The following is a 136992-nucleotide window of genomic DNA, read 5'->3' on the forward strand; positions in this document are numbered from 1 at the left end:
CCTTGAGATGTGCAGTGTATTTGCAGCTCGAACAGTGGGTGGGGTGAAGTCGAAGCTCAGTTACAAGGCAGACTCGACCGAGTTCACCTCGTGTGGTAAATTGCATTTCAATAACATTGACCCATTTATAATAGGCCTGTCATATTCATCGCTGTTGTTTCTACTCAGCACGAACAGAACGCAAAGCGTGGGCAGAGGTGTAAAGAATATAAGGGGACATAAAGTAATACACAGCCAAAGTAGAGAAATGGTGATAAGTGTTTACAGTTTTATGAAGAAAGAAGCTGACAGCGGCAATGTGATTAACGTTAATCAAATACAAAATCGTGTTTCTGAAGCTACTGGTGTGTCCATAAGTACTCTGAAACGCATTCTAAAAGAGTACGAACATAATAAACGAGTGGGAAAAGAATTCAGCACACCTCACAAAAAACGACCAAGAAGGAAAATTAAAACTGATGTAGATAATTTTGACAAGTGTGTAATTCGAAGAACGATTAACGAATTCCACACTACACAAGGCGAGCGTCGTACTTTAAAATCGTTGTTGGCAGTAATTAAGAAAAAGATTAATTTCAGTGGCGGGAAGTGGGCTCTTTGGAAAATAATTAGAGATTCAGGCTTCAGGTGGAGGAAATCGGGAAGTAAGGAAAAGTTCTCATCGAAAAGGGTGATATTCGTGCAGCAAGACTGTCTTATTTGAAAAATATAAGTCGTTACAGAAATGAGGGGCGACGTATCATCTACACGGACGAAACGTACATTCACTCCTCACACACAAAAAATGTAAAATGTTCATCAGCACCTGTAAGTAATTCAATCTGCACTGATGTTTTTGTGTTTAGTAGTACAGAGAAAGCTGTTCTCCTCCGTGCCCTACTACCGCTAGCAGACAGCGTCAGTACCCTCCCTCACGCGCATTTCACAGCTCATCTCTGAGCGAACGACTAATAAATGTAAATTTTATTTAATGTAATTTATACAAATTGCGAATTAAGTTACTTTTAATTTAAGAAGGGCTCATGCAGAATGGTTAAAATTGTGCTCACAAATTTTTAAATTAATTATCCCGACAACGACTGATTATAATTCTAAGAAACTTTCTTCCCACACTGTAGAGCTCATGCAATTTATTTATCATTTGTTGTTGTTTGAATTTAGACATCAAAAAATGGCGATGTACGGTACCGAGTAGCGGATACGCGTCATCGAATTTTATGTTCTACCATCTGAAAGCCGATGAAAGTTCAGGAAATATTTCCATGTAAAGTTTAGCTTCTAAGTTGGACAGCACAGGTACAAACTTTCAAACCTTGCCGAGAAATTTCGCAGGACAAGATCGAAGTTGCGGTGTCAAAGTTTGCGACGAGATTGCGAAAGATTTTCAAAGTTGCTGGCAAAAACATTGAATGCATGAGATTCTGATTTTAACGGTACCTGAATGCTTCATCTTTGAGATGAAATAAGACATTAAATTTTACATCTACAATTTGGATCATGTTTGAAAAATTGGTACTGGGGAGAATATTTGTAATTAACATTTTCGAAATAACAGGAGGCTGGAGACAATTTCATTATGAGGAACTTATCGATTTTTACTTTTTATGAATTATTAATGGAGAGACATGACATTGATGTCGAATCCTGTAGATAAGAGACCAGTTGGGATTCCGATGTGAACAATAACGACTAGAAAGTGACGTGTTTACTGCGTTCATCTGAGACAGAGCAGGGACATTGTAGCAGGTTCTTGCAAACACGGGAACGGGTTTAGTTTATCAACTTCTCATTAATTACTACGTTATATTAAGATAATTATAATCATTCTTGACTCTCATTACGCTAATTATCACTGAACAACAGACAGAGATCAAAATACAATCGTTTATTGCTACGTATACAACTTGGATCTGTAATTATTATTAAACTACTTTCGAATTATTTCACTTAGATTCATTGATCCTTTTGGTGTGGATGTGTTTGGTGTCTGGTCGCTCCCATAACCACCCGCAGTTAAATGTGTGTCTGTGGTTCTTTAACTGGATAAATTTGTGATCCTATTTAAATAAAATTAAAGGGGAAGGATGTTTGGAAACCAATATGAGAAGTAATCGATTACAATCTTGCAACAGGAATAGCTATTCAATCAATTTACGATTATGATTGCTGGTTTATGATTGCCTGAGGAGTATTACTAAAGCTATTCTATCAGAATCATAAGTTTTAAATAACAAAGTCCATAATTACACTCTGATATGCCGTTTTAATCCAGTTTAAAAACCCATACTCTATTTCCGTAATATCTGTTTTAAAATTACTGTCAAGTGACATCTCTTCCAAAAGCTTTGCATTTCAGAGTTGTGCAAATTTTATATTTGTTTTTGATAATTTTATAAGACTTTTCTCAGCTGTCTGTGTTCTTCGTGCATAATAAGACAAAATATTGAAGATGACTGTCTTCTGGGTTGCTACGCCGTGTAGTTTGGTAGAAGTTCACCGACGTATCAGATGTCCTTGCTGCTTATAACCAGGGCGATAATACCGATCACAGCAAGGACCTCCGAAACGTTGGTAAGTTTTTACCAGACTGCACACGGCGCAACAACCCAGAAGACAGCCATCTTCAAACTCACCGCCGTGAAAACCTCAAATCCTACAAGAAACCACAATATCGTTCCATGCAAACCAGCAGTCAGATGTAATTAAATTTATTGGTTTATAACCTAATTTCGAACATTAATTCTGTTTGAGAGATAAAGTAATTTTGTCCATATTTATATGAATAATAACATATATTAGCCCACATATTTACACTAATTTCATTATGGGCCACATTGCGTGTTAAGCTACTTAAATTATTCAGTAATACCAAAATCATTATATTTTATTTATATTATGCAAAATGTGTATAAAATAAACATGTTACATGTGTATCTGTGGATACACATGTATATCGTCCAGACAAATAAATTAATTATATTTAATGTTTGTGTTAGTGGTCTACACTGAACGTTCTGGACCGAGTTTAATTTTGATAATTAACAGTCTCCAGTATAACCACTACATTACATGAACCTCAAATAAAATTTCGTACTTTACATTCATTAAAATGGCTCTCATACAATGAATCTGTACATAAAACTAAAGAGGAATGTAAAAATGTAGAAATAAAGGCAGAGTGCTCTGTTACTATGCAGTCAAGACTAGTGGACAGTGTTAGAAATAACATATTTCGTGTGCAATCAATGAGACCATAGTGGACGATGAATGTGGTTGATCAGATCTTTTCCGTTCGACAATTTTAATGGGGCAGTTCAGAAAGTATTTGTGGACTTTAAGAAGACATGTGACTCAGTTAGAAGACGTACTCCATGGTATTTTGAATGCATTTGGAATACCAAAGAAACTTGTTAGGTTAAATAACATGTGCATGGATGGGATATCTACTAGAGTTCGTATAGGTAACCTTCTGGCGGAGTGCACATTGGGTTAAAACAGAGGGATGCTTTGTCTCCAATAAGTTTTAATTTTGCTCTAGAACATGTCATCTTGTAGGTCGGAGGGAGTCAGGAAGGGCTCGAATTGAATGTTCTAAACCAGGTTGATGACGTCAATCTGCTGTGGTATGGGCTAGATATCATAACCAAGAATGCAGAAACTCTCCTGCAGGCTAGAAAGGAAAAAGACTTAGAATTGAATGTAAGCAAAACTGAATACATTCAACATCAGCAACAACGGCAGAACATAATTACTCTCGTCATTAACACATCGTTTGAAAATGTTTCAAAATTTAAGTATCTGCGAACAACAAAAACACATACAAATGAGGTCAATCATGAAATTAAGAGTAGAATACACTCGGGAAACGCTTTTATTAATTCAATTCTGAAACTCCTATCATCTCGTTTACTATCCAATGCAGTGAAGATCAGGATATATAAAAAAATAACTTTGCCTGTTTTGTGGTATGGCTGTGAAACATGGTCTCTTACCTTGAAGGAAGAACTTAAGTAGATTACAAGTGTTTGAAAATAAGATACTCAGGAAAATATTTTGACCTAGGAGGGATGAAATAATTTTGGTGGAGGATCGTTGTTGAAAACAACCACTGCGCATACCAATAAGGAGATGGGAAGATGACATCAAGATGAATCATAGGGAGGTGGGCTGTGAGGATGGCAAATCTGTTGGGCGATAATATAAATACTATACAATCGAACACAGAAACACTCTTAATATCTAGTAGGGATGTTGGTCTGGAAATAAATTCAGGAAAGACAAAGTATACGATGATGTTTCGTCGTCAAAATTCAGGACAAAACCACAAAATAAGGATAGCTAATGAATCGTTCGAAAATATGAAAAAATTCAAGTACTATGGCAACAGCGTAGGGAATTTTGGGACATTCACTGCAGCTTACGTTGTGTAAAATCGTGTATTACGTTCCTGATTTCAGCCCTCCCCCAAGGTAAGAATCTCATTTCCTCAGCTATTGGGAATGAAGAGGTCATTGTCCCCGAGTAATTCTCTTTCATCAAAAACAATTTTGGAGAGACTTCAGTGGAAAGTTTTAATATGTGAGCTGTTTGCGCTTTCCTCCTTGAAATACGCATGTCTCTTCTTCAGTGACAATTTAAAAGACAGGATCCCAAAGTATTATTCACATAACGCTCCGATTTCACCGTGTCTCAAGAAAATACAGGCTTTGTTGTTCTCCGACAAGTAACAGCACACCACATATGTGGTTTTTGGTTACGAGTGGGTCTTCATGTACCACATTCGGATTTTTGGTGTCCCAGTGACGGGTATTCTAGCGTTCAGAAAACCACTAACTCCTTACTAATGAAATAAGGCGTTGGAAGGGACAGATTGTTTCATACGACAGAAGTTTATCCGCGTAACTAAATCTGCAAGATTCAACTTCTGCGCCCAGTCAGTGCCTTGAGACCCACTGGAGCTGAACATTTAGATGTGTTACATTCAAGTGATATTCGACGTGATGATTTTCTTTGATCAACTGCCATCCTCCCTCGAACGTCATCGAGTCTGTGAGAACACGAATTGGGCACAGCTTCTTCTTACCAAGAATGGAAACTGTTTGTGGACACTTGTTAAATAATTCCAGAAAGCAACATTTGTGGCCACATAGCCTCTGCATAACGCGGTCGAAATTTACGTACACGTATCTCGTAGGACGTCTTCTTTACATGATGTCTCGACGAGAAATATGAGTGCCTTTTCAGCATGTTGCCAACCGTCCTGAATTCACGGCATTATATGACAAGTTTTCAGTCTATCCTACTGAGTCACGTAATAACTTGGACGCAAAACAAACTTTATTATACTCATAGTCAAGAGACGTGTAACGAGAAAGTTGTGAAAAGATTCATCGAAATAAAATAGACTCACAGAAAAGTTAATTTGGCTCGCGAGCTGAACGTCTGTCAGTGGCGTATCATCCACAGAAGCAAGTTTTGTTAATCTTCGAAAGATTTCGTCCCAACCGAAGTATATGTCTATAGAAAGCAATTCTGACTGCGATTTCAGGGCGGAAAAAGATGTTATTGCAATGATGATATAAAAATTAACTGCTTATGTTTGATTTCAGATTATGTTGGGTGTTGTAAGTAACATTAAGTTTCATTAAAACATTTTAGGTGCATATTTAAATGGTGCAAGATGTTATTTGTGATCGAATTTCGAAGCATGTTAAACTCCAGATCAGCTTGAAGGGAAGCATTTCCAATCTCGTGGTACTATTGGCAGGGGAGTGATTAGACTCAGCGCGAAAGCTTCATTTATTATATATCCGTCATTTGTTACGCTGTTTCATCCTCACAGCGCCACAACCACATTGAATACTGAAGAATCACGTTACTAAATTAAGGTAAAGTTAGCTAGTCGAAATGCTGAGTAGCGGTACATCAGGAAAAGTTAATAATATTCGGTGACGTTTGGAAATTTAGGAGCATGTTACACTATTAAATAAATTACGTATTAAGCAACTTCATCAATAATTGAATTATTCAGAGCTCTGTTCATAGTTCAGTATTAAATTCATACTTGATTTTGTCAGATGGAAAATGTTAAAGTCCCCTGACATTCTGATTGTCGTTTCTGTGGCCCGAATTTGTTTTTAGTCCAATTTGGGTGACATTTAAGGTTCATGATACTGTAATTGGGTTAAAAAAAGTAATATACCAGACGCAGTAGCAATATTCCGTTAGTGTAAAAGAGGCCTACAGGGCAACACAGCTCAGGACATTAAAATAAATTAAAAAACGCACCAATTTTAAACTCTTCTATTATGGGTAATGGTAAATATCTTTGTTTATACCTTATTTAAATGGAAATTAGCTTGTATTTTCTTGCAGTTTGAGGAAATTGGCTAAAACGTAACTGATTCAAAAGTTATTTTACTGCTGTTTTGGAACTGCATGCATTATGATACAGTAACTAACCTTTGCACCCTACAAACGATAAGGCACGTGTTGACTAATTAGCGACTGTTAATCTTCACAAGAGGGACTCAGCTTCGTGCAATTATTGAACCTGGCACCAATAGATAAGATGACTGTAAATGAAGACATTTGCGTACCCCATTCGGGATCTCGGTCTTCTCGGCGAACTCCCTAGGAAAGTTATATCAGAATCAGTTAAATTTCAGGTACGTACAGAAAGAAAGATTAGGCTACGAGGTAAGATAAGAACGCACAGAAACGTGTGAACTATATCAGTATTGAAGAATTTTTTTCAAATTTCTTTACGTTATAGTTCACTTGACAATATACGAAAACTGTGGAGAAATGTTTAGTAATTATTCTGGTGCGTACCACACTTTGGCAAACACTATCGTATGGGAACGAAAGTGTTTGTGGAGAATGTCATGTTAAGGATGTGGAATGCATAAATTTTCTGAGATTCGCTTAGGCTTGTTAAGGGAAACAAAGATAGATCAGGACACCTTGTGTCGGGGTAGCGATTTTAAAAGGAAATATCCGGTGTACAATTTACAAAAAATATAAGTTGATTTTTCTAGTTGGTAGCTACTAAGAAGTTTGTGTGAGCTGATTCGTATTATCCTCTGCGAGGAATGGAAAACCCTTAATTAGACTCGGTTCGGATCTGTCTTTCCAAGACCACGGGTAGGATCTGTTTTTCTCATCAACGTCGTAGGCCTTGATATTACATGTCAAGAAAGCCTCTACCAGAATTTGAATTTGAAAAAAGTCCAAATTCGTTGCCAGTATAATGAACAGTTAGGAATATGCGACATTCTTAATGGAGATGTGTAAGCCTTAATACAAATTATAATGTTTTTGAAATATCGTATATTGCATTATTATCTGTCAGTGCTGGAAACGTTAAACACCTTCAGATTTTGAACGTAAAATAGATTAGAGTTGTAAATTCATGATGTGATCATAATCTCTAAACCTTAATGCGGGCCAGATTAAAAGGGATGGAGCTGGCCTGGTATTTCGTGTGGCAGTCCAAGACCTTAGAATGTACTGAAATGTCTTGGCCGACAGCGAATCTCATACTGCCAAAATAAGAGACAAAACAATTCCTTCTAACGCCGTGTTTAGTGCGTGTTTATGAAACATTGTGTTAATGTAAGTTCGTGACCGGAAATTTCACAACGTGCGTTTAAGTGACTCTGCCCGGAGCTTTGGTATTATCTGTTGGCCGTCGTCTTGAAAGGTAAGGTAACTACATAAAGTTTTAGAATAAACAAACAATGGGATATGAATTAATGTTAATATTACGGTTGTGAACAACTCCCTCCACCTATAATAGTAAAATAAGTCCCTAAAAATATTTTTAATGATTCCACATATTGCTCTTTTAAAGAGTAATAAGGTCTTGTTTTCTATAGATTAAAATTTTAAAACTATTGAAAATAGAACAATTTAATGTTCTGCCCTCGGACCAGTAAAATTTCGCTGAATGTGAGTTCATGAGCACTTCGCCTATTACAGTTTGAAACTCATTGTACTCCCGCAGTCTCCAGTAGGAGTACATTGTGTTTCCAGAATGTTGCAGGGATGGATGCGTGTTTTGTGAAAGAGTTCAGGCTCACTCCACTTCTAGCGGACTTCGTTTGGGGCGCGGAATTTTGACTTACAACTCCAATATACTGCGTGTATATGCAAGTGTGGTTATGGACATGACACATAAAGTACAAAATGGAAATAAAAAGTATCATTAAATTTCTTTCTAATGTTGTATAGTTTGTACATTGATTGATTCTAATTTGAAAATTAATGCTGTTCTGTGTCTCAGAACTTTGAATTTCAATCTATAGAATCTACATAGCTTTAAGTTTTATATTAATATTCGTATTTAGAAGTTAACGTGAACAGAGATTTTCATCTGTTTGTAGGCGCCGTTGTTATATTTATTTGGCATTGTCAATAAAAGTATTTAGAAATATACGTCCATCCGGATAAGCTTACACAGAAAATTACCTTATACTGTATTTTCAGATATTTGTATTTTGGACAGCAGTGTAATTCAGATCGAGCTATATGTAAATATATTTAAGGACTTCATATGATGCGTTAAACTCCTCACCAAATTACATACTTAAAATCACAGCAAGTAGTACGACGTAGGGAAAAAACATTGTTGTAAAGCTGACTTTGAAGTTGGAATTTGTATAATTAGTTTATTCAATTGTCTATAACTGTGTGTCAAGAACGCCACATCGTACAATCTTATTTTTTATTCAAATTTACTAAAAACATTTTTTAATATAGTATACTTCGATCACAGCAGACGTTCAGAAACTTACATTAGCCAACGAAAATATAGTACGCAATATCACCATATTTACTTCTCATTCCTTCAAGGAAATCCTCGAAGAGTCTGTGGTTTGCCTACGTGACTTAGTACCGTTAAATGCCCTGAAGACGTCGTAATTTGAGTGAATCCCCAGAGATTTTTACAGTTAGGGTTTGTTGATGTGTGGTGTAATGATACTGTATTAATTTGTTCTCTGGACCTAACTACTGCATATCTTTGCAAAAAGTCACCATACAATTTTATATCCAATTATAAGAAACCCCCCCATCCGTATATGTTTCTACAAGCTTGTTTTTTTCTCTCCAAAATATGCTTCTGAAAACTACACAGTAAAGTCTGAATAAAATCCAATGACTTTGCCTGACCTTACAATAGACATATCTACAAGTTATTCAAATACGGCAAAATGATATTTTATTCCAAGAGATATTTTTCGCAGTTTAGGTGGTGTCCGTTGCCTATTCAAAAAGACAATAAATAACATTCGTATTCCATTTAATATCTTGGAAAATTTGTGTTCCAACATCGTTTGAAATTCCATGTGCACCCAATTTATGCGACTGAGTTATGGAGAATTAATAAATACTAAACAGGTTCTAATGAAAACGCCTACAATAGGTGGCCCAATGACTTAGCATTTACAAGGAATGTGGCAAAACACATGTCAACGTAATTTTACTAAGAAATGGATTTCTTAAATTTTCAGTACATGAACTAAAGAAGCTACTTATTTCTTCTGAATTTTTTTAAGAACGTTTGTGGTTTAAACTGTTTTGGAACTATTTGTTTTTACCATTTTCGACTTTGTGTGTAAAAGGCCTCACTGGGAACCGAACCATAGACAAACTCGAAACCAACTGTACTAACACGGTTAACGCAAGTCCTCTTCTCTTACGACACATAAAATAAGTGTGAATAAAGTGAAAATGAAATATTATATCACGACGAAACATTTGAGTGTCGACACCTAATACTTTGAAAAGAATGCCAGAGAAGGATTCACTGCCATTCTGCAAAATTGGAGCCGAATCGGAGGATTACATTTGACCGGTTCCTCCCGTTGGTGCGTAAATAACCAGACCAAATCTTACGCAGACAAACTGTGAATTCCTCAAACGATTCCGTCAGTTACTTTTGAACCGGTTAAATTGCATAAAGGTGCAATATATTTAAAGTGCGAAGAAAAAACCTTATTATTTATGGCTGCTTGTCTTTATGTTTGTCTGACAGTAACAGCATCCAAGCTGCAGCTAGGACCAATTTGGTTGTAATTAATTAATTCACTTCTATGCTAATGATATACTGAGCAAAGAATATCCGGCTTCAGGTCCGATATTTTCACGTTGGACCCCTAGAAATGAAAGCACGAACGACATCTATTCCGGTGCAACTTTCGGAAATTTGGTTGGGGATTTCTGTGGCAATTTTGTGGACTCTTTGTGACATTTGCATATCAATGGCCACTTTGCTTAACGACCCTAATGGATATTGAGTGCTTTAGTTGATGTATCTGAAATTTGATATACATTATTCGAATTACATGGATATTTCTACATGTGTTTTCGTACAATTTAATTCATTCTGAGGCTCACAGTACACACGGGTCGAAATAATTTTTTTTTAGGTATTTAATCTGAAAGAAAATATTACTTCTGAGGAAATTATAGATGTCTTTATACTTCCAGAAAGTAATTAATTTCTAACGAAAAATTCATTCCGATATAACTGAACTATTAACTGTGTTCTATCGTAAGTTGTATAGGATCATTTCAGTTACCATTTATACCCGAAAATGATTTTGAACGTAACGTGTAAACTGTTATGAATCCATGAAAAACTGCCAAATATGCTCAGAGATATAGTGATATAATAGAAGGGGCTGTGGTCTAATTTCCTGAACACCGAATATTAAATTCCAGTCATTGTACATACCCAGACAACAGATATACATCATGAGTGAATGTCACATTTTAAAATGCTCATATTCAATTTTCTATTTATAATTCTGTAAATAATAAGAATTTATAATAATACGTTGCTGCTGGCTATTTCTCAATTTGCTGGCAACCATCACACGGAGCTGCAGAGACAGAATGACGTCTTCTGACGGGATAATGTTGATCTCTCAATCTCTTAAGATATATGTTTCGTTTGAAATTTACCTCCATAAAATTACTACGACCCGTCTGTTTCTTATTCCCTTCTGTTTGAACATACAAGTGGAAAAGAGTGTGCAAGAGAATTAGCAAAAGGCAATATAAAAGCTGTGACAGAATTTTTATCGTATGAATTCTTAAACCCTTCAGGTCTACGTTATGACTAAAAGTTTAGTTACTTTGGAGTAATAATTTTCTGAATAATACAATTTTGCCATGGCATAGAAATTAACTTAATTTCGCTTATTATCATTATTTCTGTTTCCTTTCCTTTATTTGTCAGTTTTTCTTCATTTTCTTACTTTATTCCCCTCCATCACTTTACATTCCCTTCCTAATTGTGTATCTAGTGCCTGAGAAATTGTTATTTTTTCATATAATGGAAGCATAGCACTGTCATTAAATGTTTTACCAGCTATATATTTGAGCATGAAATTAACATGAAAAGTTTTGTGTTGTTTATGCAAACACATTAATTTAAAAATTCAGTTAATTATTAAATAAATTAACGAAAGGACCCGTTCGCCGACACATCTTGTCACATTAACTACAGAACTGGAAACAGCCACCCACTACTCTCTTACACGTCAATTTTAATTCACCGAACTCGCCATGTATTAGTAGGCCTATGTACATTAAGAATTTGATTAGTCATAAAATCCTCCGGTACCCAAAACCTTCTTTCGGCTGGTGTTATTTAATAAACTACGAATTCCGACACGTTCCTTCTTCTGTATTCTCACTCGCCAAACACTGGCCTTCCTCGGCATGAGTGGGAAAGGAACAGGTCTCTGTCCACGGCTTGTGTCCGCCTCAAAGCTCTCAAGCTTTGTTTGTGTATGCATACTAATTGCAGAGCTGCCAACCTGCACTTTTGCTTTATTCCATGCTTTACCATGTTTCCTATGGCAGGGCATCCATGTTTTTCCTTCGTCACTGTGTAAGACTGAGACACGTATTTCCCCCGAGCTGCTACGGTTGTCTCGGAACTCTATCATCGTTGTCATGTTCTTCTTATTCTTCACCCCGTGTCTCCGACTTTGCGCTGCTGTGCACATGTATAGCTCAGCGCTCTGTCTCTCTCCGTCTCACATCCACCGAAGAACGTGACAGCTGCCAAAATATAAACAAACTCTGCTAGCGAAAGTTTTAAGTGTTTCTCTCCAGAGATTTGATCAAGTATGTTTTTGAAAAGGATGGAGAAGAAACACTCATACAGCATGTCTGTCATCCTTTCCCATACTTCTTACAAACGCGAAATATACACCTCGTCTCCGACCTTTATATAACCAGTCTACAGTCTGACATCTCTTTGGATACAACTCCCATCTTTTTCACCACCTTGGAAGATAATCTTTGATGGAGAAACTTTGTTCAGTGAGAAACACGCACCCCTGCTGCCTCGTCCCATATCCATTGAGCTAGTTTGGGGTTTTACCACTTTATACAGTTACATTCTCTCTTCTTCAAACGATATTTGTCTCCTATCCCTTCCAACCCCCACGACTTCCTCTCCCAAACCATTGCAACTAACATTTGCATATTAAGCAACGAGTCTAGTGAAGCCAATTTCGGAAACTAAGCTAACACGTGCACTTCCATAGTTAGTATTTGAATAATTTAACACTCCGTATTTTGTAATAATACATAACTTGAGAAGATAAACTTGTTTTCTGCAGTGAACCCAGTTCGTAAAGTAGGTTATGACTGCCAGTTATGTAATATTTAGCTTCCGGAGTTAAGACAGATACTTGTCATTTTGTCTCAATTATTCAAGAAGAAAATTGAATCAAGTCCACAACGTAATGTGTTTTCAAGACGACAGATGGCGCTGCTACTAAATGGAAAATTAATTCTGAAATGTTACAATTACAAAAAAAAAAAAATATACGAAGTGACCACAAATTAAAATTAAATTTGAAAGGCTTCAAAAGTTTTGTTTGTGTCTTGTATTGGAAAATTCACAAACAGGAAATTAGGTCGATAACTCCCAACAGTCTTCACAGTGGAGGATAGAACTTTATATAAGCGAATGTGTGAAAGCATTACGCAGCTAGGAAAATCATTTGAAAAGGAAAAGAATATACAGCGAAGAATAATAAATGTAGTAGCTATATTCCCTTGGTCTCAGCACACAAATTTCAGAACAAAGCGAAGAAAATAGTACATAGAACAGACAATTCCCTTTGTTTGAGCTGCTCGTGCTTTGCTATTACAAAAGGCGCGCACCTCCTCGCTTTAGAGGGATTCCTTGGGCGTAAGGGGACGTCAGGCAGTTTCAGTGAACTCTACCTTTTATTTTCGTTCCATTAATATTCGCCCAAGGCCAGCATGAGTACAAGTGGTTCAATTTTTCACAGGTAGCACTGAAAGGCGAATGGATACTTACAAATAGAATGGAAATAAAGAGATATCATTCTCAGACGCGTTATCTCTAAAATGCCAGGACTTTAAGATAGTAGGGATTCTGGAGACGCCCTTTTCAGATATTGACCTAATCACCTATTATTTTTATTTAGTGTTCTGTCTGACGACAGGTCCATATGAACAGGATCCTTCCATCCTTTTCTCGGACTGGGACCTGTTCATATACGTTCTTGGCAGATGATCCACAAGTGGTTTGCCATTGCCTTCTTCTGTGTGTGAATGGAGTAATTGTTGGGATGCCACGGAGGAAAACTCCGTGTTGCCTAGACCACGGCCTTGCCCAACACAAGTTATAAATTTGGGCACCGCCGGGAATCGAACCCGAGATCCCAGGATTACAAGGCCAGCGTTCTAACCGCTAGACCACCACATCTTATTATTATTTAGTGTTGTGTCTGACGATAGGTCCATATGAACAGGATCCTTCCATCCTTTTCTCTTCTCGGACTGGGACCTGTTCATATACGTTCTTGGCAGATGATCCAGAAGTGGTTTGCCATTGCCTTCTTCTGTGTGTGAATGGAGTAATTGTTGGGATGCCACGGAGGAAAACTCCGTGTTGCCTAGACCACGGCCTTGCCCAACACAAGTCATAAATTCGAACCCGAGACCCCAGGATTACAAGGCCAGCGTTCTAACCGCTAGACCACCGTGGCAAAATTTTCCTTAGTGTCTCTATTATAAGAAGACCATCTTTAAGGTAAACCATGGGCTTCTCATTTTGAAATCTTATGTACCGTGTATGTTCGTCCCACTTACATATTTGGACTTTTAAAGTTTTAAGATGCTGATTTACGGGTTGTGCGTCACGTATTTTAAAAGACGTTTAACCGCGTTACAGATTTGCTTGCTGACCCCATCATGAGAACGATGAGTAATAATTGCCCTGATGACGGAGGAAACAACAACTTCCGAAACGTCGGTAAGTTTATACCAGAATACACGGCGTTATAACCCAGGAGACAGTTATCTTGAGACTCGTCGCCGTGAACGTTTCTTTGCATTCAGAAAATTCCTAATTAAAACCTTGTTCTGAATGTATTTATTTAAATCAAAGCTTGATGTGGTCCCGGTTAGTGTCCATGGTATTTTCTTGAATTAGGTAAAAGCGGCTTTTATTTAGATCTATCCAATTCACCAGTAATAAATCACCGAATAATTCAATAGTATATAACGGAAGTCAATGAAATATCGTCATAAACAAACAAGGTATTAATCGATCATTCATTAGTTATTAATCCTTTTGCCTTGTAGAATTGCGTTAACGGTATACGGAAGGCGCCTTTTTCAAATCTAGGACAAGATACTGTAAATTAAAATTGCCTCTCTAACATACGCCACGACTGCCTGTCCTGATCCTTTTAAACTTTACTGTGCATGTCTTGTCTGAAATATCCTTTGACAATAAACAACTTCTACAGCAGAAGAGCAGTCTACACATAACCTACGAATAGATTTACAATTCTAAATTTTTTCAACACTGTTTTAATAGTTTATTGCTAATTTAGAACGAAACTGACAGTTTTCTTCCAGTGTGTATTTGTTATCAGTACAGCGATAATCTCCTGAACAGGGCAATGAAGAAACAATGTCGCATAACGATTAAGGACCTGGCGTTGAATTATGCTCATGTATTTGGCAAGAGAGTATATAATAGCACGCGGCTGAAACAGCTTCCAAAGACTTAACCAACTTTCACGAACGTGGGACAAAGTTTATTGCATATTAGTTGGTAAAAAATTATGAAATGTTACTAGCCATCCAGGGAAGGATAAAATTTATGTAATAGATGCAAGAGATTTTATAACTTAAATAGTGATTTAAAGGATGGTGTGTTAGATCCAGATAACAGGTTCTGTTTGCGGAGATAACATTTTTATTCCATGTCGATTTGTTGGTGATTATTACTATTCAGAGGTTCGTACCCCTGCTTAGTATTCGGAATTTTCCGTGTTGGAATATCAGCTCAGAAACCTGCTACATTTGTTCAAGTGCCCCATATTACTTTAAAATCTCATAAATAAAATCTTTCATATAATTCCTAATTCATATAATATTTGCTTTTTACAAATAAGATATTATCAAGTTCTGTAAACGCCGTTCTTGAGCGGCAACTTCTTCAGCATTTCTGTTAAGCGAGTCGGTATAGCGTGTTCATTGTATGTGTCCGCGATCCGTCACCCAACAAAAAATGTACCATTACCTTCAATGAAAATTTATGTGTCGAAAAAATTGTGTACTTTCTCAACACTCCCATTATATTTGTTTCGTACTCGTATACATAGAAAAAATGGAGTACATACAAAAAAATCTTATTTGCTATATACCTTACGCTATAGACATTCATATTCATGTAAGATGTACAATAATCAGTTATACCGAAGATAATTACTTAAACTACTAATTTATGATTGCACAGATTTAGAAATCAATTTTTTTATTCTATATACCATATAGGAAACTGTTTAGAATATTAGTTATAGATACGTAATTTTAATATATTATGTGTCATATGATATATATTTTTTGGTGCATTTAAAAAAATAATTTCCTATCCGCAGTCAAGAGCTCCTAAGCTACGGGACCAATTTTTTTAAAAGTAAGTGTGATGGGCGTACATCGCATTGTGTCGTACAGTTTTGATTTTGGTTCAGTTTTGCGAGCTCTAGTGTTCTAACTTTAGTAAGTATCTGGATATATTTTTTTCAGTTTCTTAACAGATTTTGTATTAACTTGAAACATGACACATGAATTTTCCAATAGTACAGTGTAAAAGTCGTGTTATGTTTAGTCCATTATATTAAACACTTTGTTTAAAATTGGTACGTAGAAAATTTATAGTTAAACATTACCGATTTAATTTGCATCATTCAAAGAGTTATGAAGGTGACTGTCTTCTTGGATTTTGCGCCGTGTAACCTGGTAGAAATTGACCGACATTTAAGAGATTCTACAGGATGCAATATACCGGAAGACAGACATGTTTATACTTTCTTTCGTGAGAACCATATATTTTATTCAAACCGTTGTTACAGTCGTGATATGTAACTAATATCCACTCGATTTTCGACGCCTTCCTTATTCTAACACAGCAGACATCGTATTCAAATGAAACGCACCTTCGTATTGCTAATCTCATGGCATATTTCGTGTCCATATTTTAGCGTAACCTGTTTCTGAAGATAATGTTTAGTTAAATTCGAGATCCGTGTAGTTAAGAATCATGTCTTCGTTAAACAACGTAAGAATCAATTATGATGAAAATAAATATTAATTCTCTCATACTCTTTCTTCCATATACTGAGTAGAAATTCCAGTACCTAAATTCAGTTGAAACTATTGAAATAGCTTCGAATTATTAAACTAAAAATTTAAATGAATTTCACATATTTGTCCTTTAGGCAGGCTTTCGGATCGTTACAAAGATTGAAGGAGCTGAGATCAAAAATGTACAAGCGCGTTATGAAAGACAAGCATTATTTAGTAAAATAATGAGAAAAGTTTCAAGATTAGAATCTCAGTTACCGAGCCTTGTATCACTGCCTTAATACCAGACTGTGCTGTTATGTAGTAAACCCTTTGTCCGACGAATGATAGAGAGCTCTAAATTTAGTTACCAATCTGAAAGTTTTTCTTTAAAGAACAGACTTACGCGAAGTTTCCCGATAGACTTACACATGCCTATGCATGAAAATGGTACTACAAGGCAATACTTAAGTAGTTTTTCTATGTTATCTTTGTTTCTTAAAAGAAAGTTTGTGTAAAAGAATCTGCTTGTTTGTGTATTAACTTTGGTTGCCACTTGTAAGAAAGCGACTTGAAGCCTTCCCTCAGGATTTTTGTATTTTCCAACACACGCAGACCGAATCTGAAGTCCAAGGGTCCAAAACCTGTTTGAGAATGCCGTGTAATTCTTCCGGTGCATAAAACTGATCACACGACTGTAAGTGGTGTGGAGCTTAGGAAGTCCATGCATGGTATCTAATTAAAAACGCTTACCCTTTTAAATTATTATGAAATTCATATTCACATTTTCGTGACAGACTAACGGTGATCTTGCACAAGAATCCGCAGCCAAAACTATGCTGGCGTGTTTTAGCTTCAAGAGGAACAAACAGTTTTATCACATTTAAGCTTGATTCACATCAGTTTATTTAAACATTACATAAATGTAGACAGCAGACAGGCGACACGCTGAAGTGAAACAATTCTATAATGCCACCCCAAAGTCTAATTTAAATGTTTTGGTTTTTAAACCACTCTACTCGATATGTTTTCAGAACCAAGAAGTCTACATTTGATATATTCACCGTCACAACAAACTTATATTTTCTTACTTTCTTTCTTGATTCCAGATTCTGAATTTATATAGGAGATTGCTGAAGCAAAATATTTCAAAATATTTCTGATTTACCGATTTATGTGTAGTACATCGGAAAGTTATTATCTACATCAGCATAAACAAACAGTACTACAGCACACAAGAAGGTATTTTCCTCCATTTTATGAATCAGACTTCAATTCCACTTTTGAATTTTTTCTTATATTTATTTCTGTTAATTTGATTTATACAAAAGATCAACCGTTACGTATCTAATTGTTCGATCTCAACGTGAATGAATTACTTCAATTTTTTGTGATTTTCACGACGACAAGAATTCAAATTTTGTTAAGCGTGTTTGTACTTGTTTCTTGTTCCACTGTCCTAATATTTAATTAATTCCTTATAATTCTATACCCATGTTTTGTAAGCAGGTGATTCAGTTCATGAATCAATTTATCAAACCGTTCCATTCTACTGATTGGAAATTATCAATTCTCAAATATACCGCAACCCAAAATTTTCACTTGCAAACAAACTAAGAAAATTCACTATTTTACAACTTAGTTAAAATTTTGCCTTGTCCTATATAATAATGTTTGTGATCACATAAATTTATCAGTTTTTAATTTACAGTTTACACCAAAGACTTCATATTTATCGTCGAGTAAAATTATCCATTTCCCTAAAGAATATATTGTAAGTTTTTTATTATAACTAAGCAAGGCCTAATACACACAAACATTTCTATGTGCATGTACGTTTAGTAATTAGTGGATGATGTCTTAGGCTATTCTGATAATCTATTTTAAACATATTACTGCCTTACAGAATAAATCACGGATATAACTCTAGGTATATTCATGATTCATCACAAGACTACACTGCAGAGTCATTATACGTAGGTAGTTAGTTAATGCTTTGAAAATTTGGCAAATGTCAAATACTGATGAACAATGGGAACAATTTAAACTTGCATTTGCAAGTAAATTAAGGACTGGCTAAATTCGGAGAATACGTGGTGCCTTAATTTCAGAAACGTTTGCATTAACATATCCTGGCTAAAAACGTAATTATTAAAATACACAGAAAAGTAGTATTACCTTTTGTTTTGTACGGATGTGGAACTTAACAGTTGAAAAGAAAAGGGATTGAAGATGTTTGAGAACAGAATATCTAAAGGGATGAAGAACTGCATAATAAGAAGTTCTATAATTTATACCCTTTATCAAATATTATTAAGACGATGAAATCAAGAACGATGAGATGCGTGGGGATATGAGAAATTCTTACAAAATTTCGGTTGTGAAGCCTGAAGGGAAGAGACCACTCGAAAGGGCTAGGAGTAGATAGAAGGATGATATTAAAATGGAAATTAGGTATTCGTCTCAGGACAGGAATCAGAGGTTTACTATTTTACGGCAGTGAGGCAGCGGACGACAACATAAGAAGGGAATTTCATGACTAGCTGAGCCTACTATTAATCCTCAAGAAGGATTCCGTCCATGGAATTAGTTCAATTAGATAGTTAAAATGGAAACAAAACAAATTTCCTTCTATATCTGCAATTTTGTCTCTACAGCCTAAAGTTAGCGGTCGAGTGGTTTGCATTCCTGCTACGTATCCTAAAGGCCCAGGGTTTTGGTTTATTCTGTTTCTCCAAGCAAGAGACGGATACGTCTATTAGACGACTACAGCCTTCTTCCACATTCTTTCAAAATTAATATTCACTGATTCCTTAACTGTTGGTAACGAACATAAATAATTAAATAAATATCTTAACTTTCCCATCTTTATTTTATTATTTATTCTTTATTTTTCTATATCTTTCTTCATGTAGTTTCCTATTGCTCCTTTCCCTCCTTTCTATCAGATTTTATTTCTTTCATCCTCTGTTTTTGTCTCTGTTGAAATTTTTAAAAGATCGATTTCCCAGAAGTAAGAACTTTCACGTCCGGACCTGGTACGAAATATGGCATCTTACGTACATGTAACTTTTAAGTTGGTAACATCGTCTACAGCAACCGCCCCGTTGTGTAAAATACTATATATATATATATATATATATATATATATATTTACGAGGGCTACTTCAAAAGTCATGGCAACTAATTTTTTGGGTGCAAAAACGTTATATTGAAGAAGTTCAAAATATACATATGAAAGGGCACGATATACTCCTCCGATTGGCTTAGTCAGATCAGGCAGGTGTGGATGGGTGTTGGTATAGTAGGCTAGAAAATATGGACATTACGAAATGACCGTTTCAAATGACACAGTGTTAAGCAGAACTGTAAATATGTTAAATAGGGGAATGTAACTCACAGAGGAGTTGTTAAAGAATGTTACAGAACACATATGATTAATATTCTGCCTCAGAATGCGCTTAAAATCTCACTCATTAAAACTGAGTAGTAAAATAAGCCAAATTGTTGCAAATTCGAGTGAAAGTTTATTAAATTCAATCATTTAAGTAATTGAATAAAGAAATTCGTTTTTCTTATCGTGTAGACTAGAGTTGCGTCTCCGTGTGCATTGTACACTCGCTTTTCTTGTCTTAACCCTTCCAGGCGCGCTCTCTTGCGTGCTTTGTTCTCTCTCTCCTTTAGTGTTGTTCTCCTTACCTTTCATCTTGGCATTGCTTCGCGAGCGGGACCGTATCTTATGATTTATATTCAACTGGAAAATTAAATCTGTCGGATGAGACAACCTCCTAGGTTATATTCAACTCACAAGACAGCATGCTGAGTTGCGGACAGAGCGTGGGTTGAGATGCACAGACAGACAGACAAGTAGAAGGTCGCCTTTCTCATTGTCACTGAAGTGGATTTTCTTTTTATTTTCGTGGAGTTTTCAGTACGTGAACTTGTATTAGGCTTTCTTGGGGCCATGGTTATATGACGATATTTTCACAACAACTAAATGCATTGATTCGTGTCAGAATTTAGCAAATATCCAATAGGTTTGATGTTGTACCTGCCTCCGTGATCAACCCCGATGATTAAAGCAGAAGCAGCCTGCGAAACGTTGGATATTAACTCGAAATGAATGTCTTCCGAATACTGTTTAGAAGCTTTAATGTTTAAATTTGTGACTGATTTGTGTCACTCTGTCCACGCAGTCTATTGAAGTTGAGGTCAAGGTAACCTTGGAAGATTTCATCTCGTAGCGAAGAAATGTAAACAAGATAGACAATAACCTCTAAGAAATAGAATATAGTCGTGCAAATAGAAAGCTTTATCCAGCATAAGTAGGCAACGACGCATATGATGACTGCATTCTGGATTGTTTCCCCGTGTACTCTTGTAGAAGTTTTTACAGACATTTGAGAGGTCCTTGCCGCCTTTATCATCAGGGCGATGAGTAAGTGAACGTCTATCAGAAAAAGAAACATCTTCCCACTCACCGCCGAGACAAAACGTCAGATCCCATCAGACAACCCAGGGGGCAGTATGCTGGTCTTCTGCGTTATAACGCCATGTTGACCCTGAAGACGGTAGCGATATGATCCTCCGAAACGTTGACAACATACAAGGTTCCACGGCGTTACATTCCAGAAGACCATACTTTACACACGATTCTAAATAACATTGTTCGCTTCTCGTTGCCTAGAACTCTTTTCTTCGCGACATCCATCCTTTAAACGGTCAGGATTAACGAAGCGGAAAACACCACACGATCTTGAGTCACAACCATTTTCATCTTCGCAACACCTTTGTTTGAAACCCGTTTTGATGTCAACTTCCACTGTGCTTGGTTTCTTACACCCCGTGATTTACTACGGGTTCCTCCAATACTTCCCAGATATATACCATAAGTAAATATGTAGTCGCCTATAAATTTTGAATCTGTGCCTTGACAGTACCGTTGATGCTTTTAAATCATAAAACTCCTTATTATTTCTGTATGTCGTAGCCAAAAGTGTATAACCGTGTAAACCAGCACCATTTTTTAAAACTCTTCTTTAGCGTATCAGAAATTTTCAGTCACCGTTCTACCCATTAACTGACCATAAGAAGCCTAATTCCTTTCACAGGCGCAAGATGTCACAATGTACATCTGTCCCTTCTCATCACATTGAAGAATTTACATAACATTTGATATGAGAATTGTCTCCACAGACCAAATGTCTTCTGAAATCCTTCGTTCTGTGCTTTCAACTCTTCGCGTGGTCCCAGAGAAAGTGATGCCTGAAGTCATCTGCAATCTATCCAAAGATTTGGAAAATACAGGTGCAAATACTCTCTCACAAGTCGATTAAGTCACGACATGTCGCAGAGTTGTCAGATATTATTTAAACACGACAGATCAGATCAAAATTCTTTGAAATGTATTTTGTCTTCATTAATGTAACTGTTCAATTTCGGACTAGAATTATTCTTTGATTATTTTGACACAAACTTTCCCAAGGAACATTCTAGACAAGTTTGGCAGTAACTTTCAGTACAGACTACTATTCTCTAATAAACGTGTTTTAAGTTGAGAATTACAAACATGGAGAAATCACGAAATTTTAAGACATTTTCAGCAATTGTAATATGTATGGAATTTTAGAAGTGAGCATTATGCACAGACGACACCTTTATGTAATTAATAGTTAGCTCAGCATGACCACATCATAAAAATATCAGAATTTGAAGTAAAGATGCTATAAGAAAATCCCTCAACTCCTTGAATTTTCTATTATTCCTTTATTTTATTCATTTTTGCATAACTTATCGTTTCAAATGCGTTATCGAAGAGACTGGGGTCCACTGCTCTCTCTGTTCACCTTCAACAATTGTCAGTTGTTCTGTTGGCAGCTTAACAAAGCTTAGCAGCATAGTCGGCGCACAGGCACACAAACCAGCAGGTATAATCTACGAGTAGCCACCGAGGATTCGATAACCTGGGACTCAGGTATCGAGTTGGTGTAATAACCACTGTCAAATCGATAGAACTGTTATACACGCTTAACGCCATTTTGGCACGTTATGGTCTCTCCTCTCCATCGACGTAATGGATTGCTTTGCCACTCAGTAATCAGACGTATTTCAAACACATAAGTAATTGCTGTGCATGGAGTCGATTAGTCTGTTTTCAATTCAATTCAATTCTTTATTATTTGTGTGCTGTATCAACAGCCTGGTGGCCAATTACAGATACAGCACAGAGATAAACTCACAAATACAGTAAAACATAAAAGGTAAAACAAGCAATATATAAAATACATTGATACTGAAAGTACACAAAAAATTACTACTAACTACATTAGGATATTTGTAAAATAACATGCATCAATTAAGTAAATTATGCTATTATAGAATATGATTAAGTGTGACAATTTTCGTCTCGAATATGTCCAAATCCCTGCAGACGACATTAGCAGCTGATGCGCATCTAGCAGAAGGACTGTTTTTGAACAAGGGGCTAAAACTGAACATAGAAAAATCTCTCAGATTCCGAGCAGGGATGCGGAGACCGACAGCTTCCAGAAGGGAAGGACAGCATTTAAAGCCGCGGTAAACCTGCGCAAGGAACAGTGCATCACTGCAATGCCTTCTCTTACGCAGGGTCTGGAGTTTTAAATACTCTAACGCATCAGCGTAGCTGTAATGAACTTGGGGGAGGAAACGATAGTAGCAAAGGGCTGCAAACTTCTGCTGGATACGCTCCAGTTTGTTGGCATCAGTAGTCGTAATAGAATTCCAAACGACCGAGGCGTACTCAAGCTTGGATCTAACTAAGGTTACATATAACATATACAGGCAATCGAGAGAAGAGAACGAAAAGGTTAATGTGCGAACAAGACCCAGCAACTTAATACAATGTGAAAATATGTGGTCAACATGGTTGTGAAATCGGAGCTTGGAGTCGATAAATATTCCCAGGTCTTTAATGGTATCGGTACGTGTTATGGAGAAATGAAAAAGTTTGTAATCAAAGATCAAAGTAGTGGTTTTCCTGGAGAAGGAAATTACTGTAGTTTTACTAATATTGAGTTTCATGAAGTTAGCAGTGCACCAACCTTGTACCGAGTCAATGTCAGTTTGAAGTTGATTGCAGTCGTTGGGAGATTTAATGGCACGAAAAATTTTGATATCATCAGCGAAAAGAAGGCATTTAGAATGATTAATTACTTGGCATATGTCATCAATAAACAAGTTGAAAAGTAGAGGACCCAAAACAGATCCCTGTGGAACTCCAGAGAGGACTACAAAAGGAGACGAAAGAGTTCCAGAAACGCGAACCTGGGATTGTCTGTTGGTTAAGTAACTACGAAACCAGTGTACATAACCATCAGAGAGTCCAAAAGCACTGAGCTTGTTGAGTAATAGATTGTGAGGGACAAGATCAAATGCACTGCTAAGATCAAAATAAACAGCATCAGCTTGACCCTGGGAGCCAACTATTGGGTTAATAAAATCAAGATAGGTTACGAGATTAGTAACTGTAGATTTAGATTTAGTAAAAACAACAAAATAACAGTGAACAAATTACATAACGTTTCGTCATTATCCTGATCAAAATAAAAATATTGCATTATGAAAAGCTGTTTAGGCTACTGAGCATCCAGGAAAGGGACAAGGTTTGCGCAAGGAAGGTAACAGTTAAACGAGAAAGGAAGGCGTCACAAGAATTAGCAAGAAGAAGCTAGTCCTGGTGAATCAGATATCGAACTTTACGCGACTAGAAGGAAACCGGGCTAAAAACGTTGCTGTATGCGCTCAAACTTTCTGACGTCAGGTAATCCGCGCCAACGGAGGCGCATTCCAGCTCAGCTCTATCACGAGAAGATTTTCAGCAGCTCAAGAAGACCCCATAACTTCAGGTCCACGTGGTGGTGCAAATGGAGTTCGGAATCGAGAAAAGCTACCACTTAATATTTCAGCACTGGAAATAAATACATAAATTAAGCACACAAAGGGTGGGAGAGGAGAAGAGAAGGACACTTGCACTTAAAAAGGGCTGACTAATGTCAGTAAACAAAACGCAATCTTCGTAGATATCAGCGCTCACACAGACTGCGGAAGGGCCTGAAACACATCTGGCCGAGGCCCTGACCTTCAAGTTACAATGCACAGCAAGAGTGGAGTAGTCTCTGATAGACCCTGTGGTACACGCAGACGAACAGCGTCCAGAATGGATGAGCAACTAATTTTGCCTTAAAAAAACACATCAAAATGCCGCCTCCAAAATGTGAAGTGTTAATGAATTTAATTTCGTGACGCGAAATTTTGTGATGTGTTATCACGTGCCTTTGACAAAGTAGGATATTCCTCAGGGTGAAGAATCACGTCTAACACGCATACAAAACAACACATAAAATTATAGTTTCGTATATTTTAATTTAGATTTGCCGCAGGAATATAGCAGTGCGTTACCTTAATGAAATGCCTTAATACAATTGCAAACAGTGTTTTCTTTATATTTTGGACTCTGGTGCAGTGAAGAGCGGCGATTTGTGAAGAAGTTCGTTCAGTTTTGGTTGTGATGCTTCATGGTCTTGTGACTGAAGAACGTTACGAAAGTAATTGCGTAAGTAGACGTCAGTGGCAGCTTTTGCCTTAAGAACAGTCGTGCCCTAAAAGAGACCCTTTTGGAATGAGGCCAGTTTCCGCGCGTCGGCGGGCGTTTGATCATCGCGGTCCAGCGCCGTGCGCGCTCTTCGATCTGGAGTTATGTGCTTGTAACTAACTGGCTGGCCTCGCTGCGTCCGTTCAGAACTCAATAATAACTCAGACGGAGGGAAATTTATCACTTACGTGGAACTAAATGCGATAGTTCTCTCTGAAAGCAAATTTTGTACAATGGAGCTGAAACTTCATGTTGATTCAAAAGGTTTCTCCCCCCCCCCCCCCCATCTCTTCATATTTGTGGAATTGTAGTTGCGAAGAAGACGAGAACTTCTTTCCCGAAAGTGGGCCATTTTGTTTTCACAGCAGGGGAGACGGATCTCCAGACACAAATTTCTTTCCGTCTTATTTTGTGTGTGGCCATCTTTCCTGCTTGGTATGAAACTTCGTATATTTTTACTGCCGAAAGTTCCGTATAGTCTGCTATAGCCACTTAAAAGTTTTCGAAGTAGGAGAAACGCCTTCTTCACTCACATCGACCGAACATTCATTTTACTTAACTTCTTCGTATTTTTGAAATTTTTCTCGAAGCTCGTTCTGACACGCGCAGATCAATTTTACAACACACCAGCCGTCAATAATCGGTGTTCATTGTAACCTTTATTACATGTGGTTAGGTAGGAAACGAGCAGCGAGTTTCCAGTTGTGAAACAAGCTATTGATTTCGTTGACGTTCTGAAAATTACAACCACTTCTGCGAACTGAATCTTTGTTGGAATCGGTTCAGAACAAATTGAAATGTAACATGAATTTTCTCAACTGAGAATCATTATACACGATATACTTCATGATAGACATCTTGCTAGTGTGTAAATTACATTTGTTTATCTTTAGAAATTTTTATGCAGCTAAAAATTAAAATTACTCGCGAGACCAAAGCAGTGTCAGTCAGAGACCAGGCCGATGACTTGGGACCGACGTGCCGCGTGGCCAAGGCTGTCGCACACCTCGTGGGGCGGTGACAGATGAGGGGTACGGGGCGACGGTGAAATGATTAGCCGGGGGAGGACAACAAACCCCGTCTCCGCTTCGCCCGTTTTAAACCTCGGTTGAAATCACGTCGCAGCGGATTGGACGCGGGTCGACGCCAGCGTCTTGCCGCCTCAGGTGTAGCACTGCCTTAATGCAGTTAATGAATAATGAACAAATTCATCTGTTGTATGGCTACAACAAGTGAATTCCGATTCCTACAGTGAACTTGAAGTAAAATTATTTACGTCAGAAGTCCTCAAAGTAGACCCTTTAAAGGCACCACGAGCGATGAAATTACTCGAAAGAGGAGTCGCCTTGTTTCTACGCGCAGGTCTGCTCGGCAGGTACGCTGTTACGGAGAGCAAGTGTTTGTGGTTTGAGAGCGGCGTTGGTCGCCTGGGAACAATTAAAATCGCGTTTTTCACGTTGAGGGGAGACACCAGGCGGCGGAGTTAAGGCACGTGCGATCACACGTGAGCCATCGTCGGTGCACCCGGGACTTGCTAACGATATTTATATTGAGCGTCGTCGAGAACTCTTTCTTTCTGGATAAAGCCATTGTTCACAGTTCTCTTCTTCGCATAATAAAATATATTCAGACACTGTCACGTGATTGTGCAACAGCTAACATGAAGATTTTTCGACATCGATTCTTAGACGACATCAAATGTAGGACGCACACAGATTAAACAAAAAATAAATTAAATTTTGAAGGAAGGGCGTCTTAAAATCGAGCAAATACGCTACGTAACATTGTAAGTGATTGCATGGAACAGAATCATTCTTAGAAAGCTAATAATAGCCCAAATGACTAAGAATTTCTACACCTTTTATGGGACTCCGTGTCTTTTAAGTCACGTAAATGCAGTTCACATTCTTATACCATGTGAGATTAATTTTAATATTGTAGTCTCATCTGGGTGTATGTCTCACAAGTTGTTTTCAACTAAAATTGCTTACGCATTTCTGGTCTTTCGTATGCGTGCTACATGCCTGCAAGAGTGATTCTTAGAACCCAGAAATTATCTGTTTAATAAAAACAGCCACTTGTTTGAAAGAGACTGACCGAGAACTGAATTTGTAGTAAGTACAGACTTTAAGCTTTCCTGTGTGCGATGATCGGCAATTCGGAGCAGAAGTCAACGTCTGTATTCGAGGTCATGAAACACTACGCTCTGTGTCCTGGGGGAGGGGGGGTCATAGGAGTCGCTTGAACCAAGTCAGTTCTTCGAATTCGCATTGTGTTGAAATGCGGTTCAGTTATCTTCTCTACGAGGATGACAGCTAATCTCAGTTAATTTATTCTGTTGCGAGTTCTAAACGTTCAGTAGGACAGCAGAGTTCATAACAACGCTTTTCATTTCTAGATTGTCACTAAAGGGGGACAAGTCTCCCCGTTGCTGTTTGCGTTTGTCTCTCAACATCTGAGAAGGTTTAGTACATAAAGAACGGCTAATTCTGACTTTGTAATGCGCCCGATAGAGAAATACTTATAACTGATCTGCCGTTCTTTGCGACTTTGTCATGAGTGCACTGATCTATTTTAAGCGTCGGGCAGACCATAGCCCCTGTGTGAGTCAATGAATCTCCGTGCAAGAATTATTTTTGCAGATTTTGGAAATACTCGATTTTGAAATCTCAGATTAAATTTGCCTCTGTGGTGTCTCGTAATATTTTTCCAGTGCTTTGCATTAATTTGTTAGTGTTCCCACGTACCATCCGTTACCCCCAAATTTGGGGCCTGACCTCAGTTCCCGCGAGTAGTTAACAGAATTTGTTCTAGGATGCCGGCCGGCCAGGTCGATGCATTAATTAAAATCTCGAAATTAATCCCATCTTCCTTTAGCGAGTCCGCGGGCCCCGCAGCAATGAATTTCAATGCAGCAAGACGGAGTATCAATCACGCCGGCTGGCAGGCACCATCCTTGGCCTGGTATTGCCCAGATCATTCGTATCATCGGCCTGAATTCGAATCGCGTCTTCAACGGCGCACTGCCGGTCCCACTGCAAGCGACCCGGGAGTGGTAACAATTAGCCGTCCTGGTCCATCATCATTGGCACTGGTCATACTTCCGATAATTTATGATCAGCTCCGTATGCTGGTATTATACCCATAGCTGGCAGGCTTCGTGCTGCTGTAATGGCAGTGTCACCTGTAGGTCATGCCGAAGACGAGACCTACTCTTGTGTTCGAACGAGACGGCGGGCGAGAGGTTTGTCCTCCTTACAAGGAATTGCGCGAATCGACGCCTGTATTCCGTGCTATCCGCTCACACAACGTGGAGTGTTATTTCGTGTGAAAATAAGTCGACTTAGGTTTACGTTTCGTTTTATCGGGTTTTCAAAGAGGTAAAAGCGAGGAACCAAGCTTAAGTTTTTGCACAGAAAAACTAGAAAGTTAGTTCTGCTTCCAAGTCGATTGAAGCGAGAGACGAAGACGGCGTTGTCAAATCTTTATTCAGACGATGGGAAAAGTTAGAAATAAAGTCAACTCTGCCTTTCCGTCTTGGTTCTTTCAAATTTAAACTGTTGGCCCCAAATACGGACCCGAAGGGAATGAAGTCAGAAGAAGCGAAAACACTCGTTGGTTTTCCCTCTGACCTTCTTGCACGGTCATTTTAGTTCATCCCTCGAATGTGTAACGTGCGGGAGGAAAATTGTTCTGAGAATGGAAAGAAGCTGCGTTTGAGAGTCAGTACAATCAAATAATCCGAGCTGGAATCACAATATTAATGCCATCATTTGTCACAGGCATATATTTAGCATACAAAGTAAATTTACCCGCGTCACAAAAAGGAGATTGAATCTTGTCGCAGAACTTTCCAGTAGCTTCGCGGCTGAAGCCTGGTTATCAGGCATCCAGGCGAGCCACGTGCTGTGGCCTGTAGTTCACTCAGTCACTAAGAGCGATCGCGCTTGACAGTCGCCCGCGGCGTGAGACTCATCTGACAAATGATGATCCTTCCTACTTCTAATTACCGGACACGTGAGACACGTGTAATTACTGATGGTGCGTTCGATTGGCATCGCCTGCCAATTAACCTTTGTCTCTCAGGGCCTCCTCAGTTCATGAGTCCAGACTTCTGGATGTTTGCAGTTCTGGTATTCTGCATCTTGTTAGAAGAGGAAATCGCACTGGGAAAGCCTTGGACTTCCAGCTAAATAATTTAGTACCGTTTCAAGATCATTTCAGAAAACATTTCGGAATGTCTGTAATTGCAGGAGTATTTGATAAACGATTAATTTATCTGTCCTTAATGGCCGACGGAAATAAATGACATCCTGTGTGCTCGTCGAAATCTTTGTAACGTCTCGAAACGACAGAACGTGTCGCTGCATTTGGTTAGAATTGTTGCTACCTAGTAGTGCTCAGGAGTTCGAATTTGTTCTTCGCGCCACAACACGGGGGATGGCGCCACCAGGTCGCTTTGTTGCTGACCGCGAATCGACCGAACTGTGGCCGTAGATCACTCTTACTCGAAAGCAATAACAAGCTGCAGTGGATCAACGTCATTGTAGCTGTAAAATTATATCTGAGGTAACTGTTGTGAGCCGATAATGACCTCGTTTAAATTGTCGCAGTATGTGTGCAGCAACTATGGCCCCGGTGCATGCGAGTTGTCTAGTTCCAAGGTAGAACGTGATGAACACGAAGAGGTGTTCTTCGCTCTCGCTGGAGCCCTGCAGGGGAGCACACCGCCGGTTTATCCAGCCTCCTGTCCACTGAGCAGGCCCAGGGAGCTATTTCCTCCGGGGTAAAGTATCTGGGAGGTGAAGCCGAGGTTAAGAGTACGAGGAGCTATGCCTCCACTTCTTGAACATCTTCATGGTGTGGTGCTTACGCAAACGCCAGGAACTTCGCCTTCACCTTCATCAGATAGTCTGTTATGAGGCACTGATCGCTTCGAGGAGGGTGAATTGGATGGGGTACGTAGTACTCATAAAGAAAATGAAAAAGGAAAATGTACGTTTCAGTGGGGAAAACCTGAAGGGGTTTATCCCCACTGGAACTTCATGAGATTTGACAGTCACTCTCCAGTGGCGATAAGCGTAAATGCTTCCTGCCAGAGGGCGAACAGCTCCGGACCCCATTTGCATCGGCATTCGTAGAGTACTCTGATGCAAGGATAAGCGGTTGATAAGAAGTTTTCATGTTTCATGTATCACCGCGATGATAACGAGCGCTGGTGAGTTCTTGAGAGCAACGCAGGGAATAAAGTTTATTTCATCAATTAAACAACATGTTTGTGCGAATCGGCAAGCATGAAAGGAAACTTGAAGCTCGCCCGTCAGTTGTTGCTCTCGTTTTGACTTCAGTGAATTTCTCTTGTGCGCCGCACGATCCTCCGAAGAGAGGAGAGGAGAGGAGAGGAGAGAGGCCTGAGGGAGGAGCACATGTCCAGAAAGATCCACGAGTTCGTGAGAGCGGGACAGACGATGAACCTGGACATGGTAATTAATTATCGGGCTGCAAGGGGAAGGACACGGGGTCCCACAGCTGCAAGGGAGGGCGTTCACGTTGGACCAAGTGAGAGAAGTAACTTCATGGAGCAGAGTCCTCCTAGATAAACTGATGGTCGCTCAGCGGGTAAAACAATTCTCATCCTTTCTTGGGATTCAGAGGTTCCCAAGGGGCCGAAGCTGGTCCATACCCTGAGGCAATTGAACCCAAAGCTTGGAGTCCAGTTCAGACAGACAGACAGACAGACAGGCAAGGGAACTGTGGTGTAGGAGAAGAAATTTGCATGCCACTTGTTTGTTAATTACTTTTCAGCTTATTTTGCACAAGTTTATAGGAGGATGCTCTGCGGCACATAAATGTGTCTCGGAACTGCGAAATGCCAATACAATCACTCCTGAAGACAGTCGAAACAGAGAAGAAGAGGAGGTACGCACAGAACAAGAGAAAGGTGCTCTCGTCAGTAGCGAAAGTGCGAGAGAACTAGTTCGTAACAGAAAACGTTCGAACACGGGACGAGGACAAGAGGAGAAACACGACGGCTTTTCTTTGTAAGAAGCCGCCCGACCGCTTCCCCTCTTTAGTATGCAACCCACACGGCACTTCCGTGTCGGGAACTGTGATTTATCGTGACGTCATTTCCAGACCACAATTTTGTGCGTTCCTCCTGTGCTTTGTGTTGTACCAACACGCGGTTCATCTCAACCTGCTCGTTCCTGGTCGGCTCTTTCGGGAATAATAATCATAATTACTCATGAGACTTTCTTGATCCAACGAGAGGACGATCTGTGGCCTCGTAATAGGCGGAGCTGCAAAGCGGACAAGACTCTCAATGCAAGTATTTCCAGGGCTCATGACGCACTGGGCATTAGCCTAATTTATGAATAAGACAGGGAAGTACGATACATTTATATCAGTGCTTCTCTGCATGACCACATAAAACAACAAATTTTGTACTTTCTGGTTTTGTATTCTGCATCCAGTAAGAGAAATTGTTCTGACTTTAGCGGCGGCAAACATTCTCATAATTCAGTGTACACTTAATTAATTTGTGAATGTAATTCACCATGCGTTATCACCTCGCCCCTCATTTGACACTGGGTAACCTCGCAGTTGATACAGTGTGCTAAAACTGCTAATGTTGACGGACATTAGAGTTAATGTAATCCGGTGGTAACGCAATTGTATAATTTTACGAAACCTCCCTTAAAAATTCAGAATAACTGAATTCCCATTCAATACGCTTTTTATATCCAGTAAAGTAAAGCTGTCCCACTATACGCCATGTAGGCGCTTGGGGGAGAGAGGCATAGCTCCTACTAATTCTTAACCTCGGCACGAGTTGGGAGTGAGTTGCCAGCGTCACGCCCCGGCCACGCTTTACCCCCGGGAAAGGACCTCGGTACCCATTGGATCGGAGGCTGGGTGGGCCCCAAAACGGTCTGGACGCAGAGGCTAGAGGAACACCCCTCTGCTCCCGTCGGGGATCGAACTGCTGTCGTCCGGTCCGTAGCTAGATATCCCGGCTCATTTTTATATCCAGAGAAAGTTTAAATTATAAAAAGAAACAGTTGTTTTATGTGAGTTTGAAACTTGGTCGCTGAGACTCTGTGAAGAATGGAGGTTGAGGGTGTTTGAAAGAGAAAAATTGTACCTACGAGGTATGAAGTGACTGGAGAAAACTGCGTAATGAGTACTTTCACAATTTCCCCTCTTCAAACATTATTAGCATGCAGTTGTACTCGTGAGGGAGACAGACAAAATGTGAGTAGCTTTTTAGTTTGGATGGAAAGAACCTGCTTAAGAAGGTAATACAAAAAGGATCTCAGTGAATTAGAGTGTGGACTGGATTCGTGTGGATCGAAATTTGCAACGACGAATTCTTTACTGGCTGGGCGGGTCAGTCAGTGCAGGTCGCCGATTCATTACTACGGCAGGAAGCTCTCAGCCAACCGCAGTGCCGCACTGGCCCGTGGTATGTACGGAGTTAACTTCGCTACTCACAGAAAAGATTAACGCCTCTGCAATGTGTTAAACGTTGAGCGACGTTAAAATCGCACTCGATGAACAGAGCTGTGTCAAAGGATTCAGGTTGTCAGCAATTTCCATTCGTCTTCTCTATGTACGTGTAATAACGTGGCGCTACAAAACGCTAATTCCGCGTTCACAGAATTGAAACGAGAGACGGACGACGTTTCTAGTTGTGAAATAGAATGTGTTTTGCAGCAGCACAAATGCGTGAGCAGTTTGTGCTGGGTAGAAGTTACTTACCGGGAAAAAATTAAGCCATCTTACCGTCGCTGATGTATGCAGGACTTCGTGTATGATCTCTCTCTCTCTCTATCTCGCACGCGAGAGAGAGATAGACAGAAGAACGATGGAGCAGTTCCGCGTGCAGAATTCCTGGCGGTCTTGTACAACTCCCAAGCGAGTGATAACGCTTGAAGCCTTGACGAAAAGCGAAGATGAAGCTGTTTTTGAGTCGCTTGTAAGGAAATGTTTCGCACAGCGTACAACCCCCGAGACGGCTGTCAAGAACAGCAGACGTCTTCAGGTCACGCACCTCGCAAGACTGCGGTTCTCCGAGTCGAGATTTGCAGTTTGCAGGCGAAGTACGAGGCGCGTCCCAAAAGTAAGTTTCCCTGGGGCCGTTTACAGAAACAAAACACAATTTCATGGAAATATTTATTGCAACAGATACAGCAAGTGTCCAGCTATTTTTCAACATATTCGCCACCGGAATTGAGACATTGGTCATACCGTGGGACCAACTTTTGAATACCTGTGTCGTAGAAGTCTGCCGCCTGGGATTGGAACCACTGTGTGACAACCATCTCCGCCTCTCTGTCATTCTCAAAACGCTGACGCTGACCGGACAGGAATTTCTTGAGGTGTAGGAAAAGATGGAAATCACTGGGAGCGAGGTCCGGGCTGTAGGGTGAATGATTAAACACCTCCCAGCTGAACTCCTGCAGGAGACTTGCTGTCCGTCGAGCCGTGTGCGGCCTAGCGTTATCGTGCAGGAAGACAATAACGGCACTAAGCATCCCGCGCCGCTTGTTCTGAATGGCCCGTGGCTGAAAATTGTCTGCACCAGCGACGCACCATCTGCTTGCTCATGACGTTAGGCCCATAGACCCGGCACAGCTGACGATGAATTTCGATCGGCGCTATGCTCTGTGCATTCAAAAACTTTATCACTGACAGCACTTCACAGTCGGCGGGAGCTGGAATAAGAACCTCCATCTTCAACAGCTGCAACGATGCTACTGTGAGAACGCGGGAAGTACCGTTAGTGCATGCGCCATGCTACGTCATTGCTCTATCACGTACGCACAGTCGCTTCGCTCAATATAAGGTTTGCTAGCTGTGGGACGAGTGGGAAACTTACTTTTGGGACGCGCCTCGTATTAACCAAATGCTTGCTTATTGAAGGAAGAAAACCGATCGGCCGTACATCAGCGAAAACAGGAGAACACTTGTGGATACCTTTTGATCTTTACCGAATATGAGAATGATCATCGGGAACTTGCGGCTCTTAAAATTTTAGTTCGATAAACTGATGTGAGAGGCCACTTGGAAGACCTAGCATAATATTTTAAAGACGGAATTAAAACTGCATTAAGTTTACAATAGTACAAGTCAAGTTCCATTCCTTGGATGATATTGGGGGAAGATGAGAAGAAACTATCAACACAATACAAGACACGTGAAAACACACATCGTCCTAATAAATTATCGGGCTACCAGCCGTGTAAGGTGGCTCAATGAAGAAAATGCCGTTTCTAGAACCATCTTCGTCCTCGTCCTCAGTGCGCAGAGAAAACACCAACGTTTCGAGAACCACGTTCGTCCTCGTACTCAACGTTATAACCTCTACAACTGAAAGAGCACTGTTATTCACCTAAGGATCAGCCCCAAAAGGTAAATGTTTGTCAGAATCAGTTAAGGGTATAAACAATCTCCTACTGGGTAAGTGTAATCTACACATACTAATTTCGTTGTAGTAAGCCCATCTTTAATTTTTATCGGTTTCTATAAACAAAGAAGAAAAGCAGATTTATAGGCGACGAAAATACAGATTCCAATGGAAAATCCAAATTATCTTTTTCCCCGAGCATAAGAAGGACGAAGCACAAAGAAGGAAGCGAGATTAACAACGTCAAGATGTCATATTTTAAAGCGAAACAGCGTGTAGCATATCCTCTGTTACAGTGTATAATATTTGAATTTCACAATGGACACAATTTATTTGCTTTAATTTCAACATCAAGGCAAAGTAGGTGTTTCGCAGTTCTTTTATAATGCAGCTTCTGTTGTTTGAAAAACGATGAAAAGACTGGTCCGAAGTTAATGCAGACTGTACCAGTACAACTCAGAAAGCGCTATTATATTTGCTTGGCCTTTATAGAACCTCGGCTAATCACAAACGCTGTGATTAAATAATTGTACAATTGTATGTCGAAACGTATTTCTGTTTTGCGCATGGAAGGTTCCTGGAACGAAAGAATGGAGTTCTGTTCGTTATCCGAACCAGTGAGATTGAACAGGGGTCTCTAAAACGCTACATGTTGAGGAATATCGATATACGGAGTCCCCAAAATCAATATTTTAATAGCGCATTAGATACGTTTGAGTCGATAAACACAGTCCGATTCCGAAAAAGACATCGGAACTGTAGCCATTTAAAATGTTAAAACCGTGAATATAAAAGTACGCTTATTAGTTACGCAAAATAAGTGCTTAAGATAACCATCACAATTTACTTCCAGTGCTAGAAATTGCCTCCTGCAGCCATTGTGCACATCCTAACCCTTCTGGATAGAAAGCGGCATTAATCCGTGGAAAGAATCACTTGGTAGACCCAGACAATGAAAGAAGTTATAGGATTTGAGACTTTCGCGGCGAGTGCAATCAATAAAATCTTATTGGGCAATCAGCCGCGTTAACTGGTTACCGTAGTAAACCAATGTAACTGGATCCTCCAGTCACATCAGAACCCTGACGAGTTTGGTCCCGAAACGTCGGTTTACTACGGTAACCAGTTAACGCGGCTGATTGCCCGAGAAGATTTTATTGAAAGACAGGAGTATAAAAATAAAAATACATTTTAGGCGAGTGATATAATAATATGGAATTATGACATACAACAGATTTTAATTGGGTAATTTTGTATTAGTAATAAATATTCTTGTGAAGAAGACAATCACCTAGATGATTATGATATTTCCAGGCTTTGATGAAATAAGAAGGTGATTATTGTGTTCATAAGACCCTATGTTGATCCAGACACCTCATATTATTTTTATAAAATATTCTCAGCTAAAAAATCACCCGAAAATATTCAAATATTTGGGATCGACGTTAACAAATTAAAACTAAGTAAAAAAGGAAACATTTGGGGAATACTTGCTAAGAATGACTCATCGTAAAAGAAGTGATAAGTAACAAGCAACAAAATACAGATTCAGTTACAACCTTTTACCTTTCTTTTGTATGTGGTGTATGTTAAAGGAAAGGAGCAAGCATTATGTCTTAAATGTTCAAATAGTTAGCGCGATATCCTTAACTACAATAAAATTTATGCGATTTATTAACACGTTCATTCAAGTAAGCTAAAATCCATTTTTTTCTTCGCAAAGTATTTATTGAGATAACCTTAAAAAGGTATTTATTTTTTCGTTTAAAGGGGTCGTTAAAAAGTGTGCGATATAGATTAAAATTGAAATAGACAGCCTTTCGTAAAATACTTCAGTATCAAATTTAATCATAATCATATCCGTTCGAGTTTTTTTCATGCAGACAGACAGGGCGCTCTGCAGTGGCAAGAACTCCTGTAAAGTAGGTTATAATGACAACAGTTCAAGAATAAATAACATCCAGATAACAGACCATTCAATCAGAATCATCGAGGGCAATACATAGTTGACGATCGAAGGACATTCATTTTCTAAAGCTACAAAAATACAAGAAAACATTTTTTTAAAAAAAAAGATCTGTTTCAGAACCAGCAACTTTTAATAGCACAGCCATGCTACAGTCATACATACTACTCCCACGTCATATCCGCCAATGGTGAAAGTAGTCCTTTATATGGGCACGCCACTTCAAATATATCACAAAAGTTTGATAGCGCAGTCTGCATTTGTTAGCGAAATGATCCATGCGAAAGTGGGCTATTCAATATTGTCGTTGCCCTGTGTGATAAAGTTTTCTATGGCCATACAAGCTCTATATATACACTCCTGTGAATTTGTTGTCGGTTTGAATTCAGTCCAATCCACTTTCGAAAGCGAAATGAAACGAAGGGATATAGATGACATCAAAATACGATACAGCATTTCTGTTTCAATAAATGCGCACTGATTATAAATTATATGGTCTACGTATTAATATCATAGGTCTATAATGTAAAAAAACTAATATTTATAACCTCAACTGTTTAGGATTTTAATAAATACACTGTTGCCTTCATGTCGGATCCCGATTTAGCCAGTAGATGTGTATGTAATGATAAAAGTAATGCTCCAACATTACAGCCATGCCCAGCATGGGTTAGCGACCCGGAATCACATAAACAAAAGTCCTCTCTACATGCTTTATCACTCCAATTAAACTCAGCCCAAAGTCATCAACGATTAAATGTATCATAAAATTATTAGCGTGTGCGCTAATTAAAAAGCCTTTCAGCAAATAAAATTATTGTAATACTCTGAAATGTAGTAACTTTCCAATGGAACTAAAAGAATAAAGACATTTAATCGTTAGCAGAGCACACAATTAATTGCTGAATGTACAATTAACGTTTAATGTCATACAGAGAACAATAACGGGATCTGTAGTTTGAAAATTCAGATGAATGCACGGTCATGTATGTGAAACATTACTTTAAATTCTTCGGCATTGCTTCACTTTGTTGCACTGATAATCCGCTGTATATTTCTTATTTACAAAGATTCAAAAAATGAATACATATGAGTTAAAAGGAGAATGAGTCTCATAAAGCCGATTTTACCTTTATGGCTACTTAAAACTTTAGGTTGCATAAAACTCATTAAAAGAAAGATTCTCGATATAGATCTATAGCGATATATACACTGGAACGATTAAAAAAAATAGAATTTTATTTTATTTAAAAACTGCGTTTAACCAAAGCCGTCGAGTCGACCCAAATATGATGTTTCCACGACGGGGATATCGATACTGTTGTGGGTGGCAACGACGTGCAGACTTGAACACCAAAGTTTCGGAGCAACATACAGCCTCCATTTTCAGGGCTGAGAAGATGGAGGCAGTTTGGTCCTCAGCAGCGTTTTGTATCTACGTACAAGTCTATACGACGTTACTACCCGAAGACCAAAATCGAGTCGACACAAATTCATAGCAGCCGTTACTTTATATTCCTACGATCGTACAGCACGCATGCGCGAACCCAACATTCAATCCAGTGGGTACCAAGATCATGCCGGTTATAGGGGGGCAGAAATATGCTTACCACTCACAATCCTCTGCCCATTAAGAAATGTTTCAAAGTTTAAAACTGGATTGGAATCATGAGTGTCTATCCACGCTTCATTAAATCGACCTACTTACATTGCTGTTAAATCACCATTTTTATTGATGTTGCGACAGTAAACTTTTCTGTTCTGACGTGTCGAAATAAACTCAAACACGTAACACAATTTTTTTCAGAACAACATCACTTATTCTGACAGATACAGTACGATTAAAAATTGACGGTCTTCCCAAATAGTTGAGGCTTGTAACATAAATTCTATAGGGACCTCAGGAAGTACCATGTGCAATGTTTAGAATTTCATGAGCACATCTGGAGACACTAAGGCACATGGTCTCTGTCCCGAAATGTGAGGAATATATTGGTTGGTAAAAACCTATTATTAAGATCACAGGGTTGTTATTATTCCTAGTTAAAAACATGAGAGAAAGAATGTCATTCCTGACTCCGTACCCGCTCCGAACAGCACAATGCATGTCTGTAACTCGCTGTAAAGGGCGATTGTAAAGTCATGCAACCCATCCCTCACACTTGTTATATTTGTCAAAATTTTAATTACAATGAAATCTGAAAACAAAACAAAACAAGTTAAATAAGTGATGGAAATATCCACCGCGTTCAGTGATGCATACATTCACTATTTTCTTCATGGTTGATGCAACCTGGTGAAGAATTTATCTCACGGAAACTTTTCACAAACGAGATATTGTCGATTTGTTTGGCACAGAAGAATCCTGAATATGTGTCCCTAAATTCATTTTGGCAAGTTAAGTAAGAACGAGATTCCAGGCAATGTTCGACAATGAACACTGCTATTGTAAAAAAAGAGAAAAATCCTTGCACCTCGTCTAACTGAAGACAACTGACAAACGGACTGGCGCGTGCAGATTATAATATGACGTTGCCTGCGTGGGTTCTTGTGTAGTCACAGCGATATTGTGTGTAGGTAGCAGGTTCCTTGCATAAAGTCTGCAGATATGGCGCGTGTTCATTGAGTTAATCTCTACAAAAAAAAAAGTACACTTTCGAGCTATGTCGTTAATTAATTAGACGCTATGTAGATAAAAAACAAAAGGCAAATAACAGAATAAAGGGTTGTAGATGAGATTCTAAATATGCTTATGTTTCACATAATATTTAAATTTTTGATAAACTCTTCAAAATTTGTTGGCGAATTATTTCTAGGTCGGCGAAGTAATAAATCTTTGAATGAAAACTAAAACCCCTTTTCATCTTGTAGTGTAGGCATAGATCCCCAATATTAAACTTCTTAATTAAGCTCAGTAGTTCCGGGGATAAAAAATTCGTATAGGCAAACACAACATAATAAAAATTATTCGAATACTCTAATGAATTCTAACCTAGGATTTGATTATGCAAGCTGCACTATCAGCAGGCGTTTAAATAGTATTCATTTAATAGTCGTCCTTTAAGTATGAAAACGAATTTTATGAATGGTCTATATATAGATCGTCTGGCTGATGTTCAGCTGTCATAATTCGATACCAAGCATGTTGTAAGCTTTTAAAACTCGACCTCTGAACAATCTGTTGCGAGAATATCTTTATTGCATCATGGCCTAAGAATACTGTACAAGAGTTGCCTCAATGTCCTAAATAGTCAGCTTAGCTTCTTTTCTATCTCATCTCCCTGTTCATATTACTACACAAACACAAACCAACATACCTCCTGCATTACATTAGTGACGTCATACATTTGTAAGCGTGTGGCAACAGTTTGACTGAAATGCCAATTCTGATCAAGGTATAAGTTACAGTTCTCTCAGGACGCCCTACAGCAAAGATAATTGAAATATTCCTTCACCAGCCCATCTAGTTCAGAGTTCAATCACCCTTAACAACAAACGCTAGCCAACACTTATAGATGATACAGAGTCGTTTAATACCTACGCACCAACGACCACTTACATTAATGTTATAACAGCGATAGTCTTACTGTGTCCTTTAGCATATAAGGTCTTTCCTACCTCTCTGTCAGTCACCATGTTCCCTCTTTACGAGTACAGCTTATAGTTTGGTATTTGGGGTTACGAACAAGACTTTCCGGGAGAATTTAATTTTAGTCAGATAAGATCAACACACACGCCACGGTGGTCTAGCGGTTAGAACGCTAGCCTTGTAATCCTGGGGTCTCGGGTTCGATTCCCGGCGGTGCCCGAATTTATAACTTGTGTTGGGCAAGATCGTGGTCTAGGCAACACGGAGTTTTCCTCCGGGGGCTTTCCCGGTTTCTCCGTGGCATCCCAACAATTACTCCATTCACACACAGAAGAAGGCAATGGCAAACCACTTCTGGATCATCTGCCAAGAACGTATATGAACAGGTCCCAGTCCGAGAAGAGAAAAGGATGGAAGGGTCCTGTTCATATGGACCTGTCGTCAGACAGAACACTAAATAATAATAAGATGAGGTGGTCTAGCGGTTAGAACGCTGGCCTTGTAATCCTGGGATCTCGGGTTCGATTCCCGGCGGTGCCCGAATTTATAACTTGTGTTGGGCAAGGCCGTGGTCTAGGCAACACGGAGTTTTCCTCCGTGGCATCCCAACAATTACTCCATTCACACACAGAAGAAGGCAATGGCAAACCACTTCTGGATCATCTGCCAAGAACGTTTATGAACAGATCCCAGTCCGAGAAAAGGATGGAAGGGTCCTGTTCATATGGACCTGCCGTCAGACAGAACACTAAATAAAAAATATAAGATCAACACATTTCCCCACAAATTTCTACTCCAAGAGCTTATCCCCACGTGCTACTAAATATGGCCTCATTACTTCTGTCGCTTTTGTTGGAAATATTCTTGATGTAACATACATTCAATGAAGAACAAGTAAAATAATTTTTGTCTTCGCAGAATATTAGACTCTTAACAGGCTTTTTAATAGGCCCTTCTAACCTTCACCATAACACTCGAGTCAAGGACGTCCTTGCAGCTGCACTACTGCTCATTCCAGTTGTTCAAAAGCTTTGCAGGTGCGAACATTGTGTATTCACGAGCAGAACGTAGACTACATTCATTCTCGAACATTTACAAATGCCTGTCGTAAGACAGCAGCACAATGAATGGTAACAAATTTCGGGATACAGAAAGTGTTTGTGACAAAACAGCTTAAATTACGGCCGTACCGTTTTCAAGCAGTTCACCTAGAACAAAGGGAAACGACCGCGATAATTCAAATTTCCACTGGCTCCATCGTTTCCTGAGTGAAGCTGTTCACGTGTAGTAGCAAGGATTGCCGTTTTAAATCAAATATTCTGTATATGAAAGAAACAAAAATGAAGGCCATCAACGTAAGAAAATCGCAAAAAAGAGAGAATATTATGTATTTTTACGCTTTAAGAATAGAAAATATGAAAACGGAAAGATTGATCTACACGTATTTACGGGATAAAATACTACAGCTTTGGTAAACATTTGCGTTCATTCGCATCTGGCACAGCAAGTAATCTGTCAGACCCTCCATAAACGGAAGTCCCTTCTACTCGAACGTCTGTGAACGGAAAACACTGTCAGAAAAAAAAATAAAGCTAATAAAATGGCGTTAAAATCCCATCCTTCTTCTGTCTCAAGAACATTAGGTGTCACGTTTCTACAATCTGTTTCCCTGCCCAACCTGAATGCGAGGTGATCAAAGCTTCATTACAACTTGTTCCTGCCTTTATCTGAACATCGTATCTTGTGTTCTTCCTGAAGCGGTGTTGTGTGGATAATTTTAGACGACACTGTGTGCTGTGTTTCTGACAACAGCAATTAGGTACGACCCAGATAATATTCCTAGTAGACTCGTCTCTGTACATAACATTTAAGCTAATTGAAACACTTATTTTCGACGGATCAACACGTGTCTCTTCTTCATTATTATTTTAACCAGAGCAGACCCGCCTGGTTCACGAGTTAGCTAGCGAATGGTGGTTTTGTATTCTGGTAGCATTCGCGGTACAGACTGAATTCATAAATAATATTCCGACGATCTTCGGCTTCAAATGGTTAATGACGGTGGGTTTTTCCGTCTTAGGAAAATTTGTGGTCATAATTCTGAGGCTTTATTTCAACTTTTTACTTTGAAAACTTTAGAGAATTTTTAAAGGAGCGTGATGCTGTGTTTGTTCAAGATGTGTACGGAGCTGGAATGTTGAGACAAGGTCTGAAGAGGGGGACAAGAGACGAGCGTGATTTTGTAACACGACGTTGCTTATATATGAGCTCGGTGGAAGGCAAATTAGCTACTCGGTGTAAGCTTCGTTCCGAGGCTTCGTATCGCTGGCTGACCAGAATTGGCCAGACATAGCGGCACTTGTCGTCGTTTCGGAATTTTGTGCGCCCCTGGTCTGTGTCCATGAAATATCACTGACTCCTGCTGGGCAAACTTACAGTAGTAACCATTGATAATAATTTAGTACGAATATTTGGTGACTGTCCGGTTTTGTACCTACAAGTTAACCCTTCAACTGGGGAAGGAATCACGCGTACCGGAAAAGACCGTAGGGCCGGCACAGTCGCCGATTATCCTTATCGTAAGAGTAATAAGTAATTCGATGTGTCAGATTCGTAATTGAAAAACTAAAATATGCTTAATTTGTCAACAAATCCTCTTCGTTCTTGTGAACCGGAACGTTCATTACGTGTTAACAAAAGTCCGCCACCGGGCCATATCCTGAGCAAGATGAAAATACGAACTGGTACGTGGATTTGTGTTTTGCAGCGAAATTTTATAAGAACGGATCGGGAAACATGAGAATAGATTCTCCGTTGCTGACATCGGGATTAGAACCGTGAACTACAAGAATTATGGGACTTAAACTTGACATTTAACACGAACTTCGTTTCGTGTATTGGATTTCTCAAGCGAGTTATTGCGACGAAGACTTCATAAAATGCACAGCCTGTGTGAAAATCAGGAACTACGATCGGCGTCATGGGAGATGTTGGGTAATGCGACGATTTTAAAACAATATTCTTTGTTATTGAAAGTCTGATTCTTATTCGAATGTTAATTTTCACACGTGACATCTCGAACGAACTGCAAAGTAGTCGGATTTGAGATTGTCGTCCTATAGCTTTGTCCTGAGGATGCGGAGATATTTTTGCTGGCAGTCAGCATAAGATAATTTGAAGGAAAATTTCCGTTTCGGATCCATGAAACTGTTCCAGGTCCGGGGGAATACAATATCTTTTCTACGCAAGACACACTTCGTTCTGCTTTCCAAGTCCGGGTTTATTTAGTTTCGAGGGGCAGGTGAAACGGGGCTCGTGTCTTTTGTACGGCCAAGTCGCCCTCTTGATCTGGTCAAAGCCGTGGTTCTTCTAATTGTCGTTTGATCAGTTTACGCCGATTTTAGGTTTTGGTGCCACTAAGCTGTTTGCGTCATCCGAGATTCACACAGGATTTTTGGTTCAATTCTGAGAGTGGGATCATCGTACTGATACTCAGTCACTGCGTGGAGGAGGGTCTGTCTTAAGGCTTCGACCGGGATGTTCTTTTGTTAAATCTTATGTGGTACCGCCTGATTCGACTTCTAATGGTTAAGTGAAGTGTTTTCTTCGCGGTACGGACTGGATTCGTAAATAATATTCAGACGAGCTTCGGCTTCGAAGGGTTAACCAGCTGATTTTCGTAATGGTGAGGTGTAGTGTTTTCTTCGCGGTACGGACTGGATTCGTAAATAATATTCAGACGATCTTCGGCTTCGAAGGGTTAACCAGCTGATTTTCGTAATGGTGAGGTGTAGTGTTTTCTTCGCGGTACGGACTGGATTCGTAAATAATATTCAGACGAGATTCGGCTTCAAAGGGTTAACCAGCTGATTTTCGTAATGGTGAGGTGAAGTGTTTTCTTCGCGGTACGGACTGAATTCATAAATAATATTCAGACGATCTTCGGCTTCAAAGGGATAAGGAGCTAACAGCAAGATCAGGAAGTTAAGGATATCCCCCTGGACTCATTATCATGTCCTCCTGCGTATTCAGACGCCAGTTTGAAATACGTGGCAGCGGATTTGATCGAACCCGGGACTTGTTCAACGCTAACCGTAGTTGGATAAGTTTCCGGCGTGTCTCTGCCCTGGGACCGCTATAACATCGGATGGGCTGAGAGCCTTGTCCTTTGCGTAAGATCCGTCCGTCTGTGACGTCAGACCAACTACTCGATGTTCGTAATGGTGACGCCTTGTGTTTACTTTGAGGTAAGAAACGAATCATATAGTTGCCGAGACAACGCGTGTTTGCTCCATCAAATTCTATTTACATGAGATGTACTTTAATGTTATCGTCCCATGTATTCGCGTTCTCTGTTCCTTTCACATTATCCGACTACAAAAATGTAGTACGAATCGCTCAGTTTTCTCATGCGTGCTACATGTTCCTTTCAGTTCATCCTTATTCATTTGAAAACCGTAATAATTGGTTACAAAATGCAATTAAGCAACTGATATCGTAATGCTCGTACTGGAAAGCAGTTTGTGTGAATTCCATATTCCACTCCTGCGGGAGACACATATGATTATGAGTTTTAAAGCAGGTGGTATACATAGTTACCACTGGCCTGTGAAGGTTTATTCTGTTATTTAGCCAGGAAACTTTTATTGTCGCGTTGAGCGTCTGGTGAGAAAACGTTTCGTCCTCCTGACACGTAGGCTAGCCGCCAGACGGCATTTAGCAAATACAGTTGAAGCAGCGTCTTTAAATAAACCAAGAAACAAAAACATTATAACGACGATGATTGCAGTTGCATTGTATCTTATGTTTTGTCCCTTGAAGCCCGAAACCTGTTTAAATATTATTTATTATTTTGGTCCGTACCGCGAAGAAAACACGACACGCCACCATTAGAAATATTAACTGGTTAACGCTGTTTAAGGAAGTAATCGATATTTATTGTGAGAGCCATAAATAGAAATTGAAGCGTTACTGATTTTTAAATTCCGTGGTACATATGGTTACCACTGGGATTTGCAGGGTTAAAAGTATTTTTCAGTGAGAGATTAACATAACGCTGTCTCTACAAACACGGAGAGAAGAAACAATTCCTTAAACAGCGTTAACCAGTTGATCTCTGTAATGGTGAAGAGTTGTGTTTTCTTCGCGGTAAGGACTGGATTCTTAAATATCATTCAAGGATTCATTCGCTAACAGCATTCTGACATTGTTTCCACAAAGCAGCATATAAAACACCTGCGTATTATATACTTTTAACTACGCGCGAGCGAGAGAGAGAGAGAGAGAGATTTCTGGAGTATTTCCCTGCCTTCAACCTTTCTCCTCGAGCTCAGCTGCAATGTACCGGTGGATGGCGCGCCGCTGTCTCGCGCATGCGCGGCGGAGCGAATTTTAAATATACGTACCAACTTTGAGCAATTTTTTCGCATCAGCAGCTTAAATTTTATGTACAATCATTACTAGACGGTCTCTGTAGACGAGCAACTTTTCAGGTGAGGTCTCGGCATGACCGACCTAACCATTCCCTTGTGAGATGCATTAGCAAAAGGAAGTTTGGTGTTGCAGGCCTGGTTTTTGGTAATCGCCCACTGGTTGTTGGCAGAATTTCAATGGAACATACCTCCTCCATCTTTAGGGTATGAGTGTTGCTCCCAAAATCGTTTATTTTTATCTCCATCATTTTGAATATTCGTGAACGAATAAATATAATGAAACAGAAAAATTGAGGCTGATTGGATCGTACCATACCATTAGCTGAAATATAAGGTCTAATGAATTAATTCATGAAGTCGGTGTTTCCAGTCTTGTGTACTCGTGCGAAATATTGAGTCAAATTACGAGCCTTGATAGCAAGGCACGTGGATTCTGAGAATGTTTACAAGTTTCGTATGAACAACTGCGTTGAATTTTGAAAGAGCATTAGGCTATTATGAGATCGTAATGAAAATACAAACACGCGATTCGATGATGCTTACGGAATGATGACTGGAACTTGGTGATTGCAGTCGTGATACGTAGGGGCTGTGTTCGAGGTGGTGATAATATCTTATCTGCAGAATAAGATTAATTAGGCTTACGCGAGAGACCCGCCACGGTGGCCTAGCGGTTAGAACGCTGGCCTTGTAATCCTGGGGGTCTCGGGTTCGATTCCCGGCGGTGTCCGAATTTATAACTTGTGTTGGGCAAGGCCGTGGTCTAGGCAACACGGAGATTTCCTCCGTGGCATCCCAACAATTACTCCATTCACACACAGAAGAAGGCAATGCAAACCACTTCTGGATCATCTGCCAAGAACTTATATGAACACATTTAAATTTTAAATTTTAACATCCAAATATAGTTTTGTGTATTGACCTGAATTTATTATATATATTTTAGTATATGAACAGGTCCCAGTCCGAGAAAAGGATGGAAGGATCCTGTTCATATGGACCTGTCGTCAGACAGAACACTAAATAATAATAAGATAAGGTGGTCTAGCGGTTAGAACGCTGGCCTTGTAATCCTGGGATCTCGGGTTTGAATTTATAACTTGTGTCGGGCAAGGCCGTGGTCTAGGCAACACGGAGTTTTCCTCCGTGGCATCCCAACAATTACTCCATTCACACACAGAAGAAGGCAATGGCAAACCACTTCTGGATCATCTGCCAAGAACGTATATGAACAGGTCCCAGTCCGAGAAAAGGATGGAAGGATCCTGTTCATATGGACCTGTCGTCAGACAGAACACAAAATAAATAAAATACGCGAGAGAAACAGAATTCATTTAAAAGATTTTTTTTTTCAAATCGTGTCTCATGTTCGACGTACATCGTAGTTTTTGCTTGTGTAGTTGATAAAATGTTGCAGATCTTTGAACAAACGAGTTCGGCTAAACGTTCTTCGTCACGTCGTCGCTAAGAAATATCCATCGCCTGTTTTCCTTGACCCGACTGGATAAACACCCGCCTCCTGCCTGATTTATCGCCCATAATACGTTATGAAGATGGCAACTACAGTATTTGCCGAAACGCTGGAAAAGTCTCGACCGATGTCGAATTTATGCGTTGCTTTTGGCAAAAGCGCTTTTGCTGAAAAGTGCTTTCGTATTGTTAAAGATAGGACCGATCGAGCAGAATGAAGCAGAAAGCATTTTGCTCGTCTCACTTTCTCAGACCATTGCTCGCTCGTGAAGCATTTTGTTGTGCGCTTGCTCCGGCTGCTGTTCGTCATTTGTTTTCAAGTTAGATTACAGTACTGTGTTGTGATCCGTTCTCCAGCTGTAATTTGTCCGTGTCCGTGGTTCAATTGCCGAACGGGCTGAATCTTGAGATGAAGGGTAAACCAGTATTTGGCATATTAATCTGGTTTATATAAACGAAGGAGGTGTGATTAGATGATATTTTAGTGCGCCTTACTTCATCCAAATTTAAGTCATTTTATTAATTTTGGCAATTTTAAATGTAGATAGGGACAGTGGGAATCTCGTTAATCCCCCTTAAGAGAGTCGTAGTTACTGACATTCAGAGCACTGGGCAGAAATACTTTGCTTTGAGAGGAAAATATCTTCCAAACAAACCATTTGTAAGACCAAGACCGGTATATAAAATGATACAGAATATCTTTTAGAACTTCTGAATGGGTTGAACTGGTTGAGGTTCGTATCACACGCAAATTAGCAGCTAAGCGCTTTAAAGACACACTATAAAACAAACGACAGTCGTTAAAAGTATCGATGAGTCACACTGACCTTTCGACGAGCAGTCAAACAGAACGCTTCATATTACGTCCCTTTATCTGTCAACAGAGAGTGCTCGAATCGCAGTGTAAGTGGACAGGTGTAGTGGATCGGTACTTCAGCATACTGCCAACCTTGCAAGTGTTGCGACTTCATTACAATACTAGTAGTGGTAAAGGCGAAATGTAACTTTATACCAAGTGTTTAACAAAGAACCTCGACATTCAAACGAGTAGTAGCGCCAGGGCGCGGGGGGTGGGGGGTGAAAAGCAAGGTGCGCGCGCATCTCCACGCTTCTACCCGGCCGTTCCATACACCGACCAGGCCGTGCCGAGCTCAACTATCCTCAGTACTAGTAATCTGCATATAATGGAGGATTAGGTAGACGCATTCTTAGCTCAGACACTAGATCGAGGCACACTCCGGCCGCTTTAGTTCAGAGGAAATAACACCAGTAGCGACTCTGCTTCTGCGTTCGGCTGAAGTCATGATTCTCGCAGTCCGTTTTGTTCCTGTCGTAAAAAGAAAGAAAATAGAATAAGGAGCGAAGGTCAGTGCTTTGAGAAGCAACTACTGACATTTTTATGACGGCAGACAGAGCGGGCCCTAGGGACTTCGGCCGATGATCTGATTTCGCAGGCGACGGTCGGACTGTTGGCCGGATTCAATTCCCCCCACATCCGACCTCGTGAAGCAACACGATTCGACAGATTCTCTAAAGAAGCAGAGACCGGCTGCCTTACCCCTTCTTCGTCAGTGACTCCAACCAAACTCTGATCATTCATTCGAGCATACGCGTTACATTTACCCCGAGTCATCTCATTCATGCGAAGAGTTAATTCAACCGGTAATTCGTGTTTCGCTGAGTGTATTTCTGATTTTATTCAAGTCTTTCCACATGTATGACAAGACACTTTTTGTACCTACAACAGTCTCTCAAATTCCAATCCACTATTCAAAACTGAGCGGTTTCTGAGGAAACCGACATAGTAAATCCAATATTAAACTTTTTTTTTTGGAAAATCCTTAAAAACCATCCCAACATCTGAAATTAATTTTTTTTACGATTCAATTTCAAATGAATGCATTTATATGCAGTTGTGTGTGGTTACTTATACAAAATATAAGACAAAAATATATAAATGTTTTTATTTTAAAAGTACAGCAGCGTAGACAGGAAAGAAGACGAAAATTTTACCACTCATATTCCTCTAGACCAGTAGTATTCAACCTTTTTTGTTCTCGTACCCCCAGATATAATTTCTGTTCAACTTTGTACCCGCAAAGTTGTTGGTGTATAATTCAAGTTATACATAACATATAATCTACATCTAAAATAAATTAAATAAATTACATTACTGATTATTCAGTGTTTGACATAAAATAATATATATGTTTTTTTTTTAATTTCGCGTACCTCCGGGGGTACGCGTACCCCAGGTTGAATACCACTGCTCTAGACCAGCGATACATAAGCGTGATTGTTTGCAAGCGAGCATATAAAAATTATTCTGCCTGGCGACCCATAGTTTTTCAATTAGGGACAAATTAATTATATATTTTTTTGGAAATACGTCAGCGTTATATTTTATTTATTTTTGTGTGAATAAAAGTGCATTTACAAATACGGAAAAAAAATAAAATTCGTTGGTAACATTTACTTGACTAAATTATTAATAATGTAAAATAAATTATGCTTTGATACAGTCTCTGTCCACAGGAAGTGAAGCTTTGGGGGGGGGGAAGGGTGAAGGGTCCCCAATATGTACGAACCGCCACGTTTCGCGTACAAACGTATTACGGTGGAAAACACAGGGTTTCAAATTTTATCGTAATTTTACATACGTCACTGTTCTTCGTGTCAATTCTTGAATGAGATTGTTACCAGTAATTATATCAGTTTATTCCAGTGTTGTTAAGTGAATGTATGAAAGGTAAAGTTCTAATGCTGTGTGTTTGTTGACACACCAGCTGCTTGCTTGGCAACATCGATCGTCAGTGCGCAGGTCCACAGGGCCACTGAATCCAGAGTCGATCGCGTCAGTAGTGGGAGAACGCTTGTCGAGCGAGCCTCTTGGTTCCACGTGCGAGATCCGCACTTCACTTGTTCGTGTCTTGGGAGAGACCGGCAGAGTGCGTTGTCGTATGCGGCTAGCAGTGTTTTGTTCAATGTGGCGTCTGTGAATAGGCGTTGCATTATTAGTGCTAATGTGACTTTTTAATTGAGTGATTAGAAGTTAACCCGCACGCAAATTGCCTCAGTATTTCTCAACAATGTGCAGTGCAGAGCGGGATTACCTTCAGTAGCCGCCGAGATTTATGGTGAGTGAATTGATCAACAGTAATTCTTTCTCATTCTTGTTCAACCAGTCGTATTTCAGGCTTGTGAACCTTTAATTCCGGATGCTTGAAGCTTATATGTCGTCCACGCCCTTTCTGAACTATAAAATTCCCATGAATACTTGAATTCCGTTCCTTCTTCAGTCAGATTTCGACGTGTCGTTATTTTTAACCTTCTAATAGCATTGTTGTGCCTTTTTAAGTGAATACTTATAACTGAGCAAATGTTTATAGCGTACATCGGCGTTAGTAGGTTACTGATTGTAGTCTTCATGAATGCGTTAAGTTTCTTAATGTTTTAAAGTGAAGAAGAAACACCTGTTGTGGGATGTTTGGCAGTAGAGAAATGCACCACGTCAGGAGCACAAAGGGAATGGATTCTGCATAAATGCTGGAGATGAAATGTGAAGTGTGAAATTAGCCCGAAATATGAAAGTATTAATATGACGTTATCAAAGAAGACAATTATTAACAAATAAATTATAATCGGCATGGGCCAATTTGACGTAACTAATAACTTCACTGGAAACCACGACTGCAACTTGTTCTAAAAATGGTTATCACGATTTCAGTTAAGCGGGGGGGGGGGAAATGATTCCACTTTAACCACCGAGAGGGACCCGCTGCTCCCGACCGAGCTTTGCTGTTCTTTACTCATAAATCCGTGCGTAAAACTACAGCCTGTCCCCAGAATTGACCATTGTCCATGAAATCTGTCTTCTTGGTCACGTGATGCGTCTCTTTGCAGATTTAGCTTGGGGCAGTTGAACTTCCTTCTTGAACCCCTGAAAGGCGAACCGCACCCAACGGGCCCATTTAGCAGAGTGTCCGAAGCCAGTGACACCCGTAACCAAGAAATAAACCCACTTCAATCCTTCAAATGTAACTGAAAAATTCTTATTGACCGAGAAATTACTTTGCGTTGTGGTTGGTGCCTTAGCACGGGAATCAAAGTTGTGCGCCACAATCTTTAACCTTTAGCGTGCTACTTACGATATATATCGTTTAGGAACACGCGCCCCACTTGCTAAGAATTGGACACTATCGGTGGACTGAAGTCTCTGCAAAAGTTACATGATGTTCTCTCAATTGCAGTGTGGTTTAAAGGTGGAACTTTTCTCTGTTTCCATGGTAACGTAATGGCAATACTGTCCGGGGAAGTTTCTTTCGCTGTCTTGAGACTAGCTTTTGTGTGACGAGGAACTTCGTGATTTATCAGAGGCTTTCAGCCCGCGTCGTACGTTCAGGACGTGGCAGTGTTGCTAGGAACGAGGGCGCGCGGAGTGCGTGGAGCATCGGATGAAGGAGCTTCAAATTCCCGGATCCACCACAGAGAAGGACGGAGGAAAACCTCGAGATTAATATTGGTGAAGCAGGAGGTGGACGGATATGCATTGGCGGCATCTGGTATCAGCGGACGGGCTCTGCTACTGCAGCGAGTTATATCGTGAATAGCATGGAAGGCCTTAAGGCTGATCAATATACAACCAGGGGACAATGTCCTATTATTATTATTATTTAGTGTTCTGTCTGACGACAGGTCCATATGAACAGGATCCTTCCATCCTTTTCTCGGACTGGGACCTGTTCATATACGTTCTTGGCAGATGATCCAGAAGTGGTTTGCCATTGCCTTCTTCTGTGTGTGAATGGAGTAATTGTTGGGATGCCACGGAGGAAAACTCCGTGTTGCCTAGACCACGGCCTTGCCCAACACAAGTTATAAATTAGATGAATGTGTGAAGAAATCGGCTTATTTCTCAACCTTTGTCGTAGATCCTCGTCTGTTGCATGTTGGGTACTAACGAACAGAAACGCTTAACAGAAGCGTTGGACTGTTTGTGAGATGTTTAACGACGTTGCTTCGAAACCAGACGTTGTCTTGGCGTGAGATAGTAAGAGTAGATGCGGACTTGGAAGGTTACGGTCGTGTGCTATTAGTAATAACATTTATTCGATCTTCTAGACTGAGGAAAACAAAGGGGAAACTCTGTGAGGCTGTGGTAATCCGGCCAAGATTCGAACAGATTCATGAACGAAGTAGCTGTTTCTGGGATGCTTGTGGTGTTGGCTAATTGAAATAAACGTCCAGAACACCGCAGATGCTGACAGGATGGACGCGTGCGTGACCTGGACACGGGAAGTTAATGCAAACAGCTCGCTTGTTAAACGCGGACCCAGATAACTGTTTGAATGATTACATTTCAGATGTTAGGCCTTATTTTTAATGGTGTTACGTCTCTGTATAAGGGGCGGTATGATGACATTTGTGTTGTCTATTAAAGATCTTATGACCTAAAGCCGATGATTCTGCTTTATGTAGATTTTTCGCTGCGAGTTGCTCCATTGTCCATCTCCTTCGGTCTGTCTGTCTGCCTGTCTTAAGCAACGTGGGATATTCTGTGAAGCCTGCAGATTTCGCTGCCCCGTTCTGTTGCACGAAATCTTGTCCCAGGTCCCGCTTTAACCTTTCTCTTTGCGTACTAACAGCTGTCGGGTTATACGAGGGTCGCTCATTAAGTAATGCCCCACATTTTTTTCCTCAGAATATATTTATTCAAGATGGCTGAAATTTAGTGACAATATAAATCAATGTTTCCTTTACACATACTATTTTTCCACATAGTCCCCATCAACTTGTACGGTTTTACGCCAGCGTGGAACAAGTGCATGCATGCCTTGCCGGTACCAGCTCTTGTCCTGTGCACGTAGCCATGTCCTCACTGCTTGAATAACGCTCTCGTCATCTTCAAACCTTGTTCCGCGGATAGCATCTTTAAGTGGCCCAAAGAGATGGAGTCGGAGGGTGGATGGGGCAGCACCGTTCAACCAAATTTGGTGATTTCTTTCCGGGTTCTCGGACTTGTGTAAGGGCGTGCATTGTCATGCAGGAGCAAAATTTCTGCTGGATGCTTGTGAGGCCGAACTCGTCGGAAACGCTTCTTGAGGGTTTCAGGGTCCTGATGTACGCGTCTGAATTGATGGTCGCACCTCTTGGCATCACATCCACAAGAATGACCCCATCACTGTCCCAAAAGACAGTCATCATGACTTTTCCGGCGGAGGGAGTTGACTTGAATTTCTTCTTTCTCGGTGATAGAGGATGATGCCACTCCATTGACTGCCTTTTTGTCTCCGGCTCAAAGTGGTGTATCCAGGTTTCGTCACCTGTAATGATCCGGGACAGAAAGATCTCTCCCTCAGCATCAAAACGCTCCAACAATTCAGAAGAAATCATTTTCCTTTGAATCCTGTGGTCTGCTGTGAGACTTCGTGGAACCCATCTTGCGCACACCTTCGAATATGCAAGAGCCCGGATAATTGCAATTACAATTCCATTACTGACTGAAAGCTGTTGGGCCAATTGTCGAGTTGTGATGCGCCGATCCTCACGAATAATGGCATCCGCGCGGTTCAACATGTCTGGAGTGGTGGCTGTGGCAGGACGCCCAGAGCGCGGCAGATCACGGAGCTCGGTTTCTTCACTTCCTGAAGCTTTAACTCTCTTAGCCCAGCGACCAACGGTGCTCCTATCGACTGCACAGCTTCCATACACAGCACACAAACGTTTATGAATGTTCACCACCGTTTCTTTTTCAGCAACAAGGAATTCAATTACAGCTCGTTGCTTGTAACGAGAGTCGTTCACAGACGCCATTTTAACAGTTCACTACAGCTCCGCTATCGGTTGGAATCATTTGAAACTCCGTACACGAACGCGGGAAACATCAAATCTCAAGCATGTAAAAGTGCACTTTTCTATCTTCATTATTGGCTGAGAAAAAAAATGTGGGGCATTACTTAATGAGCGACCCTCGTACATTTCACAATTAATAACGCTATATGTTTTTCACAAACTTATTACTAAGTAACTCCCTTGTATCAGATCACTTTTAAGTCATTTTAAACGCTTAAAATGATATCTTATCTCCTTTGTGGATATTTCCGTTCTTGTATTTAATTCATTTGGTTCCACGCCATAAACGCTCTCTCCAATGCAGTCCTAAGCAGATTCAGACTATAATTTGTAGTAGAATTAATAAATCAATACAAGTTCTTTACTGGAGCGTTTGCCAACAGCAAAAGTGTATGACAGGCAAACATTGTTTGAGATCCACAACACTAAAGGAGATTATTCAAACGAAACAAATTAAAACAGAATTAAACTAAAATATATGGAAAATGGAAAAGATTTTTTGTTTTTAACATCGGAGGTACACGAATACTAACAACGCCCATCTCGGAATGACACTTTATTTTGCCCTTAAAGAAATAAGAAATCAAAGATCGGTGTCGGTATCAACAGCTTGAAGACAAAACGTCATTACGTGAAACATGAAATTGGCCGATAATGACACGAATTATGTAATCAACCCTGAATAATGTTATTAGACTCGGTCAGTGTAAGATTGTTCCGTACAGCCAAGGCACACTTCAGCTTTTATCTGATTAAGGCGTTGTATAACATAACAAGTCTGCAGTGAAGGTAAAAAGCTCTGATGTCCTTAGTGACTGAGAATTTGCATAATCAATAATCAATAATAAAAATAATGTAATTAAGAAGGAAGCTGAGAATATCTTGAAATACAGCGAATGTGAAAAGTGAAAGCAAAAGTGATCCCAATAATTAGAGGGTCAACTGGAACTGTCTCCAGGTCACTCAGAAAACATTTGGCCCAACATCCCGGGCGAACACGACGTCAGGGAACTGCAGAAGACCGCCATTTTAGGATCTTCATAGATCATTCGAAAGACGCTGTCGTAAAATATGTAGTCATCGCTCGCAATAAAATTATACACGTATTAAGAACAAAATGTATTTCGGAAATAGCCACTGCGCTGTGTACCTCAGGGGCAAGGTTTGTCTCGGGTACATTGAAGTAAATGCCCTGTAAAGTGGGGAATGGATGGGATAATAATAATAATAAATTGGAACGACAGTAATGAAAAAAAGAAAATTTAATTCAGTGTGTAATAAAGAACAGATTAAATTCACGGAATGATGTTGTTAGTCGCTTCCCGTCCGGTTCCTATTAAAACGTAAATATTAAAGGATGGAAATTGCAATGAAGACGCACCCAGAAATGCACTGTGTGGAACTGAACCCAGGACTTGCAGGCGGCGAAACGTCTGGTGATTTAGAGTGCGCTCATGCAAGAGAGACGGGACACTCCGAAGCCACTCATGGTCTTAGGTCGCTGCGTCGAATGCGCCATTAGCTTCGTTCGTCATCGCCTCTTACCGACTTCATCTGAGGCGTTCGGCGCTGGCGAGACCCCACGCCGGCTTAAGCCACACCCACGGGAATCACCTGCAAGACAAATGTGAAAGGAAAGGCAACACGCTTGTTCCGAGTCACATGGCATTTACTCTCAACTGCTTTGTTTAAAGCAGGTTAATGCGTTAACATCTTTTTTGCATTTCGAGTGCGCAAATGGAAAGATGTAATATTATTTTAATTTTATTATGAAATTTCATAAAAAATGTGAAGTTAACTTGAAGATTTCTGTCTTCTGGGTTGTTGCGCCGTGTAGTCTGGTCGATGTTAACCAACGTTTCAGAGGTCATACTGCCTCCATCATCAGGGCGATGAGTATGAAGATTTCTGTCTTCTGGGTTGTTGCGCCGTGTAGTCTGGTCGATGTTTACCAACGTTTCGGAGGTCATACTGCCTCCGTCATCAGGGCGATGATTCAGCGCAACATCCCACAAGACAGAAATCTTCATACTCACCGCTGTGAAAACCTAAAATCTAACATGAAGTTAACTTAATTCTCCCAGAACTACACAGTTGTCATAAATTTTACACTATTCCACTGCTATGTGTAAGCGTTTCCTCATTCCAAGACGTACGATGTTGGTGGAAGATGAAATCCTCCAGATGCTGTCCCAGATAGCAACTCAGTTCGGTCTACAGACCTGTGACTCATACAGAAGGACCCTGTACCTCTAACAGACGAGTGTTAATGCAGTTACGTCTTTCAGAGTTATAAAAATCGAATGCTGGGAATAAAAAAGAGAAAACATCACTTTTGCCTGCGTCACTAACCCTTTAAAGTCCATGTGCCGTAACACATTTTAAATTGATGGGTTTGATATGATCCTCGGTGTAAACGGGGATTATTTACTTAAATAGCGTTAACCACTTGATCATTTACGTGGACAGGCGTTGTTTTTCTATTTGTGTTTGCTGCAGGGGATTTATTATTACGTGTTAGGTGAGCAGCGACTTGAAACGGGGAAAGAAATTTTCAAATTAAACATTCTTAAATTAATTTTGGGAATGAAAGAGGAGAGACGATCGAACTGTGTATGAAACGAAACATAACTGCTTGAAAAATGGAAGAATTGAGCGTCACTGTTCTGACATTATCCTCGGAATTTCTTCAAAGTGATTCATGTCAGGACTGAGGCGCTGTTGCAGTGAGGGGGGGGGGGCACAGAACCACAAAATCATGTTTTCGTAGAACCGAGGAACGCTGAATGCATGCCTAAGACCCGGTTGGAGAATTCACGGCAATTAAGAAAATTTACGGTTTATTTAGTAAATCTGTATTCAGTTGTACGTGTTTTGTTAATTTCAAAGTAACAGATTCAAGGATAATGGGGCGGGGACCCAGTAGATGGCTTACTTTGTACGTAATTGTAATCATTTGCTGTACGGTCCTGCATTCGGACAACTAAATACTCAGCCTATTATAAATACGAAGGATTTGATATAGGCTTTGAAGGTATAAATTATTTATCAATTAAATGATTTTGTAATTATGTAATTATTAAATATGAAATGTTAATTTGTCAGGAAACTTATTGCTAGTATTTATGGACGCTTTCATTAACTCAAACTGCATTGGAAAGATTTTGTCGTGGTACTATCCCGGCATTTTCCTGAGGGAACTGAGGAAAACAACGAAAATCGTCTCTTAGGGCCGATATTTAAACCCAGGACCACCGGAATATGAAGCAGGAGTGCTAACCACTCCACAGCGACGTTCGGTGTCAAACGTTTCATTGTGGTACTAGTTCTCCGATGGGACCGCAGGAATGTGACTTAAGGCTTTGACCGGGATGTTCTTTTGTTAAATCTTATGTGGTACCGCCTGATTCGACTTCTAATGGTGAGGTGAAGTGTTTTCTTCGCGGTACGGTCTGGATTCGTAAATATTATGAAGACGATCTTCGGCTTCAAAGGGTTAAACAAGCGAAATCGTTATCGTTAAGCATTTTACTAATATAGGAAGCTGAATCAAATGAAATTGCGGAATTGCGTTTTCCCCGCAGACAAAAGTATGCCCCAAAAAGGCATAATTAAATTCCGATTTAATTTCTAGTCGTAATTATTTTTAAGGTTAGCCAAAACACTGTTGCGAATGAGAAACGTAATTGACCTAATTACGTTTCAACGGAGGCTCCGAAATGCGAGGAACGATTGAACTACTTACTAAAGCAAAATTAACTTCATTCCGACTAGTCGTACAGACCTCACAATAATTTTTGTGGCACTCCATTACGTCCGAACATTATAGAACTTACAAAAAAATATCTTGAACCGAGCTGAAATTGTAGGATCCGCCAATATTACACAAAAAAATCGCAGATTGCAAACCTTGGGTTAGCAGCAGATGTCAGCTGCGTGTGGGAACGAATTCGTTGTCGCCTGGGGCAGGTTCCGGTCCAACGACTTTAGTCTCAGCTGGCCTATACATTCAGCATCGTTCTTGCGATATATCAACTGCGTCCGTGTCTCACCGAAGCCTTTGAACCCAGATTGTAGCGACTGTTCTGTCAGGAATTCTCGACGCAGGTCGCCGTCTCCCGCGTCCGCCACTGCTCCAAAAAGGCGCGTCTCTAAGCGACGTTCAGTAAGTGTGTTTACGCTAAACTAAGTTAAGGTGAATAACAGCGGAAACTTCGTTTCGACGCCACGCGTCGTCGCACAGTCTTCTCGCATTACCCTTCAATTTTGTTCGAAGTGAGTAATGTCACCCATACCTGACCGTCACTTCTCACGTCATTAAACAATTTTTATCAGAGTGAGTCACCACGTCATTCGAAACGGTGGCCTTCAGACGCTGTTAAACAAGGAGGTTACTCTGGATTTGTATTCTGGAGGGGGCTAGTCTCCCGTTTAAGCACGCCTAAAACTGAGTTGACTGCAGATGTTCGTGATAATTATAGCTGTCTTTGAGCAAATGCTGGACCAGTAACCTGAAGTTTGTCTGGATCGATTTCTTCCAAATCATTGCCTGATTTTTGTTACGTAAATTTCTTTTCATTTTATTCGACTTTATATGGAACTAAATTTAACAGACGAAACAATTTTATTAAATATTTGGGAATCGATTACAAATCGTTCATGATAAATGTAAAGCGACTTAAGTTTTAATTTCGGATTCAGATTTATTTTCCTTCGAAATGCGTGCTTGGAGAAAATATATATTCCTTCTGTCGACAGTTTTTGGAAATGAGGTTTTTAATTTATTATTGTCTAACTTTAATGACAGTTATTGGTCGACTGAATCATCCTGTTGACACAAATTTCAATTTGTGCGTTGTTAAAACAAGTCATAAATCCGTGATATTGGGAGCGGCCAACATCAAAGCCTGTACGGGCAACATATTGAACATCTGCTGTCCCCTGTTACGCAAACAGCGCATTTCTGCGTCTGTTTTCATGGCTACTGATGATTGAACGCCAGTCGGACACACCTCACATATGTCCGGTTTATAGTTTCCAAGCATTTAAACTTACCTTTACATTCAGGTCTTATTCGTAATTCCACCAAACTTCGAAAAGTGATGTGTCGCGTCTTGCCAAATTTCCAACTAGCCAATTTCAATATTTAATCTGAAAGCAACCTCTGACCTATACCGGGCGTTGCCTTTACTCCCGAGTACACGCTATCGGCTGGTTTGATCATTAATCTCAAAAGAAATGAAAATAATTTATCAGCAGTGTTTTAGAGAAGCTGCAAGTCGATTGGATTTGCTTCAAGACTGAATTTCGAAAATAGGGGAAGGCAGCGAAGTTCAGGTGCCACCATTTCTCCTACACTGACGTCGTACGAATAAACCAAGATTTTCTTTTCTCTACCCTCGACATTTTAGGCCTTCTCGTGTTGTGAAGATTCCAGAGAAAATAATCTGCGAAACGAGTGTTTTTAAGAAACCCAGGAAAATTTGTTGTTTCTATCAGAGTAGACCCCGTTGGTGAGCCCCTAACAGTGAGGATAACCACTTTAGAGTCGCAACGTTTCGGACAAAGTTCGTGGAAATAATACTTAAAAATTCAGTTCCTACCTTAGGGTCAATACGACGTCTGTCCCATACCAAAATAAGACCTACTGGTCGATGCTATTTGGGAATATATTATGATGGTCGCACGAAACCCCGTAGATGTTGATTTAGCAAAGCAGGTGACGTACAATGGACCTGGTGTTAAACGTAGAAACTTACGATTATAGCGTAATCTTCTGAAGTGCCATAATTTGAGATGTGCTTGCAAAATTTTAAGTCGTACCGGCTGTTCTGACGCTCTGATAAGAGAAAACTTTCAAGATTTTTTACATCAGAAAGTAATACAGACAGAAAATGTTCTCTGGTGGTGCTTACGAAATCAAGCTGATTTGCATAAATGAGACGAAGGGCGAGGTGTGTGCGCCATTAGCATGTCACAGAGTTCATTTTGACATTTCCTCACAGTGCGCAGTCAATATAAATTTTCATTTGGGGCAAAGCCGTCCCTGACCTTATAATAAGCTCAGTGAGCAGTCAGCTATGCGCAAGACACTTTACTTAAGCCAGAAACTGAGATTAAGAATGCATGAAGACTTACCTCGACCAACCCTACTCATGGAGATGGCGGTGGAAGCTTATCAACGCTTCAGATCTCCCTGCTGCCTCCATCATCAGGGCGATATGAAATTTAGAGCATCTGAAACTTTGGTAAAATTCTACGAGACTACACGGCGCAACAACCCAGAAGACAGCCATCTTCAGACTCACCGCCAAGATAACCACAATTCATACAAACCCACACATCTTCTCTGACATATCCACCTCATTACTGAGGTTAAACTCTGTGTTGTGTTTAATTAAAACTGGGCATCAGCCAGTGTTATCATCACGGGAGATCTGACTGTGAAGAATGTGGCTCGCCATATCTGGCCTCTATCTCGAGCCCTCGTATGGAAAATGGTGGTCAGGAAAAAGTACTCACGGGCACGGTTAATGCAAGCGTCTTCAAGTTCGGGTAGCATCGGGCAGTCCATGTTTTTCGAAATTCAACACTGCTGTCAATTTTGTACGAGTCATTTTGATGACTTTATTTCTTTTAGCATAATTCACACAGATGGTGCGAAACCCCTTTTCCGACGTCCGTCCGTCTCTGATGAGCCAATTTCTGACAATAAATTCGATCTTCTTCGAAACTTTGTCCAATAAAACGCATGATGCTGTTTTGTTGTCGTTACAGCTGGCAAATCGTACGTTCTAAGTTGTGTCAAATGAACCTGCTTTCTACATTTTAAATTCTTCTTCGTTTCTTTCTCGATGATCCTCTTCGCCGTGAGAATCTTACTTCCTTCAGCTTTCCTTTACGACTTTGGAGCCTGGTTTATTTATTGCATCTTTTACGGGCAAAATCTTTCTGAATATCTTTCCAACATGGCCGCCACTATTTTCCACTGCCTGCGAATTGCCATGTTCGAGAATCCTGTTCCTCCTGTTGTCTCTGCTCTCCTCGCGTCATCAACGGAACCGGAATCAAGGCCACAAAAAAATAAAATCTTGGTTTATTGGAAAGATGCCAGTGCAGGAGAATTGGTGGCACCTGAATTTCGCGGCCTCTCCCTGTTTTCGAAATCCAGTCTTGAAGAAAATCCAATCGACCTGCAGTTTTAGCCGCCAGCAGAGACACCGCCAAGTTTTCGACAGTCCAGGAGCCCCTGTCGCTTTGCTTCCCCTTGAATGTCGGCATCCTGCGATAAACACGTAAAAGTTACGTAATTACCATACGCCCCGCGGAAAATGTCCGGAGCCAACTTGGTAAGAGAGCGGTCTGACAATCTGTGACTGTGATTGTATTTTAACAGCGTCTTGTTTATAAAGCGATGAAACTAGGAAACATTCGTGGAGCCAATGAAATTAGCGGGTGCTGTGCTCTGAGGAAGCAACTATTGGATAGGAATGACTGAGGACAAGGACGAATGTAGCATCTAGGCTCAGGGCGGTATCGACCTACGCTGCCTGTGATCTGACAAGGAGAACAGTGGTCCTAAATGCCACGACGTACCTGCTACCTTTATAAATAAAATACGATTGTCCGATATTCAACTTAGTGGCGAACATTCTACTCATTTATATCGCACAAATGTGTAGGTAGAGGGAAAGCTACGTAGTTGGGGCAGACGTGCATGGAGGTTTTGCTGAACAAGTGGCTATTTTTTTTAAAAAAATTCTACGTTTTCTGTCAATATTTGTTTTTAAAAAGTGCTCCACGTCACCGAAGCTGCCAGTGTTGTACCTGAGCAAACAGACCGCTAATGAATGAGACGAACGTGGAGCGGCGTAAGACGGCTCAGCGTTGCTTATTCGACGACATTTAGAATAGAACGTGGCTGTTACGTGCTGTCGCGAGAACCTGTCATTCATTTGGACTTAAATTTATTTAAAAATGATGTACCAGGATTTTTCTGCCTGTTTTGGATCACAACTTGTCTACATGTTGATCGGAACTTGGTGTCCTTTTGATGTATTGTTTTTTAATACAATCAGCGTAGAATTTTCCAAAGAATTTGAAAATTGCACTGTAAAATGCCAAGTATAATATAATCAGCATACGAAATCTGATCTTGTTCCTTTAAAGCGTTATAAAATGTATGCATCTCGTCTAAAATTCTAATTATGGAGATAGGGTTGAAGGCGATACCGAGATTTTGTGACTACGGTAATGAACATTCTGTTCTCATATAATAGGTGAGTTGTTGGTCAGCATTTTAGGCGTGAGTCTTTCCTTTTGAGGCATTATTCAGTACTCGGAAACGGTTATTACTTGCTTTTAGTCGTAGTGCGCTTTGTCGTTATGCGAAGATTTTCTTTTGGCACTACCTGAATTAAGTCCGTTGCATACAGCTGTTAATTCAAAACTAAGCCCTTAAGGTAGTCTATCACCAAGGTTCTGCAGTAACCACTGTCATTAACGTCTGAAACAGAAGAAATAAGTGGTTTTTTTCGAAATATTAAAATAGTAGAGCTGTTTGAAAGTTGCTCGTTATCGCAAGTAACAACCAAATAGGCCACACGTCAACTTGTTCCTCGCTTGTTCTGAAACAGACTGATATTTCATAATGATTCTCTTCGTTACGGATTCATAAGCTGGTCAAAGTGAAAATTACTCGTGCAGAAGGACCACAAAATGTAAGCAGTAAGCCGCTTTAATGCAGGTACGGAGTAGTTTGCTTTGTCAGTGGTTTCAGATCAATCCCTTTAAATTAATCTATATTTGTTAGATCAAACTGCTCTGAAATGTGTTCGGATACAGGAATCTCTTACATATGGAGGCAGGTTCTAACTGCCTGGTATTGTGACGTCGATCCCTTGTCACAAAAGCACGTTAAGGATGAAGGGAAGGTTTCCACATGTGGAGGGTGGCTGTAATTATTTGAATAGTTGCAGACAGCTTGCGAGCGGTGATATTGAAATGTGGGGTCCTCTACTATAAGATGTTTAGTGAATTAGAATTTGTATCAACAACTAACGCAATTCTGGCCGAGGTAACTCGTGAGGATCGAAGGTGGGCGGAACTGCCTCTGGAGTACAGAGCGACGAATGGACCCTAATTTAAAGCCTGAAACGCTACTTAACGTGATGGAAAGTGTTTACAGTTTAAGTGCAAGCCACATTGAGGTAAATGGGTTCTCAAAACTAGGACGAACTAGACCGGGTTCGTAATTTAGTATTCCAACTCAGAAGAATTTCGTTTCGGTGACAATGATGACAAAAAATTTTGTGTTCCACGTCAACCAAATGAATTCTTAGCTTCCGTCGTCGTCCTTGAGGTCATCTGCCCGTTAACAGAGGCTTTACTCAACTGTCTTTTGACGAATCTAAGATCAGAACAGTCATTTATTTTATTTTAAATGTAGAAATCATTCAAAGCTGCAGCAGGTAAGAGGTGTCGACCGCTCGTGATGGAATTAACACTGGTCTATCGTTACGCTTGAAGTATTTTCGTTGCAACAATAACACGTGAAGCCCCCCAGCTCTTTGTTTAGCTGAACGACAATCGCATTTCCGGTGCGTTCGTCCTTGCAGCACGTTCTTTTTAAACAATCAGCCGTAATTTTGTTTGGAAACTTTTCCAATTTCAGTCAAACAACTGTAGGTGTTAATAATGTTGTTGTTAATTTGCGATTCATAAATTGTAAAATATATCTAGATCATTCCAAGCCTCAGAATCTCTTAACTGTCGCTCTTAGTCGTAACGAAAGTTTCAATTTTCTTTAACGCGTTTTTAAACTACTCGAAATGCATTGTGGGAAAATTCTCTTCGCCCGCCGCACCTAGAGCGACGCTTGGAGGCCAACAGTGGGTAGGTGGAGGTCTACTTCCGATGTTCAAGGGCGTGGAGTTCACCTCCTCTCGTTCGCACAACTTACGCCATGGTGCTTAGAAGCTTTTGTCCTCGCCCCCTCACATGCATCGAGATGTCATTAAATAATGCATATGTTACAATAAGACTAAAACCTGCTGTAACATATGTACCTTACCCTACGGCCAATATATCCATCTTATGTATAAAAACCAATGTTTCCTTGCATTAAGCTGTCCGTGTGCCGTGTACTTATATTTCCAAGAGTCTAATTAAGGCTGGCACCAGGGGTATATATAAACTCCAACGTCAAAAGGTCGGCCCAATTAATGGACAATGTTTTGTGTGGCTGTTACACTTTTGCACGCAGATGTGGAGTCATTATAAGCTACCTTAAATTTTTGTCCGCTGTCGACGAAATAAAGCAATTACCAATGAGATTTCCTTTCTAGCAGTTCCATCGCGTCCTCTCGACCATGTAGCCGAAAGCTAAGCCTTTCCAGTGGTCTCTGGTTGTTTTTTTTTTATTTATTTTCAGGGAACATGGATTTTCCCCCAGAGAAATGCTTTGGTCCAGTTAGGCTTGGTTACTCTGCCCCTAACATTCGGCTGCAACTGCGCATGCCCGTTACAGATAAAATACGCAATGTAACACGGGAATAAATTAGGCTCTCCCTCGCGTTTAGACTACCGGGCACACACGCACAGTTTCCCCCCCCCCCCCCTTGATCCAGGCAACCCTCGAACAAAGGCACTAACGCCAGTTACTTTCAGACTTGCAGTAAACTTACTGGCACCAGTGCACGATGTTCAACTTCTTACAAGTGAAACATTAGGAGATTGGGCGGGGGGGTTGAACCGGAGGGTGAGTTGAAAAAGTTGCTGAAAGGTTCAGGAGACGGTCGACAAGAAGGTATTGAATACTATGAATAACTTTGCGATTAGTCCCAAGGTACCAGTATACCGTGCAAGTTTGTGGAACTCTGGCGTGTGCGGAATCCAGACAGCAAACCGCTGTGGATCAGGAGTTCAGTCGCTTCTCTCCCTCCCCCGTGATACGAGCAGTTTCCTGTACCCTGGCGTTATTTCTGAACTAGACTAACACGCTTCTAGTTTTGGAGGAGAACAGAAGTTTTGTTGATACAAGAAGCGAATTGATGTGTTACGTTGTCACACGAGGTCAGTCGACTCCGGCCTGTTCTTGGAATCTAGTTCGGATACTTATTTATTTTATTATTTATTTAGTGTTCTGTCTGACGACAGGTCCATATGAACAGGATCCTTCCAACCTTTTCTCGGACTGGGACCTGTTCATATACGTTCTTGGCAGATGATCCAGAAGTGGTTTGCCATTGCCTTCTTCTGTGTGTGAATGGAGTAATTGTTGGGATGCCACGGAGGAAAACTCCGTGTTGCCTAGACCACGGCCTTGCCCAACACAAGTTATAAATTCGGGCACCGCCGGGAATCGAACCCGAGACCCCAGGATTACAAGGCCAGCGTTCTAACCGCTAGACCACCTCATCTTATTATTATTTAGTGTTCTGTCTGACGACAGGTCCATATGAACAGGATCCTTCCATCCTTTTCTCTTCTCGGACTGGGACCTGTTCATATACGTTCTTGGCAGATGATCCAGAAGTGGTTTGCCATTGCCTTCTTCTGTGTGTGAATGGAGTAATTGTTGGGATGCCACGGAGGAAAACTCCGTGTTGCCTAGACCACGGCCTTGCCCAACATAAGTTGAGTGCACTGTTTCGAGCGTCCCTCATTTTAGTCTGTTTTTGTCCGCAGTTTTTATTAATTTATGCAGTCAATTGCCCTCTGACATAATTATCTTTTAGGTAACATCTCACAGAGCGAGAGCGGTAGAAGGACGTAAGTACCAAGTTCTTTCTTTCCTGGACTTACGAATGACTGCCTTAGTTTTACGTGAAGGAGGGAAAATCCTTAAATCAGAATTTCCCGTTTGTGACTTCTGAAATCCTCCGTCTAGGAGTCTTAAGGCCTTTAGGAATTTTCGGACTTTTCGTTTAAAAGGAAAATCAGTCGGTGTCGATTCTTGTCTGTGCAAGGAGAGAGGTTGTACGATACATGACAACGCTGTGTTAATTGTAGATGTTATGAATTTTTGATGTCATAGGATGGAGGAAGGAAAATGAAGTGGTGGAGCCTTATCACGAGGTACTAGCCCAGTAAAAAAAAATGAAGGGGCTGAGGAAAACCACGAACAGTTCCGGTCGGGACCGGCGGTGCGGCTTGCGAGATTGCAGCTGTTTCGCTGTGGTTTCCTTTGCCCCAGCGAAAATCGGCGGAACTGGAATCAGACGTAGCCCGTGTTCATAAAGCAGTTGGGTAGTTTGTTATTGAGTTAGAGTAAACGTGAATAGAAATTAAGCGACGGATATGCTGGGGTCCCTCTAAGTCAATTACGAAATGGGACCGCGGCCCCTGCTTCTGCAAACGTCTGCAGCTTTCTACGCGACGCACGAAGAAATTGTGTTTCAGGAAACAGAATGGAGTGTCGTAAACAGAACAGGAATGACATTTAAGTGAAAATTCTGCTTCCCGGCCTTTAATTATCAATGATCTATGCAATAGGCTAGGTCTGTCTCACTTATTGATTTTTTTGTTGTTGAATTTGGGGCGTATTTATCGACCGTGTATTGCGGAATTATGTGATGCAATGGAAGAAATAGGGAAGGAAGCGTTACCGGTCTAATTAAAAATACTATCCCAGCATTGGCCTGGAGGGAATGAGGAACGCCACGAAAAGCCACTCGAGGTAGGCTTGTGCATTTTGCGGACGGAGATTTGATGTCGGATCTCTCGAGTAGGAGGCATATGACTGCAAACCATTCGGTCAAGACCTTCAGCTGTTTAATCTTATAGTTCTTTTAAATTAACTGTGTTGCTTTAAAGTGTGTCCCTCGTCGTTTGGATTTTGACGCTGTCCTGTCCTGTAAGCATTTCGTTGCCGTGAGAATCTCAGCTCGCAATCAACTAAGTAGCTATTTGACTGCACACTGGGCGCACAGTGGACAGTTCTCCTTCTTGCAGCCTCAGACTTTCATTTAAGACTTAACTATGTCGAACAAATCTCGGTTAGTACGCCTAATCTAATTACAAGCTTTTCGGTGTTTCCTTGGCTGATTTAGGCCATCGCATTTTTATAGGACAAACAGCTGTCATTGCCCACCGCTGTTCTGTTGTTTGTAAAGCGGAAGTCACGACTCAAAATTTTATAAAACTGGTCATCGGGAGAACCCAGTCCTGGAAATCTCATAATAAACAATCATTTTGATTCTGAAGGGTTGTGACGACGGTGTAATGAAATTATTGATGTTTGGGAATTTTTTTCATCGTCTGATATTATAAAACACACGACGTTTCGAGTATTGGATCTGTCTTCGACTTCAGATTTAGTGGGGGAGGCGCGCCTGCTCTGTGGGGCCTTTATAATGAGCTAATACACTGGGGTTAGCTCACGAGGAATTAGAACACGGAGGACAAACGTAGGGCTCTTTTCCGCTGTGAGAACATCGTATCTTATACAGCGCATGATTTTATCGTGTGATGCACGTGTTAGCTTTCAAGTAGATGGTCAGAAATTGTATTTGAATTCTTCATTTCGAGTTGTGATGACAGCGGACAACGTAGTGTGAAGGTGACACCAGTTGATTCAAGTCAGTCATGTGTAATTTAAGATATGAGTCGGATACTGTATGCCTGCCAGTTGTCCTCAGAGTTTAAATGAGCACCACGTCACGTGGGCGTATGGGGTGTGTAGGAATCGCTCCATGCATTCTTAACGTAGGCACTAGGTCGCTTAACTTCCGATGGAGGAACCCCCAAAGTGTACTTAAAAGATTCTGGGTGGGCCTCGGAGCCGACCTGAAATTCGGGACAAAGAAAAAATTCTAATTTTCCTGAACTAGAACCCCGTTGTTTCAGGCAGTATGATAGTTAATATGTTTTTCATATACAAGAGAGAAAGGTTAAAAGGGCGGAAATTACAAATTTAAAGCCCGAACCGGGGGTTAGAAAAGGAAAGAAGAATTTTGCGCATCGTAGCGACGACACCAGCCAGGATATTGATTCTGGAAACATTCGCGCCTATGAATGAATTTGCAGAATTACATACATTTTAATTACTCCCTTTTTTTTTGTAAATTAAAACTAATTACGCGAGTCGAAATACGAGTTATCTTTGCTTTTCCTTCGGCACGCTTTCACAATCGGGCACGAAGGGACATTGGCACAGAACGGATGACACATCTCGAAATATCGATAAAGCTTTCGGTTTGAAGGAGAGAGAGAGAGGGAGGGATTGAGCACGCGTTTCAGATATGACAGAGTCGACGAGAACCAGCTATGACAATTTTTAGACAGCTCTCTAACACAATAGACTTCGTAAATGCCGTCAAAATGCCCTGCAGGAACACAAATACCTTTCAATAACTGACCAAGATAGAAGTACATATAAATTCAGGCCTTCCAGAAGGACATATCCTGGTCCCTCTTCGTAATTGACTTGCACGTTCCAGGAGAATGGGGAAACGGAACGTTGGTATCCATAATGGAATTAAAATGGTTGGCGACTGCTCCATAATCAACATCTTCTTTGCAGGTGACCGAATACTTACTTCTTCTGTGGCGAGGCACGAGATGCCCCTCGAATACGTAAAGTGTGTGTTTCTTTTTTTTTAAAGGTAGCGTTTTAAATAGTCTATTAACTTTAAAATGTGGCATCTTCGAACACAGTATTCCGGCACGAAGTGTTTACATTGAGAATACTAGTAATCCCCTTTTATAGCAAACGCTGGGGGCGGGGGTGGGGGTGGGATGGACGGCAGGTCAGTGAGTGAGTGAGTGTTTGAGCGTCTAAGCCAGCCTCTGCTAGCGCACGGCGAGTTGTCATCATTAGCACGGCGACCCTGCTGTTCGTCCTGAGGCTAAACGTTTTCTGCTTCGTGTTGCAGACGAGGAACACGTCGACATCGATTTGTGTTGCAGTTTCTAGTGTTAATTGCGTTTCCGAGCGTCTGTCCCTCTGCATTAGGTGTGTCTATCGTTAGGTTAGGTTGCAAGCCGCAGATGAACACGTGTCTGTGATGAGATCAGGCAGCCTGACGTCCGATGGTTTTACTTTTGGGCGATGATTGATGTACGTCGCGGTCAGGGCGCGTTCAACCCCACGTGACTAGCAATGCCTGACGTTCCTTTTATGCGGGCGGTGGCGGGAGACACGTGATGAGGTTTGTAGTTATTCGCAGTTTTAATAAGCTACTTAATTCATGCTGGACAACAGACCGAAACATTTGATAACGCACGCTTTGGACAGATCAGAATTTTAGTCGGATGAACTCAGTGTCGTAGGTATATATGGAGGGATAATACTAAAATGGATCCTAAAGTAGTAAGGTGAGGGTGTTGTCTGGATTCATCTGGGTCAGGATAGGGACAGACTTCGGGCTCTTGTGAGTACGGTAATGAACATTCTGGTCCCTTAATAGACGGAGAATTTCTTTACTGGTCGAACGCCTGTTAACATCAACAGGATAAAATCCGCTCACTGAAGATAACAGTGTGAGTGTGATATATAAACATTGAAAATTATATTAAAAACTACAGTGATTGATAAGGAAGTATTGTTTTTAGATGCAGCTTAGGACCTTAAATTGGTTTCGTCTGTGTGTGACCCGTCTTCTTTTCGTGTTCAAAATATTCGTATGCGGCTACTAGAAGCGTTTTAACCTAAAGATACGCCAGAGCGAACGCCTTGACAACGTTTGCTGCTTTCATGACGTCCCGTTTCTTAGAAACGTGATTACTCGTTATGTATATACTCACTAACCCTGCTACTTCAGAGACAGAAACCTGCAGAATCCTCGTTGTCATGGAGCCGGCTGAGTTTCATCTGCGTTGGAAATTTGGCTCAAATCCATTCTGCCGCACTGTGGGTCAGTTTTCTTTCGCCTTGGGTGTGGTAATCCGAGCAGTCACGAACAGTGAGATGTTATTTGTCGCTTCGTTAACACAATCACAGGGAGAACTTTCCTGGTCACACGGAGGAAGTGACAGTCATTCTCAAAGAGTAGAAAAGCTTATTTTTCTCCATAAAATAGATATCATGACAATCGACGATTAATATTTTCCTGTTAGTGGTAACTGAGTTTGCTCCCCCCCCCCCCCCCCCCCAGTGCCGCGCAGACCAAAGGAACACGATAGATAGCCGGGACAGTGGATACTGTAGATACAAAGTGGGCACACGCTCCAACACAGTCATTTGTCTGTCATGACTTGAATCCCCTGCTGTCAGAAATTTGATGGAATGTTTTCATTTATCACGCGACTGGATGATCCGGCAGTCCGGAATGGATTTCCGGAAAGTGACGTGGTTTACAGACTTCGGCTTATCGTATTTCGACTACACGCAACTCCGCGGAACTTGGAACGGACACACGTGCTGTGGCATATAAGGATCCACATTTTTCAGCAGATTGAATCCTTTGTGAGGCTAACAGAGATTTTCGGTAATCGTCGGTGAATCGGTGCAAACTGCAAGGCCAAGTACAAATTCCTCCCGCCTCCCCTGATGCCTTACGTCCTAGGTGTCAGGTCATATCAAGTAAATGCACATCCGTGATTCTTAGACGGGACGTCGGTTTGTTTTGTTTTAATACGTGGAAAGCATGTAATTTTTCTGACGTTACACTGAGTGATGTGCCATTCTCTGACCTGTACAGACATGCCGCAGGCCATGACACGGCCATATTTTTATATAACACATGATTCCAGAAGAGTTAAAAATTATTTTCCTGTTTAGAAATTTCTGTAATGATTTTGGGAAGTGTCAATTTTTTTGACAGGTTTAAAATAACCTCACGTCCACAATTGTCAAGGAGTTGAATGTCGGAACAGATTAGTAGTTATTTGAATGTCAGTTCTATGAATAACCTGAGACCTGTATTGGACTGAGTGATAAAATGTTTAAGTATTCATAAGGAAAGATAATCTGTGAAAATTATTTGAAAGCTGTACAAAGGTTCCCCAAATGTTTCGAAAGTCAAAATTTGATTTGTCGAGCTCACAGCGACATACACCAACAAGTGAGTAACACGTTAACTTGTCCACAGTGCATAGGAACGCTCATCGGATTCTTTCCTGAAGACATTCTGACGTGACCTGCGCCCTCTGTGTTTGTCTTCACAGAGTAAAACGCAGAACTTTACATTGTGCCTTGTATTGTACTTTGGAGAGGCCACGTGGAGAGGTGCTGTGGACCGAATCCTGCCCGCGGACCTCAGGTTGAATATCCCCGCTTTAGACTGAAGCACTTTGCTGGATTACGATGCGTTTGTTTCTGTAAATGCGTCGTTAACCTGATTTTCTCTCAAACAGTTTGCGGGGGAGCTCACGAGTGAATCTGGATGTCTTTCAGTCGCATTACAGAGCAGTTTCAATGCGGGATGAACGCGGGCTTTTGTTTCTGCAAGCAGAAACCAGACGCGTGACAAATATTAGGCCTGTATTCATACTATTAGGATATTGATATCCGGAAGACACACGGTGGGCTGGGCATACAGAAAGGAGCAGGCAAATGCTTAAAAGATTTTGATCGGAAAATCTGAAGGTGGGAAACGGCTTTTAAAACCTAGTCACAGGTGGGAGGATAATATTAAAATGAATCTCAAGGGTGCAGCGTGGGAGGTTGTGAGCACGATAATGAAAGTTCTGGCTGCAAAACCTGCGGAAGACTTGTTTACTATCTGAGTGAGTGTTTTCTCTTTAAAAAGGACACAACCTCCATGAGGGTTTATGCGGAACCAGTCCGGTTATATAATTATCACATCCGATAAGTAATTATTTCTAATGTGGTCCTTGCCTCTCCTCTTTTGTGGCTTGATTATGGTCGCACTGAAGAAAACCACTGCCATCCTCAACCACGGTGACAAGGAACCAATTAAGAAGAATCCCTTTTACTGTTCACGTGCTGGAAGACGGCGAGGCAGATTTAGCCCCCGCTGCCTCATCTCTGACTACGGGAGAGGGGAGAAATGGAATTTGCAGTAAAGCTGATGATCCACATCGTGGGCTTGTATGTATTTCCTGGCTGTTTGTCTTGTACTTCAAAAAGACCGCCCGTGTATCAGCTAACTCTTCTCTGACGTATGTTCGTTTCAAGTAAACTATTTTAACGAGGGCTGTACAATCAAATAATTCAGGGAGTTGTATCTTATAAGCAAACGACGGATTAACTGGGGAAACATGTTTAAACGCTCCTATCGCTTGCTACAATACGCTGTATGCGAGTTTAAAACACGTGACGTGGCTAATCCGACATAATTGGGGTGCGTTGTGGTGTTTCAGCCTACCCCATGCAATTGGTGTTTAATAATTACCCTTCCTACCCCCTACCCCCCACAAAGAGCTATGAAATATGGCAGATGTGTTATCAAATCGTGTATTATTGTTTACTGACCAAATATGGTTTTCAAACCGAACGTAATATTTCTGCTCGTGTTAATAACTGCGGTTAAGTTGAAACACGTTAAATACGCGCATCTGTGCGCTGTGGGGGCTTCGTACCAGATGGGAACCAATTCAAGCGCTTAACGTGGACTCTACAGTAGCCGGGACTAAACTGTGCGTTTCGAGTACGTCACTAGTTCGCGGGTAAAAGAAAACAAATTCATTTACTGTTCAAACCAAGACATCGAATGGGAATATCCGAGCAATGGCCGGCTGTACTTCTCGCCTTTCGTCAGTCCGTTCTGGCACGAATCCTCCTGAAGAGGCCGCTGTTTCTACATGTTCATATGTCTGACTGAACACCACATCTCTGCACATGATACAGCGTCGCAAAATTAGTAAATCCCTCCAGTTTTTACGCGATTCATGTACACGTGTTGATTTCTGTTTGCGTGCGCTAATTAATCCTTACATTTCAGAGACAAGAAGCTTTGAATTGCAAAGTGGACACTTTAAAAGAAAGTTTTCAGTTTTTGCCACAGGATTTCGAGGCGCGATCTGTCAGTGATAACAGCAACAATTACCAAATCAGCAACTTTTACCTGCTCTTTTAGGCGTGTATTCATCTAGCCAAACGAGTTCCGGCCCTCCCGGACCATTATTAGAGGTGACACATTCACAATTTTGAGGTGTCAACGATGTGGTTTTGTTGACTGAGAGGTTTGTGTATCTGAACCAGACATTGTGAATGTTGAATATTTTATGAGGTGAATTGTTGATTTGGTAATTTTTATTACGCGCTACTGTACGTTGATAATGGGTTTTATGTCTGTGTGCCTTCCTTCTGTTATAATTGGAAAGCACGTGAGAATTTGTGGTTTTTATATTTCAAAATCATTTGCATCAGCAGACACGTGTTATTCACAAGAACTGCTCAAGGCAATGAACAGGACGTGTCGGTTCGCGTGTTTTATCTCCAATATGGCTCAAGGAACAGGGATTGAATTCGTGGCTTGGGTTTACACAAATCGCAATCCGGTGGATTCTATTTTATGCTCAACACTTGAATAGGGTCCCTAAATCTTTTTGGGTGTGGGAGGTGCTTAGTAAAACTTCTTTGTCAAGACTTGGCAACAAAAATACAAGACATTATTTTAACAGAACTTTTGAAAGTGCTTCCCAATTTCTAGTTCACAAAATAGTGCTCTAAAAGGAGACGTCTTACTAGAGGTTTATCGGAATGAAAGTGATAGGCAAATTGAGCTCTTCTCGAATTTCATTTTAATCCTCGCACACAAATTCTGTAGAGTTCTATTTACAAAAATAAAATATCTTCGATAATTTCAAAATAACGAATCTTAGAAAAAAATGTTTTGTTTTGAAATACCTTTTGGCATTATATATATATCTCTTAAACATGTTTCACTGCGGATCTATCTTAAAATAAGACGTATTTGAGGTTATTAAGCAAATGTGTCGGTACAATTGACCTTAAAAGATTGTCACTCAAAGAGGCGTGGGTATATTTTGAAGTCTGTCATGCGCATTGTAGGGCCAAAGTAACTGCCCCAGGGTGAGTTGGGGGTGGACAGACTGGCGCCATATTTATTTTACACCTGTTACCAGAACTTATGTTCCCTGCACCCACGACATTTGAAACTTAGTGGTAACTTCTGCGCACTCAGGCTTGTGGTTCTAGCATTTAAACACAATTCGCAAGGACTCTGAAGCTGCCATTGGTATCCCCCCTCCCGAGCCCCTTTAACTTTGTTTCTTAGACCATTTAACAGTGTCATTTAAATTGCACAGAGAGTCTCATTGCATGTATTTCACAACATACCGGTTAAGACATGAAGTTAAACTGTGGCCATTGGCCATCTGGTGACGTCCAAATAAGGCCACATTACCTGAATTTAGTGCTGAAGATCGCTTCCTGTACCTCGCCTCTCCTGCTCTTACGTCTGTTGTAATGTAAGTGGTTCTTTGATGTCATTATGGAGGGATTTCAAAGTGTTTGTAATTCCGATGACGGAATGCACGTTAAATAAGGCTTTTGAGAGCGCGTTCCGCAGGATGTGACAGACGACGCTTAGCTTTTAGCGTAGAAACAGTTTCTGCGTCAGTTCATCCGGCCTACGGGCACTGCCAGAATATTGCAGAGGCCTCTCGAAACATGATGCGTTTAATCGAGTCATAATTTCCGACTACGTGGAGCAAGATTTTTTTTTTTGTTCATTTTAATAACGCTGAAGCGACAGATCGGCGCTGTCTGTGTCCGTTGCATCGCGCCGGTCGCCGTGCTCTATTGATGGTTGCCGAAATGTATCCAAATCCAGAACCGAAAGGTAAAAATTTGAAATATTAAGATCGGTCTCAGTAAATATGGTGTGAGGATGTCGGCTAGATTCATCTGACTCAAAACAGGAGCCGGTGGCTGGCTCTTGTGAACACGGTAATAAGTAAACGTTCGTAGTTCAAAAACAATTGGAAGAATTTCCTGGCTAGCTGAGCGACCATTCGGATTTCGAGAAGGACTCAGCTCCACGGAGTTTGTTTCGTCCGCAGCAACGCTTGAGATTTCGTGCAGGTAAAGCTGACGAAAGCACGGATTCAAGATGTTTCGAAATAGCCTGATCTCGAAAATATTTGGATCTAAGACGGGAAGGAACTAGCAAACAACAAAACAAATGAAAGTGTGGAATTCAGAGCTTGGTAATTTGGCTCTGGAACCTAACCTTATTAACACTGAGTTATCAAACCAAAAAGAATAAGATGGGAGCCCTTCTTCATAAACTGATAGTCTTTCATCTGGTTAATAACTTTCCCGCTTTGTACAAAATTCAGAATTTAAATATATTGTTTAAAAGGTCTCGTTTCTTGTGATAAACGTCTGTATCAAAAAACGCCCTGTTCTTCAAGATCCTTTTTTTAATATCCTTCCATCATGGCTTAGATCTCCCAAGTTATGTCTTACTTTTATGTTTTCAACTCATATTTTACACGCATTTCTTATGTCTCCCATGCGAAAAAAGTTTTTAGGAATGAGGTAAATCCAACTGCGTGGGTGAACCACTTCCATGATCTGTTCGCTAGGGCAGCTGAAGGACGATTGGTTTACCCAACGCAATTGCTGGGCTCCCAATACATAGAGGAACTGGGTAGGGACTTTACGGCAGAAGAAATTAGGCAAAGTATATCAAAAATGAAAAATGGGAAAGACACTGGCGTCGATGGGATACCAGTCGAGATGTGGAAAATGTTTTGCACCGTGGAAGGAGGAACTGAAACTTTAACAAATTTGTTTAATAAAATTAAGAAGGGGAAAGATTTTCCAGCAGAGTGGGGAGTTGCAGTTATCAGTCCAATTTACAAAGGGAAGGGTAAGAAGAATGAGCCTAATAGTTACAGAGGCATTTCGCTTCTGACGGTGATAAGCAAGATATTTTCTAGCGCCTTGGCTGGTAGGCTGAGAGACTGGCTAGTAGGTAATAAGATCCTGTCAAGGTACCAAGCGGGATTCGTAAAAGGGAAAAGAACCACAGATAATATCTTTATTATCAAAACCGCAATTGACAGGTATCTAAGCGTTAAAAGAGGCCGTATATACTGGTGTTTGGTGGACCTGGAAAAAGCCTTTGACGCGATTGATAGGAAGGCCTTATGGTTTAAAATGAGACGGAAGGGAGTGAGTGGAGGAATGGTTGAATGTATCAAGAGAATGTATGAGGGAACCAAATTTTGTGTGAAGTGTGGAGAAAACGAAGTGACGGACCTGGTTGAACAAAGTAGAGGTGTTAGGCAAGGGTGCAGTCTGAGCCCCTATCTGTTTAACATTTTTATTGATGATGTTATCGACTATATCCAGGAAGGAAACATACACGCGCCTGTGATAGGGGATGAATCAATTCCGGGGTTGTTGTTTGCGGATGATTTAGCATTTGGGTCGTTTACGGTGAACGGCTTGCAGAAGGGAATCAACCAAGTGGCGAAGTACTGCAAGGAATGGAACTTGAAATGCAACTTGGAGAAGACGAAAGTGTTGGTATGCAAGAGGGGAGGGAAAATTGAGAAAGGATGAGAGGTGGTTTATGAATGGCAAAATAATAGAAACAGTGAAGGAAATATGCTACCTGGGTGTGACCCTGGAAAGCACAGGAGGGTGGGCTAAACAAAAGGCTAAAGTAGTGGCGAAAGGGAAGCAGGCCTTAGTGGCGATAGATAAGTGCTTAGCCAGAATGCCACATATGAGGATAAATATTTTAGAAAATGTATACGAGATGGTATGTGAATCGAGAATGATGTATGGGGCGGAAATATGGGGATTAGAGGAGGGATGGAAAGAAGTTGATGTAATCCACGGGAGATTTTGTAAGAAGGTCCTAGGGATACCAAGGGTCGGAGCAAATGGGGTAGCCGAAGTGGAACTGGGGAGAGACAGCAGGAGGAGCAAGGTTTTAGGGTTGGTCACAAAATTTTGGTTAAGGATTTTGCAAATGGACAGGGATGATTTAGTAAGGAGATGCTACGACTGGCAGGTACTGAACTTGAAAATTGAGGGATGGGCTAAGGGGGTAAAAGAGGAATTAGATAAATTAGGGTTGGGGTATATTTGGCAGGATCCGCAAGGAAGAAGTGTGGGCAGGACGTGGGAAATTTTAAAGGAAAGGTGCAACGCCATAGAACGACAGAACGTTTTTGCTAAAATTAGAGAAAAGAGATCTCTGGCGTTGTACGGGGAGATGAAATCAGGGTGGGGTAGACAGGGCTACATTGGTTGCTGTACGAGGGTGGAGAGAGAGGGATGGGCATGGTTCAGAGCGGGTATTTGGAAGCTGAGAGGGATGAGGGGGGGCATGGATGGGAAAATATGCCCTTTATGTGGGGCGACAGAAAGCGAGATTCACATACTATTAAAGTGTACGGAAACCGGGAGGTGGAGGGAACAGCTCCTGAGGAACAAGTGGTTCACCGTTGGCGAAGAGTTGGCCTTCAAGAAAATTTTAAGCACTGCGAATGACACGGAGGTCAGGGATGTAGGGAAATTACTGTACAAAGTAAGATGTAAAAGACAGGTCAAAATTAGGAATTTAGAACTGCCACTGGGGTAGAAGGCACGAGAACAATACGGAAGAGTTATGTAAATAGTATTAGGGATTAAGGAATAGTCATGTAGAGTAGCATTAGTGAATAGTTGTAGTAAGCAGTAGTGCTAATAGTGCTACGTATGTAAGGACTGTGGCCGTGAAAACCTGGTGTTAGGCGGCCACAGATCTCTGTATATAGTCTAAACCAAATATATTATATTATATTATATTAATGTCTCCCATGCCAGAAGTGTACTACGCCAACCTTGCACTCGCTCTGTTTCAGTATAAGTATTAGGTAAAAGGTATAGATTGGGAAACATTCTTCCGTCTTCCTCTTACTTCGGTCCAGAAATTGTCGTCAGCAATCTCCTCTCATACGCCGTCAAACAGAGTTTCTGTTCAAGGCGAGCGAGTCAGTTTCATACCCACACAGAACACCAGTTAATAGTGCTTTATATTTTAATGTGGAGGGGAAACCATGAAAGGTGTTCAGGGACGCCATCAGCCAGCGAGCAGTGTGCAGACTTCAATGCGTATTGACAAGAGCAGAAGAAAATGGATAAAATAGAGCCTTGTCACTCGTAAGATAAGGAGGGCTTCGTTCTCTTTGAATTCAGAAATCTCTACCGGAAGATTCGGATCACAAAGAGAAGGACCAAATCGCTCTTAGCTGAATATTCAAAATGAACCCTCTCACCAAGCCTCGTCCTCTGCTCGATTCGTGCGCTGTTTCCCAATATCTTGCCTGATGGGTTCTCGCTGGAACTTCATGCAGAGCAGTGGAAGACATCGAAGATAAAGGAGGAACTTGAGCATTGACTCCAATTTCTTTCCGAAGTAGTGGATATATCAATAGGATCTGAAAGATTTCCTTCCAGTAATCGAATCACATCACTTCACCAAATAACAGGCGTTCATGGGTCGCGCTGATTGAACGTGGCCTGCTTTATCTTGATGCCAGTCTGATTTTAAATTTCCTTAGTCAGATCTCAATTGTCCTTTGTTCTTGATGCAAAATGTAGTCCCTCGGCAGAAGACAGAAATGAGGTAATTCTGACATTCTGCTCAAACGTTTACTCTAAATCGATCTACTGTCTGAGCTGCCTTCTGTAAATAGGCCATTGTGTTTTATCTGCAACCAACGCAAGAATAACAGCAGATGATTAAAATGTTACAGGCTTACATCTTCATTTGTAATCCCGTAACCAGAAGATTCGACATCCCTTATCCCAAATTAAGTCACTCAACACTATTGTGAGTCGATATCAGCCACCTTCAAAATTAAACTGAGCCCTGGATCAAAATAAATACAGACAAGGCAAAAATGAAATGCTCTGAATAGATTCTGAATGGCTGTAAGAATGAGGGAAATAAGTTCTAGGAATAAATCACGACGCCAAAATTTTTCAGATGCTTAATACACAGAACAATTATTAAAGCTTAATTATAAATTTCCAATGTATAATTTTCACTAGTACAAATACTAGCTATTTTAAATTTTCCAAATATAACCTCAAAGACTCCCACTGAGACCGATTTTATAAATTTAATATAAGATAACATTACGTACGTGATTTTATGTAGATACGTCTATGTTCTCCCTTCACAGTCGTATTTTGTTGCGGATATCCGAGTCATAGACTGCGTTAGGACGACGGAAGAAAATTTTAGTTACTCAAAGTATTATTATTAGTCTTGCCTTCAATCAAGTCAGAAATATTTATATACGAAATGGGACACAGATTTGCGTATATGACTGTATTTAAAAATATATTTCAAATTCTACATTTTATTTTAAGATTCTTTCATTCAAAACATCAGACGTATCAGAACTTGGTGTAATAGAAGAGTGTGAGCAAGCTAATAGACTATACTCACGTATGGTTGAATTTCTGATTGAATGAAAAGGGCAGTCCGCCCCAGTGCAGCAATTTCACACGCGACTGTGTGCAAATGGAGTCCCGAGGGTGTAAGTTATGTAACGTCACGAATTCTTCTTGCAAGTGTTTCGTCCCTAAGGTACAGATGCTTCTTTGTTTCTGAGTGAACTCATTTAATTGTAATTAACTAACTAATCACATTTGCAGAATCTTTCTTGTGATACTACAATCAATTTCATATAATAATGAAGTTTATCGCCTTCATTGCCGTTCTCGTAAGACCCCAACACTAGCTGAGGTCGACTATGAAACTGGTACACAGGCTCTGAGTACAGAACAGTGGAATCAGTTGCAAGATTTGTCGATTGTCGTATTCTGTACCTACTACAGAAATACAATCCGTTATCTGAGAATTTCGCGGCTTAATAAGATAAAGAGATGAAATTGCGTGCTTACAGAACGTGTTACGTCTGCTATTCGATGCACATTAATGCAATTCGGAGATCGTGAAGGGGGACGTTCCAGTTGAGAGACCGTGACCTAGATTGGAGGGAATAGGCGAAAATGTTGAAATGGATCCTGGAGAAATGTCGTACGATGGTGAGGAGCGGATTCACGTTTAATGACAGGCTTTTACCAACAAGATTGTGGCTTTCGTTGCATAAAAGTGGGGGTCCCATTTATCAAGGAAGTTTGAAGCACGGAGGCTACTCAACTCAACGTAAATCAGATGCTTCTGGGTTAATTCCGACTTTCACTGACGCTCGTCCACTTTCGTCCTTATGCTTGGTTGACGAAATTTCATCTTATGTTTCTTTCGGATTTGTGGTTTGCAGTTAACTTCTCGGTTGCGGTGTCGTGCGTGGCTGCAGCTCTTCCTGGGGGTCACGAGAACGTGAGCAGCGTGGCAGCTCCCTTTATTACCGGCCGGTCTGAGACAGGTGCAGGGAATTTCGCGCTGGCAAGGCGAGGGAGCAAGGTCTCGAGATTAATGGGAACTCCGGGGTGGGGGCGAGGATGAGATTATATGCGTGCCCTGCTCGTCGTTCTGGACATCTCAGTTACCTCTGCCTTCCTTGCTGAAGCCCCACCCCTTCGTCTGAATGTTTGCTCAGGCGCGGAGAAGTAATCAGGTTACCAGTGCCTATCGTTGTTTGCTTTTCTAAACGGCTTATAACAGCGAACACAACGCGGAAAACCAGACAGAAATCACCTCCGGACCCATTGTGCAGGAGGCTTAGAGGTCCCTACAGCCAGTCTGGACGCAGAGGCTAGAAGAAAAATCCTCTGTCCCGTCGGGGATCGAACCTCGGTCGGCCAGTCCGTAGTGACTCAGTATACTGACTGAGGTGCCCGACGACGACGACTATTCAGGCCTACGTGTAAATGGGAAGATAATATTAAAATGGGGTGAGGGATGTATCTTGGTTTAATGTAGGGAACGGCGCCAGATTCATGTCGACACTGTAATGAGCTTTCCGTTCCATGAGAGGCTGAGGAGGATTTCTTCGCTAGTTGGGCGACTGTCGGTTTCTCTTCACGAAGATCTTTGCTCCATGTATTTAGTTTAATTAGGCAGTCACTTGCTTGTTTAACATTTGCTGTCTACTCTCGTTTATGACGAATCTTCGTTCTTTTGCGTTCGTGCTCTTAACTTAAAACTCCTGATTCCAGAAGTTCTCTTATCGTTTGCATCAGGACGGAAGTTTTTCCATACATGTTCGCGGTTCATTAAACTTCAGGATCACCGCAGATGTTCAATGCTGAATCAAGATTTTTCATCTCTCCGGCGTAGTGGAAGTTCGGAGTGATTAGTACTGGAAAGGGACTCTGTGTCCTCCTCAGGCACGTTCTGGTCCGGAATTTCAGATTTCGTACGCGACGGCCAACTTGACAAAGAGGAAGCAGTCAATTGAAGACGTCACACGTAAACCGTGGATTCAAGTGTTTGGCGTTGCCTTTACACAAAACGCAAGTGTTCTTTCCTTGTGTCCTTAATGTAACATTACATGTTTCGGGGCTGCTTTGCCCGTCGTCAGGTATCTCCCCTTCAGTTCACACGTTGTTGGAATTGTTGGACAGATATGAATCAGGCGTGTTTTTTATGAATAAGGATTTACTTCATATTTTTGTGGAAAATGTTTCCCTAATGGTCGTTGTTCGATTGTGTGAAGTTTTCGTGTTTAGTTAATCTTGTAATATAAATTTAATGAGATTTATATTATTTTGCTCGATTGAAGGTATTAATTGAGTAGAACCCTAGCCCCCCCCCCCTAAAAAAGGAAACACGTAATTGGTCAGCGGGGAGGAGCGGGTTTTTGGGGAATATTTTAAATTGTAAGTTGTATAGTAAAAGGACGATTCCATAATTGAAGAACATCATAGATTTTGATCTTCGCTAATTATTATTAGGATAATCGAACCAAGAAGGAGAAGATGGGCGAGGCTGACAGTGCTTATAAAATTTTGGTTGGAGAACTTGGAAGAAAGAGATAACCCTGAAGACCTGGGCGTAGAAGGGATAATAATTTGAAGATGTGTTTGAGGAAATAGGGTTTGTAATTCTGGGTTAAATTTATGTGGCTGAAAATAGGGACCGGTGGCGCTCTCTTGTGAACACGGTATTGAAACTGCGGGTTTCATAAAATAAGGGAAATGTTTGGTTAGCTGCTTCTTAAGAACGTCTCTGCCGCATGGAATTAGTGTAGAAGAGCGACACCTGAGTGGAGGCTTCCGCGTTTAATCGTGTTCTGTTTCTCCAGCAGAAACTATTTCTTGGAAAAATTAACGAATTCAGATTTTACGGAGTTTAGTTTCCTGACCACTGTACAATTGCGTATTGGCCAGTCATTCAGAAGGTCATCGGTTCATTCCCCACCTTCGATTGCAGTCTTATGCCGTTCGACTGGAATATGCCCCATTTATAAATAATTATTTTGCCAATAAACTATACCGCAAATATGTGCAATACTGTACTTCGTATAAGACTTAATATTGATGGAATTGAACATGTAACACCGTCATTAAACAAGTTAGGAATGTTGCCTTCGCACAGCGTAACAGTTCTGGAGCGTTCGAGAGGATTCGACCTTTGACTTTTAGTTGTGATAACGATAGTAACCATGGTAATCAAGGCAACTCGTGTTTAGCCCATTCAGTCATATGTGCCCTCAAGCAAAGCATGCGAAGTGCTGATTATTGTTGTCCGATTTTAGCCAGAATCGATACGTGTCGACGACCTATTTTATTAAAACTCAAATTTCGGGAATATTCACAATGAAGGATTAACATCTACTGTTTTCATTTAATTGTGCAGTTATTTGCATAATTTTCTCTCGTGTGAGTCGCATGAAGTCAACAGCAGCTTCCGATGAAAACTTAAGACTTCTCTTTGTCAGAGCTGAGTTAATCAATTAAATTTTTTTAAACATGACTTCCGAAGAAAGGTCTTCCTTTTATCGAGTGTCAGATGAATTAAAACGACTTTTGTACCGTCGAAGTTCTTATTTTGATAATGGAAACGTCACGTCTTGTCAAATTCCACGTGTTGCTTCGCCTTCGAGAAGAGAGTTTTAAGGCGCTGTGGTTGAAATCCACATCTAGTGCAGGAGTATTACAGCTTGTAAAGTTCGTTCATTCTCGAAAGCGCAGACGTCCATAACACTTTGATAAGGCTACGTACGAAAAAAATCGTAAAAGCTGCGAAGAGATGTCTGACAAGGAACGTTGAGAACCTCCACCAAAATTTACTGCAGTTTCGTGAGCGTTCGCTCTGAGTCGCGATAGAATAGCGAGGCGTGGGCTGTTTCGTCAACCCAGTTCGTCCCTTCCTCCCAGTCTAATGGCATTAATTCTTCGGGCAACACAGGACAGTGGTTAGGAATTTTGATTTTCCCCTTCGATTCTCCTTCGAAAACTGATTAATCCATAAATAAAATGTATAATTTAATTCAGGTCTATACACAAACTTTATTTACAGATGTTAAAATTTAAAATTTGCGCTATTCATCGTTACAACGATGTTACAATACTGCGCCTTCATTTACTACATGTTTCGATGCGAAGCATCATCTTCAGGTTTTTCCTTTAAAACTACTTTATATTACAATGCAAGTCTTTCATCCGTTTTGTACATTATTATAGTATGTGCTCTGTTGATCTTATTTTATGTATCTTATGTTTGTTTTTCATTATTCTGTGAATAAAATTAATAAACATATGAGTTATTTATTTATATGTAAATAAGTTTGGAATATTGTTCTATATTTGTAAAAGTAAGAACACAATAACATACCATGAATCGTGATGTACGGTGTATCTACGTCTGAGCAGGTTGACTGTCTGAAGATGATGCTTCGCATCGAAACATGTAGTAAATGAAGGCGCAGTATTGTAACATCGTTGTAACGATGAATAGCGCAAATTTTAAATTTTAACATCTGTAAATAAAGTTTGTGTATAGACCTGAATTAAATTATACATTTTGTTTATAAAACACAAACATGACGCATTTAAACCTTAATCCATAAATGTTTCTTGAGACAATGCCGAATAAACGCATGTAGTACCTGTGACGAGGTTAAGAATACATGGAACCATACCTCCAACCCCCCCCCTCCACGTCTTTGCGGGCGGGCTTATTAATTACTTCTTTCGTTGACCACTTACCCGTGTCCGAGCCCCTAATCCTCCTCGTGTCGAAGGCCCGCCGTACAGTTACGACGACCGTACCTCAGCCGGTTCTGCTGAGTCCTGTAAATTAGTTTATGCCTTGTTCCGCGCTTCCGGGCTTAACAGTAAGCTAAATCGATGGATACTGCATTATGATTCTCTCTGGTTCTAATTCGTATCGATGGACGGGGCTTGTCATTAGCCTTTTGTGCGCGATGACTTACCGCTCCTCATATGTTTCCAATTTCCTCTCTTTGTTGGAGGAGTGGATTACGGTGGGCTCCTAATATACCAGGATAGCCGTTTTACGAGGTCTTTTTCTATCTCTGAAACCAGGAAGTCCTTTTCACGGCGCTGTGGCTTTGTAGCACGGAAGAAAGTAAACAATACAAGAAAATACCACGAATTATTCTACGCCTGTTCATCCGCTTACCGTCGTGCAAACATAATTAACGCACTCAAAGTGCCCATTCTTCGTCCTAAATCAAGCGTACTTAATTAAGAAATTATAACTTAATTCTAATGAATGTGTGCATATTGTACCGATTATTCTTAAATAAACTTCTAAACGATGTTTTTATGGCAGGAAGACTTAGAAGATGAAACTTAGCGAACGGCAAGAAACAAACAATAAGCCATCTTCCTAAAGCCTGTCGTTAAATTCAGATTGTGAAGGATGTGACGTTTCGCGTAATATTTATTACTCACCACATCGTTATATGATCAAGTAGATCGCTTTATGCATTACACCAATATGTTTCCTTTGTGTAGCTAACAGCCTGCAAACAAAGTAAATCATTCCACACACCTGGACCACTAGGCAGTTTTCATCTGATGAGGGAATTCCCTGTGAGAAGACTCAAAATTGCTTAGAAATTAAAGTATGAGTATGGATTCGTCAGAGATGCTTTGTATGTCTTCGGCGCAATTATAGAGCAGGCCAAATATTGTTCCATCGTAAATTAATTATTAGCATATTTGAGTTCACTTTCAGCCGCTTAAGTAAAACCAGTCACACCACGGATTATTTTAAATGATGAATACAAATAGGATAAATACGTAGATAAGGGGTTTTGTGGCCTATTATAAGAATCTTTTATGGATCTTACCTGGCGAAACATGAGAAAAACAGTCGAAGGCTTCAGTCCCTCAGCCGGTACGTAAACCCGGAGAATTCAATACGAAGATTTGGTACAACTGAGCTAGTCACTGGATCATCGCATTTGTGACGAACCCGTCTCGTAGGTTTCATAATAAAACTTCAGGAAATTGAACGGTTCATTTCAGTTCTCCAAGATTCTGGCGATGACATTCTAGGCCTGCTATTGGCGTTTTTGGGATTTGTTCTTTCCCCGTGTTCTAGGATTCGGATTGGAACCTCATTCGAAGATTAGGCCCTTTTCTGACCTCAGCATAACCTCCGTCTAAAACTATAAGCTTTGCGGGAGATAATGATTAACGATGACATTTTCCAACTAACTAACTAACTAGATGGCTTACCGAACCCGAAGGTTCATCACCGAACTAACCAAAGCCCTCCACCGGACCCTGTCCTGGGCCAACAAAATCCAGTCGCCTTCAACTTCTATCTCCCATAGATCCCGCCTGAGATTATCCTCCCATCTACGTCTAGGTCTTCCCAGAGGTCTCTTCCCCTCAGGCTTCCCAAATAGTGGACCCAACCAACCAGATGACTTATGAAACCCAAAGGTTCATCACCGAATTAACCAAAGCCCTCCACTGGACCCTGTCCTGGGCCAACAAAATCCAGTCTCCTTCAACTCCTATCTCCCATAGATCCCGCCTGACATTATCCTCCCATCTACGTCTAGGTCTCCCCAGAGGTCTCTTCCCTTCAGGCTTCCCAACCAGTACCCGGTGCACACCTCTTGTCCCATCCATGCGCGCTACATGCCCAGCCAATCTCATTCTTCTCGACTTAATCACCCTCACAATACTGGGGGAGCAGTACAGATTTTTAAGCTCGTCATTGTGCAGTTTTCTCCACGCCCCATCGTCTTCCCTCTTAGGCCCAAATATCCTCCTCAACACCCGATTCTCAAACACCTGCAATCGCAAAGAAATATAAACTCCCGTAAAGATCTGAACGTCATTATGCACCGCGAAAGGACAACAAAAATCTGTGAGCTACAAAATTGTAATGAGCGGACAGCGTGAATTTTGCACATTTCTTTCAGTTCGTGGCGTTCAAAACAGTGAAAACAATTTTTGTCTAATGCCAGCTAGAGTTCTTCTGTACGCAGTGCCTCCTACGAGTTTCGTATGTTCCTTCGCGTACAAAGGTGTTGTTGCCGCCATTTAATACGAATGTGTTCACGGTTGAAGAGACTGAGTCACGAACCGGAAGACCGTGGAGGCCTCAGACCTCAGAGACATACATGCACTGCCCCCCAGAGGTCGGCAGACCGCAGACCGGCGGAACGAACTATTCGGTTGTTATTTTGATAACACGGGCCTTTATTAAATTTGCGTTTCCTGTCTGTGGTATGGAGAAAGTGTTCCTGTCGCAAAATAAGGACGAATGCAGATGAAAGTCCAGATATTTATGAAATTGTGAAAATGGGTTCATTGTGGAGGGAACCTTGCAGAACGACAGGCAACATTATAAATTTGCAAATCTTATCGCTGAAGTTTTTCGACAGAAAGAGAGGCTGAATGTTATTATTAATTGACACTTTAGCCGAATTCAGTCCGTTCTTAAATTCATTCCGGATTCAATTTTGAGTTATTACTGGATTCAGTATTTTGGCTAGTAAAATGGTTCACACCAGCTTTCTAATGCGGATTTAACACTCGATTTGCTATTAAGCAACATTTTCATTCTCTGTGTCTCATCGCATAATACTTTATGAAATTACAATAATCCTTAATACGTAAATTAATTAATTATTAACTGTAATTTCAAACAATTATTCCACCCCCCCTCAACAATGTCTTCTTTCTCTGATTACACAATTAACTTAATACGAGGCTAGGATTTGTTAATTCATTTTCCAATCCTAATGGATATTTTGTTGTAATGTTACAGTTCTGTATCCATACATGATGACACAAAGTTAATTAAGTCTTTGTACTCACTGCTAATTGTCCTTATAGCCTTCAATTATTCAACAATTCACGTATAAGCATCTGCAATATAACAAACGAAGCTATGGAATATCGACTCTTTGAACTCTGTAACAAATATCTGAACCGTTGAATGATATTGTTGCAAGTTAAAAATTAAACACGCAATCAACAAGGATCTCACGTGTCTCGATTCCTTGCTCCACAGTTAAGACTTTCAGAATTAAAAAAATCATTCTCTAATATTTGTAGAAGTTTACCGACGTTTCGGAGGTCCTTACTACCCAGAAGACAGTCGTCTACAGAAGTTATGTTGCACAATGCCCACTTCTGCCTACAAAACGTTTCAGGTGTTTGTCCTATCCCTGTCACGTCATTGTAGGCCTCCCGACGGACTTCTTATCGTAGCCAGTTCGTTTTTAATATTATCATAATATTTAAGAAGACCCGCTTTTGTGTTCAACCGGTGCCACTCATATCAGAATAAGAGTTAATGGAAATGCTCCAATGTAGGCAAGCATTTAATTACTTAAAAGTTGTGAGAAGTTGAAATTCCCGAAACGTTGAGCATATGAGATTATATCAGGCTGTGATCACTGGCTAATCCCAAAATTATATCCAGGCAGTCTTATAATCAACGTTATCCGTAACGTGTGACTTAATAGACTTGTAGCTGTTCAAGACAACTGCCCTTAAAATTTACGTCCGGTTCCTCGCGTGTAGTTGAAAGTGATTGATGTCATTCTATTTTTGTTTTGCAGTGTAATAACAAAGATGAACATTATTTTGACGGATTAACAGTGTAAGTTGTATTATTTCTGGGAAAAAAATCTGTTCTCGGTTAACCTTTCCCCTGAAACATACGAGGTAATTTGAGTGAAGGTTAGGTTAGAACATAAAGGTAATTTGATTACACGGCATAATTAGAAGTCAAACAGCAGAATGTCTACTTAAGCTGTCAGTCATACAAAACTTAATCTTCGTTTTCAAACCCGATCTTCGTGAACAAACGCTTTAGACCGCCATGTTGCTGCCTGTTTCACAGACGTTACGACGAACTACGGTTAACTGGTGGTCTGAATGAGAGTTCGACGTGTCTCTCGTCTTTGAAGAAGTAATGACTTACTGTAGCCAAATGACGTCACACTTCTTCTTATTCTGCTTCTGCTTCTGCTGATGTTCGTAAATTCCACGAACTCATTCAAGGATTCCTTTGATTTCATTAAGGAAGATGAACGGCTTTCATGTCGCGTTCAATCCGTCTTCGGCTAATTAACATTCTTATTTCTGTGTACATTTGGTTGGTCTTCGCTGTCGGTTTATATAAATTCATCTCATTCTATGACAGCGGCTTAAAAATGAGGCAATTTCCGTTTCATCGTCTTTATGTTGTCTGAATAAAGGCGCTGTTTAAGAGTAGCCTTTTGAATTCTGCCAAATTTAATAATATTATTATAAATGAATAACTAGACCCGTTTCTCTTCAGCATTTGTGTCAAGGTCTTCAGCAAACCATAAAATGTAAATTCTATTACAATATTCAATTTTTTCTCCTTTTTATTCGGAGTACAGGTAAGATCTTAGATTTTAGGCCGGTGAGACCTGTGATGGTTGTCTTCTGGGTTGCAGCGCCGTGTAGCCTGGTTAAAGTTTACCTACGTTTTAGAGGTTAATCGCCCTGATGATGGAGGTAGGAAGCACCTCTGAAACGTTGGTAAACTTCTACCATACTACACGGCGCTGCAACCCAGAAGACAGTCATCATCGGAATGCAGAATCATGTTGTCTGTGGCCAGCTCCGTTGGCCCTTAGATGCTGTCTCAGTCATCTTGCAACGCCTTGGGAACATCTGCCGCTCTTTTCTTCTTATACCACAAAACATAAATTTTGTTGAGATGGATAATGAATGGATGCTGTTGACGTCGGAAATGTTGGGATGAGCAAAGTGTCTTGCAAATCAAATGCGCTGGCGCCTGTTCACTGGCAGGGCAAAGGACTGCCTTGGTTGATGAGCAGGTGACGATTTGTCGTAGTTTCCAGAATGCCTTTACGTCATATTCATTTCGAATCTGGTTGCAAGCAGACAGGAATTTTTGGTTGGCAGAACTTTGTTATCTATTTTGCATCTATCAACGAAAATTTCGATGTAAATTATTTTACTAATATTTAAATCCGAAGTAAAGTATCTGCTCTACGGATTTTCTTTCTTGGAATAAGTATTTTCGTAATATGGGAATTAAAAGGATTTAATTAATAATACCTGTTTCGTGCTTTCATCTCAGTCAGGCTGCCAGTATTGATTGTAAGTTTGCAGAAACACTCTCAATAACAATAATAATTATAACAATCGCCAACGTGCTTTACGCTGATGCTGGCTTCGTCCACTGGTGCACAGAAGGCAAGAAGTAAGCTACCCAGTGTAATATAATATTGGCTAGCTTTGTGTCCAGGGGGTCTCGAAATCAGATCTCGGTCAGAAGACGCGTTGTCCTGGTTGAAATCCTTCGTAGTTTCGTTAACTCCTCCAGGCTCGTTAGCCGGGATGGTTGCTACCAGAAATCAGACCACGGTTCACATTCACTGTTCATTAATCATCCCATTATTATACGCTATACTACACAGTTTGAGCTACTGACAGCGTCGTTAAATAAACAATGAACCACATAGCGAATGACATTTAACCTGCCTCGTACAGAGACTGAAATGCAAGCTGTCAACAACTGCCCAGCGACCTACCTGTTAGCAGATGGGAATATCCTTTCTATTATACAACATCGAAAAATAAATGCGGCTATTATATGACAATCTTGAAATGAGGCAATTAACATTTATGACATGTTAATGATTCAGGTCTCCATGAATTTCGTAACGAAGAGGAATGGGCGATAGTCCGCGTTTGTGCCTCTGCCAATCTGCCCCCTTGGCCTAAGTGCCTGCGCCTTGAATGACGTGCACCGCCTCCATTCTGTGAATACAGGGTTGCGCGTAGCCTATTCTGCGCCTGCAACAAAGGCGACCCGCAGGAACTGACAGAAATCGTTGTGACGCGCGGACGGAAGCTCCAAAGCTTTCACAACTTCAGCATCAAACCCAGGACACTTTATGTTCGGAGAGGAGACTGGGTGACTCAGAGCCGGTGTGGACTTCTCTGCCCCGTAATCCCGGGAACCAAACCCTGGTCGTCCAGGCCTTACTCAGTTATGAACTGAATGTGATGACGTGTCTTTGCAGTTTGTCTGTCGGTCCGGGGACCGTTTTCCGTCTTCGGTTTCTCGAGTTCTTTTTCTTCCCCAGATGTCTCACTCACACGATCCTCCTACCTGAACCATGTCAGTCCTTCATTGGCCGTTGTCCACCGCCTGGGTGTGTTGATTGATACTTCCAAAGATCGGGTGGTCTAAGAGTATTCGATTTACAAGACTTCCGGATTTTTCCTTTATCAAATATTTGAAGACACTGAACATTCTCCCTGTGCCCCATGCAGAGTCCGTATGTGCTCCGCTGGTCGTGTTGGCCGCTTGGTCGTAAGTGTCTGAGGGCATGGGCCGCGCGAACACGGGAGTACCCGGTTTCAGTCCATTTCCGACGTGTGTTCCTGTCCACCGCGCGCCTCCGTTGACCTTGTCTTGAGCGTGCTTGTACCTGACTTCGTCTGAAGCATTCAGCTTTTATAAAACGTTGTAATTCCCAACAGCGCAATGGGGGTAATGAGGTTTAATTAGAAAGTTTCGAAAATACATGGCCCTAAAATCTGTTTTCGAAAGATAATGCTGAAATTCTGGCAGTTTCTTTTCAGTAGACTTCCATCCTTTGCAAGTACCTGTTGAAAGAGAATCCCGTGTATCAACAGAAAACAAAAGCTCACTTTAATCAGAATTAATATTTGCTTAGTGATGTGTATATAAAGCGGGAGATGAAAGGCGTTTGCGTAAGGCACAGGAAGACAAACTGTGGATGTTATTGTGTGTGAGTTTCCCTGTTAAGTTTGTCTTCTTTATGCATCACCGAGACAACAAGACGGAGCGAAAAAAGAAGGACTCAGACTTTACTTCTTGTCTCTCAAAACCAGCGTGAAGGAAGTGCCACTTTACCGACTGGAGTTGAGGAACTATGTAAATTGAAATTTCATCCGGACTCTGTTCGCTGTTTCCTTTTTTTTTTATTATTATTACCTTTGCCTCTCCCCCCCTGTTCCCTCGCTGTTATTCTTCCATTCCTTTCCCTTCGTAACAATTTTTCTCCACTGCTGTAGAGAAGCCGCTCCCAGCCCCCCCTCTGCACCCCTGAAAACTCTGGACGAACCCATCTGTGCAGTCGAAATGTGTTACAACCCCGTCAGACATTTTTCTTGAAGACCAAAAATGTCGTAATCTTTTTGTACAACGTTCAACGATTTTAAGTCTGAAGTTCTGTGAGAAATCATGACGGATTTTTTGCGCTCAATGCGGAGGATAGTTTTGGGGCTTCTTTGCGTGTTACAGAAAGTCGTCTTGCGCCCGCAGTTTTAGTATTTCTTTTATGTCTGCGTGGTTATTAGTGGGGGCACAACACGAAGCCCGTGCCCGCCATAATTTTGCAGAGAGTCGCGAAGTGCCGGCTCAGACGATGTTCGGAAATGAAATCCGAGGCGGAGACACAAGCTTACGTTTTAATTCTTAAATCCTCCGTTTATTGAATGTTGGTGAAAGTTTTGTTCAGGAACAGATCTCTCCCAACTGATGTCACATCAGTGGCGGAACCTGATCTAGAAGTTAGGTAATGCGGCAGTGCATTATTATCATATCCCCCGAACTATTGCACCATTGCGAAGGAATTTTGATGATGATAATAATAATAAAATCATATGCCACTCTTGTGTTCCATAGCACACGATTTATTTTATATTCCTCCAGTATTAAAATATATTAAAATTAGCCGTCAATCACAAATTATAATATTATTAAAAGATTAAAATATCATTTTACGTTCCCTATCGAGTACTCTATTTACATGTGGAACTTACACTACATGTTTCGGCTATATATAGCCATCATCAGGTGTTATGTATTTAAACTTATCACTGAATTACTGATTTTTTACTGATTTTAATGATTTTTAGTCTTTATTTTCTTATGATGTTCTTGTCCTTTATATTGTTTCTTCGTTCGTTGTAGTATCACAGGTCACTAATATGTTTGTAGTTTTTCGTATTTCGTAGTGATGTCAATATTTTGTATATGGACTGTGAAATAAAGGTTTCAAATTTATCAATGAAAATTGAATATAGAAAACGAAATAAATAGTTGAAATTAATCATGTGAACTTACCCAAGAAGTAATATATTTTAATACTATATAAATCACAATATGACGCATCTACAATATTTTATATTCCTCCAGTTTTATCGGCCCGCCATTTGTCATACCGGAGCGTTCGCCACTGTCACCCTGAGTCGTCGTCCTGCAGACAGGCTGAGAAGTATAAAGCCACAGAAGTTCGTGGTTCAGAGAAGTCGATGCGAGACAGTGATTCCACAGAGTGATCTGTGACGCTGATAATCGCTTTTTACGGAGGAGCACTTAATTGGCTCAAAGGATGTGATGGAAGCTCTTTTGAAAGAGTGATTTCGATCTCGTCTAATTACTGTCTGGGGATCGTTTCGATGACGGGGAGCGTTCGTGCTTTTTTCCCCCATTACAGTGATTGGCCAAAATCACGCTTATTGATGAGTTCTCTTTCGCCCCTGCAGTAGACTTAAAGCTTCAAGAAACAGACCCGGATAGCCGAGTCGGTAAAGTGATCGTCCGTGATCTTGAAGACCGGAGTTTACTTAAACAAAGGAAGGACTGGAGGCTACGTGTGAACGTAGATAACACAAGCAACGAATGAAAAGCGTCGAACGTTCGTTGTACCATGCAGGAAATAGAGAAGGCACGCGTATTTCGGGAGACGATGACGAGAAATACGTTTTACGTTGTGTGTGAAGTGAAAAGATGTGTTTCAAAGAGTACAAACGAGCGACGGCTTTGTAATGTGTTTTAAAGGTCGATTTAATGTAATGGAAACGTACGGCGATGAGCGGATAATGTAGAAGGCATTTATGTAGTGTGTCGGCCGAATACAGTCGTTAAGTGGCGCGGTGTTGGAGATCAATGTGCTCTTACAACCTGCCGGTTGCTAGTTCAGTCACCAAGCTTCTGTGTCGGGTCGGGACATGACAGTCGAAGCCTAGGACATTATTCCCGTCATTTCAGTGTCTCGTGTACCTTCCAGGAAACTAGACTTCGTATTTTTTTCTCAAATAACTGTCTCGCCTCCTATCTAGAAACGAAAATATTAAAATAAAATTTTTATATTATCTTCATACGTAACTATAACTGGCTTATAATCAGGACGATGACGGAGGCAGTAAGCACCTCTGAAACGTCGGTCATCCTCGAGGAGACTAAATGACGATGTTCTATACCCGCAGACGTGAGAAACTGAGTTCCCACATGTAATTTACTCTTGTGCGTGAACCTACAGTGAGTCACGTCTCAGTTGAATGCTGAAGAATAATATCGTTTACCTGACAGAAACGAACAGATGCTGGAGACTTCACGAGTAGATTCATAATTTATATTCTTCACCAAAGAGCCTATAATCGGGATAATTACGAGATGACGGAGCGTGTAGCACGCATGAAGGATCTGAGCTACATAACAAACAAAATCTTAAGGGAAAAAAAGCACTTGGAAGACCTAGGCGAAGATGGTAGGTTGCTGTTAAAATTGATAGCATTTGGGCTTGTTCTGCTATGTACGGATTAGTTTTATTCAGAGACGCGTTTCTAGTGTAATTGTTAACGTCGGTGTTAAATTATAAATATGTGGAAACCTGAAGTTGTAGGGACTGAAGAAAAACATGTAAACAGACTATTCCCTCAAACTGTGTCGCCTTCTGTGGAGATATTAGGGAAGTGAGCTACGTAGGTCATAATGAATGTTTCCTAAGCTGCGTGTCAGTTGTTTGCAACGTTTATTGAAGGAAAAACAAATATCAGTACACCGGAACCACGTGTCAAACAGGAAGGTGTTTGAAGGGAATATTTCGACACAGACATACGTCAGCTTGTGCGCGGCGCTGCGTTTATCAGACGACGTTCAGAGTGCTCAGAGCTTAGGTGGAAAGGACATTTCTGTACTTTCGTGTAGTGTACCTGGATTTTATATTATTCTTCGGTAGACCTGCTTTTGGCAGACATAAAGAGAATCAAACCAAATGCAAGTTATAGGCCAACCCTGCACCGATACTAATTTAGATAAGCGCACAGAATTGCTGATGGACGTATGTTTCACGGTGAATACTGAACGAATTTACATTTTTGATGACGAATTATGCAAGTTGGGTGCCTTTTCTCGTAGCAAAGACTTGCCGCTTCACCTTAAATTGAAAGAAAATTCCTGTTTTTGTTGCTTTCAAGTTAATATTGTAAAATAAATTTTAGTGACGTATTAAAACTTTGCGTGCCTTAATTCTTTTGATTTATATTCGAATTTACGTGTTTTTAGAAGCTACGTACTCTGATGTTGTATGCATGGCCAATAGAATACTTTTCAGAAAAAAAAAATTGTCTGATAAAAGACAAAGGACACGATATTTTTTAATGTAGCTAAATGAATCGTGTGTTTTGAAACGTGTTTAATATAATAAAAACGCAGATAAGCTTAGCGTGGCCACATTCTTTCCAGGCAACTTCATTCGATGCAGTTCGTAGCCTGTAGGTTGAATAGTAGGCAACCAGCGGCGCGTCGTAGTCGAAAGGAGGATCAAGACGACGTGTTCCTCTCAGAGAGAAAACTCAGGGAGAATTGTGGAGTTTCTCTCATTTCGAGAATAAGGCGCAGGTATCAGCCGGCACATTTTTCTCAAACGGTTCGTCGTAAGGAAAATGTTTCGACTTTCTCTGTTGCAAAAATTATGCACGGAGCTGCTCGAAAAGTGTAGCGCGTTTAACAGTAATTTTCCAAAGAGAGATTCTCTCGTTGCGAGGATTTTATTTTAAAATAAACGAACATTTCTTATCGGTGCATCGGAGAAAAACATACAATTTCATGTTTTCCGTTGAACTTCAACGGATATCGCTAGTTACTGCTTAGAGTGCATTGATAAATCGTATATTTAATAATTTATACACAACAACAACAACTCTTATCTGTTTCATTTCTCCTTTTAAGAAATGAAAGGATGTGATAGCAGAAACGCCGAGAATTAGCTGAGCATTTAGTGTAGTGGCAGCAGTGTGCGCTTGTATTGGACGGGGCCCAATAGTTGGCTATTGTTAACACGATAATTAAACTTTAGTTTCCATAAAAACTGTGATTTTTAATCAGTTAATTGTTCTTTATATAATCTGCAATGAGACTTGGTGTCTTTTAAACGAAATAATTAATGCATGATAATTTTATTATGAAGAAAATGAAACATGAATTTTAATTTTTTGCGGGATTAAGCAAGATCAAGCACCGTTGGTCCAGAGGGGATGCTGTCAGCTCAGAGAGCGGAAATGCGCTTTGCAGGAATTTAACTTTCCTGGATATGATAACGAATGGCATTGTGAGGTGGGATTTTGGGAAATGCTTCATAAAGGGGAAGATTAAGGCTGTCAAGAATAGCGGTTACAAGACGCACAGCGGCGGAGAGACGTAGAATTTATAAAAAAGATCGTCAGATTTAAAAGCAGAGAGAAAGAAATTAGACTGCCAGAAGGGGGAGACGGGATGAATAAGCAGAAGATGGAGGGAAACGTCAGAAGGACGTTGAGCGGGGAAGAGGGTTTCAGAAGACGCGAGGGCATTTTCCAGACGAACTTCCAAATGATCAGCTCGAAGGCGAAACGAAACACTTTGGACCGCACGGAGGAAAACAGCGATGGTGGACTTGTGGGCTGTGATGTCATGTGGAATTGTAGGTGAGGATCAACGTCTGGTACGAAAATGTTGCTCCAAATTTAGGACTGCCCCCCCCTCCCCAACCCGAAAGACCACAACTGGCCAATTGACCCTCGTAAGAAATGAGAGCCTCTTCAAACATACTTTCCATGCTGTGACCTCTACGTTGTGTCTGTTATTACAGCTTGTATCTGTTTCTCGTGAACTCTGGCTCCGAATTCTTCTGACTCCCGATAAAATTACCAGTCAGATCGAAGAATTGCTCACTGCCTCGTGAGCGGGAACTCCAAATATCGGCATCAGACGGCTATTTGTTCATTTGGGACTTATTTTGGTTCTCTGGAACGTCGATAAAGCGGTCTTCTACGACAAGATAAATATGGTATCATTAAGCTGAAATGGAAATAAGATTAGTTTCGATATAAGTAGCCATGAACGTCTGTGGAATTCTGTGGCATCACTAAAGGATCGTTGTTTCTGAAGACTTCTTGATTCTGGAATGTTTTTGAATTGCCAGTAATACTCGTTCTGAAACGTTCATCGTATTATTTTTGATGTAGTCCGATCATTTCTTAGCCCACAGCGTTACAAAAAATTTTAGCCCCCCATTACAGTTGGAAATTTGTTATTATTGGTAGATGACTCTGCTAAAAGTGTATCAACAACTTAAAACCTGAATAGTTTCTGTCATGAAAGTTAATGAAAATGGATGCGTCCGTGATCATTTTAAAGTCCTTCGGATAATAAAACAAAACACTCTTTTCGGAAAACAATCCACAGCTATGATAATACTTTCGTTTACAGGAGACATCAGCATTTTAATTTGTGTCAGATGTTCTGTAGTTGATCACATTCCAGCCAGAGCTGCCTCAAGTCTTCTGTCAACACGGACCGCAGATATAGCACAGAATGGACAGGTCAGTGTCTGTAATTTCCTACGACAGGGAAATGTAAGCCGCCTGTGTTGGCAATAGCAGCGAAGATAATGCAAAGAAATCCACAGAAATGTAAAAAAAAATTAGGAGATTTACCAAGCACATGTTCCGAAGAGAGATGTCCTAAATTGTTTCCTGATAAAGCCACGTCACAACGCGTCAGCTGTTTTGTTCAAGTGCGTATTTGGCTCCTGTCCTCCTCCGCATTGTCATTCCAGTGTTCCTAAAGTGGGGGATGGATAGGAATGGGAAGAAAGTAGGGTTGGGGGGGAACATGAGAAGGTGGGGAGTGACCGGGGGCAGGGTCAGAGCCTGCAGTTCATACTTTTTTTGCAATTTGAGTTCTTGTTATTAAACGATTTCTGAAATGTTAACAGTGTGTTGCTGAACACTTGAAGCCAGCGTCTGTGGTTGATCGATTAATTCTCAGACCATTTTCATAAGTTGAAACATCTGAAGGCACCGTGCAGTAGCGAAATACTGAGCTGAGTAAGTCAATAAATATTTGTTTGTACAAGAAAGATATAGCTGTTACTAAGGAATATTTTTACGCGTGACAAAAGCTTGTCGTGATTCAGTTCAGTTCGTTTAACATTTATAAGACCCAAATTGCAAATGCTTGCAAACAAATTTCCCAAGAAAAATTTCTTCCTCACAAAGATGAAGTGAGTGAGCGTAACGAGTAGCCGCATGATTTACAAAGTTCGCCCATTATTTTTTTCATGATGGCAGAACCCAAGAAGCCGAATCAGCAGTAGGCGAGAAGCACAAAGTTTTTCTTATTTTGTGTCATAAAACGTGCATCACACCGAAAAGTTTTCCAAATAGTTTGCCGTATCAAAACAAGAGCTGAGTATGTTGTCTTACATCCATTTCTGTACTTGGAGATTTTTAGCTCATGAGGGATTATGTGGGCCAGAAGCTGGTAGAAAATGATTTTGCTAAAACTTTTACCGAAACTGACGTCAGAGGTTTCAGAAGTGAGGAATGAGGACTGGCAGATGAAGACGTGTTCTTCCTCAGTGCAGGCGCTTTACAGAACAAGGAGAGGGCAGCTTTGTATGGAGGTCAGCAAAGAAATTGTGTGAAACTCGAGTTTCTTCAGTTAACACACTCAAACATCGTTTCTGCGAAACACAACTCCGCATTTTTTTGAAAATGAAAAAATGGTCGCACATTAATGAATGAACGTCACCGTTAACTGGTTAGCCCCGCTGTTTTAATCCCGGTCGATCAGTTCCCGCGTTTCTCCGAATCCCTCCAGAATTTATGTGGATTAAAAGTTGCCTTAAAGCACGCTAATACAATTTAAGATTATTGAACACAACAGAGCAACGTAATAGCTTACAGTTGAAAAAGCATCGTTAAACAAGGAACTCAAAGTACGTATGTTTACCCTGCGCGTTCTATAAATCAGGGTTGATACAGCATCAGTTAACAGAGTGAGTAACAATTAAAGTGGGAGGATTGTGAAAGCAAGCCGTCGTGGCCTGTTTTAAGCTGCTATTCCACAATTAATGTATTGCTGTATTATTCTGTAACACGGTGAATACGATTCACTGTATTTTATGCGTAGCATTGTATTCGATTAACAGAACGTGTGGTAGGCCCACGGTATAAATTTTATTTCGTGTCCGGTACAAAATATGTGGGCCCTAGGCCTGTTAGTTATGTATCACAGATTTTTTGGTATTTCGCTGTTTCCCTTTTGTGACCGCTGAGGTATGTTTGGAATTTTGTAAACAAGTACAGAATATTGTCGCTCGCTGCCGGTTGCAGCGCTGCACACAAACGCGTTACGCATTCTGTTTGCTTACGCCGAAGGAAAGTTGCGTTGATTTATCGGGAAATCAACATTAGTGATGAAATTCGATGGTATATTTAATTAAATTTTGTATGGACCTAATAGTGATTATATCTAGTGATCAGTGTGTTGTCCACATTCATTTCCATGCGTGGAAAAACAATTCTGTGTGACACTTTTTATTCTGAACTGATAATGTTTGAACTTTTTATTTTGCATATATTTTTCAACAGCGACCTTCACTCTGTAAAGACAGCAGTGGTCCCAAATCAACTCCGTTGTCACTAACTCCATGGAGAAAGGGCCTTTTTTTCCAGAAGCTTGTAGTTCCTCAGTTGGTCAAACCATTCTTTGTGGAACTTGAGAGACTCAACCACCTCTTGCCTGTGGATGCTATCCTGTGGCAGTGCAGTTTAGTCCACACCCTCAGACACCATTCTCTAACATCATTTTAATATGTGTCTTGATTCGGAGAACATCGTTCTTTGGTGCAGTTTTCGCGGTTTTATTCATAGGTACTCATCCGTGTAATTCCAGCTCAGAGACTGCGGGCGTGAAAGGGCGAATGGCTAATGGAAGAGAAGATGGGCCATATAAAATACATGATAAAAGCTGTGGGAATTTCGTCAAGAGTAAAACTCCCAGCTCGGTCTCCATTTCGCATGTAAATAATCGGTCTCAGATGAGCGAAGTGGCTAGAAATAGTTTGTTGCGACGCTGGTTCAGATTCCAATAGACGTTCTCACCACCTGGGATACAGCAGACTCTTACAACTTACTCGCGTCTAATGCAGAGGTCGAAACGTCGGGACGTTTGCCTCTGCTTTCCCGTGCGGTTTCTTCTTCATTTTTCAATTCGTTTAACAAAGTCAGTGACCAATCGTTTTGGAACCGATTCCACGTTCTGCGCTACAGCTACATTTGTACAGCAATATCTTGACTCTGTGGCAAATGGCGGTGTGCTTTGTCCCGCGAACCCACAGACCCAAAACTGTTAATCGGACTACGAACCCAAAGAACACTAGTTGCCACCGCCGTCAGAACCTCAGATCACACAAACAGATAGTACTGCCATCTATCAATGGCCAACTGAACCATTTGTCATCCTCCGTGATAACGCCATTCCGGGACCATCGACAGCTAAGACCCTGAAGCTCCCTTCATCACTTCCCACCTTTGACCATGATTATGTCACAACTCAATTGAACACAACCAAAGAACTTTTAAATAGTTCCTTCTGCTTTAAAATTAGCGAAGAACGCCTATTGGGCACCTTTTATTTATCTGTCTGTCTGTCTGCCATGCCTTTCAGCTGAAAATATGGTGGTCTGTCAGTGAACTATTTAATATCACAGCCATTCGATATGCCACTGGAACATGCGTATAATGTACAGTGCACACCTCTCCTACCTTTTTTATCAGTTTTGTGTTTCAGTAGGAGAATCTGGTGGATCTGTCGTAGTTTCTAAAGAGAAATCGTAGATGGGTTGGCTCCAAAAGTCTTTGGCGTTCCACAGGCTAGCCAAGAAAAAGAGAAGAATATTCATGGAGTTAGGAGAAGACTAGGTCGTTTTCAAGCTACATTGCACGAGACCCCTGAACCGGTCGGTCACTTGAAACGTCTGGAGTCGCGGGTGTTTTTTTTTTTTCCTTAAGATTCAATGCTCCGAAGTACGAAGTTTGCCTGTCAGTTGCCAAAATAAAAGAATAAAACAGTCGTTCAGCGATGGATGGATTTCAGTCGGTGGTAAAAATGGCATCCTTATTTACGAATGCTAACGAAGGCAATCTTTATAATCACGTTAGATTTTTAATTGTTTGTTATATTTTAAAATTACTGGCTTCACGCTGTGCAGGACGTATCGATGTTTTACCTTACTGGCGTTCTCTGTTTCGTAAATATTAGCGAAGGACAGCGAAGATTAATACTAACAGTGATACTGCATTGTGATTATCTCCTTACCAGCGACACAGAAGACACGAAACAGGGCATTTATAAAATGCAAACTGTCCATTACAGTGAAGATCTCGGCGCCATTATTACGGATATCACCTCGGTACATAACCACACGTACGAGGATCCTCAGAGACGGTTTCTTTTTTGAGACTGGGCCCCAGGCTCAAAGCCGTGCACAGCGAACGGACGCCCTTGTGAAATATGGACGAGACGCGCCGCAAGCTGACACCGTGTTCCAAACCCACGTGTGGTGTCACAGCCATGCACTGCGATGGACCAAGAGTGGCACAAGTACAGAGAATTTTCCTTTACGATTGCCAGTCGGAAGAAGTGGCAAAACGAGTAGAACCCGAATTCCTGGATTTGCCGTTTTGAAGTTGGCGGCGTCGTTATTGGCTTTAAGATTTCACCTTGCAATTTTACCGTAAGAAACGAATGTGTAGCTGTGAATCGAACGGGGTGGATGGTCGTCCATTGGTTCAAAATAATTCCTCGTAAGATTTTAGGTTTTCACGGCGGTGCGTCCGTAGTTGGATGTCTTCTGGGTTGTTGCGCCGTGTAGTCTGGCAGAAGTTTACCGCCGTTTCGGAGTTCCTTGCTTCGTCCAACATCAGGGCGATTAGGGACCTCTGAAACGGCGGTGAACTACCACCAGACTACACGCCGCAAAAACACAGAAGACAGACATCTTCAAAATTCCCCTTCTTTTTGGGACCGGAAAGTTGGCTACCGTGCTCATAGACCGTGGTCTCCTACGTCACTTTCGTTCTGTGTCGGCTGCATCAGGTCTCTTCTTTATTGTACCCTGAGACCTGCTGTATACCCGTTTTCCGCGTACACCCCCTCCCCATTCCTCCCCACTGGCTTCGATTTCTTCGCTGTAGTAATATTTTGCCCGAGGATAGGGACAGAGAAGGAAACGTCGACAGGTTTCGACCATTTAACATGGATGAAAGCCCGAGAACATTTTATTTGTCACACCCATGAAGTTAGAATAGTAACTCAGTTTTAATTATCGAGTCCACTGATGTCGAAAATGAAATCAGTACGAAAATATGTCAGTAAATTTGCAGCAGATCTCGTGAGGATATAACTTCAACCAGCTTCCGATCAAACCATGTGAAATGCAACTTAGGTTTCGAGGCGTTATTCAGAATAAGTGCGATGCCGTCGTGAAACAAGCAGCGATTAAAGTGTGCAGCTGAAGGACCGACGCTCAGATGACTGAATGTTGACATGGGACAGGAGTACGGAAATTGTACCACAAATATGCCAGGTCAGCGCTTTGAGTTAGCATGAATACCAGCTGTTCGCCAATATGGCCGGTGTTAATCGAGCGAGTGGCAGCTGATGGGGGCATTTGCGTGGCAGGGCTGTCCGCCCAAAATGCGACCCCCCACCTCCATTTTGCGAGTTCCAGAGAACGCGGCTGAAGGGATTACAAGCGTTATCCTTTTACTTCTGTGTGTTATGAGATGTCTTCTGCGAAAGCTGCACTAAAGGCAAATACAAAGGACAAAATTAAACGCGTGTCATTTACAGTAAATAAGCTGAGCTGTGCGGGATTACGTTGAGGAAAGACTGCAGCAAGGCTTTGTGACTGGCTGACTGGAAGAATCTCTCTGTTTAAAGCGGGAAATTTGGTTCCTGGAACATGAACATTGCCACGCGAAGAGCTTCGTCGCTTTTAAAGGGTTCGTGGACTTCGTCCATCGTCTGGTGTTCAAGAAGAACGTCAGATTCCAGACGATGGACAAAGGCGAAGAATTTAGTAACCCCCAAGAGATTCCTGCTTCGTACTCTTCACCTGGTTTCGTTTAGGTAAGGACGATGTGATTAATGGGGAATCTTCCTCACACGAGAGAGACCAGAAATGCTTACAAAATTTTAATAGGGAAGTCGAAAGAAAGGTACGACTAGCGTAGATTGCATGATACGTCTAACTCTGTTGCTAGGTTAGGTTAGGAGACTGCTGATTATAGTGAAATTTCGGCTCTGTACAAGAAGGGAATGTTCAGGACAGCTGAGTAACTATCAGGTCTTCGACAAATAGGCTACCTCATTTAAGCATGATATTGTCCTGCTATATAACGCAAGGATGTTCGACTCTTTTCTAAAAAGACGTGGATTAATATTTTATAGCCTGTCTTGCTTACAACGTTTACTGATCTCTGTGTGTTATATAACGTTGAATGTGAGATGATTTTGAGGAATAATAAGAATTATGGAAGGAAACTGTAGTGAAGATTGGAATGTAAGATTTCAAGATCTGCCCAGAAGCCATTCAGGGCAACCAACCTCCGAGCCCGGAATGGAGCCGAATATTCACAAGATGGAGACTGGAATCAGTGGTTCCTAATCTGCGACCCTCCCACGTATGTTTTTGTAGTTCAGTTTCAGTGCACGATAAAGTATTATGTGCGCTATTTTAAGTCAGTGTCTGGCCATTTTAACAAATTCCCGTGAATTTCTCAATAAATTATCTACGGCAGCCTGCCAGTCTCGTGATAAATTTGAAAGAGGTTTCGGTCTTCGAAATAAGAAATGCATTTCCAAAGTTTTCTGTACGCATTTCGTGTTTCTTCCGTCCGATCTATATGCGCAATCCATCGTAAAATTCTTGATTGTCACTGTCACAAATGAGCATCACCAAGCTCCCAGTCACGAATATTGTCCAAGGCTCCTCGCTTTAGAACTCGTGGCATTTATGCCAATTTCTCAAAGCAAGACACGCGTAATCGTTGAACATAGTGACGTCGCTGTTTTCCATTTCTTACGACCAAAAACTGGGGCGAGTTATAAAATCGCCTGATATCTGAAGGGGTGGGGGTGGGGGTAAGTGAAAAGTCACGCGCAGTCGCGAGGGCTAAAGGAAGTGATATTAAAACTGTGGATGTAAGAGACGGCATATTTATCGCCTCCGATGTTCTGTACTTCGCTTGTCTCCGTCAGCAGAGCCTAACCGGAGTTCATTTGCACACAAAAGAGAATGGCGAGCAGAAATACATCTGTCATCCGCCACGATGTCTTGAAGCTTATATTTGGAGATAAAAAATTAATTAAAGGCGCCCGTGACGACATTAAAATGGAATTTGCGTTCGAGAACCGAGGTGATGGTGCCTTGGAAATACAAGTGGTATCAGAGAGGAGACGGTGTCTGGATGCCCGGAGCGAAGTGCGTGAAAAATGAGGGAACAGAGTTAATGGGAAGGAGAATTTCCTAGTGGAGAACTTGCGAACAGAGGTCAGCACGGGTCAAGGTCTGGATCTGGTGCAGGCTGTAGCAATACAATGTGAAATAGAACGTTTCGGGCTTTCTCGGGCCATATTTTTTTATCCGCAGAGAAAAATGTATTCGTAATTTCCCTTGTCTTAAGATCGTGACGCAGCCGGACTCCGGAAATAAATCCCACCGACTTGATTTTCTCGGGGATTTTCGTACTTGCCCACTCACAGAAACATTTCGATGTAACACCTAACGAACATTGCGTATAATACGTATTTTCGGTATTCCTCAAACATCATTACAACCTCGGATGCTCTTAATTCATCGAGGGATAACTGGAGCTTGTATTAATGCGTAATGGAGATCGTTCGGGAATTCACTTCGGGCTGGAATAAACGCAAATTTGGCGTAGTGGGACGTCGGTTTAACGCATCTGAAGCTGAAATTCGAGTTCCGGTAGTCATTTTAAATTCTCTCCCTCTTCATGAATGATTTTTTGATTTATTGATAGGTTATTTAAGGACCATTCCTTAAATTCAGGTGTTAATGAAGCCTGAAATAAATTATGATGCAATGAGCGATAGGCAGACAAGGGATTTGAAAGGATGTGGTCGTGGCATATTTGAAGGCAGGCCGTGCTGTCCCGGAATGTTTCTGGAGGGACTGACAAAGGCCCCAGTAAAACTCACTCACTGCGCCATTCGGGATTCGACTTGGAGATATTTGAAGCATTAACAGTAAAACACGTTGTTCTACGAATTAAGACAAATTCGACGGAGGAATGGTCAGAATTTTGCTCTACTCGTACATAGCAGGAAACAGCTGTTCTGGTCTTTAAAGGCGGTGATAATGTATCGAGAGAAAAGTAAATATCTTAACGGAACACAGAGAAAGTGTATGAAATAACCACGAGGTGCGTCCGCTTCTCATAACCCAGAGCTCAGAATCAGAATATTCACTAGTTCGGGAACTTCAAAGTCGTATCGAATTTCTTTCCCTTTGTTCAATAAATGATCCGTATTGGAAGGAAGAGACAGTTGTAACGGTTTTGGCCATCCCAAAGGCAAAGTTCATCCATCGCACAAAAAACACTTCTAGTTTCAAAGTTCTTTTCGGTGATAATTTCTGCTCAGCCCGCTGTATGATGCATTTACCTTGACACTATTAATTACCACAGAACAACTGTTCTTAATTTGTTAACGAAAGCGTCTCCCCCCCCCCCGGAAGAACCCCGGTTTTTTAATCCCGCGAATTTTAGTTCAGATAGAAACTAACATCAGACCATAAATTTTCCTTTGCTGATACAATTGTTTAGAATTATTTATATCTGTTCCTCTAAATCAGCGGCGAACAATATTTCTTGTACGAAAACCGCGCTGGCCTCAAACCCAAGTGGCGAAGCAGAATGAATGCAATAGAAAATATTAATATAATTTTTTAGGACTTAATTTGCAATAATGTGTAGAATGTGAGAATATCAGTGAGAAGCCTTCCACCGTTTTTGGCACCAATTTATCAACGTCTGTTCTCATGTCAGAGGTTTCTTATCCTTTACTGTCGAGTCAGGAACTCGTCACAAACACGTGTTGTCCGGAAAGGCGTGTCATTTGTTCTGCAAGGTAACTAAGCGTGGTTACTGTGACTACAGAGCGCAGGTGTAAAGAAGGTTTCAGTGTTCCATCTAACTCCCTGGTAGCAGAACCAGCAGGTCCAACACCGACGACACAAAAGCCCGCCATCGGACTCGATCCTGAGCCAACTCCTTCCATTTACTATCCTTACAGCCGACCTCCCTAAGATCTATCTTAATATTATCCTCCTCAAATAAATAAACCCGGTTATGATGAAATAAAAGTGAAATTTTCAAAGGTTTTTCATCTTTAATCAGAAATGTTTGAACTAGATAACATTTTCACGACTTTCAAGGAATAGCTTAGAAATGGAAATTTAATTTGTAGTAATTTTGAATTGTTTAAATCTTAACATTAGAAGGAGAGCAAATTAAGACATAAAAGCTGTGAAATCCTTATATTCTGCAGTAAGTAAAGTAAAGTAAAGTTTGTCCCGCTATGCGCCATGTAGGCGTTTGGGGTGAGTGGAGGTATAGCTCCTCCCTTCCTTGACCTCGGCACTAGATGGGGGTGAGTGGTCAGCATCACGCCCCGACCGGCTTTACCCCCGGGAAAGGACCCCGGTACCCATTGTATAGGAGGCTGGGTGGGCCCCAGAGCCGGTCTGGACGCAGAGGCTAGAGGAAAAAATCCTCTGCCCCCGTCGGGGATCGAACCCCGGCCGTCCAGCCCGTAGCTAGTCACTATACTGACTGAACTATCCCGGCTCATATTCTGCAGTAAGTACTCAGTCATTAAAATAAGAACGCAAAGTAAAATACTCTTTGGAATAGGAGAAACATAACGTGAACAATTTTTCTGTTCTAGCAAACGTGCAAGCTGTCCTCCTTTCCCTTGCGTGTGGCATTTTCGGGAAAGTTTTCAATTCCTAGTTGCAATTTTATATTCTCAAGGAGTGCGGTAATAGCTTCTCGTCATGGATCGTGCGAGGTTTGTTTGTTTAAATCGAATTTCGACGCTCGTTACCCCTAGTGCAAGATACACAGAGCCTCTGCTAAGCGACCGAGCGAGAGTCGTTTAGAGGCCAATGTACTCCACCCTGAACAGCAATTTAATCTAATACACACATTAGGAACAAAAGCAGGAGACGTTTCCAGAAGCCACCCGCGTCACATCCATATTAGACGCAATGCGTTTTCTCCTTTGTAGTTCTCGTCCTTTCTCGTTTGTCCTTCGAGGCATGCAAAGTGCGTGGACAGGAGAATAATTCCGCTCGCCAAGTCCTTCCTTATTTGTTCACAGGGGGGTTCGCGCGAAGAGTAATGAACTTTCCAGTTCCATAGGAGAGGGACGATTTATTGACAAGCTTAGCGACCACCAGCTTTTCACGACGGAGTGAATTACGTAATTTCTGTCCAACTCTTGTCCGACGCCTTCGATAGACTTCGTGCTTGTCGCAGAAGTAATCAAACGTCTTCAGCGCTTCTGTTTATCGTCCTAAAACTTTTTTTGTCTGAGTGGAAACAAAGTTGTATTGTATTGATGGATTTTTCATAGGAAAATAAAAAAAAATAACCAACATTTTGTAAATGAGATGCGAATTGTTTCATACGGACGGGCATTCTGCCAGTCGTCTTTGACAAGTACGACTAGAAGTTTTTGTTGTTAAGAAATTAATTCTGCCGTTCAGTGGCGGATCTTAAAGCGCGCGTGTACCAGCAGTGACATCTGCACCGATGCCGATGGCCCGGCCTCTCTGTCCGTGGCTGTACCTTTCTTTGATTTGGAGAGGGAGCTTCTTTGAAAACATCGATTCTCTCTGCGAGGATAAGGCAGGTTAAGTGTTGGCCGTATGACTCAGTTACGACTCAGGGTCTAGTGCCGCTGGGTGCAGTGTAAATTTCACATTCGACAGGTTATCGCAGTGGTATTTCGTTGTCCATGAAGTCAGACTGAGATTTCTTGGACTAGTGATTGGGTGTTTATGGCCGCTGGACTTGGAACTATTCAATTTATACTCTAATTAACCTTAACTGTTACTGAAACAACAGAGCGAAGTTTTCGAGACACGTCCGCTGCCCGGAGCCAGACGAATCCAACCCACAACTTCCCATCTTATTCTTTAATATTCACTTTAACATTACGCTCCCACCTACGCCTAGGCCTCCCAAATCGTCTTTTCTCGTAGCTCACAAGTTCGAAAGGCGGCACAATGAACAACTTATTGAATTATTTTTAAATTTAAATTCCAGTGGCATTGTGTACATGCCAGGTTTCACCGTAATCCGTCAATTTGTCTTAATTTACGAGGGTAAGATTACACCGTATGATAGGACCATAGGATAGATCCTTATTTTAAAATAAGGAAGGCGTCTATGAATCGTTAGTCGACCTGCCAAGGACACGGGACCAGGAGAGAAGCCATTCAGAATTCTGGGTGAAGTTGCCATTGGAATGCGTCATCAAATTTTGTTATACAGAATCTTAGTGCTCGTATAACCGAGTGATTTCAGGCAGCTGTCGTCCATCCTGCAATAAATTTTCGTGATTTCCCTCATCCTTTGAATATAAATACTCTACCGATGTAGTGACTGGCTTCAAGTAGCTCGATCCCGCCTCCTGTCGGATTCATACCTACTACCCGGTCACTTTCCCGCCTCATTCTTCGTCTTCCAGCTGTAAAAGTTTAAACAGCTCGATCACACCAGTGAAGAAAATAAACCTTCCGCCGTCGTAGGGAACGAGGGTCTCCTGCGAACACCCCCCCCCCCCAACACCCCCCAGGGCGGCCGAACATTTTATGGCGAGGACGACGACTGTTTCTACTTCTTTCTGTCGGCCTAATGTATTTTGAGCGTGGGTGTGTCGTCCTGCTGTAATTCTCACTAGAAGCCTTCCTCCTCCTCCCCTCGTCCTTTGTCTTGCGAGTTGTCGCTTTGTAGCCAGTCTTGTCTCTTCCAAACGTACTGACCGCATCAATCTTCGGATTCACGGTTCTCTGTCACTGACTCCTTCCTGAACCCTATACTCTCCGAGCGGAAACGGCGTTCTTGTCAAAGGCCTCAACAGTGGTCGATGCTGCCTGACGGACGTTCGAAATATTTTATCGATTGATTCTTATTAACCGATACGACTTATTTTTTATTTATAATTCATTGGTTTTAGGTTAGAATCGAACTGAGTACCCTGACACTCCTCCGGTTTTCTAGTGACTGGCAAGGTTGCCTAATATTCAGTCGTTCGTGGCTCCGATGCCAATCGTCATCAGTAATCAGGTATTACAAGAATAATCTTTCGATACAGCTCACCGAAGACGGCGATAAAACTTACCCCCGAAACACCGTTTATTCAAATATACTTCAGACACGGGCTGTATGAACATGATATTGGTAATACTTTGCAGTTGTATGATGAGGACTTTGTAGCAGGGCGGTAAAGTTTGTGGAGAAGTGTTCATTTTTTACGATGCGACTGGACATTGAATGGAAATGACTCGAATGAATCGCAGACACAGATCAGCGATGCAGGAGACGCCTACAGAAAGGAAAGGAGGTCCCTGCGCCTGAAAGCCGACGTTTCGGATGAATTCTTGGAGTGAGAATGTTGTTATGCTTTGGTTAAAGCGTCAGTGTCAAATGTATGGGGGGTATTAGAGATGATCAAACAATGGCGTTTGTGGGAACATGACATCTAGGACATATTGATCATAGAATTTCAAATACCAGTCCGGTTAAGTAGCTTTAATTACGTGGGACGTAATATTTCATATTTAAAATTTGATAGGAACGAGAAGTTGTCTGAATTCCTACCATTTACGCAACATAATAAGAACCACCTCAAATTAAACGACACTGGATACACAAATACGATTTTATAAGCACCGTTATTTGTCTGTTGACAGATGGCTCTGAAGTATGGACAGCGAATACGAGAGACAATTGTGAAGAATGAGGAGCAGAATTTCTCTTGTTATGGTAAGGAGCTCGGAGTCTTTACGAGATGAATACAGAATTTTCAGACATGAAGAAAGAATTATGTTTTTAACGTACATTATAGATTATAATTTACAAACAAACATGAAAAGCCAGTCTTGACAAATGAGGGCTGAACCATTACCAAAATATTCGTTAATTATGAGATGCGGTCATGGAGATATCAGAACGGCCCGGTTTAATCCAAACCAGTTAACTTGAAAAATAATAATGAGAAAAGGCCCCTTAGTATACAAAATATTCGTTCGTTCATTTTGGGAGATCAGTAAGTGAACTTTAAATTAACGTTGAAAATAAGCCATTTCTAGGCTCGAGAGTCTTATCGTTAAGTTTGCACGAGGGGGGGAAGAGTCTTGTCAGTTCACGCAAATAAAGACGCAGTTTTCCGTCATAATTATCGGGATTGCTTGATTTACAAATGCAACGCTTCCGGCTTATATAGAAGCGCAGAGTCCTGAGGCCGCCCGCGAGTGCCCGATGGAGGAGGACGATGCTCGACTAGGATCTGACTGAGAGTTTTTCCTTGTTGTTCCAAGGCAAACGCTGGGGTGTAATTCAAAAGTGGCACGGCCCGCCTACAGCAATCACGGAAGCCATCAGCCAAAATGATCCCCCTCAAGTCACAGAGCCCATCATCCAAGGCCATCCCGACACTTCAGGGTTCAATTCCCAAACATCCATCAGCCAAGGTTCCAGAAAAATTCCATTACCGTAACTATTTTCTCAGTTGTAGTTCTTAAAGCGCCATTATTACATTTTCCAACTATGCGTTTCGCACGCAGGAATGATCTAACCTGCGCTTGCGCAGAACTTCGCCCATGATTAGTTAACTTTTTGGGTTCCTTTTCGCAGAGTTGGTCCACAGTTGGTTGTGAAATAGAAGCTGCGTCCGCGGATTGTGAAGTTACAGACAAAGCGGCCGCATTACCGATAGGCTTCAGGAAGCTGAATCTACAGTACGACGTTGAAGCACATATTTATACCCAGATAATCAGGTGCGTGATTTGTGAAACGTCAGGAATTCTTCCAGGAAAAAATCAATTGTACTCGTTACAACGTCAAATACATTCGTTTTGTGTGAAGACACCCCCCCCCCCCCAATCCGTTTAATACCTGATTACGTCACAATATGAAGGAAATCTCTCAATCTCAGAGCTGAGTGGCCACATCCTTATAATTAGTGACGCCCTTGGTTCAGATTCCACGTGGTCCAGGACAGGTATTCGTAGCTGACCGAGTTATTCCAGACGAATGCGAGGACAAGACCAGTTCCTCTCCAACGCCAAAGAACGACAGAGTTTGAAACTGCGTCTAACAAGGTTGAGGCTGTCGGTGCTTGGATGAGCCCCAGATTTCTCTTTTGTTTCCCATTTGAATTACAGGGCTCGCATTTCACTCCTTTTCCAGGAAGGGCTTGCTGCGTGATTCATTCATAGGCGGTCGTGTAATTGATCAGGGCTGCAAATACGACGCGCGCCCTCCGCTGAACGGACTGGGAATTCTGTACTCGGCATTGCCCTCGAGGCGTGTTTGGATTATTGGCTTCAAACCAACATGTCGGACATCATGGCGCTGTCCGTCCATCCGTTTACAATTATGTTAATAAAACCGAAATTACGAACGATTCTCCTTTGCGGTCTGCAGCAGAAGTTACGAATTTGTTAAAAACATAATTTTAGCTCTTGTACTGAATGTAATTTCTCTACAAAAAAATGGGGCGCAAATTTGCGCACAGGGGATTTGGAAAGAAACGTTTCGTTTGCACGTGGCATTTGCTGTTTGTTTAGACGGATTTTGCCGTGGGCCCGAATGGACTGTGTCAAGGAGGGGACAGGAAAGGAGCCGGTGGTGTGTCGATGTTGGCGTTCTCGGTTTTAACGACGTGTGGACTTGTGGGTAAATTCCGCAGATGCGGATGGAGTGATGAATTCCGTCGAAACGTCAGTTTTGTTGTCATTAGTTGTAATTTGGCCGTCATGCTATCTGGGGACTGGCAAGTCATTCGGAACGATTCCACGTAAAAAAGTTCATCTCCATTTTCCTTAGAAACTCACTAAATACTCTCTCGATCTTCCGGGTGTCTGTTCTGAATCGCACAGTGACGTTAAAGTTATCCGACAGCTTACGACAAGCGAACCGGTTCTCAGACACCCTCCGCAAGTCGATTACACTTCGCGAGCCACTACGTCGACGATCGAGTTGACGGCAAGAGACGGTAAATAAATGCCGTGATGCATAGCGCAAATTCGCCATCGTGGACCAAGCGCTTCGACACTAAGAAACGAGTTATTCGGTTTGGAATAAAGAACGGAAGAAGTTTTGCTGAGAATATGTCGTGTCCGTCAACTTTGTTGCCACTCCCTTGTTAAGGAGACAATAAAATGATATAAAATGTAGCTTTCTTGTATTGGTAGGAGGCGCGGTCGCCGATTCTGGCTTAAGATGAGAATATTAGCATATTTAAGGGCCGCGCTTTACATGAGGACGTAATATAAAGTATCTACATTATGGAAAAATTTAATATCAGTTCTTAACATCCTAACTTCTCTGCTCGTTCAGGGTTCAGGGTAAAATTATCCAAGGGTTTGTCAACTCATATATGCTACACGCCGCTCCCATCTGATTTTCAATCACGTGATCACCCTGATAAAGATATTAGGGGATGAATGCGAATTGTGAAGATCACTATTTTCTATTCTTTCATACATCATCTTCCTTCGTATCTCTTAGGTCCGGATATTCGTAGCACTTTGCTCTCAGACATCCCGTGTTGTTTCCTCAACGTGAGAGAGCGAGCCTCGCCCATTGGCTGCAGCATCGTAAAGATGAAAGTGCCGACGGACCTAGACGCTTCGCAGTAATGCCAGTGTCTCGGAGAGGTAGGACAAAGACCCTGATGACGGACACAGGGCTGGATTCGCAAACCTTAACTCGGCTTTGACGCTGTTGATCGCCGTGAAAAAGGCCAGAGGGAGGGTTATCTGGTACGGGGCCCAGGCGTCAGAATTGCTTAGACTTTTGGAAGCTGCTTGTCAGAAGTCGTGCGTCGCTTCACATAGCAGCAGCAGCAGCAGAGTTCATAATAACATGAAAGAAGGAGATGCTTCTTAGCACTGCGTTTCCGCTTTTCTGTGGAGTACTCGAGTATAAATAAATCAGAAAACAAAGACGAAATTTGAAATAAATTTCTGCTCCATGATGATGACCTTAATTTACTCGGCGAAAGAAATAATAATATAAGCAATTCAGAGAGGCTCCGTTACAGTTTATCTCGACTTCTTTAGCGATCTTACCCTCTGAACGTAACCAGTAAACAAATATTAACCCTCCTCCCTTTCTAAACAATGGCATTTATGCGCCAAAGCTGTTAAGACCCACCGAACACAGAAACCTACGTTTTACCATTTGAAATATTTTGTTTCCTTGTATATAACATTGGACAAAACTGAACACTTTTTGTATTACGCATCTTGATTCTTTATTCAGAATTGAAAACACAATTGGGGACGACGGTAAAAAAAATAAAAATTTTATTCGAGATGAAATAAGCAGCATCTTAGATTCCTTCTATTCTTTGTACCGTGCAGTTCAGAATCTTTATTCTTCCCATGTGCTGAGTAAAACCGTAAGGCGAAAAGGACACAAAACTATAATTTCACCCGTTATTTGGTTTAGGTGTAAAATTTAGTCTTTTATATTAGCCAAATTGAGAAACACGGACTGAAGAAAGATGGTGTGGCAGGAATTTCATTATTCACTGTGTAAAATTAGAGTAATCAAATCGAGGGGTTTGCAATAAACAAATCATGTAGTATAGGCGTTGCGGAGAAATCTGTGCTTTATCGAGTGAGTTCAAAAAGGTATGTAACTTTGTCGTATTTTGATCAGGATACCTGACACTTTGATACATTGTGTCTACAGTGCCATGAACTTGTATTATTTGATATACTCATGCCTTTAGAGAAATAATATTTGTTTAGTCGAATTGCTGTTAGATTAACGCTGTTCCAGTCCCTAGTTTCTTGTAGCTCACGACCATCCTCTGTGATCAGAATCCCCATGCATAAATTTGTCTTCTGTGCTGTGTTACCCCCGACACATTGTACCACCTGCCTCCTGGCAGAGAGTCACGCACGCACGCACACTGCAGATCACATGGTCTCTTTGCCGAGTGATGACGACGTAACCTGCCACAGACCTCGTGGCCGTTTTACGTCGACGCGCGAGGATTATTCGGTGGACGAGGACGACTTTGATGGAAAGGAAGCGAAGATAAACACACGACATGGGAGATGGTGAAGAAGTACCGAAAATCTGAGGTCATTAACTCTATCTTTCCACATAAAAGAAAGTAATTAGTACATAAACAAACGGTAGAAAATATTTCAGAATTGTTAAAACGAGTTCCAATTCATTTTACGTCTCTTTTAAACTTTAGGCTTCCTCTGCAAAATAAGGAAATGCTCTCGTAACATTCACATGATGGATTTCGAGACGTTTTAAGAATTTTTTAAAAAAAATTAAATCGTATTGTATTTCACGGGAGGACTTCGCTTATTTCAACAAGCAAGTCCTTGTGAAAAAACTGGTAAATTGTCTGTAAGTCAACAGGCAAAGGACCTCGTCGTAATCTTCATCTTCGTAGATGATATAATTTGGTATTTTTCGCTCGTAACAGATTATTTTCGCGTAATTTTAATTTTGCGTGCCACTGGATATCAACAGAATACAGGATGATTACTAAAAGATTGTTTATTGCTTAGTAGTCACATATGTAATAGTCCTCGTTCTTCCTTCTCATCCACAGGCTATTGATAAACGAGTATAACATTTGGACGCCCCTAAGTGTGGCAGAACTTTATTATGGAAGAATTTTCTTTCAACGTTCTTAGTTGTATGTTCACGGAACAGATAGGAAGCGGGTTGCGTGCAAGTTACAGCAAGGGGCTGCGCCGCAGTGACCCAGGAAATGGATGATACCAAAACAGTATTTCTGTAGTTACAAAACAATTTTACTGAACTCTATGACCGTCTGACAGAAAGTTTTGTGTGTCCTCGAACGGGAAAATTATGCAGAATAATCAGTGCGAAAAAATGCGGAATTATTTTTTTAATATTATCACATGAATTTACTCTAAGAAGCTTACCGACCAACATCTATACCAAGACCAGAACCCAGGGTCTCCGGAGTGCTAACCACTCAACTGTTGAATTTGATGTTCTTTTTCAGACTTACATTCAGGGCGTGTTTGCCCTCAGAATTAGGCCAAATACAGATGTATTAAATTGTTTCCATAGATGATTGATCAGCTCGTCCTGTTCTCCACTATTCCATCATAAGATAACAATGGATAACGGATAATAATGCTAACATACATTCAATAACCGAGCTAATTCGGGACCCATTTACGAAGGGCTTAAAGAGATAAACGAATGTCATTTTGAATGTGAAAGCATTTGTTATAATATCGAGCTTTTCTGTTGCGTGGTTTCATACGCACTTTTATTTGAAATAAATTGGAGTGTGTGTATAAATAATGGAAATGGTTTGCTCCGTATCTGAAACTTGTATTATAAATGTCAAATGCGATATCACTGTGGACTCGTAGCGTTAATAAAAAAAAGGAAACTTTCAGCGAAACTGAAGGAGCAGGCTGATTATTATGCGCAGGCAAACTTTTAATCGAACGGAAATGAAGGGCATTAATATTCGATTGAAGTTTAGCGAATAAGTACCGGCTGTGTGCAAAGCTCGTTTCACAGATTTATTTTGAAATAAATCTTGTTCTTCTCTGAAATGGTGTCGGTACATGAACCTTAAAATATTAACTCCGTTACTCGCTGTGAATGTCTGTAGCTTATTTAATTTCGGGAGTCCGACGTTTAGGACGCCCCCTGAAAACGCTATTTTCTCTGAAAGTATTCACATTCGTTGTTAAGTACTGCTACAGGTTTCTGACTGTGAAACGTAGTAATGCTATGTAACTAGCCATTAATCTGGTTAATGGACTAAGGAGCGAACTTTCCAACTATTTATGCATCTAACAAGCGAAATACGTGACGAAAGAGCCAAGTGATTAACTTCCCAAACAACTAACTATTCAAGTTTTAACCACACAAGGCTCGACGTTTTACGGCGCAGAGATCAACAAAGATTTGACGTGGACCAATATCACGCCAGCTTCTTAATGGCCGAGAGGCAGGACAGTATCTTTGAGCGCGGTTCACATGTACTTCGCCTCCCGCCTTGTCTCTGTGAGCTTGTCCCGCTGAACTCATGAGGGCTGAACTGCGCATGTCATATTCTTGTCCTTGTTCCTCGATTGTGTTCGTTTCAGTTCAATACACATCCTGAGTACAGCATAGTAAGTTATCAGAGTGATCTCCAGTTCAGACCAGGCACTACAGGATATTTCCGTTTTATCTATTTTAATATTATCCTGTTATCTCTTGTTCTGCAACCAGAATAACCGCTTTTCTGTCAACATTTTTCGTGGTCAAATTCCGTGTTACCTCGTAATACGGTTGGCTGTCATTAAGTAGGCCGTGGGAGTTCCCATTGTACATATATTCACGTTTTGGCTTTATAATTAGTCATTACAGATGAATAATCCACTTATTAGCCGTGTTAATTGACATATTAAAGTTCATCAGCCACTAATTCATGTAACGTCGTCCACTTCTTGTTTTGAAGCTCAAAGTGCCTTTGTCATGAAACCATTCTGTAAAATACTCCCAAATGCATAGAATCATCTACGTATTACTACTGTTATTAGTGCAAATAACAACCAGTCTTGTGTTGAAAGTCTTTAAAATTAATGTGATCATTAAAATAGCATTTTAGAGCTGGATATAAATGTTTCTAACTGCGGTTAAAACATCCATAAAATATCCGTATCCAGTAAAAGTAAAGTTTGTCCCACTACACGCCATGTAGGCGTTTGGGGTGAGAGGAGGTATAGCTCCTCTCTTCCTTGACCCCGGCGCTAGATGGGGGTGAGTGGTCAGCATCAGGCCCCGGCCGGCTTTACCCCCGGGAAAGGACCCCGGCACCCATTGTATAGGAGGCTGGGTGGGCCCCAGAGCCGGTCTGGACGCAGAGGCTAGAGGAAAAATCCTCTGCCCCCGTCGGGGATCGAACCCCGGCCGTCCAGCCCGTAGCTAGTCACTATACTGACTAATTGTGACTGAAAGTTAATCACGCCTTCATGCCTGTCTCTCTGTCCGTCCGTCCGTCCGTCTGCATGTTCAGTCTTCACGGCCAATCGCTGGTCCCAGGAATTCATGTAGATAATGACCAAAGACCGGCTGATCAAATTTGCATAAACTCTGGTATGGACGCGAGACCATTGCAGACAAATACAAACTTATATTTTTTTATTACATTTCATACATTCGCTAATACCAACGCGACGGATGCACTAATTTGTGATTTGTAAACATGATCACGTGCGTACTTTCATCACATTGTCACCATTCTTGCATTTGTCACCCCGTTGGCCGTCTTAATGATTATGGCTGTGGGTCTGTACACAAACTTTAACTATAGAATGACGACAGATTTTCATTAAATTCAGTATGGTTGCCATACCGTTGATGCCTAGCTTATGATCGCAATGTTTTGCTTTTCATTAATCCTTAATATCAAAGTGACGGGATGCCAGACACTTGAGGTCGGATGACGCCATCACCCATGATCTCTTGCGTAACCCCCCCCCCCCCCAATGAAGGGTGAATGATCAGATTCGAAACTGAAAACAGATCTCTTCTCGCGCTAACACGTAATTCTTTTCTAATAGGACATCTTGATAAAGGCCCTGCGTTTTCAATGAGAGAATTCTGTTTTTAATTAAATATTCTTTAATTATGAAGTAGCTTAAGTCTTTTCATGTGTGTTTCACTTCAGACTCTTCTAGAACTGAAGCATGGAAGTGAGCGAAATGTAAGAAACAAAGGACGAATAATCTTCCTCGTTCTAAGCGATTCCCAAGCAACGAAACAGTGGCGGACATAGATCACTTTATCACGCAGGATGGAAACGGGCGAAGAGAAGATTTGGAATGAAACCATTTTCTCCTTTACAGAAGCATTACTCTGGGCTTCCGCAGTCTAATCCGAGCCCCAGTACAGAACTCTGAGTTCTTGAACGCGGCGAGAATGACTTCGTCAGTGTCTCCTTGCGCCCTACGGAATAAAGGAAACCCCATAATGTTTACCGCATATAAATTACCTCAGCCACGTCGTTATGCTATTACGCGGCTTTATCACACCATTATCAACAGTTTATGTCATGAAGCACGAAGAAACTTTTACTGCGTACGTAACGTTAAACCTCTAAAAGTACAGGCCACAACGACGGTAGAAAAACATCGCCACATATCCCTCCAATTCGACGGTAAATCTGAATGTCTGACACTTTTGTTTCCTTCAGTAAATCCTGCAGAACGACAGAAGATAAACACAAATTGTGCGTGTGGAAGGGCGACGGTACCGTAAAGATAATGAGTGGTAATTGTACGGCCCAGGGATGATTTGCGAGGCATTGCGTGTACATGAGCACACGCAGCTGGCTCAAGACCCACGATCTGTGATCCTGTGGTGTGTGACATGCATTAGCCCGTCCCCCAGCATCACAGCTCCTCTGAAGGCCACATCGTGCACGAGCTCCTGGACAAATTCGAAAGGAAATGCTGCGTGCTTATTATTTATTAAGGCGTGGCCTGAATTTGGTTATGGATGCTGTAGTTTATTTATTGATCTTTATATATTTAAATCTGTAAGTGTGGAAACCTAACAAATAAATGTGAAATAACAAAGTGGCAGATTCACTTGTGTCGTTGTAAGACGTCGCTTATTTTGAAGAAGCAACCACAGTTGCGTCTCTAGACAAAATCAGAAAATTATTCGAACATAAGCAGGATAAAGTGAGTGACTAGCATAACGATTAACCTCGTATTAGAGACACGAAGGCAGTCTTTAAAGCCGAGGTAGGTTTCTTTTTCCAAATTTTCTTCAGTCAGTAAACGACACTTGTTACAAAAACTTTCAGAAACTTTTAGATTTCGGTTAAGACGCCAATTTTTCATGGAATCTTCCTTCTGAATGTTCTCTGGCCCTTTCTATCGGAGTTACACTTCGCTTAAGATTCATTTAAACACTCGATATTCAAGAGAAAATTTATTCATATCCCATGCTCCGGAGTTACACATAAATATCGTCACATTCCCTTATCACCACAGCTGACTCATGACTGTGAACTTCACACTGTGTCAAACCGAAGCGACTCATTGACCGTACTTATTGGAAAGTCCGTGCCGCGGCACAGCCACCAAAAAATCCTCCGAGTTATTGTTACAGTGGTGAAATGAAGGAGGTTGCAATGGTCGGGGTTTGTAACGAAAGTGCATTGACAGGAAATGTGTACAGAATTTAGGTGGGAAAACGCGTACAGTGCGGGGTTTAGCGGTGTTGATCTTTTGTTTTCACATTTTTAAACAGTTATGTTACACTTTCAACTTATCACATACGACGGGATTTAATAAAAATATTGTATCAAAGCCACACGACGTAGGTGTAGTTACACCTTAGGTTCCGAAGGACTTAAAATTAGTTGGATAAACAGTAGCCTGTATTTGCTGGTCATTCTACATTGATTGGCCATTTCGAGAATTTCAAAGAGTTGCTAAGAATCCAGTAACGTTTAACTATGTGTTTTATCTAGTCATAGTTGATATCTTATGCAGTGATTAATAATTCTTCGCTATTAGAAGGAAGTTTGTCTGACGACCTTCGTGTTGCTGTGTTATTAACCAAAGTGCTTATACGAATGTATTTCTTGAGAAGCCGATGATCGCCCGGAGATTCAAGAATTTTTCGTCCTGCCTATTTCTCTTATTTTAGGCGGTGGTCGGATGACACTGATTCTTCTGTTAACTTAATGACTGTCAAATTATTGTTAGAAAATGCGAAGGAAGCTTATTGATTTGTCTGAAGGAACTATTTGACAAGGGATCTCAAAGAGAGTCCAACTGAGTTTTACCCCGTGAATTTTTCTCTTTCAAATTTGGAGCGTAGCCTCGATGGTGCCCGTGTTATATGAACCTCTCTGCACTCTGACCCCGCCATGCGAGGTGACCGCCTGAGAAAAAGATTTCTTTAAACCCACACGTAATGGAATTTGGTGTAGAAAAAGAAACGAGCTGTGTGTAACCTGTTTCTGCTTTTACTAGAGTAAGTTGATATAATCCGCCTCTCCGATGCGATTGGGAGTGAGCCAGTACCCTCGATCGATCGATTGATCGATCGAGGGTTCCTTAAATAGCTCTGGAGCTAGATGTAAATTATTGAGTGAGGAAGGACATTCAGTTAAGTGTAACCGTGAAATAGTTCCCTCCCGTTTTAGTCTTTATCACAACGCAAGGCTGTGCCAGCGCGAACAGAGCACAAGCCATTCTTGTGGTATATTCTAGGGTTCCGAAGGCGTAGGTCTTCTGACTTTATTAGGTTTTAGAAACGTCAGAAGTTGCGCCGTGTATGTTTGTAAGTATTCTCATAAAACAAATCTGTTTAGGGAGTGTACCATATTCTGATTCTCCAATCCACCTCTTAAAAAATTCATCTTCAGTCATCAGAATGCATATTGAGAAGTTATGTAGTCACTGAGCTAGTAAGCATGCCCCGTGGGTTAAGGGCGTCGAACATTCATTACAGTGATAGAATCAGCCGCCATTGTGCTCCGTCTTCAGCCAGATGAACCCAGTTCACGCCTTTAAACCTCGTTCCTACTCCCACAAAGACCAGTGTCTCCGTTTTCCAAGTTTCTCAGCTACGACTAGCATCTGACATGCATTTCTAACCTCTCCCGCAGTCCTTGACCTCTTTTGCCCCCCGACAATTCGGTAGAAACTGCCTGCAGCGCGCGTCGCTTCCAATTACCTGTGTAATGTTCTCTTTTATGAACAAACTTCTTACGTACGTCTCATTTTCAGTCCGACAGAGTGAGTGACAATCGCGGTGAATTTGGCTGATCAGACTTAACTACGTCACGCTTCATAAGTCTGTCCGTCCATGTGATTTAATCGATGGGGACCGATCTTAATGAAATTTGGTACGGACGTTATGGCATTGGGAATTCCCCAAAAATCGCGCTTTGCAATTTCTTGCAATCGGTAATGCCAACATGACAGAAGAAGAAACTTGTTAGATGGAATCGGCACTAGCGCCACTTGCAAGTAGTCATTCATTTTTGGAAAACACGAAACTTTATTATAGTAACTCTTTGTGTAGTATAAAATAACATGGACGCTGCATAAAAGATGATACACCACTGTACGGTCAGAGCTAAGACCACGTGACTTGTATAATCGTATACTTTGCTATTCTCCTACTAGCTTAATTTTGTTTTTATTAATGTACAAGGGTTACATTAGCAATCTTACAAACCAAATTGTATCAGCGGTATGTTGTCAGACTTCCCTACCTTCAATAGCCTCGACTGACTCAGGATAACTTCGAAGGACATGGATTCCTATTCGAAAGTTTTTCTCTCTGAGTACCTCTATACGTACCTTCAGTTTGGCCCTCACCTTTTGAATCACCCTGTAGTTCCTCAAATATTCCACAACCACTTCCTTGCATGCGCGGCATTTGCAATAGCTTCTTCAGCTGATTTGACGCCGTAACTCGTGTAGTTGAGACGTTGTTGTGTAACCTAAGAACAGATAAATTATGAATCCCTTCGTGCCTAAACACGCGTATTTTCGCTGGTGCTCGTGTGTGTTAATTAGCAGAGAGACTGAACGAAGCTGCAGGCTTGCGGGTTATTTATAAAGCCTTTGGTCCAAAGACAATTAATTACGCCATTCTGTTCACAAATACACGGTCTCACTTTTTAAACACGTGAGTCGGCGTCTCTCGATCCTTCAGTTAACTGGAGTGAATATAAATTTTCGTGTCTGAAGTTTAGTTTAAGTGGAATAAATTGGTTGAAGCTACGCGACGCATTATGAATCTAATTGCGTGTGGAAGTACGGATTCTAACAGCGGGAATCACAGTAAATGGTGGCATTTTTCTATGAATATTTCATGTGCGTTTCTGTTTTGCGTTGCTTGGGAGGTACGAACTGTGGAATGTTGAAGCGACAACGAGGCTCCACGTAACCATTTTTTAAAGTCTTAAACGAATGACCAATTTCACTTTTCCCTACCATGTACGGGAGAATAGACTTCAGGCTATTGTCCTCATTGATAGTGCTGATTAGGATGCCATGCCTCCAAACCATGAGAAATGTATGAAGGAAACGTGACGAAGTTTACGTTTGTGATCTCAGGAAGAAATAATTACAAACCTTGTTCAAGACGAAATTTACAGCCAAGTGCAAGCTTAAAGCACGCACTACTGTTAAACTGTCGATGTAGATAGCATGTATTTATATATAAAACCAAATCTTACCGAATAAAAATATGACTTCTGGCTTGGAACTTTGTTTCCATTTGCGCAAAAGACATAGCTCGAACGATGTTTGTAGACAATTACTGTGCCGACAGGATGCCCCGAAATGCCCCTTATCAAGTTTAAAGCTTCATTTCACATGAACGACGAGGCATAGAAATCTCATTCGTGTGCCGTTAAAATCGGCATCTCGGGCCATTTATATTACCACGTGTTAAATGCGTTGTCCTCAGTTTCCACGATCTTTTACAATCTCATCTCAAAGTTTAATACAGCCTTTTGGATAATGCGTTGAAACTGTGTGTCCCTGTGGTCCAACTCTGACGCCAGACTTAACCTGTACGCTCTGACCTTTCCTTGGCCTTCACATAATAGAATCTGCATATTCGCTGCTCGGTACAGCAGGCCGCCATTTTCGTTACATACAAAATCTAACGAGAACAAATGACAAATAACTGGCTCGAATATTGCAGTGTGTTAACGAAGTTTCTTCACATTATAATCGCTTGTTGCGGAAAAGTTTAGTTTTTAAAACTTCGTTGGTACATTTTGGACCACTCTGTGGATAAAGTTACAAGTAGCTTTGCAATTTATACGTCAACTGTTTTTCAATATTATAATAACATCAGGAGTGGTGGTGGTGGTGGGGGGAGGGTATTTTACGTGTGACGCACGAGGAACGTAAAAATGGGTAAGAATATAATTCTCAATAAAATAAACAAACCTAACATAACTTGCCTTAACCTGACCTAACCTAACCTGTTCGAATAAAATCAGTTTTAACGTGCACGAAAACTTCGGCTGATCCCCACTTGAATCAGGTCGAAAACGTGACGGCTCGCCAATAGCAAACACTCCGAAAGGCCAATGTCCGTCTCGTGTCGCTGTCGCAGGATATTAAAGTGGAAACCTCCCCCCCGTTCCAGAGACGGGACGGATAAATCGTTCTCGCTGTGGACTCGCCATAACACAGAGCCGCAGGCCACGAGTTCAGTTCAACGACAGTGAGTAGTGAACTTCGTGTACTATCCCAGCATTTCCTGTAGAGACTGAAAAAAACCTCGGTGAGGATAGCCGGGGTTTGAACCAGAAGCTCAACTACGTTTGTTAGGATTTTTTTTATTTACGTGAAAGTAGAAACTCATTCACATTCACAAATGTGACGACATAAATTAATTATGTTGAGCGCAGTCCGCTTTTTACTCAGTGCCCTAATTCTGTTCCAGTGAATATACGGAGTTAATTTGTAGCAACGCAATCACGTGCGCATGTCTGCTCCCTTTGTCAGTTCACAAGTTTAATGGTGTATAAAGCAAATTCGTGGGTTTCGTACGAAATTGCTGTCTGGATGTAGACTACAAATTTTTGCGGTGAACTAGATTTTGCTCAGCGTCGGTGATTTGACACGATGAAAAATAAAAACCTTCCGCAAAAAGATAGTCGTAGTTTTATTTTAAACATTTCTGGATATAATATTAGGAATTTCATGGAGATAAAGCTGCTTAATTATAATGTAACTCTTCTTACTTTAGCAGATGCTTATTGAAATTATTTTTTTTAATATCGTAGTCACTGCTAGAATGACATTTGCCAGGAAAATCCTTCGGCTGTCAGTTTTACGTCTGTGACTTGATGTATCACAAAAAAATATCGCACAGGCTGAGGAGGAAAATATTATTAGTCGCTTCGCCGACGTCCCGCTGAGCTCTAGGTTCCTGAATTACAGTGAAAGAAATACGTGCGTATGTGCAATAATCATGGAACCAAGCTAATGTAGCACGAAAAATCGCGAAGGGCCTGAAATATGTGTTAAAGATCATCGAACGTATATGAAATACTTTAAATTGCGAAATTCTCAGTGGGTTGGAACTAAAATCTGATTAAATAGTCTCAAGTTGTCTCAGCTGACGACTGCTGTCGGCATATAAATCGTTCATCAGCATTTCTATTTGTAAATTCACTGTACAGCATAAAAAATGTGAAGAATCAGTGTCTCGAGTCCATTTTCGTTGGTTCGTGTGGTATTTGCCTGCCTTCTATCAGCTGATGTGGTAAGGCTTTGACCGGGATGTTAAATCTTATGTGGTACCGCCTGATTCGACTTCTAATGGTTAAGTGAAGTGTTTTCTTCGCGGTACGGTCTGGATTCGTAAATATTATGAAGACGAGCTTCGGCTTCAAAGGGTTAACCAGCTGATTTTCGTAATGGTGAGGTGTAGTGTTTTCTTCGCGGTACGGACTGAATTCATAAATAATATTCAGACGATCTTCAGCTTCAAAGGGTTAATAACCTCCTAATAAATTGAGAGAATCATGACAAATATTAAACAACAAGGTAGGGAGAGCCCGAGGAAAATGTTTCGATGTGGTTGTCACTGAACAAATTGTGTTAGTTGTTAGTTTTTAAACAATTGCGAACTGTTAGACAGGTTTGTGTTACTATCGACATTGAGATTTATGGGCCCCTCAGAACAGTTAATTCTAACCTGCATTATCACATCGCTGCCCGCACCCGAATCTACTACTGGTGGTCCGAAATGTAAGTTCACTCTCTGACTTATTCCACTCTTACTTCGTAACTGTTCAGTAGTGACGTCATTATGAACCGGTCAGCTGTCGAAGCCTCACCAAGACTCAACCGACGATCTGACAAATTAGCCAATTAATTAATTAGTCAGCTAGCTGGATAGTTATTCAGTTTCTTATCTAATCAGAGGGTCAGAGCAGTCGTTTCACTTTGCCTTCTTTGAACTGCTCATGTGAAATTCCCCCCTTTCTGTTTGATTAGTCCTTTGATCCGTTATAATTAGCCTCTGTGATCGCCTCTGATTAGGTTCTGGTGTTCGCATCATCCCAGCTGGAGAATATTAGTTGCTACGTTTCTGGAACCTGCCACGGTGGTCTAGCGGTTAGAACGCTGGCCTAGTAATCCTGGGTTCTCGGGTTCGATTCACGGCGGTGCCCGAATTTATAACTTGTGTTGGGCAAGGCCGTGGTCTAGGCAACACGGAGTTTTCCTCCGTGGCATCACAACAATTACTCCATTCACACACAGAAGAAGGCAATGGCAAACCACTTCTGGATCATCTGCCAAGAATGTATATGAACAGGTCCCAGTCCGAGAAAAGGATGGAAGGATCCTGTTCATATGGACCTGTCGTCAGACAGAACACTAAATAATAATAAGATGAGGTGGTCTAGCGGTTAGAACGCTGGCCTTGTAATCCTGGGTTCTCGGGTTCGATTCACGGCGGTGCCCGAATTTATAACTTGTGTTGGGCAAGGCCGTGGTCTAGGCAACACGGAGTTTTCCTCCGTTTCATCCCAACAATTACTCCATTCACACACAGAAGAAGGCAATGGCAAACCACTTCTGGATCAACTGCCAAGAACGTATATGAACAGGTCCCAGTCCGAGAAAAGGATGGAAGGATCCTGTTCATATGGACCTGTCGTCAGACAGAACACTAAATAAAATAATTAATTATAATAAAGAAGATACATAAACAACCAGCGCTTGAAGACAAAGGCTGAGCGTCAATTTGTGGGACTAAACCAACACCTTGAAACATTTACATTTTTTCCCCAAACGTTCACATTTCCAGTGCGACTGATTATTGCGTGTGTTTTAAAAAGTGCGTGTGTTTGTGTGCACAGTTCAGTTGGTTGACTGCGGTAAATGTTATACACAGCTACGTAGATTCTGCACGTATTTACTAATATAATTGAAAATGATTTTCGAGTTTTCCCTCGTGTTCCTGCATCGCTGATTCAATCACGGTTTTTGTGGTTCCGATATAGCCAAGTGGTTTAATCCGGACTTGCAAAACGTTCGTGCCAGAGAAGCATAAAAATACCGCGTGTTAAATATCGATATTCCCAATCCTTCGAGACGGTTTCTTTTGTAATGAGTGTGTGGTAAACAGTCGTAGAATAGCCGAGAAAGCGCCACGCCCCCGTGCTTTTGAAAGCGTCGTCACCGCCAACCTTGAGCGTCTTAGGTCTGACGACTTGTTGTGGCCTCGTGCCAGCGTCTGTGGGCTATCCTCAAATAATTTCGTCTGTTTGGTTGGTAATGGAAAAGTTTAAATGCAGTTCTCGAGCTTCATGTTTTACAGCTCTTTAAATTTGTTCCGTGACTGATTTGTATTTAATTTATTATTAAGTCTAAGTTCTTTTTAGTCTAGTTTCTGATTTTTGATTATGCTTTGATTCGAATAAAGACTGTGGTGGACTGCGGACATGTTTCCATAGGAAGAGCTTGAGAATTACATCATAAGTTACTAGAATTGTCACTTTTGCTGTTAATTGTAAGGAGAAACATTATAGACTGAAAATCGTATCTTCAGACGAAGTGGACAGATGGGGTTTTTGGAATTAGTGGTTATGGCACTACTGGTGGGTGATTGCTAGAGTGGAGATAAATTGGGGTTCCTGATTGGTTCAGAGGAAGGCTGGCAAGACTTTAGCGGACATGATAAACAAGGAGAAAGACAGTAAGGTTATAAAGTGTTGACAAGGAATTTTAATCAAGGGAATATCGAAATTAAGAATTGGAACGTACGGCCTAGACTCTAGTCTGATAAACTGAGTGATTACATACAAAACATTCAGCAAGACACAGAATCCGAGGAGAGGCTACGGATAACAGATGGTAAAGCAAGACATTTGGATAGTTTCGTTTTCCGAGAGAGAGAGAGAGAGATTGGGGGTACCTGGAGGCACCAGGAGTCGTGGTCACAGCCTGTTTACTGACATAGAATTTGGCACACTTCTTGCTGTTGGCATATCTGTAATTGTTCGATAGAATTCAGCGTTCTGCCATACCCCGGAAGCTATGAGTCCTGGTGACGCCTGTCAGATGTAACGGACTGACGTCACCGCGGGGTCGGGGGTTAAAGAAAATTGCTTTAAGGTATATAACAACAATGATTCATTATACGATTATTACACAGGATTCTGTTTTCTGTCTCAGGTGATAATTTAATTCAATCAATTTAATCGAGTTCAATCTGTTTAGTAAGGCGTTCATTAACAGCTGAAAAGCTAATTACAATAAGTAATAAAGTTAAAAAACACAATAAAGTACAATTAAATTAAGAACAAGAAGGAGATGGAAGAAAGGGATGAATTATTTTGATTAAAGAAAGCAGAATTAAACTCTGTTAAAAATTTAAGTGATCCCACAACTTCGATGGGAGCGGAAACACGTGTGGCTGATGGCGTGACCTTGAAATTACGATCCACGGCAAAAGTAAAGAATTTTCTGTTAGACATAGTGTGTACGAGGAGGCTTACTTTATCCCCGAACAGATGAGCAACTATTTTTTGCTCTTAAAGACGCTGATAAGAAAAAGGCATCGTGATGAGTTCTTAAAGGGAATGTCAAGAAATTTAACTAAAATATTTTTTTCGTATTTATGAGCACATTAGAAATTAAAATCTTGTGTAACGTAAAACTGCATATTTTCTTTGAACCCTTTGAAGTGTAGAGGAGTCATTGGTCTAATTGTGAGTTCGAGACAAAATTAATAATAGTAGTTCAGTTCCTTCATCGAAATATATGCGAACGGCAAAGAGCCTGCGATAGGCAAATACAAATAAATATGCCGCAGGCCTATATATTAAACAAGAATGAATTGAAACGAACAGAAACTTGTTCAACAAATTCCGTGTGCGGAAAGCTTTCTCAAAAGAGACTTCAATTTCGCCGTTACATGTGCCACGCTCAAAGAGCTGGTTCTGCAGAGGGCTGACGTGCACTGGCGCTCACAGGACAAATGAATATTGTCCATAACCAAGTTCTGTGTCGGATTTCCATCCCAGCAGTGTACAACACTGCTGTCCGTAGAATAAGAACGTACGTTACACTTGGGCTCTCAGAAATGATTAATATTAATGTCAATAATGATCATTAATTGATTGTAAACATAAATTTTTATTCAGACGTATTTTTCTGTCTTATCCGTTCTTTTAATTAACTCCGCAAATTAAGTTGCGTCATCCATATTCGTTTCCTCATTTGGCCACGCAATGCATCTAAGATTATAAATCAGCATTTTATTTACAAGTGACCTCAGGATGGAGAGGGACGACTTCGGGCGTTCTACTAGCAAGCAATGGAATGAAAACACATCCTTTCTTCTGTATCATTTTACCTGTCTTAATTACTCTGAATGTTCTCTGTTGGCCAGCATTTCATCAACTTATCCTCTCTTCTGTTCGTTCCAACCCTAGTTAGACCACTCCACTAATCTAGATGTCTGTAACTGTTTCTTACAGAATCTTCCTTTGTCCAACTTTGTCCAGCCAGCCGCTAGCCCCTCATGTCCACGCCGTCCTCAGAATCATTTTGTAAAATGTTCACCTTTAAATCTCCGATTATATCCGACCTTTATTGATAAACTCGACGTTTCTTCAGTTTTAAATTGACGTGTTGTCAGTATACTTACAGAAATGTATTGTTATTATGTTTTTCCTGGTGGTTTAGAGAAAATCATACGAGATATTATTCAAAAGCTCTTGGCTTTTTTTCATACATCCGCCACTGATGTTACGTAGGCGTTCAGAAAAGTAACGCCTACTTACTTCTGTAATGGGAATGCCTCTCCTTGAAACAGAAACGGGCAGTGTTCTTGAAATTTCTCGGTGACCTTACATACTTGTTTCTTAACACAACGAATGACCTCTGTGGTCAACTAATTTTCGCCACGTTCAGGTTCTCCGATGAGTCCGTCACGATCAAACTGTGCGTCCTGTTGAGAAAACGACATGCTAACAGCGGTCTTGAATTCATCGTCTAAAAAAGTGATATTCTGTCAGAACTGAAGACAGGGAAGAGGCATCTGATGTTTCTTCAGTTTTCGGTACAGACAGAAGTCAGACGTAGCCGAGTTCTTGTCGTGTGATGCTGGTCCATGGCAGTGAAATCAAGGCTGTGTTCGTCCGTTCGATGGGGCGTCGTCTTCTTGGAGTAAAATTCACGGCATGTCGAATAAGGTCTTCTAATTCTGCTGAAGATGTAGACGCTGTACGTTCCTCTGAGTCTTCGGTGGCTACTCGCAAGTCCACTCGGTATTACCCAGAAAACCAACGTCGTCAAACTTACACCCGTATTTAAGTAGCCGCAGTAAAATACTTCTAAAGTTTTCGAGTTTCCATTAAGGAAAGCCAACAGGTTGAAACATCTTTCAAAATATTGACTATAGATTAAACTCCTTGCGATTATAATGCATGAATCGATATGCGTTTTGTGTATTCATCGCGCTGTGTCATATTCGGATATGTTCCGAGAATCGAAGGTTTTATCGAGTGGACGGACGGATGCAGGAGATCGGAAAGAAGAGGGAAATGTCGGGCGGATCCTCGGGCTATTACAGTAAATATCTGTCTTGCCCAGAATGGAAAATAAATGAAAGGAAAAAGTCGAAGGACCTCGGTAGAAAATTTGTAAAAGGATGCACGTGGTAAAAGGCACGGGGAACTGTGCGGAATTTAAAAAAGAAATGTGTGGTTTCGTTCCATATCTTTGAAGAAATGGCAGCCGAAGTTGAGTTTAACGCAGAAGGGTGGGGGTGGGGTAGGGGGTGGAAGAAGGATGTTGAGCTTCCAACCCGGACCAACTCCCAAAAGGCCACAAGAAGAAAACGGATGTAAGTCGTGTTTGAATTATGATTCGAATTTCGACATGGACTGCCGGCGGGTGGGGGAGGGGAAGAGGAGAAGTTCTTGTTTCTTTTGGGTCCACAGCAATCACGCGTGGCGCAGGCACGCGGCCTAAAACTGAGGGCAGTAGAGGAGGGCCGAGCCCTTCCACTGTCTGAGTCTCAGACTTCCGTTTAAAGCAGTCGCCTCACACCGTACGTCACTATTAAAAGCCCGAAAGCAGAAAGTTTTCAGGTTTCGAAGCCCTTAAACACATAACGCACTGAAAAAACTTACATAATTTGCTTTGAAATAATATTAACGCACTCAAAACAATGCTTATGAAGATAGGAATGGATTCAGGACGAATACTTGATTAAATTGTGATACGAAACGTCACCGAATGTCGTGATCTATCGATCAGAGCCACTGTTTTCTGTTCCAGAGATCCCGATGTTAGATATCGACCCATGACTTTATGTGGTTTTTCTTAATCCGTCCAGTAAAATGTAAGAATAGTTCCTTAAAACTTTAAAGAAAAAGTTGCTGTATATATGCGGTTCTTGTCTCCTGGAGAAGAACCTTCATCAGGGTTAGAAATGTAAATAGCCTGCCTGTATTAATTATCGTGAGGAAAATTAAGCATCTTATTCTGGAAACCTAATGAAACCCACCAATAGACTTTGTGATGGGTTTATTGAATTATGGGTTTGGAATTAGGTGGTATAGATAGGCGCATCTTTACTGTGCGTCGTGAACTTTGGCAGTGATCGCCTCTTTCCACAAACAAAAATACATTTTCACTAAATCCTTCTTTCCCAGTGCTCCTCAACTGGCGTGTCGCGAATTTTTCTAATAAATTATATATTCGCACGTTACAGATAAAGACAATATCTTATCTTTCGTTTTATATATATATATATATATATATACATGTTACAAGAATTCGTAATCGCTGGTTCATCGTAAATAGTTTTATTCCGCTTGTGATATGTGTTGTTTTCGTAAGCCTGCGTTTTAAAGAGCAGGGATTTATATGTAGATACATATTTATGGTCATGTAGAGTTTCATAACCCCCCTTTTTTCAAGTGAAGTTTTGCGGTGTGCGTCATGTGTCTTTGACAAATTGGGGCCCACCCACCGCCTATGTAGAATGTTTGTAGAAGACTGCTCCACCGTTTTATGCTAAATAGAGTCTCCTCTAGCAACTGGAAGCTGCCGCTATAAATAAATCAACAGTACATCGAAAGAAACGAGATATGTCGATCTCAGTGGCCGCTTTATCGAAGACGCGTGTGGCATCAGAGACTTGGAAGACTTGCGTATTGGGTGCGAATCCCAGTCGGACCAGAAGGTTTGCGTGTTTCTGAGTTGTGTTGCGATAAACATTCTGCCCGTCGTACGAATGTGTGTAACCGGATTTTATGCCGAAGTGACTCAACATGAAACTGGGGATGGAAATTCTGTTTTTGTATGACCCTGAGAAAAAGCGGAAATGTAAATCTGTAGGTTCACCCCCCACGAAGGCGCAGTTGTCAAAATCAAAAGTCATGATTTTTTTTTTCACTTTGTTCCACCTGACCAGATTGCCAACCAGAAGTTTCGTTTCCAAATTTTGGAGCATCTGAGACGCCGAGTTCAGTGCGTGAGGCTATAAATGTTCCCTGACAGGCGGATTCACCACCATGATAACACGCGTCGCGCGCACAGTGATTTCCGTCAAGGAGTTTTTGGCGAAAAATTAATCGAGGTCCTGAAACACCACATCTCACTCCGTGAGACCTCTCCCTCTTCCCTATCACGAAGAATTATCTGAAGGGATAATATTTTAAACCCGCGGAAGAGATTCGGAAGATTACGACGACCGGTTTGGAGTTCTTACAGCAGAATTACTTCCGGAAATGCTTCGACAGTCGGAAACAACGTCGTAAATCGTCTATAGCCGCAGGAGCGAACTATTCCGAAGGAGGCCACTGCAGCTCAGGACAAAAATTGAGTACAGTGATTCTTATAATTGTGAGACCGGAACAGCGAGGCGTCTTGATAAATTCATCGTGTTCCTGTGTTATTCTTTTCAGTACTTAAAAATGTTTTATGCTGACTTAACTACGGATCAGTGACAAGAATATGACGTGGCAATGCTGCTACTATGTCGCGCGCCCTTAGGTGAGAATTAACAAGTGTAGCTCTGTATGTCTGTGTCTGATGACGGTCGATTGTGAACCATTTGAGCTTGGCATGTGCGATAATTTGCAAAGAGGCAGATCGTAATAATACATACAAATCATTTGTGGAACATTTTCCATATGTTATATGTTGCGAATCTTTGATGTCATGCGTGAAAGGTCATCTGAATTGAAACTGTTGAATATTATGCAACGGAATGAAACGCGGCAACAGTTAATGCAACTTCCGGTTCCTCCAGTTTCGCCATGCGAGGCGATGGTCTTCGATGAAATTAGTGTGTTCTCATTTCTGTTTGAGATCCAAATGTTCCCAGACTTTGCGTTAACTTCTTAGCGTTCAGAATGTTTCCGTACGTCACGTAGCTGGGCGTAAAATCCAAATCTCATAGCAGGTTCGCTCAGCGGTAAGGCGTCTCACTCGCGTTCGCCTGCCTGCTTCGAATGCCACCTGTAGTCCAGCTGTCTTGCCCGATGTTGTCTCTGGATGTTCTTAGTTCCTCCTGGAAGACGTCGATTTATAGTCGGCGAATGATTCCCCCTTCATACGCAACCCTGTCAGATATTTTTTGGTTTTATAGGTTTCATCACGTGATGTGTCGTAGTGAAACAGCGAAATAATTTTAAGCAGCGGTTTAGTACACTAGAGTAAAGTGTAAAAAAGCAAATAGTTTTGTCTCATCTTGTAATTCCACGAACGATATTCATAACAAAATCCGTGCATCGGGATCTGACGTCTCGCGATGTTTTAGTATTCTGTCTCGTGCATGCGATGCAAACGAGCTCGTCTGAATTTTCATTATAAAATAATTCGTAATTCCCCACGTGATTGCAAATGGATTTATAGCTTCTGGAGCAGCAAACCTCTCAGTGCCGCAAAATCTGCGTTACAGTTTTATGATTGGCACACGAGAGGGGGACTTCAGCGGCCCCCTCTCACGGATTAATGCTACACAAATTACAGCTTCCTGTTCTAATAAAATAGAACCTTAGCCATAAATTTCTACGCTGATTGGATTTATTATCTACTAAATTCAATAAGCGTTGACAGTGTGATGAACGTGGATGTTTTCGTGTCTGGCATTTCGGACACTGTAATTTAAATTCAATAAAATCCTTTATCGATTAGAATTGTATTAAATTCAGTTTGAACGACGCTCTACAGTAATGCAGCTCGTATAAAGTGCACTGGAACGATTATTGCTGGACGAGACGGCCCTGGACACTTAGTCGAGCCCTGCAGGTCCAAAATGCAGACACATCAAATACTCGCAGCATAGAGAAGTTTTTATTACCACCGATCCCGGTGGCTAGATAGGTCAAACGCTCCAACACAGGGACCGCTGTTTCACGTCGGTTTTAAGGCTTGTACTCGGATGTTTCTTGAAGGTGTGCCCCTCCGGTCAAGGGGTCCTAGCGCCTCACCGAATCAGTATTCGGAACGAAGTTATCGTGCATCTCAGTGACTGGCATGAAAAAAAAGGACTCAAATTCTATTCATATTCATACAGAATTAATGGTAAAATAGTGACGAAAGTCTTTGAAACTAATTAATGTAAATGGTACACCTTAAAGAAAAATGTCCTTGGGTTTAGGGATTATAATCTTTTATGATATTCAAGAATTGGCCTACGCGTCGGATGAGAAACTTTGGGACAAGGGAGACTGATAACATTTCTGTAATTACACTGGGTAGATTGCTCGCTTACTTCATAATTCATACGAGAAGACAGCAAAACTTTTATTTGGTACTGTTAAATAATTATCGTATTTTATTCAGAAAGTGGATATAGTTCTCAGCAACCATAAGGTTCGCATTTTCAATGCCTGATATAGCACGTTCATACGTAAGAACTGTTGAACAGACGTCGTTTGCACTGCCAGAAGAGTTATTATGAATTGGCGGAGAGGGAATCTGTGAGTTACTACCCCCACATTCACCTGAGGGGCCGAGGACAACTTCGAAACATATGAATGAGTGTGGCCGCTGGGCTGGTCGAGGTCAGAAATTTGTGCAACCCGCAAGAGCGCCGAGTTCGCAAGCAACCAGCGTTACAAAGTGGACATGAGACAGAGAGAGAGAGATTTCCTGCAGACCAGGCGATCAGACGGGGAATTAACGTTCTGCCGTAGGCAGAGCAGAGGTAGTTACGTCACATCCGGCTTTTCAAACCGAATACGAAATTAAATTGGAAATATTAAATTAATTTGTTTCATTGGGTTGAATCGGGCAGGAGCAGTCGGGCTATCGACACATGTCTCAGCACGTTTATTGGTTGAAATTGTTGTTGTTTGCTTTCGATGTTTGCAAAATGTAATCTGATCTGAGATGGGTTACAACAAAAAAGACGCCCACCATTCTTACCATCCATCCTCTCTCTTCCTCAATCTCCTTTCGTCGTTCATTTCCTCTTCCCCATGTTCTCTCTGTCTCCGCGTTTTAGTCTTCATTCCGTGCTTTGTTCTCAGTCCAGTGCTGCGTACCGCGTGGTTTTATGCAGTTAGTCACCTGCAATTTCCGGCCAGGAGCAAAGTCCCCCTCCCCCCCGCCTCGTCATCCTACGACGAACAATCTCTCTCTCTCTCTGAGACATACGGCAACTGAGTTGATACGCACAGGCCACGACACAGCCCGCAACTGTGGAACCAATTTCACGGTTGTACCCCGTGTACTTACCCCAGACACTTCTTGGCTCGAGGGAAGAGGCTGGCTCTAAGAATTTTCCCAGTCTGAGATGGCTCAAAGAACGAAGAAGTGAGGTTTGGTGTTTCCACGGCCATTTTTACAAGGTGGCCGGTGGCGGTGTTGGACCTGCGGGTTATGCTACCCGGGAGTTAGTTATTCAGCGATTCATATTCAGTGGCCATAAAAAAGGAAACTTTTGTCTCGCCGAATAACATTTTCTTTTTTTTGGGGGGGGGGTTTCGGTGGGATGAGATTATATAGTTTGGGTTGAATTAGGCTTGGGTGCGTCGATTATGACGGTGGGTTATGCAATGTTAGGTTAATTTTACTGAATTTACTGCTGGGAGAATATCCATGCCTGAAGCCCGGACGGAAGATGCAGAGGTCCGTTTTAGGGGCGTAGCCCTCAACAGCGACTTTGTGGAGGAGCAGTGTAAGAGGGCGTACGGTTAGGGCAGAGACACCCTGTTTATTTGGTTAGGTTAGGTTAGGTTAGGTTAGGTTAGTTAGGTTAGGTTAGGTTAGGTTAGGTTCGGTTACGTTAGGTTAGGTTAGGTTACGGAAGGTTGAGCTTGAAGAGGGTTGTTTAGGTGGGCGAGGTTAGACAAATTTGTGGACTTACTTAGAACTGTTGCTATTTTCTACAAATAATTCTTCGATGGATGCTCTCATTTAGAATAAAAGTTAAAAAAATACGCAAGTGGAAACTCCGTGTATTCCGGTACGGATTTTACCTTCCAATTTTGTTTGACACTTCAGAACGTAGTCCCATCATTTACGTGTTTTTCTGAAGTATAAAAGTCGGCGCACATTCGTTTTACGTGTCCTTCCCTGATTTTTATCCTGTGAGACGTTGAGCATTTTCGGATAATCCATTTCTCCATTGTGAATGAGACCCGCGTTCGATGGTGGTAGTCTGTAAGAGACAGATTCCCCTGTAGCATTGTGCGAGTTATAAAGGCTACTCCATTTTGTGCCCTTCCAACACTTTGCTCTTGCATATTTTTACAAATTTTATTGCACGAGTGAACGTTTCGTCGGAAACATGCCACTGTAATGCACTGCACGATGTTTATATGACGTTTAATTAAGAATAAAATGCTTTCATGAAGTGGCCGTATCAGCTGGCTTCGCCTTGTTTCTCTATTACTGCGTGCCATATATAAGGCGCCTAATGTGTGTGCGCCTTATTATGTACAGGGTGTGTTTTAAAGTGTGACAATGCAATGCAAAGTAATAGCAACAGATAGTGGCACGTTCCCCCGCGTAAGCTCACGAACGCGGCAGCTATAAAGTAGAAAGGGAACATCATCGTAAAAATGTAATATAATAAGGAGAGTGTGCGAGGGTGGATTTGGGGTGGAGGGAAAAACAACCCTCCAAGTATTTCGTTCCCTCGCCACGCAAGCTTCCTGGGCGATTAGCTCTTGTTTGCTATCTCAAATGGACGCACGCCATTACAGAGCATTACCGCAAGGATTCTGACAACTCAGTCGGAAGCAATTTGTTGCTAACCTAACACAAAGAACAAACAGCTATTGGTTGCATTGCTGACCCCGGTGCAAATTATCTGCACAGAAAACAGAGCATGAACTAGCCATGAACCTGCATCTCGCGATAGAGCACGCGGTTCGTATCCAGACACGCACGCAGCGAACGATAATCGTTTTATTAACGTCTGGGAACAAATTTATTGTCTCTGGGTTACAAATATTTGCATTTCTTAGGATGTAACTGTGTTCTGATATTATTTTCTATGGCTGGAAATTGTCTTATGTCCGCTTATTAGAATTTGGCTGATTTCTAAAATTAAATATAAAATTATGAAATGATTTGATTGAACTCTGATTCCTACACTTCCTGAATATTTTCTGGGAAAGAAAGTTGCTGATATTTTTCGTGGTTTAGCTCAGAGCGTACACGGCAACGACGGTATAATACCGGCACTTTTAAGCGTCGTTAAACAACGTAAAAATTAATACACGTGTCGTCTGTATTTAAATGTATTTGTCAAATTATCGAAGATTAACCAAAATCAGAGTCACTCAATATTAGGTCTACTTTTTATTGTCTGAATATTCCGTGATTATATTAATAAATTTCGTTTAATTATTAAACATCGCCCGTTTAAAATATTATGGGGTTTTGGGTAGAATAAATAATTAGATGTATCTTATTGTCTTCGTAATTTATTGGTTCGACGAATTATACACAGTAGAATGCACTGATAATCGGTTATTTCTTAGAAATGTTGGAAAAAGCAAAGCGTACAGCAAGGAAGAAGGCACAATTTCAGTTTTACAAAGCACTTGAAAAGTACAGAGGTGTTACTCAACTTTGTAGAGTGAGGCTTACGTTCTGGTGGAGAGATTGCGAAGAAGCAAGGAACAATTTATTTTTGGAAAAATGTAAAATGATGCTCACGGACGAAAAAAGATGGTGCGTATACACGACAGTGACAGAAGTGGGCAGAATTTGTAGACAGATTATCGGGGAAAAGTTATGAAAGCAGTCAATGGAGAAGATATTTTTGGTAAGCCTCGTACACATTAG

The 136992-nt window shown here is 41.1% G+C and overlaps 1 long non-coding RNA gene across 2 annotated transcripts; it reads left to right on the top strand.

The window, feature by feature from the left end:
- Nucleotides 1-47531: 47531 nt before the first annotated feature.
- LOC110838003 (uncharacterized) lies at nucleotides 47532-115360 on the top strand. Of its 2 annotated transcripts, XR_015538139.1 has the most exons (4): nucleotides 47532-48123; nucleotides 49923-50273; nucleotides 109384-109456; nucleotides 110327-115360. It is a non-coding gene; the product is annotated as an uncharacterized LOC110838003 (long non-coding RNA). The 2 variants fall into 2 exon arrangements; XR_002545911.2 differs by lacking the exon at nucleotides 47532-48123 and having other exon boundaries at nucleotides 49694-50273.
- Nucleotides 115361-136992: the final 21632 nt, after the last annotated feature.

Source organism: Zootermopsis nevadensis, unplaced genomic scaffold (assembly GCF_977971745.1).
Source record: "Zootermopsis nevadensis isolate Lab colony 2312 unplaced genomic scaffold, Znev_1.0 Znev_ptg000034l, whole genome shotgun sequence".
NCBI classification, from domain to species: Eukaryota; Metazoa; Arthropoda; class Insecta; order Blattodea; family Termopsidae; genus Zootermopsis; species Zootermopsis nevadensis.